At 41.5% G+C, this 114999-nt stretch overlaps 2 protein-coding genes across 2 annotated transcripts; one reads left to right on the top strand and one right to left on the bottom strand.

Annotated features, from left to right (window-relative positions):
- Positions 1-61169: 61169 nt before the first annotated feature.
- Positions 61170-89066, bottom strand: arhgef7a (Rho guanine nucleotide exchange factor (GEF) 7a; the record flags this gene model as incomplete). The annotated part of the gene is made up of 21 exons (XM_083921488.1): positions 61170-62181; positions 62987-63041; positions 64397-64493; positions 68568-68657; positions 69029-69122; positions 69215-69436; positions 69734-69873; positions 69954-70032; positions 70722-70808; positions 71815-71961; positions 72059-72118; positions 72200-72338; positions 73638-73760; positions 73967-74062; positions 74263-74357; positions 76113-76201; positions 77198-77399; positions 78201-78334; positions 78476-78560; positions 83468-83551; positions 88902-89066. 21 exons carry the CDS (start codon positions 89064-89066, stop codon positions 62059-62061), a joined length of 2406 nt encoding a protein of 801 aa, XP_083777614.1. The 3' UTR covers positions 61170-62058.
- A 7066-nt stretch (positions 89067-96132) lies between these two features.
- aff3 (AF4/FMR2 family, member 3) lies at positions 96133-114492 on the top strand (the record flags this gene model as incomplete). The annotated part of the gene is made up of 19 exons (XM_083921003.1): positions 96133-96204; positions 97999-98043; positions 102351-102425; positions 103995-104028; positions 104154-104211; positions 105184-105235; positions 105819-105853; positions 106029-106218; positions 108101-110080; positions 110229-110356; positions 110465-110627; positions 110729-110832; positions 110945-111008; positions 112505-112641; positions 112743-112814; positions 112928-113021; positions 113163-113212; positions 113331-113536; positions 113632-114492. 19 exons carry the CDS (start codon positions 96133-96135, stop codon positions 113751-113753), a joined length of 3681 nt encoding a protein of 1226 aa, XP_083777129.1. The 3' UTR covers positions 113754-114492.
- Positions 114493-114999: the final 507 nt, after the last annotated feature.

Raw genomic sequence — 114999 nt, 5'->3', positions numbered from 1 at the left:
TGATGACTCCAATCATTAGATGGTGCCCAAACTGAAAGCAAACAACCTCAGTGGTCTTCCAATGTACCGATACAGCTTCTGCTATAGATAATGATACTGTTCAGAGGAGGCAGCGGGCCTGTGAGTGTTAAGTCAGTGCCCACGTTTTTACCCAAACTCCCATCAAACTTTAAAGAGAAAAGAAATACTAATTAGAAACTGCAAGCTAGGAGAAATGAGCAGGCAGACTCAGAACAGAAAATCCTATTCAGAGACTTAATGAGCTTGTCGAAGCTGAATAATTGATTTCTAATTCTAGCCTGCAGCTGTTGACCCAACCAGGGAGTGTTTTCAATGGAGCTGAAATATGTTGCAGTTTGACTTGGCACTGTTTGGCTTTCTGGTTGCAGAACCATTACCAAATATCATCATGTCATACCTCACACTTAAAGGTTTTATTTAGACTCAGACATAAAGTTTTCACATTTAATTACTTGACATTGGTGCACAAAAAACAAAACAAAACAAAATCAGGCTCTCCCTTTGAAATGTATCACAGGTAATTCCCTTGACAACTTAATCCTCCTTCAGATCTTGTTTAATATTTTAGACTGGACACAATTTAATAAAAGGCTGTTTGATTTTGAGCTGTGAAAGCCCAGCGAGGTAAACTCTCCCAGCATATAAAGCATTGGGAACCACAGTCCATATCAGATTTTCCGTGTTTTATGTTTCGTTCATTTGCTGCGGAGTGATTCTTTGTTGCCCTGTGTGGACGATCATATCCTGGGGGCTCTGGGGCAGGAGCAGCACAGAGCACTCTGTGTGTGAACCACAGCCGCCCAGCGTCCCTGTAAGATGACCTCACGGAAAATAGGCCTAATTATTGCCGTGACAGCCCATGCTATCATATTCTTCCAGATCAGTCACTACATAGGAGAAAGGGAGGGGGCGAAAAATTTACAGAAATATATACCACCGTGCCACCAAACCCCCCCTAAACTGAGCCCATTTATTTTTAATACCCTAATCAGCAGGTCCCAATGGGGGCTTGGCTCTCACTCACCCGCACAGACAGACACAGGTGGGTACAGGTAAGGCATGATGAAGCAGGTTTGATGTGAGGAGCAGTGTCTGTAACTGGAGTTTTTCATCATCAAATAGAAACTTAGCTTAGCTCATGGTGCATCCTCTCGTCCTCTAGCAAAAGAATGGTTTGGACAGTAGATGGTGGTCAGCAGCCCCCAATTTGGTGGAGCAGGCAGGAGTACCGGCACTGAAACTAAGCATTGTACTACTGTGGACGGGAGCAGCAGCAAGCAAGAAAAAAATCAATAACAGTTTGTCTTTGTCATTTCTATAAACCGATTCTACATAGGAATGGAGCAAAAGGGACAGGATTTGGCTCTGGTTTCCGTTTGCAGTTCGCGTAGTATTTACCAATCACATTTGAACAGGCTTTGGTTGCATGCAGATAAACAGCCCGTGCAGAAAGCAAACGAGGCAGAACACATCGGCCGTCATGCAATCACAGATGAAGATTTAGCTTTTCATTAGCTTTTTGTTATCCAGATATTTGTTTATAGAGATGCCGTCTCTCAACTCAAACTCCATTCTTGCATCTCAAGTTGCTAATCGAACCATAAAGAAATAGCCGCTGCTCGGAAATAGAATTCTTGGCCCGTATATCCGCTGGCTACACCGGAAAGCCCAAAATAATTGTTGTCTAATTTGTTGTCAGACACAGGTTCAGGAATTAAAGTGCATGCTATATTGAGAATACTTTCACCGTAATTTTACCTCTTGGTAACAGAAGTTACTGGTCTACTTAAGCACCTCCTGTGATCTGCGAGGTGAAATGATTGTTTTTGTCACTGAAGTCGGATGGTTTTGACGAGAGCATAGAACGGCTCCAGTTACCCCCATGTAAATGTAAAAAAACAGTGCTCTTTTGCTGCCGCTCCCATTTAACAACAGTACATTGCTGCCAAACTAGGGGCTGGACAATATGGTCAAAATCTTTTGTCTCGATATAGATCATTGCAAATCGCAATTAAAGTGTATATTACGATGTAGCATGTTCTCTGGTAATTCAATAAATAAATAGTCAATGAAATAACCACATGGTAAAGCCTGTTTCTGTATACTCCAGGGTTAATATTATACTTAAATATAAAATAGTATTTTCTCATTTTATCAAGAACTTAAGTGAAAACTATAAACTCGAAATATTTCACATCAGATTTTCTAAAAAAAATGTAGTTAGTATGCGCTTGTTGTTGTTTTAAATAAAGACAATGTAATTGTGTATCACAATATCTGGATATATGATTTAATCACAATATGATTCCATTGAAAGACGATAAACGATCATATTGAATTCTTTCTCAGCCCTAGGCTTCCCCGGTGCCAAAACACTGACCGTGGATAAATACCTCATACAACCCACTTCAAAAATAACAAACTATCCCTTTAACTGAACACAAACTGTTTTAGGGAAATATATATTTTGCATAGAAACTCTCTTCCTGTACAGTAGAGTGTAGATAGAAGGATAAGGTGGTGGTAGAACAGAGAAGAGACAGGGGGCCAGGACGACACTGTAATTACATACAAGATACAGAGTTTAAGGTAGACAGCAGTGATTAACTCAAGGACTGTCCTATTCCCGAAGCCGTAGTCATTAGGGCCGGATCATTATATGATAGATTTCAGGGCCATTTGCCTGGTTTTGTTCCCAGAGACAGTATTACGAAAGACACCCTGGGAATGGGACACACTACACCAATAGCTACCTCCGTGAGAAAAACACGGGAAATATCAATGCTCTGTGCCGAGCTGGGGGTGACACTGATGCTATTACTTGCTTGCTTTTGCATGAGATTGTAGGTGTTGTTATAACACAGGATGATACAGAAAAAAAGTGTATAGGGTAGCAGCAAGGTTAGATAATTACACAAAATGTTATGTCTTCTATTGATAGCGCATGGAAATACTCTGTTCTGTGAGCTTTTTAAAAGGAAAATTCCAGTTTATTACAACGTAAGCATTTGTAGCTTTTGTCTTGTTTCAGTTGTAATAATACAACTGGGCTCAATAGGTTAAGTGCTGACAAACACAGGGACATTGCGGCCTTTGTTATAAGAAACACGAGTGCTCAGACAATCTGTCAGGTATTAAACAAGCTAATAGTTTAGCAACATTATCTATACCTCTTCATTTGGAGGTAAAACTAATGCACGCACCTGCCGGTATTAAGCCCCTCCAACACTGGAGGCTATCTTTCCAAGAAAAACAAAGTCATCAGCATTTTGCTGTCAGGTATTGCACAAAAATGACATATATGTTTATGTTCCAGTAGTACTTATAACCATCAGGAGCATAGGGAGGTGGCCAGGTGGACAGACGGGTCAACGATATGTGCGACTTTCTTACAGAGAGCCAATGTTGGTACTTATTTCAGCTTAAGCCATGCTACGTTCTTTCCTAACCCTAAGTTCAACTCAAGGGTGAATGACATTTTGGGTCATAATATTACAGTACACTTCCATCTTCACTTTAAGATAAGTGTGGCTAGCCTTGGGGTTTGCTTAAAAACTTTTACGAGTAGCTGCCCACTTGTTTCTTTCCCTGTCTGACTTCTTTTTAGCGATGTTTCCGTGATCCTATATCCCAGCAGTGAACTCGTAAAGTATAACGTTATTGCAATCAAAGGAAATAATGGCACAAATTACAATACCCATACACTGTGTAATAAGAGCAAAGCAAGATTTTTAGTCACATCAAGCTAAAGAAATAGTTTGAAATAACAGTCTTGGCAAGGTTGGTCAGACAGAAACTTATAATTAAACAACTTCACTACATTTAGACCAAGAATAAAGCTGTGTAACGTCACGCACACGCACACACACACACACACACACACACGCATACACACACACACACAGACACACACACACACGCACACACACACACACACACGCACACACACACACACACACACACACACACACACACACACACACACACACACACACACACACACACACACACACACACACACACACACACACACACACATACACACACAAATAATAAGTAATAATATGATTAATTCCACTGATTACAAAATCAGCCTGCTTGAGACAACTGCGTCTTCATTTGTGGGTTTCCGATCAGGTGTATGTGTGTCTAAGTCGCTTTTTGCTGGGAAAGAAAATAATACAGCCGAAGCCCTTGTAACCCAGCCCCTGCCCTCCACCCCCAGCCCCTCTCGCTGTCACTGGCCATGTGTAGTGTGTAATAGGCACTGACAGTAGTTGCTCAGGTCAATAACCCTGTGGCCCTGTCTAATTGAGGCTAAGGATCCTGGCTTGTCCTGCCATCCATAATTAACCACATCATCTGCAGCCATATGAAAGATTCAGCTGGACTGGGAGTGGCCGACACATGATCCCACTGTTGGTGTTTACTGCTCGTGTGTATAAATGTGTGTGTGTTAGTTAATGCGTTGGAGCCACAGTGACTTGGAAGAATCTTCTGATTTAACCGACCGGTGTTTAATAATGAGCATTAATGCAATATTTCTATCTGTCCCCAAAACTACGATTCCATTCACCACATGTTGTTTGAATCTCCAGACACTCTCATCCTGTTATTGCCAATTGAAAGCCACCTGCATGGAGCTCCAGTAAATATGAGCAGACTAAATTTGAAGTAAACCCCCATGTATCCTTTCCACCCGCCCTCCGTCATCCCCAGCTTGATCTTTGGCGTGACAGAAACTTGAAGAGTACTCTGCCCCTTCAAACACCTTGGCTCTGCCCTCCCCTGCCCTCTCCTCCACCTCCTCCATCTCCGCCTCCTCCTGTTCGCTCAGCTCTCTCGGCTCACCCAACCCCACTCAGCTCCTCTCTCTTTCCTGTCGAAGCCTTTGAAATACGGCTTTCAAAAATGCTGCTTTCTGAATTAATGAATCATTTTTCGCCAGGTGTCGCTGGGGGAGGAGGGGGAGAAGAAGGGGGGGGGGGCAAAAGGGAAAGAGAAGGGGCTAATAAATACAGAGTGGAGAGAGTCTCACCACTACCAATCCCTGCCTCTCTCGCCCAACAACCCTCCACCCCCACCACACACACACACACACATACGCGCACACACACACACACACACACACACACACACACACACACACACACACACACACACACACGCTCCTTTGCTTTCTTCCCACAGCCCTCCACCCCCAGCCCTAGATGAAAGGCCTGGCTCGTTCCTGTACCTTTAATTTAAAGCTGAAAAGGAAAACGAGAGCGGGGGTGCGAAACACGCTTATGAATATGGAGAAAATTGAATGAGAACCGTCCCTTTGAATAAATCAGTATGAATGTCCCTTGGCCTTGTTGGGAGGAAGGTCGCAGGAGACCCTTGGATATACAGATGGAGAGCGGCTTGATGGATGAGTGTGTGTGTGCGCGTGTGTCATGAACTATATGTGTGTCCTTGTTATGTGTATGCAGATGTTTTTGAGAGGTTTGGACTGATTATGATGCTTTTATTGTCAGTTAGTATGGTAAAATAACCATTGGTTGATTAAACTGAGGAAGTGATCATTACACTCTCAGACAGATGATGTGAATAAGTGATCATATGGTGGCTGTAACAGTATATTATGACTGCAGCCATATGATGCATATTTCAGATGAAATGAGATGTGCAGCCTTGGAAGGACAGAACAACAACAACAATAACAACAAGCACTGAATGCAGTGTGAATAATGTTGGTAGTATAGAGGGTATATGGACACATACCCATGCAGGAGCTTAGTTTAAGTAATGACAGGAGAAATGGCTGCTGGCTGTGGAGATGTTGGTTCATAAAGAGGAGTGAATTCAGTAATGTGAAAGAGGTTTGATAATATGAACGTTCAAATGAAATGAGCAGAGTAGCTACATCCCACAGCAGAGAACCATAAAAGGCCTTCATCTAGTAATTAACTGTGAGACAAGTCCTATCGTTTGATCGATCACATCGTATGTTTGCTTCATGTCAAATGATCAGAACAGCCGTTTTAAGTCAGTCACAGCCAGGTGGGGATGTGAGCTAATGTGTCTTTTAATTCATTATTTCATCAACTTTTTTTAAATTCATCAAAATCTATTATGGTAAGCGATTATTATTAGTCCATTTTCAGGAAAATATTCAAACATGAAGTGTTCCAGCTTCTCTAATGTGAAGATTGACAGCTTTTCCTTTAACATGATCGTAAAGTAATTTTCTCTTTTGGTTTTGGACTGTTGGCTGGGCAAAAAAATAATAACAACTTTCTCACATTAGTCTTGAAAATGTCCGTTCGGAAAATTATCTTGGACATTTTCTGATATTTTATAGACCAATCATGCAGAAAATGAATTCATTAATAACTAAAAAATAATCATTGTTTGCTAGACCTGAGGGGACAATTCCCTGCGTATCATAAATATCGTGATATCATTTTAAGGCCATATTACTAAACCCTTCTGCAGCTTTAAAATATGTTCTGCAAAGTTCTGTCACAGCAAAGGAGAACATAATCAAAAGTGTCGACTGTAGACAGAAAAAAAACAGAATACAACGATGTACTGTACATGCATTAATGGAGAGATGACAGAGCGAGGGGGCTGCCCATGGAGAGGGGCTCTGAGCCGTTGAGGGTTCGTTGCCTGTTGAATAAATAAATCATACTGTTGACTGTCAAGGCTTACGTACAATAACTGAAATCACTTCTTAATAAACTCTTCTGAAACGATCAGAGGTGTTCATCGGATCCACAGAGTAATTGACAACCGAGCTGTGGATGCATGGCCACCTAACTGCTTGTTAGAGTTGGGTATCAGTACTCGATACTTTATGGAAAACAAAGTATATTTGTATTGTTTTGCTCACAGCCCATCTTTAAATTAATGCTGCTGCAGCGGCTACAACCCCTACAGTATGTAGAGTGGTGAAGTCGGGCCCAAACTATACTTCATGTGCAGTTTTAAACTAAATTTAATGGATATTTTATAGCAATGCAGAGAAGTGCTGGTGGCATTTTACGCAACTGAATGCTTCAATTTACATGACATGTATGGAATGAAGTAGAAGAAAAAAAGGTATCAAATGAAGGACTCTATTGGCATTGGTAATAGTTTTGCACATTTTAAAGTCCTTCTTCTCGTTATGGTTTTATTGAGAGTCATGCAGCACAATATGATGCATGCAGGTGGATTGAAAAACAGCTGTAATAGTAGTATATCCATACAAAATAGATGGTGCCTAGTGGTTTAGACATGTACCATTCGACTGCAGCATTCCTGGTTAGATTCTTGAGAACATGTGCTGCATGTCATACCCCCCTTTTCTCTACTTGTCTGTATCTACACTGTCAAAGCTTCCAGTTTTATTTGACTTTTATTAATACAGATCCTCTCACTGAGACACATGGTCTCCTTCTCAGTAAAGGTGAAATGCCACAACAACAACAACAAAAACACATTAAACAAAAATAAAATGTAGATAATAAAAGCAGCAAAAACATCCGCAGAAGAGAGCAAAAAGATTTTCTGTATGAACTTGTACATGTGACAAAAAAGGGCGATCCTTTTATACCAAAGAAGATGTTATCTTCGCGAGGGTCAGATCACACACAAAACAAAGCTAAAGTTTCTCGAAAGAAACTGCACGATACATTGAATTAAGGGTTGCAACTACAAGTATTTTTTATGAAATCAATTCAATTTTTGATCTTCTCAATGTATAAATGAATGATTGTGTTTATGAAATTTAAGAAGGGTGATATCTTAAAATGTAATGTTTTATTCGACCACTAAAAAAAATCCCCCAAATATGATCATTTATGACAGATTGGCAACAAATCCTCACGTTTGAGAATGTTTAGCATATTGGCTCCAAAAATTGCTCTTACTGATAAATCAAACTGTCAAACTAGTTGCCGATACACTTTCTGCTTGTGTGCCTTGTGCGTCAGTATAATGGACTGTTTATAAGGATGGACGGCTTGACGGCACCCCAAAAGTGAAGCTAAAACATCTGGATTGCCTCCTGATTGCAGGTTGCAGTATAGGTCTTAAATCCCGCCCCCTCCTTGTTAGTGAATGGGATATGAGCAAAACTAAAACCTCAAATTACACCCCAAATTAATTTTTCCCAAAGATGGTTTCAGTCAATGTCAGTAGTTTTTTAATACGCTGATGTTTGTTCTAGTGTTCGTTTTCCTTGAATGTTTTTTTTTTTTTTAATAATCGAACTATTTGATGCTATAAAATCGGGGTGACATGTCATGATTGACACCTGACGATGTGATTCTGCCTCCCGATCCCTACTGTGTGGACTCTGGGTGCAAGATTACAGTGTGAGCGAGTGGAGGAACATTGTCCATTGTTATATACAGTACAGCCTACGGTTGTTATCAGATGGCGACGAGTGTTGGTATTTGACAAGTTGGGGAACGGTCAATGAGAACTGTGTAGAGGCAACAAAAAAAAAAAAAATTTTAGTACAGCACATTTAAGATGACAGAAAATGAACAGCCTTGTTTATTTATCACTGAAATTGTTTTATTTGCTTCAACAGCTCAATGAGTAGAACTGTGAAAAAAAGACAGCACAGGCAAGAAAGAGAGAGAGGTGGAGGACAGAAAAGAGAGACAGAGTGGGAGCAGATGATTGTAAAGACAGGGAGAAATTCCCAGCAGCTACTTTGGTGAACAAGGAGACACTGACTGACACTCATGAGTTAAATGCTAATTGAAGGCGGCAGAGGTTTGGATGTGAGCTCTGAGAGCCCCGCCTGAATGGCACGCGGCCTTGGACTGAGAACACCATAATAGACGGAGCTAAAAGCGGTGTGTATTCTCTTGCAACCATGGTGGGTATATGGACACTCTTTTTCTGCAAACAGAGAATAGGAGATGGATTCCATTTATGTGCATACACACTTAAATACATGAATACACAGATGCACATAGGCACTGGCAATATCAACCAACCAATCAGTGTTATGCTAATAATCTCAAAGATTCAACTCAATAAATACAGTAAATATCATTTGGTTTGAGAGTGCATGTGTGTGTGAAAGTGTGATAATAAAGGACTATGAGAAATGGCAATTGTTTAAATCAAATAAAAACTATTATTCCTTAGGTCCCTACAAGTCTCCCCTTTACAGACAGACATGCCCACTTTATGCTGATCCCATGCAGTTTTGGGCATCAATCCTACAGTGTTTTGCATGCAGTGTAAATGTGTTATTTTTGTCCTACTCTAAAAATGGTGTATTTCTATGTGCCCTGTGATAGACTGGCGTCCTGTCCAGGGTGTACCCCGCCTCACGCCCGATGTCAGCTGGGATCGGCTCCAGCACCCCCGCGACCCCGACCCCGGGATAAGCGGTTGAAGATGAATGAATGAATGAATGCATGCTGACAGTCTTGGAGTTGCAAAAATTGTTTATAACAGGAAAGTTGATACTCTTGTGGATCCAGTGAGCCCAATTTTATTTGTTATGATTTTAGTCCACATTTTTCTGTAGTGAGTCAGTTCTGAAACTTGATCTACTGTATATTATGACATTAAAAAAAACACTATAACACTAAAAAAACACACACTATATACTGAATCATAACTTCTGTATCAAGATGTGTATCGCATTGCCAGATTCTTGCCAATACACAGCGAGCACAGATATAACAAGTTTGTGCCTGTGATTTGTAACTAATATTTCTCGAGTAATATTACAATCATTTGTTTATTCACAAAACTCTCCCTGTTTTTTAATTCTTATTCTACACCATGTTTTGGATTTTGGCTTAATATGTCGAATTTAAACGGTTCAGTGTTAAAGGGATGAATCAAACTTTCCAAAGAAAATGTGCAGATTTGTTCTGCTTGGTGCTTGCACCATTTGCTTTAAGGGATCGTGCAAGGATCTTAAAAAAGGATTTAAGGACTAAGACAATAAGTTTGAGTTTCACATATTCTCAAATAACATATGACAAAACATGGAAATGCGCAGTTGCAATGGAAAAAGTCAGTGTATTGTGAAATGAATGGAAAGTTGTATTGTTATATGTTTTCTTTTAGCCATATTCACTAGAAATGTGCGTCTGCATAGCTTTATTGATTCTCCCTTTGTCAGGATGTAACATAGGTACAATCACACATAGGCCTTACTGGCATGATGTTACGAGTTTAAATTATAGCCGACCTATGTCGTGGAAGATATGATATCATTTTGACGAGCCTCCTTGGAATTGTGTTACATTTCATTGATTTATCAGTGGTCCAGCTTTCATTCATTACACCTACTCTCTGTCTGAAATCAAATTTACTGTGCTGCATTATACTACTGAATTAGGGACCAATAGTATAAACACTCCAGAGACCAGATTACTGAGAGAAATGATGTTACAGCAGGAAATTAGGGAACATGTTTACAAGGCTAACCAACACAGATCAATTCTCAGTCAGTGAGGAAACGCCTCTGACAAACTTCTTATCCTGAAGTAGGTGACGTGCAGGTCACTGCAGGATCTACAGTTTGGAAGCTGTTAGGTGAACACAACTTCATTTTAGAGCTCACATACAGTTAAGAAGTCATAATAAACTCATCACCTGCAGCAGTTTACAATGTAAAGAGATGTGCAACACTAACAAAGTGGTTCTCTGTTGTGTAAGCAAACAATTTATGATGCATGTAATATACAATATTAAGAGGCCAATTTAAATTATGTATTCTTCATGTTTGCATAGAAGACAGAATGGAGACAGATGACCTATAGAAAATGATTCAGCTGAAGAAAGCGAGGAAAGTCAAGGCTGCTCTGAGAGGAGGAGGAGGCGAAGACTGAGAAAGAAGAGGGAAAAGTGACGGGATGAAGAGTGTTCACAGAATGACCAAGGGTAATGTCTCTTCAGTTGTCTTTTATAACAGAGAGCTGTCATTCTTTCTCAGTGTTTATGCCGTAAAAGAAAGATGGCTTTTTTCCCCCTACTGTCATCATATACCCAGGCCACAATAAAGACCTATACAACCATGAAGGAACTAATGTTTTCTGTCCAAGCAATCCGTAGTAGAAGAATCATATACAGTAGTTATCATGCAGTACAAGGATACAAGAAGACTGAAATGTGGTGATATTTCATCTGATGCATTACATTTTTTATCTAATATTAAATGTTGTACACACAAGATTAGTGATTTCCAATAACCAGTACAAATGTTGACTTTGTCATTTGCAAATGCACGAGGATATACAAGGGGAAGTGGTGTACAGATTTATACGCTGCACCTATTTGTAACTCTCAAATATATAAACCAGATAAAAACACCTCAGTCAGTATAACATGATACAATTCAACAGCACCACAAACATCATCCACAAACTTTGACTGGCTGATATATTGTTCAGACGACACAACAAGGACATTTTTGGTGTCACCCTACCTGCCAAACACTCCTGAGACTCCTTTGCTAAAGCATCCTGTGACATGGCCACCCTGTTTAAACGCTGTATTACAGTATGATTATGCATGTTGGATTTGTCAGAAAGAGGTGAAGTCCCTCCTCTTTCAGTGGATCACCAGGGGACGTTACTTTGGAAAACCAAAAAATGTAGAAGAGAAGGATGCAGGAGAGATATACAAAATTCAATTTTCCCAGCTGTCCAATCACAGTGGAGGAGGGGCGGGACAAATCCTACATGTAAAAGAACGAACCATAAAGGAGAAATTTATACTGTTGGAGCGTATATATCGCTATCTCTCACTATGTGCTTCAGCCTTTACTGAGATGCAATCAATGTCACAATAAAACGTTAATCACAATCAGCGCCCTGTAGGTTGACTCAGGTTATGAAAAATGTGTCTTTGTGAAAAGAAAATGTACCTCCTTCTTCATGGGAATCAACAATTCTCCTGAATGCTTTCAACACTTTTGTTCAAAATGTAAATACGTTTTGGTTGAATCAATTTTTCAATGTAAAGAACAATTTGATTTCAATGTGAACACGGAGACACGTCAAATACCATGTGTTATAATCCAACAAAGCACATATAGACATAAGAGACATGGTCCTCTCATGTTTCAGTGGGGAGTGCTTTCATACTGCAAGAAGCCTAGCAAGGTACCCAACTGTGTCCTTTTCACTGAGGCTGCACACAGAAAGTGTTTTATTACTCGTAGAGCGAGCTTCAATGTATGAAGTGTTTCCCTGACAAAATGCTACATGCCAATGGAGATGCAGCAGGATATGGCAAAGTGAAAATTTCAACACAGTTACTGTGTGAACATTACTCCTTTAACAGCAGATTCTTATTATAAAGATTTGCTTACCCTTGGATTCACTTAACTTTCACCTACCCTTTACAAGAACCTGATCCTATCTTTAGCTGCTCCCTCTTCTTGCCTGAACTGAAAGACTGATATTTTTTCTTCTAGCCTGCACATTTCCATGGGATCTCAGGGGCAGTGGATGGGGGCACAAGATAAAATAGGGTCTTAACTGTGTTCACTTTGCTGTGTTTAGAAAAATAGATGTTATGTAGACCATTGAAGACCAGTTAAGTGAAAGGTGATGCAAACGAGCCACCATTAGGGTTACACCATACATTAGGGTTTGTGCAATAAAATATCATAATACTGTATTTCAACATGAGCTACCACTTAAAGCTGATTCTACCTTAGTTGTTGTAAACGCTCAACTCTTCACATGCAGTACATCCACTTTATCAGGAGCCAGTTCATTCTCATTGCCAGGCCGTCAAATAGCGCTGTTTTTATCACAGACAGGCTTTCAACTGGCCACAGTGATGTCTGACGCTCAGAGAAAGTGCTCCAGGATTAGGAGAACCAAACTCTGTGTGAGGAGGTTGTGGATCAGAACCAGAATCTCTTTTTTGTCATTGTACATAGTACAACCAAATGTGTCATCCAGACGGTGCAAATAACAGCAACAAATATTAAACATAAAAGAAGGGTAATATATAAACAAATAAGGATAAAATATACAAATAACAAATAAAGACCAGACTTTCACCCAGGAGACCCTCAAGTATGTCCCATTCGTGTCCAATGCTTCTTGTGCGTCACTGTAGTCTTGTTAGAAATGCACTTTTTTTTTAAAGATAATTTTTTTGGCAGTTTTTCCAAGCCTTTATTACATAGGACAGACAGAAAATCGGATGAGAGAGAGTGGGAGACCTGCAGCAACGGGCCACAGGTCGGAGTCAGACCCACGGCCGCTGCCTCGAGGACCTTGAGCCTCTTTACATGGAGCGACTGCTTTAACCACTGCGCCACCGGCGGCCCTCGAAATGCACTCATTTTAACGTCACCCAATACCGTTACTTAAATTCTTACTACACAAGATTTTCATCTATTTAACTGATGAAAATCATGGTGGTTGAGTGAGACACACAGGACTTTCACACGGGAGTTTCGCGTTAACGTCAGATGTGAGATGGCGGCTTTTCCAGTTAACTTTCCTCCTATGGTTCTTTGGTATTTTAATCCAAACCACATATTTTTATTGCCTAAAGGCCCCTACACATGACACGGTAAAAACACTTTGCGTAGACTGTTCCATTGATTCCCTATGTAGGAGGCAGTAGCGCCGAATGTAGCGGCAGCGCCCAAGGTAGCAGCGTACACCGCTCAAATTTGCCTCTCTGCCGCTTTGCCAAAAATTCAACTCAGTTGAACGTTGACCTTGTTGCAGCTGACCTTTCAAAAGCGGAACCAATGAGATGAAAGCTTTGAGTGTGACGTTTCCTAGGCAACTAGAGAGCAACATCAAGTCGGCTAGAAAGATGGGGGAAAAACGTATTGTTTGTGTGTCTGAGTTTCCCAAACTATTTACTACTACTATAACTATTAACCATTTAAGTTGTATCATGATCTTGGAAGAAAACGTATGCTTGGAGGTTTATAAGCAGTCACACAAGGTTTGTGAATAGGCAGTTTACAGGCTAACAGTTGTTACAATACTAACGTTGATTTAGTTGTTTACTGGGTCCCTTCGGCCATCCTCATGGAGCCCAGCGCAAAAAGCTTATCATGTGAAGGCCCCTTAAGGGTCCTGACAAAATGGCAGTATGTGGCAAAGTGGGATGAGAGCAGGTTGCAGGAGCCCTTGGGATTACCTGTCAACGCAAAGGGTAACCCTGGAAGTCAATCTGTGACGCCTTACTACAGTTTAAAACACGGGGGAACTTGTGGTTAACGTTGTGAATTCCAACAAAACAACTTAGCTAGAGTTAGGAAAAGATCGCGGGTGGGGTAAAATAACAAACACAAACCGCAGTCTCTAAGGTGAAAGTCCTGCGTCTCTAGTGTCCTACCTCCTCCCTTTCTCTGGGTGTCTAATTATGCCATAGATAGGTTTACAGTTGAAAGCCTGATGCGTTTCAGACGGATGCTTAAGGGTGCCTGGCTGTATTTGATGCCCTGGGAATGAGAACGGGCTGAAATGCTACGTATGTATCAGCATTCAAAGATACTGTTCACAGGGATTAAAAGGAGAGTGGCTCAGTATTTTATTTCTATGTTCTTTAATAATATCTTGTCGGAACCGTTTAGCATTTCAACTAGGCACTGACAGCACTCAGCTCAGTTTAAAACTCATATATCAGTGAGCTTTTATTATGTGTCAAATTTTGAATTTCTGAACAAAATCTAACGAGGAACATAGTTGATCACTCAAATGTCTTAGTGTTTCCATGTAGAGTCATTACAATGCAGTAATAGCACACCTTGAACAGTACATAGTGGAGAGATGGTAGGGGTCAGGTACTGCCAGACTAATTAGTTTTCTGGCAGAATATAAAAGCTTATTTTACAGCACAATGTTTCTAGCTACATGGCCTTAACGTGGCATTTTTTTCTTCTACCTCCATCTCTCACTTCTACGTCTTTCACTTTGATAAATATTTATATCTACTTCTTTTTAGTCAAAACTTTGTCAAAAGACATGAAAAGGGACACTACGGTATGTACACTAAGCAGTAGGCATGTAACAGTACTGACGAGGTCAGGAGAACTGAAACCAATTTTCTTTTTGTATACGCACAAACGTTACAGGCAGGCATTCAGTCGCATTACGTTCAAGGCAGAGATTGAAAAGGGCACAAATAGATAGGGATTACACTGAAGCATTTGGTCTCATGTTGAGAGCCTGCACCACACATGCAACTACACACTTAAATGTATGCGCTCCAGGTTAAATAGGAAATAACTGTGCATTGGTTTTGAGTGGAGCTGGAATTGCGTTAATTTAATTACGAGTAGAAATGTTTACTTTTACTTTTTTTCCCAAGCTCATCTCATCTCAGGGCCATGAAGCTTTCACTGCTGTGCTAATTACAACCTTATTAGGCAAGAAGGACTCAGGTGCTGCAGAATCCTTCAGTGAGGGACATCTATGGCTGACAGTGCCCGGAAGGCCGTACCATCCAGCCTCAATGGCTAATGAACAAACACAAAGATTTTCTCTCAGATTCATTATCGTCATAATGAATGAATTCCAGGTCCTTTTGGTTGTCGTTCTCAGCGTATTATCTTCCCATCAGCTTGTCAGTCACCCTGTGCTCACAAACAAACCCCTATCTGCCGACACAAACATAGATGCACACTGTCAAACACACACAAACAAGCACAAAAGGCACACACACACCAACACTGAAAATCAGATCAGCTAATTAAGATGTGGCGGCTGAGTGGGAAGTAAACTCAAACAGGGCTGGACAGATGTCTCACTCTGGTGACTTCAAAAGGGAAATAAAGAACACAGGGCCATGTAATGTGATTTAGATATAATGCTTCCAGGTCAGGGGTGATGGCTAGACCGCTGGGCAGTGCGAGAGCAGCTGACAGGCGTGTAACTAACCATGACGGATGGGAATTCAATGGACTGCCTACACTACACACTTGCTAGACGGGAACAAATTACGCGTCTGACCACCTTGTCGTCTACAGCAGAGCAGAAGACACGTTGCATGGACTAAAATCAAGTCAGACAAGACAAGTATTCTAAGGGAAGGCCTCCTCTCTGACCCTGCAGTCGTAATGCCCGGTCACAACACAATAATATAGTGACTAATGAGAAAAAAAATGCTTTGCTGTTCTGCTTCTGCATTCAAAGCATGTGACATTTGAAATGAGGAGATAGTTTCCACTGGGAAAATCCAAAGCTGGTTTGTTATAGGAAATGTTTTAACTGAAAATATATATATAATTCTAAGAAATAAGTAGAAATCAGTATGGTGATTGATTTGCTTTGGGAGCAGGGAGGGTAAAGTCTGTTTAATGTCCGATCCAACTCATTCTGAAATTTGCGTTCTCACATACGCTCAGGGTTGCATTGCATGTGTGAAAGGGGCTTTAATTACAGCTTGCAAGTTGGCGTGAAAACTGTTAAGTCAGAAACTCATAGTTACGATAACTTCAATATGACACCCATGTGGCATGAGTGTGCAGGTGCTGCTGATGACCCTGCAAAGGCTGAAATAATATTGTAAGGACATTGTGATTAATACATAATCAGTACAATGTGAGCTTGTTGGGGGGTGAAAAGTTAAAAAACGTCTTGTATTAGCATTTACAGGCTACAGCGCTATGACAGGCTATACATCATTTGGGCTAATAAAATTCCATGAAAGCCTGCATGGGACCAGAACTCATAAAATGTTTAAACTTGCACATAATGTACAAAGATACTTCTCACTATGGCATGACCCTGTACAATGATGTCTGTATTTGGAAAAAAAATACTATGAATTGGATTGGTCGCTTAAGCCCTACTGGTAATTTATTTGAGGACGGTGTTAGTTCACTGGGTAGGAAAGCTTAATGTCTGGCAGTACTTACATGTAAGACGTTTTATTAGGTCTTATAATATGGCTGATAACACAATCTTAAATCATCTAAAACTACTTCAGGAAAAACATAAAGCTCGCACTTTTATAAAACAACTAACTCCCTCTTGAGTAATGACTCTGTTCATTTGAAAACGCTATGGCAGAGGGACCTTGGAAAAGAAAATGAGTGTGATAAATGATCTAAGATTGTGGCCGGATGCGAAAAATATGTGAAAGAAGTGAGGGGAAATCTCATACGATATAAGCATAAGTACAATCACACACGTCCCATAGAATTAAATGATCAACAATAGTTTGTGTTGGAAATACAAAACTGAGATAGAAAACGTCCTTCACTGAATTTGGGAATGTAGTTTGGTCAGACCACGTACATGGATCCACGTATTAGAAATCTTGAGTAGTTGGTTTGGTTCAAAAATACCTTTAAGTCCAAAGTTGGGATTTTTGGGGGATTGGTCTTAATGGCAAACAGTCAGTCTACCAAGTTATTTTAACACACTGGCAGGAAACCAGTGTTATTTTTTTTCTTTATGGATTTATTCCTTTATTCTTATTGGATTGATGCCCTGGAGTCTGCCTCTATAATATGAAGGAATGTGTGAGTATGAACCAAAACTCTAGACTAGATTATCGTGTGTATGCCATGTACCATGGCTTAAAAAACTAATAAAACATTGAAATAAAAACATTAAAAAGAAGAGCATCCAGGCCCCAGTAAGGAGAAGGTGAGAGAAGAAATCAAAGAAATAAAGGGTTAAAACATTTCGCCTATTATGCTCCCGCTCTTTCGCACACTCTGAGTTATGAATAGGAGAAATTAGCAAAGCAATTATCACTTTTAATTGGACTAATTCTTCTGGTCCTGTCAAAGCTGCATCCAGAGGTACACTTTTAAACCTCCTCGTACATGTCTTTTTCATCCTTTCACAAACGCTATTATTAATTTCACAAATTTCCGTGGACCTCTTTTAGCCTTTGACATCCGTGCCATCAAGGGTGAACTGCTGTCAGCTTCCTCTAGATTATTATCTTCCGTTAGTATCTCTCTTACACAGCCACACTACGCCCTCCATCCCTCTGTGCTCCATCACTTCTTCTCTTAGTCTTGAAGGAAGGAGACAACAGTGTGATGGAGAGAAATCGTTGCAATTAACAAATGAGTTTTAATGTTGTGCAGGACAAACAACCTTGCAAGTAGACTTCGTCGTCACTTATGTTTGACGTTTTCAGTTTGATTCTATCTACCTGGTCCATTTGAACATCAGAAGAGTCACTAATCCACCTGTTGTCGCTGATTTAATTACATATTTAGTTTTTTAACACTGTACAGAAATTACATAGATTTTTGTCAGTGATTTCTTCTCCAAAGAGAATACATTGACAATCGTCAGGGCAACTATTGCCAAAACATTTTGGAATTAAAAACGTCCTATAGTGGCTAATAACTCTATCATGACATGAGGTAAGGAGAACCAAAACTAGCTAATGTTAGTTTTGTACCATTCTCAGACATCTTCTCTTCTCTATAGGGCTGTTAAGTTGTGACGTTATGCCTTTTCAAAGTAATATTACCGGGCGGAGCTAGTCCAAGACTGATATTTTTACAATGCTGCAGTTCTGTGGTCCTCATTGTTTGAACAGATCCTAGTAAAAAAAAAAATTGTAATGCTATCGCTTTCCTATTGATGAAAAGGTCTCACTGAAGAAAGAAGAGATGAGAATTGTTCACAGGTTCGACTGTTGTCTGTTTTGTTCAACGGAGCATTTCAACCAGGAAAGTTTATTTTGAAAGGGTGTTATTTCAGACTTAAAAGCCCCAGCAGACCTCCATGGACTACAGGGCCAGCTTCAGTCTCAGGAGGCACAGACCCAGTCAGTGGTTCAAACTAGTCACAGATTGTGTGCATGTACTGTAGGTACATCCGGAAAATCGAATGCAGTCCAATACAATGGCCCTTTTGATCTTATATTAACATTACAATTCCCTTTTTTGTCCGTGAGCCAGGACCCCACATTTTGGGGAATAATTCTCAGTACTTTTAGCAAGGTATACATCCCTAGTGCTGTTAAAATATGTGATATTATTGCAGCGGTGGTAGCTTTCTGTGTTTTATCACTCGATTTATAACCCAATGCAAAAACACACTTTTAAAGAATAAAGCATTCAACTTTCAAACTGATGGATCTCTCTTATTATTGAAACCTTCTCTTTAAAAATTGGTGGGGATATTGCTCAGACTAATTGTTTTTCAGAAAAGTTGTTTAAATTAGCATCTCTACAAATGTTATCTATTACTGGCCGTGACAACACGTTGACTATGTATTACACAAGATGTACACCACTGACTACTTACTCATAAAAGATGTAACGCAAGTTTCTCGCTTCACATAAACCTGAAGATAGAATACAATATTTACATACATAGATTAATTATCACCATTAAAAAAATAATTTATGTGATTTGATATTAAAAAAATCTAATATTTCCCTAAGAATTGCATTTTACGACGGTTAACTTTCAAAACATGGTCTCACTAAAATGTAAAAAGTATAGTATAAAGTATACTAACATGGACTAACATTTTCACATAGGAATACTATCAGGCTCAGTGAATTCACAAGTGTCTCAGCTCTCCAGTCATACCCAGTTTATGCAATTCCAAGATTGTTTGAGACCCAAGTATGCAAACATATTCAAATACACCATGTTTTGTTGGTTTTTTTGCCCCAAACTGCATGGGATTATCATAAAGTGGGCATGTCTGTAAAGGAAAGACCCTATTGTCATTCAGATACGGATGGATCACAGATTAGAAATTACCATGACGTCACGCTAATTACAACACTCACTTATGGGTGCAGTCCGCTGGCGGTTGATTTACATTTATGAGATATATAAAATCGGCAAACTTGTTGATTTCTGTTGTCAGTTTTAGCCGTAGCTAAGCTGTGAGGATGTATTGTATATAGCTGAACACGGTGGTCCGACCTGTCTTACGTTTCTGCTGTGCTTATTTTTTGTACTCTTGTTTTGCTAGTGTCTTTCATCAAACCAAATCAAACAAACATTGTGAGTGGGCCTATAGACCTTTTTAATGGAATTCCATTGCTAGGCAACATCCTGGGTCCTTGTTAACTTCCTGCCAGCTGATGCCGTTCACATACACTGCAGCAAGAAAACTCCAATGGAGGTTTAGAGGTCCCTTGGACTGCAACAGGAAATAAGGTCAAACACATTTACAATGTTTATGATTTCAACCGTGAAATGGTCAATAGGTGGGTTTTGAATGTTTTTGAAAAGATGGGAGCGGGGGAGAGTGAATATCGGTCCAGGAGGTCAGTGAGAGTGGGGGTGAGCAGACGGTCAACTGAGTTCTGGATGTACTGTAATTTGTTGACGATTTTGGTGGATGTGCTGTACAGAAAGCTGTTGAAGTAAGGACTTCAAGAACCCACGGGGAACATGTAATTAAGACCTCTATGACAGTGTCAAGCTAACCATTATAGACAACATAAAAGTAAACTTTATGAAAGAGCACTTGTATTAGATTGCATACAATGTAGGATTACTGGTGCTACACTTAATGACCTTCAGCACCCGTATAGGGTGAGGGTCATCTTAAAGGTCCCTCAACAACGTTTACTCGTTTACTCCTCCCCAAAGGTAGCACGAATAGAAACAGATCATGCTTTGTTCCATCTGCTAGTGGAGTCATGGTGACAGTATAGGAAATATTGATCTTGCCCTGCGTTGTGTATGATGCATTTCAGTTGGACTACTGTCTGTAAAGCAAACTGCCCCTCAGGGACATTGAAGTTAATCTTGTATCAGACGGTACAGTTGAACCTAATAAAACGACCACTGAGTAAATTAAAGCATCCAAACACATATACCCATTTATTGTTGCGGTGGTGATATCACAGGGTGAAATCAGACTATAAACAGTGGGACTCCTGTTAATCCCTTGCATCAAATATAAATCCAGCTGAACACTTGTTAACACAAACAGACATGCAAGCAGGACAGATTTGGGAAAGGGTAAGACAAAATCCCAATTATTTCTTTGTCTAATTTGACGAAGAAATTGACCACCTGAGTGAAAGAAACGCCCTCTCCACTGTAGTATCAGGAGAGACTCACTTGCTGTTGCTCACCGATACTGTCTTAGATTCATTGATTAGATTGATCCCCGAGTGTTTCACTTAAGATGGAGTCAAACTGTATTTTTCACCCAGTAAGGAGAGACAGGAGCATCTGTTGCCCCTGATAGCTTTGACTTATTTGACTTTTCCTGACACAGAAAGATGGGTGCCTGCTTTGAAGCGTCACAGATACGTTAGCCACAATACGTTAACCCGGACCAACAGCAGTGATTCCCACCGGGGCCACTCACAGAATGTCCTGCCCTGATGGGCTGATGGGAATCAGAGGAAATCAATAAGCAATGATAGACTTCTGCTGTCCACTCAGCTAATCCTGTTAGTGATAGCTGTGGATTTAATCGAATGGTTGCACACACTACAGACACTCAGTCTATGTGGGCACACACACATACACACACACACTTTTCCAAGTACACTTAACCCCATAATATTCTTAAGGATAAGATCTGTAGATCTTCCACACACTCTCCGCTGTCATTTCGTTGAAACAAGCAGCAATTTGAGAGACAATTCATTCAGCTGTTCGAGAAGAATCAAGGCAATTTAATAAATCCTTTGCTCATAGTCCAAGTTGGACTAGATTACGGGAACATATTTCATTGGAGCCGAAGGCATAGACACATTTTGTCCCTATGATCGCTCGATAAAGGAATTCTTTTTTGATATGGAGATCAGCACAATGCATGGCAGTGTATGGGAAGCCGAGGAGAGATGGACTTCCTTTGACAAAGACGATCTCTCCACATGGCGTATACATATCAAAGTGACACAAACCATGATAACTACGCTCAATACATGAGCCACACATATGTTGCAAAGTATTTCTGGGTTAATACTTTAACCCCCCGCCCCTTCCCATGAGTGAATAGACATTATAAAAGCAGGCCCCGGTGGCACATGTTTAAAGGTACATTAAGAGAGCACATCAATTGTAGATGACATAATCCCCAGCCCTCTTTTCAGCTGCACTCTCACTTCCTTAATCTCCCCGTTCTTTAACCCTCATCTTCTAAGAGGCTGAAAGCTCCCTTCATCTTCTCCTCAAGCTAGCAGAGAAACCGCAAGCTGCCTGGGGAGAGAGGAGAAGAAGATGTATTACTGAAGTCTGATTAAATTAACACCGTGATGCAAATTTCTTGCCTTTTCCTCTCCCTCTCCTCGCCTTATCCGACTGTGTGGCGTCTTTGAAAATCAGATGAACTTGTTACACGAGGGTTCGCACATGTATAATGTGTGCACTCGTGTGTATATGTGCATCTGCTTTTAATTAATTACTCTTGTCTGTGTCATTAGCCGGATCCATGACTTGGGATCCTGATTTGCATAGGTGTCTTTGATAAATAAATAAATAAAAAATAATGCAAGAAAACAAAAGACGAGTGTTCTTCTCTTCACCTCACCCACCCCCTCTAACCCTCTCCACCCTCCAGCCTGGCCAGGCTCTCCTCGAGGCAGGAAGCGGAACCATTCCCTCTAGAAGTACTTTAATTACAAGGTTCCTACATCCAAATAACAAGAGGTTTACATAACTCCCGCATGAGCAGTTCGTCATTCAGAAACTATTCTTGCTGTCCCTGTCTCCCACCTCTAATACAAATGGAGTATAACAATGCGTGAGCTCCCACAATGCACATCCTATAAGTTAAAATTAAGAAAAGTTCACTTTGTCTAACCTTACGTCCAATATACCACTTTACATGTGAACTGAATTCCAGCTCAGACACTGATTAAATTCCATCTATGTGAAGCTAATTAATCATTTCCATTGTGTCTAATATTGTCATAAGAAAGGTGCTTAGTTGACACTCTAATTCATAAAATGTGGCAGCTCTCGTCTAGTGTGATCAGTACAATATGCCAACAGTAGCAAGAAATAGAATATAGCTCTATGGAGAGTATTAATTGTATTCAATATAGACATTGACCAAGACAATGTATATGAGGAGGAAAGTGTAAAATGCACTAGCTTGATTTAACATTAAAGATCATAGTGAGGTTAGGGGGCTTAGTCATCCTTTCCACACCTTAAACATCAAATTCAAGGACTTTTCAAGGACTTTCCATGCCCAATTCCCTCAAATTCAAAGACCCAACACAGCACGGTTTGAGACATGGATTAAGGTTTTATCACTGTTACACCACTGAGAATTTTTTGGAGATCTATCCGGCTTTAAGCTCACAGACAACAATAAAACAAGAGCGAATGACGCAACTGTGGGAGACGTGCAGACAGTTGAAGATAGCCCGTTTACTCACGTTAAGTAAAAAGATAAAGATATGTCCATTCAAGCACTTTCAATGACCGATGTCTATTTACAAAAACTTGTCTGATCCCATTCACAAACTTTCCGGCATTTAAGGGACCCATGAGCTTAGTCAAAAATCTGAAATAAGTGTTTTTGTGGGTTTTTTTTACACCTTTTCAAAATAATCAAGTTTACAAATGAGAAATGTGTCAGTCCCAAATGTGGTCCTCTATATGTATGCCACAAACATGTAAAAACTGAATATAATTCCATCATTTCTTCCTAACAGACCGAATTCTGCAGCATCTTCTTATATCACATTTGATTCTAATTTATAAAAAAAAAAAGAATTGGCCACCATATGGAAATTGTGCAATTTTATTACTTCTGGCCATTCAGAGTCTGAACCAATGCCATTGTCCTGCTTCTTCTTCATTGACCCCATCTTGCCTCCGCCCATCTGCTCCAACAAGGTGATGTTTATCTCCAGCAGGAGGAAATTAAAGCCTTGCTTCATGAGCTGCAGATATGCAAATCCTATACAGTGCAAATAGATTGCAGAGCTCACGCAATGGTACCACTGTGTATTGGGCTGCCCCATTGAGGCCCACTGATTTGAAATCCAAATCAAGACCCGTGGAATTACAAGACACACGTGGCTTCCTAAAAAAAAAAAAAAAAAAATCTGGACTTTGAGATATTAAGCAAAATAAATGAAGAGGGGAGGATGAAGAATTAATGGCAGACTTACAAATTAAAACTGATTTATTCAGCTGGTCCATCCGGGTAGATATGGTTTAATAACTCTTGTTCGACCACAGGTGACTGCTTATCTGAAGCTCTGAAACACACGCGCACACACAGCATGGAAATAAGTTCCTCTGATATCACCATTAAATGGGATATGTATTTTCTTGAACTCACAAAATTGGAAAGTAATAGTGGCCATGCAAAATGCCGTGCAGTTGTCGAGTATGTAATTTTGATATGCATTAGTGTTATTGTCAGACGGGGTATATGGGCTGTTTCCTTGTGTGATTGCAGGTCTGGCTTGTATTGTGGGAGGGAAGCAGACAGGAGAAAATAGTATTAAACCTGTCCTTGCCATTCCAATCTGTCTGCATGTTTCTCTTTATCATTCTGCAGTTTCTATCCACTTACGCTATAATTAAGTTTCCTGACCCCTGCCTTGCAGCCTTAACTAGGCATTGGGAAATATACAGCCACTGCAGATCTCTTAGCCTGATGTGCTCTCTCGCTCCCCTCCCGCCTCCCTCTCTCGTCTCCTTCCCTGTTTCTGAAAATCTCTCTCTCTCTCTCTCTCTCTCCCACCGTCTCTCTCTTTCTTTCTTTCTCTGAGTCTCCATGGCACTGTAATGGAATAAGAATTATTAATCGAGTAATTGTGTGGAACACATTAGTTTGCATTGAATTTTTCTCTCTCATTTTCGATGCTTGATTATCAGGCTGTTGGGCAGACTCTGCCCCCTCCCTTCACCTCTCTACCCACCACACTCCAAACACATAACACATGCCCACACACACACACACACATACTGCCCCCCCCCCACACACACACACGCACATACACGCACATACACGCACACACACATGCACACACACGCACACACACACACACACAAACACACATGCACACCTCCACTGTGCTGGATCACACTTCCCTAAATGGCATAATCTCCCCCTCTTTCTCGTGTGCATGCGTGGCCGCACACACAAACTCACACACAATGGGTTGAAGTGTGTGTGTGTGCTTCACACCTGATGCTTGATGTGTGTGTGAGGTGGTGTTGTAAAAGGCTCCCAGTGATGGGAGATTTCTGTAATGTCCCTTTAACCTCCAACTTGTCTGATAAAAAATAAATAAATAAAAGCCAAGCACACAGCATGTACGTACATGAATTACGAAAATAGAAGAAGAAAAAAAAACTAACATCAGAGACAGACGTACTGGCACTGACATTCATCATAAAAAAATCCCTCTTCAATCATAATTAGTCTAATTAATTTAAATCAGTGTTGGATGCCTATCTAAATACAGTGACAACACAAAATGAACATCCACCCTGCAGCACATAGCCTCAGCATATACGTTCCCATAGTGAAACACACCCTCGTAGGATTAGAGCAGAAGAATAGGGGGATTATTATTTCATGACCTTTCAATCCGCTGCCTGTCAGGTTGAACTAAAGCCATATATGCTGCTGGAGGACTAATCTCCTTCTCCCTTTGTGTCCGCAAGGGATGTGTCATTTCTTTATCCCCTCTATACAGATTTACTCCATAAAATAAACTTCCTAGCCTGATCTGATAAGAAGCCATCTCCTTACCGGGATAAGGCTGTGGTGCCTCGTCTCCCTGCTTCCCTGTAGCCGTATTTTTGGGTGTCAGATAACTCAGACGGGGAAGGGAACAGTCAGGAAATGCCACTTTGTCTGTCTGGGAGCAGGTGACAACAAAACGACAGTGACTCTGATTAGAAAACACCCTCCTCTTTCCCCCTACCATCACCCTCATTCTCTCTTTCTAAAACTACCAAAATCAAATATTATCAACACTTGCCAGGAAGTCAAACACACATAAATTGATATTTGCAGGCACACGTACAGCATGCAAAAAATACATGCAAAACATCACTGCTCCAGCTGTCAGTCTGGCTGAGCCATGATCTGATGATCTGACCATGCTTGGTGCTGCACGAACTACTGCATCAGAAACTTATGTAGTTGTTTTTTTAAGTTCTCTTTTAAATTACAACCAGGGAGCTGACCATGCCTAATCACCTTCTACACAGAGCCATTATTAGCCCACACCCCACAGCCTTTACTATTTAAGATTAAAAAAAAAAAAAGAAATACACTTGAAAACAACTGAGGGAAACAAAGGGGGACAAAAAATAAAATAAATGCTCGCAAACAAAAAAAATCATGTCATGCTGTGCAACAATCAGGGACATAGTCGATTTTCAGCAATTAAATATCACTATGCAGGGACTGAAGCGAAAATAAATATTTTGCTGGCCATTTCAGTAGTGAAATCTATTTTTTTTAAAGGTGATGGAGAAAATTACATTAGGCCAGATCAAATCAAATCCCTAATATATTCATTTGATACTCCACTAGGAACTTTAGAGTATTAATTTGGGGTGTTATAGACCATTTTGGTATTGATTGTTATTTAACATTTTTATATATTATTTAGTCTTAGTTAGACATTTCGAGGTTATTCAAAAGAATTAGCGTTGATGGTAGTTTCTCCTTTAGGAGAGACTGTTACAGCCACTCAAATTGACCAATTTACTCCAAGTGCAAGTGTTGCAGTTTATTGAGAGCCATGCAGGCGCTGAATAGTCATCCTGCCCAGGACCTCTCGCCGCGGTCGGACCTGAAAAAGCACGTATTCATCGGCTCCTTTTGATTCCCAACTACCGTTCCTCACCTCCAACTCTGCACGGCTTTAGTGCTCTGATTGGCACGGCGCAACATTTCTGCTTGTCTGCAAAACAGGATCCCCACAGCAGGCAGCGACGTCCTCGGGTTTTTTTTTTTTTTAATGTTTTATTTCTGCCCCTCTGAAACGACACAATTGAAAAGCAGGGCGCAATTTCGGAGCGCAGTGTCTATTTAGGTGCATGCTCTATCATCAAATTGTTTAAAAAATAAAAGTAAGCGAAGGAATGGGGGAAAAACTCGAGGCTATCATAAAAGAGAGAAAAATGTCTCTTTTAAAATGTCAGAGTTGTGGTGATAAGAATCTGAGGATGCAGGGAGGACTTTGGTGAGAAGTGACTAATTACCCTGTGGACCGTCCTGATAGTGGAGAATAATTAGATTCACACAAAAGAACCTAAACCAGCATCTGAATAACAAGAGCAACATCTTCAATGGAAAATTAAATTTGATTTTGTTGCGAGTTCCCTTGTGCACTCGAAAGGGAGACTGAAAGAAAAGCGTTATAAGGGCAAAACAAAACCAAAAAAAAAAATTCATGCTTGATTTAGTTTGGAAAAGCTGACAAAACCCACGGCAATGAGAAGACGAGTGTACGGCCTGGGCTTCACGGTAGCATATATTCCCAATTAGATAGTGATTACATCTTCCTCATTTTCTAAGAAAACGGTTCAAAATTAAATATTTATGAATTATGGGAAGTAATTAGAGACAGAGATTAAAATATCTAGTTTTAAAGCCAGTCCAGAAGTCACTGCAAAAGAAGTACTTTGTGAAATAATAAATAAATCAAACACAAATATACATTTGAATGATTTATTGATATGAAGTTCACACAAAAGCACATTCAATGTAATAAATTTAAGTTAAAAAAAAAACACCTTCATTTGACTTGTTTGACCAAAAACAGCCTCCAGAGGATAATTAGTAATCTAGATTGAGGTAGAAATAAAACAAAAACAGGGTGACACAAGAGAATGATTCTTCCGTCATCATGTAAAAGATCATTTTTATAGCCTATATAGAGGGGCACATGTTAACTATGTAGGCCATGCTACATGCAAATGGTGTAAGAGTGCTTTAGAAGATTAGAAGATAGACACCCGGCCCACAGTGGGCTGAGAAGTGGGCTCTCCTCCAAGACTGTGTCCTATCTCCTCAGGACTGGAAAAAGCATCCTAATCCTTTACCTTTCATAGTGATCTAAAGCCGATTTAAAACTGTCACTACCCTAGTTTGTGTTGATTTCATGTTCATCTGCAGCTCAAGGCGATACTCTGCACACCCACTTATGACATGAGCGAAAAGATGTGTGTGTGTGTGTGTGTGTGTGTGTGTGTGTGTGTGTGTGTGTGTGTGTGTGTGTGTGTGTGTGTCTGTGTGTGTGTGTGTGTGTGTGTGTGTGAGAGAGAGAGAGAGGGAGACAGAGGAAGAAACTACAGAATAAAAAAGACAGCGAGAGGAAGGGTGCGTGCAGCTAAATGACCAGGATATGAAGGACTACTCAGTGTGTGTGTGTGTGTGTGTGTGTGTGTGTGTGTGTGTGTGTGTGTGTGTGTGTGTGTGTGTGTGTGTGTGTGTGTGTGTGTGTGTGTGTGTGTGTGTGTGTGTGTGTGTGATTCGACTGTATTAATTGCTTCTTTTTATCTGTTCAAACTTCAAGTCTCAGACATCCACTTCTCATTTCACGTGTCGTCTAACAAAACCAACTCAGCTTGAATTCACTTCCAAAAATACACACTCCCACACAAACAGATGAGCAAACACAGTCTCTCTCTCTCTCTCTCTCTCTCTCTCTCTCTCTCTCTGTCTTACACACACACACACACACACACACACACACACACAAACCATTGACCGCTGAGCCGGCAGGCCTATAGGCAGACCACCTTCCTCTCCTCTCTCTCCTGCCCCTCAAGGCCTTACTGTATTATTCTGTAAGCAGCAAGAGCCCAGCATGGACAGAGCTAATCACTAGAGGCAAGGGCTCGCTCTCTCTCTCTCTCTCCCTCTCTCTCCCTCTCTCTCTCTCTCTCTCTCTCTCTCTCTCTCTCTCTCTCTCTCTCTCTCTCTCACACACATACATACACACGCACAGACACAGGATGATTGACACACAATGGCAGCGAATCTATGCAGTGCCCCCCTGTCTTGCTTTTTGCTTTCTCTCTCCCAGCTCAAAAGACAAGGGGGAGCTTAGTGTGTGGTGTGTGAGTGTATGTGTGTTAGTGGCAGAGGAGGAGGGGAGAGTGTACAAGGAGTGATGTCCAACAAACCGAGGCAGAGCCAGAGGAGAGGCGAAGACGGCAAAAGATGAGCTTGTGACTAACGCTGTTGCTATCCCGACTTCCGATTCCTAATCCCCCCCACCCCCATCCCACTCCACTCTGTCAGGTGCAGCAGCCAATCTGGAGAGAGTCTCTACCCCTCATATGAATATGATCCCTGTGCTGGCTGAAGCCCAGTGAACCGTTGATCCTGTTATCATTTCACCGGAGAGAAAGAGAGGAAAAAGAGAAAGGGAGAAGGGGGGAAGAGAAAAGGGAAGAAGGGATGTGTGTTGTTTATTCTTTACTCAGGCCTCCAGTGTCCTCCAAAACAGTACTTCGTCTACCCATAACCCTACTCACTAGCTCAGGTAATAGAGCGCAGTTAGCCATTAATCATAAGGTTGGTGGTTCAATCCCCTATACACATATTAAATGTCCCATATTCTGCTCTGTTGCAGGTTCATCCTTGTATTTTAGGTTTCTACTAAACATGTTTATAGTATATATGTTGAAAAAACAATTTTTTCTCAAACTGTCTGTCTGAATATACAGGTATTCACTCTCTGTCTGAAATGGTTAAATTGGTAACGCTTTCACCCCTGGATTCTAATAAACTACAGTATACACTGGATTGTGGCTGCTTGCACAGCTTACCACTTTATATTATCCCTGTTGTTCTCATTCATGCAAATTTGTCTATGCTTTTTATAACATTAACCTTTTATCATATTCTGTGTGGGCACGGAAGCAGCACTTCTTATGTATTATTGTCTTAATGGGTTTATAGCTATGTTTTTAGGTTTTTTAACCTGCCTTGCCACACAAATTTCTCTTGTGAGAAAATAAAGATGGTTGGGAGTATAATGTGGAAAGAAATGTTAGTTAAAAAGTTAGGGTTGGGTGATTATTCAATATTAGTTTTATTCTATTGTCTCAGAGAAAAATAATATATTGAGCAATTTTCTCATTCATAGCAATTTGTTATTTAAGTATTTCAGTTTTACACATGCAGAATACATAAAGCACTTAACATCACTTTGATTCAATTATAGGTGATTTACCATATTTGCCATATATTGATACTAATCAATAGTGGAGAATATCCTTGTTATTATAACTTTTTCAACCACTTTACCAGAATCTGCCAGAATTAATGCAATTTAATCTTAATTTATTTATTACTGTTTTGACATTATGAGGCCAGTCGCTTCCTGGCCGCCATGTGCTGGTTGCCAAAGGTGACAGGAAGCAGTGTGGTTAATTAAAGAGTGGACAGCACTCCACACGCCACTCACACACTCCTGGTATTGTCATGAGCACCACTCCTCTAACACACTCCCTCAAGAGTCATTTCCCTCTGTTTCTTGGGACATGGAGGGCCGTGCCGTGCCGTGCCGCGCCCTTAGGGGTGCTGCACACGGTGGCGAGTCTCTCATGGACATGTGCATGTGTGGATGTGCACAAGTCCACCACAACCATTTCTGCATAGACTCATCCAGATAGCCAACAGATAACACTTTCAATTCAGCTTGATGTTATCGTTTTTCCTTTCTTAGAGAAATATGAACCCGTCACATGGGGCGCCTTACAGATTTGTTGCATAGTTCCACGGTAGATAAATCCAACAATAGGGGCCAAGGCCTTGCCCCCTCTGCATGCACAGTTAACAGGACGGCAGCACTAATCAGTGGGAGAGGATCACATCTGGCCTGACAGCAGCTGCATCACTGTTTAGAGGAGCTGCCAGCGTGAGAAACACACAGGTCGATTCCCTTTTCTCCCTGGACAGAGTGGGTGTTCTTCTCATTCATTTCTTCTTTCTCAGTCCTTTTCTTTGAGCTAGCCAATTAACCTGGGAGCAGTGCACTAATGAGTTCCCTCTGGTGGCTCTGTGCCGCTCAATGGAGAAGAGGAAAGAGCAGGGGTGAGCGGCGAGGGGAGAGAGGAAAGGGGTCAGGGAGGGATAGCATAGGGCTGCAGGAGGGGAGAGGTGCAGGCATGGCAAAGGCGAAGGGGGGTAAGAGAGTTTTGAGAAAAGAGTGAAGAAGGGTTGATAAAGGAGTGAGGAGAGAGGAGGGGTGAGGACAGAGGGGTTCAGGGCAAGGAAATCTGGGATGGGTTGATGCAGGAGGAGAGGGGACAGAGCACCATCCAGTTGGCCACTACGGGCCTATCACCAAGACATTGTCAGCCAGACAATGAGCTTATCAGCCTCCTTTTCACACCAGTCTGATTAACTGGGAGGAATGGTAGGAAGAGGAGGGGAAGGGAAAGGGTACGTCCTTGTACCAGCCCAGGAAATGTTGGAGAATGGGCCAGGCACCCGAACTAGTCTCATGGTTTGACTATACATCACTGAGAGAATGGGGACAGTTTTAAAACCACTGTAAAATCCACATTCTCCCCATACGTGTGTTACCACTGGAGGGAGATTGTGCCATCATAAATCTACAACCTTTGTAACTGTATGTCACTAACCAGATTAGCAAGAAAGTGATAAGCACCTCGATGCGACATTAGCTAAATCTGTGAGGTATCAGTCACAGAAACACCATAAAGCACTGTGAGATGCAGTAGATGCCAGGTTCAGAGAGTTTGATAATTGCACATTTTTTTGTCCAACCTGTCATTATTGCAGTAAATGTATTTTTTAAAAGTCATTAAAAAATGATTGTACCCCCTCTGCCCCAAATCCCACATTTATACTCAACCAGACAAATCGAATCACACCTGTGAAAAGGAGAGAAAGAGTGAATAAAAAAAAAAACTCAATTAAACTTGCCTTAATCATGATTATATTCCTCTTATTATCTAGGAATTAATGATTATGTATGAATTAGTATTATGAATTGCAATTATTGACAAATAATTGACAATATTTGTGACTGACGCTGCTTTGTAGCTACTACCACACATTTGAATCCAGCACTTTTCAAGCTTGGAGAGAGCCAGACCAACAAATGACTAAGAGCAGGCATCAGCTAAATTGTTTGTGTCATTGTTCAATTAGTCTCCCATATGGATCGAGGCTTGTTTGTTTACTTGCTTACTGCTTCCCATTTGTACGGCCTTGACAGCCATCTGTCACACAGAAAGACAGTGAGAAAAGGGGGGCAGGAGGTGACAGAGTGGGAGGGAGAATGATTTATTTGTTTATATTGTATTTATATTTGTATCATTACATAGTAGGCACATTTTTATATTTACCTTTGTTCAGCCCTGATGTCATTGTTTTTAACAAGGTTATGTCTTTTTCTTATGTGCATTGAGAACAACAAAAAGCCAGAGTCAAATTCCTTGTATGTGTTCACACTTACTTGGCAATTAGAGCTGATCCTGATTTACAATGTGCTGAGATAAAGCTGGATGGAAAAATTTCCAATCCAAGTTACGAGGGAACTTAAAATGATAAAGGGGGAAATAAAGATGACAATGAGATCCTTCTGTGATACAGAGCTTAAAATGTGAAGTGAAGCTTTTTGGGAAATAAAAATTCCTAATCCAATGAATCTATATAGACTTATATTCTTGTTGCTCAATGGTAGCAATTCAATGGGGAGTGTTATAAAAGCAATGCGTGGAGCAACAAGTGGTTGTACTCTTCTTGCTCTTCATTTCCTTCTTTTTTTTTCAAAAGAAAGGATGCAGTAATTAGAGGGTAGACCAGGTGGAAGTACACAACTCAAGAGCCCGCCGCTAGCTCGCCCTCTCCTTCACAGGAAGATGGGAAGAGGGAAATGTGGAGGTGGGTAGAAGAGGGTGAACATGGCTAGAGAGGAGAAAGTGGGAGAAGAATGAGTCTAGGTAAAAACAGGGAGAGGGGGAAGCAGCAGTTGGGCTTGGGAGCATATTGGGTCAAAGGAAATAAAAAGTGTCATTTAGCCAAAGAAAGAAGATGAGAGCAGTGTGCCCGAGGGGTGGGGGCTGGGGGGGCTGGAGCTGGGATGTCTAGGCGAGGTGAAGGGGAGGTGGAGGCGAGGTTAGCTGTTAAATAAGTTGGGGGTCATAAGAGTGGGGGTTGATGCCCACCGTGATACAAATGAGGGTCTGCAGGCAGGGGGGCCACCCACAGTACAACTTGGCCAACAAAGCTGCTTCTGTCTTGGCCTCCCTCCTCCACAGACCTCCTTGAGTGGGCAGGATTCCATTAGCAAGCTGCAGAACCTGGGGTCTATTCAACCGCTCGTCTAGGCCTGACTGTCCGTGAGCACACAGACACACATGCACATGCACACACTGACACACACACACACACACGTGCTCACAAAGCACACATGCATGCACTCATTCACCGTCACTCGCTCACACACACACACACACACACATACAACACCGCTAATTAATCCTCAGATTACCCAGCCAATTATTACCACACTTGTACTAATTAGAAATTATTTAAAGCATTTCCCAATTAGGGTTTACATGCTCAGTTGGGCAGGAGTCTGCCTCGATAAACCAACTGGTTTTATAGTGGGGTGGGGAGGGGGGGGGGCAGCAAGCTTATTCATACACACACATGCATGTGCACACACACATACACACACACACACACACACACACACACACACACACACATTTCTGGATCTGACTGTGGTAATCAGGCCGTCTCAACGAGTCCCTCTGTTAGGACGAGGGGGATGAGGACAGACAAGAGGAAAAAAGAGAAAGAAATAAAACAACAAAAGACATGCTCCTTCAGTGCAGCAGCAATACTGTAGGTCGCTCTTGTTAGGGCTGGGGACAGTGATTAGGGGAGGCCACAATAAGACCTGCCAGGAAACACATGCCAATTAGGTTACCAGGAGAACCACGGGCCCTCATCGCTATGGGAAACCCACTAGTCACTGCACCACACAGCGCCCTCACACACACACACACACACACACACACACACACACACACACACACACACACACACACACACACACACACACACACACACACCACACAAACACACACACACACACACACACACACACACACACACACACACACACACACACACACACACACACACACACACACACACACACACAGCCTCATGTGCTACGTTTTTCAACCCTTTGATTACATTATGACATGGGTAAGGGGAGGCTAAGGGGAAAAATGAAAGTAGAAAAGAGGAGAAGACACTGCAGTGCAATGGGCAAAATGATTGTGGTGAGAGCAAAAGAAAAAAAAGCAAAAGTTTATGTTAGAGATCAAAAGTTGGCTAAAATGGATAAACTTTGAAAATCTCTCTGTGAATTAAAAGTGTGCCTTCTGGTCAGCCCGGCCTTCACTGAGACTATGATGGAGGTAAAGAAAAGAACAGAGGGTGAAAGGGAAAATAAACAAACAGGGTGTGGTGGGAAAACAGAGGCGGGACTCCGGGGAGAATTAGTGGCGGAGAGAATTACAGGCTCATCCATGGGTGACATGTAAGCCTCGGCTACACACTCAAATGTTTACAACACTGATATTTGCTCAATGGCGATGTTATCAGACCTGGATGTAATACTCAAAGCTTTTGTTCTGACTTGCACGGCAACACTCACCATGTCTACAGATGCAATAACCAAGAAGCAGATAGCAGCGGCACAATGTTTGCCAGCAGTGTTGTCCTGAGAAGCTATGACATGACCCAAGCAGAACAGAGAGAAAGCTCACTCTGGAATATTTGCGCTAATGTGATGATGGCTGAGATGTTGATTACTGTGCACGGTCCCCGTTATTAAATAAACAGGGTGAATACACAAAATATATTGAATAAATTAGAGCGTGAACCGATCTCCTCTGCAACATCCAGCTCATTAGAATGCATGAGGAAACGATGTTCTGATTGCGAAAAGAGTCACTCATTAAGCCATGTTTGTCCCCCGCCAGAGCACCACTCCCTACACGCTACCCCCCACTGCCCCTAAACACTTACCCCTCATGCCTTCCACACACTCCACACAAAATCCCTCCCTACTGCACACTCTCCGGCTAAAAGCTCCCTGACTTAACATCACCCCCTTCCCAATGGACGTCACCAACAAACCACTAACCCTCTTTTCACCTCGTCTTCCCTTCCTCCCCCCTCTGCGCATATCCCTCATTTTCCTCCACCTCCACCTCCTCCCTTCTCCTCTGCTGGGATCTGTGTCATCATTTTAATTAATTTCTAATCAGGCGAGAGTAAACTAATCAGGGGAGGCGTTAAACAATGACAGCTCTGCCTGCTCAGCCTCACACTGGGGGCCGCTAGGCTGCTCTGCATGCCGAGAGGAACTGCACATTGATAAACAACTCAGTGTAGACGGGGCTATCCACACCCATCTCATCTCCCATACATGTTAATATGGGCCGCAATACAACGCATATGTGGCCCATTTGCATTTGCAGATTGGACATGTATTGAGCTGTTGATTGATATAAGATTAAATTACCACTATTTTCACATTTGTAGCCTCTGTATGATCACTTTTATGTGCATTATGTGGACCGTAAAACCATACGGATTTGGGACTGAATATACATATCAGTTCATGGACATATGATGGAAATGCATGGAAAGGATCAGAATGGAAAAATAAATAACCTAACCCTGTCTGAATGGTACAGTATGTATCTGCTTAGAATGGGTTGCACAAAGACTGCAGTTATCTGTAGGCGGCCAGATCCCACCAAGGCTGAGCCATTGTGAAAAACAGACAGAGAGAGGAGCAGAGAGGGAGAGAGAGCACTTTTGGGCAATACATTAACTGAGACAATGTAACAAGAGAGGGTTGATTAACCTCTTCCAGGCTTACCCTGTGCCCAAAATACCTTAAACCAACATAAGTGAATCATAATTGGCAAATTCTAACTATATGATTGCATGACAATGAAGCTGATGACAAAAAAATGTGTTCATGACCACGATCACATCAGTTGGCGGATTAAATTTTAAAGGTGCCTTTAAAATCTAGAGTAATGTGTGATTGGCATCACGGCGAGCCTTCATTTAGCCTCAACTACATATTTGCAAATGACAGATACAGCTGCGTTAAAAACTCTTATGATTTGTCTTTGTGTTATTAAGAAAGAGGCTTTCATGTCTCCCTCATCAAAGCTTTGTAACCAGACCGGATTACTCCTCCTGCCAGCGCCATGGCAACCGTTGACCATCGACCTAAGGACCAAAGACCATTGGCATAGTTACATGACACACAAGCAAATAGATGGACACACGAACACAGAGATAATCACTCACACAGACAAAATATTTACTTTTTTAACAACAAATTCAAACACAAGAAACAAACTGTGAAATCAAAGTTTAAATCAGATGTACGGCAGGAAACGGGAAAAACTATGCAGAGATGGAGTGTGTTTAAAAAGATCTTTTTTTTAAACATCACCCCCTCCCCTCCATCACCAGCTCCTTCCTTGCCATCTGTGCCAAGTATTAGATTCCCATGCCAACCGCTTCCCTGAGATAGAATAAGGATTGCGGAGGTGGGAAGCTGAAACCCTTCCATAACATGTCAAACAACGCTGGAATCCAAAACGCAAGAAGGAGAGAAAAAGGGTTAGAGGCAGATTTTCTACGGGGAGAAAGAAACTGTCACATCATCAGATTGGTTATTCTAAGTGGAGGGATGTGGGTATGGGGGCGGGGAGGGAGGGGCGGGGTGGCAGAGGCTTGGGTTGGCAGGATCTGGCAGCGATACACGATGGCGGTATTTCCACTAAAATAATCAGCCCCCAGGCAACGGAAGGGGGTGGGGGGTGTTGTGTGTGGTGGTGGTGGTGGGGGGGGGGGTTGTCGGGAAGAGAGACACAGAGAGGTTAGGGATTGTAGAGCTAGGAAAAGGAGACAGGGAGGGTGAGGGAGAGGGAGGATATAAGGGAGGGAAAAAGCGAGATGGAGAGAAAGAAAATCTGGGAAGCTAACCAAGGAAATCCTGCTTCTCAGATATGCAGCTGTGGAATTAAAATTGGTGTAAAAACACAAGAACAAAAATATACTTCACACTTCACAAGCCTATTGAAGGGTGAAGGGGGGTGGGGGGGTGGGAGGGGGAAGATGTGCCACTCTATGCTGGCACTGATACCTCAGGCACAAGGGGTAAACAGCTATTCTCCTCACTTCACTTCGTCTGGTGCAGTGGTTTCAGGGTGTGAGTGAGTAAGAGTGGAGGTGGGGGGTGTTGGTGCCCGCAGGGGTCTCATCAGGCTACAGGGCGAGCTCAGGAGAGAAGACAAGAGCCCCTCAAAGATCAAGAAACACAAAATGCCCCATGAAACAATTTCTACACCTCTGCGTCCCCTCAAGCACATCACACGAACAGCGAGGCATTGATTCAGGATCAAACGACCGTGATCGTCACTCAAATTCAATAATAACAACCTTCACAATCAAAAACGCTCTAAATATACTGTACCTCCACTTCAGGCCAGGATTAGACCTTTTCTGTGCGCACATTTGTGTTGATGTGCTGCATTACGGAACAAAGAACTATCAGAATCGAAAAAAACCATGCAAACACACAGATGAACGACAAATCAATTAATTTTAAACATGGCAAAATAAACTGTATAAACAACACTGTGTTTGATTGCTGAAATATGAATGGCTATTACAAAGAAATTCTGCACAGGAGAGCGATCTCCTGTGACTCCCTCCTGTACACAATACACTCAAATACAGTAGAGACACAAAAAGCAAGAGGAAGCAGTATCTGTATGTACACGCACCATCTCACACAGGCATTCACTGAAACTTTAAAATGACTTCAAAGAATCTTTAAGTTGCATTTCACTCAGCAAAACCAAGCAGCTTTTTTTCATGATAGGAGAAGAAAAAACTAATTAATGACTGTGAGCTCTGAGAGTCATGTTATCAAATCCAGCCTACCGGAGTGTGACGCCACTAAAATAATACAATCATCAAGCATAATAAGTTAGTTAAGAAGTTTCTCTTAATGCATGTATCGGAGTAAATGGTTGCAGCTGAGCATTGTGTTATTTCATCACTGTTGAGACTTGATCTTAATACAAATCTCTGTGTAATACAGGCCTATTCATGCAGCCTGCCTTTCCCCTCTGGTTCAATTACCATGGGCTCTTTTGCAGAGATATTCAATTAAAAAAGCCTCTTTTAGTTTTATCAGAAAATAAAATTGGCAATATATAAATAATAATTTCCAAAATGCTGTGTGCATGCAGGGCTGTAAGCGAGTGTGATTATTCTACTTTCAAAATAGAACATAGTTGGGATGTAATATCTATTTTTGTTTGAAAAGAAAATCATGAATTTGAAGAGAAATTGGACATTTAGTCGTTTCATACCATTTTTATTCCTACGGTTTGTTTTTTCAAATTAAAATAGTCAATGAGGCAAAAAAGAACTCTCAATTACAAGATGAGAGTGGGATATTGGAAATAGGAAGACAATTAAGCGACCATGAAATCATGAAAAGATAAGTGAAAGAGACAGAGCAGCAAATCTACCTTATTCAGTGAGCAGTGTTTTTGTTGAGCGTATTCTCTACTGAATTTGTCGCCTTTCATTTCATTTCTCTGACATTCTCTCTCTCTGACCATCCAAGTCCTCTCCTGAGACCGATGAGTGCAAGCGGAGTTCCAGAGAGAGCTATCAGGATTAGGATAATTAATATCATCTCATTTCACTGTGATCCTCTCCTCGGCCCACTGCACACTCAAGGACGGGATGCAGTGAATATTGTGGCAAGAGTATCCAGTCGCCTGTCAATCTAGGCTACCCCCCTACCCCACCCCCACCCATCACCCGCCACACACACAGACACAGACACACACACACACACACACACACACACACACACACACACACGCATCCTCCTCAGCAGCTAAATTGCAGTTTGAGAGGAGACAGGGGAGAGGCAGCGGTGGCAGCGGTGGTGGGGGGGCTGCTGGGGGCCCGGGGGACGCCATACAATGGAGCGTGCTGCTGACCAGCGTTCAGGTGAAATTGAATTGGAAATCTTCCACGGCTGGTTAGCATAACAAAGGGTCTTGTGGCTTTAGACAAAGGCTGCTTCTCTAATGCACAAAATCAATCTCTCTACGGGCTCGGTGCATTGTTCCCGCCCGCCATACAGGTGTTCCTTCAATGGTCCTTAATCAAAAGTGTCAAAACAAAGTTAAGAGTTATCTCTGCTCCTCCTCAGCTGCTTCTGCAGAGCAGAAAGAGGGAACAAGACCAGACGCTCAGGATAGCAAACAGCTGTTTGAGTGTGCGTATAGGATGCTGGATGCATTCAGTGCATCCTATGCCATGATCTGTTGGTGCTAAAGTTGAGACATAGGATAACTAATCTAATTTCTAACTGAGCCTTTTCCAAATGTGAGCAACTGGTCCTCGTAGTGATGCGTTCACTGAACAAATCCAGTCAAGAAAAAGATGCAGAAGTCAAGGAGAACGAGGGGGAAGCAGTGATGCAATGAAGGAATCATTTCTCAATACCTCGTGTTTTTACAGATGCAGCTTCCCCATCATTTCTCATCTCTACATCCAATTTGAAGGACTGATAGGTAATATTGTTAGCTGCAATTCTCCCTGAAGGTTGTTTAACAATGGAAAAACAGCAATACTATAACACTCAACTCGCTCTCTCTCTCTCCATTTCTCTGTAGGCCTGAGACCTTGACTCATTCAGGGTAGATTGAATGAAATAAGAGTTAAAACACTGAATATAGACCTCAATCCATGGCCTCTTTCTCTTTATGTGTGTGGGCTAACCGATAAGAGGACAGATAAGTGTTCTCCCTACTCTCTGTCCTGCTACTAGCTTGTAACATGATATTTGTACACCTGAACTTTAAGTGCTTTAAATGACACTGTGGTAGCCTAAAGTAAAACAAACCTTCAAACAAACCCTCAAATTGTGTTTTCTCCATTTTGAGCAACATTACTTCATCGATAGCCCGCAGAATGGTTGGCATCTCACATATAACACGTATATCAGGAAGTGGTTTGGCCTCCTTCGCTGCTTCCCTGACTCGGGACTCTTAGGCAAGAGCGCATTGCAGTTTCTGCTGAGAGCAATCAGCCTTGGATACAGGCAGGAGAAAACTTGTCTCGTAATAAAGCTAAGGGAATCCAGGGACCAGCTGATAAGAAGTCCGCGCAGAGAGCAAGTGGATGTTACGGGCAGGGGTGGACCAAGCCATCAGCAGGTTGCAACACAAGGAGGTCCTAGGAAGAGTGCAAGACGGTAGGGCAGGAATGGGCTGGGGAGAACCAGTGCAGCTCTGGTCCAAAGCCACAAGGGAGCAGAGGAAGACCATGGTGGTTGAGGAGGTCATACGAGTTAAGCAGGAGTGCTACTTCTTCAAGGCAGTGTCCCAGGGCCAGCAAGGAGCATGGACACGATGGGAGGCCATCACAAGCAGATGCATCAGCTGGGTAGACATCTGGCAGACACAAGCATGGCTCAGCTTCCTGGTAAGGGCAACATAAGACAACCTTGCATGTCCCTGAACCCTTTGCCAGTGGTTTGGTAGTGAGGACCTGTGCCCACTTTTTGGAAACAGCAACACAGGCCTCCAGCACATCCTGTCAGGGTGTCAGCTTGCGGTGGCACAAAGCCACAGATGGCGGCACAATCAGATGCTGAGGAAACTGGCGGAAGTGATGGAGAAGTGCAGGGTGGGGAAACAACTCCTTGGGTCACCATAAAACATGAGCAAAACATCAGTAAAACATGGTTCCAGCTGACGACCCTGCAGCTGACCCAGTGTCCATCGGCAAGTTGCGGCAGGCGGAAATGCTAAGCAGAAAGTACATCACCTGTTTGACACACTGTTCACATCAGTCTCCTTAAGTCAACTACGATACAGAGCTGTGTGAGGGATGGCGGTATGTGTAACGTTGCACATATTATCTGCTCTGTATGATGTAGATGTATTTGAGAGCTGTAGGTTTTGATAAGGTGTAGATTTTTGTCTGTGGATTACTACATAAATAACAACATAGATAATCTGTAGACTAATCCCTTCTCCTAATAAGTACCATCACAGACTCAGTGCCTCCGCTTTGACAGCCGCCGGATGACTAACCATCAGTACACACTCCCTTCAACATTTTACTGCACCACTTCGTTTAAAATGTCTGCTGAGTGTCAGGAAAATCTCTGCATAATATATTATACTATTATTATATAATATATACTATTATATATTATGACATATTCAGATATAAATGCCTGTTTTCAGCTGATGCCTGGAAATGTTCCTTTAATGCATGTAGTGATATTGAAGGGATAGTTAACTCAATCAAAATAGTCGAACACTTTGTCATTTTGTCGTCAAAGATTTCTTTAGTCTGTCATTTATTATGTTTTTTCATGCTGAATTACTTTTTTCAAAGAAAAATATGAACCCATCTCTGGTAAACACATGATTTATAGTGCAACGTTTTCATGATTCTTTGTGAAGAAATCAACTAATCCATTAGTCAACAAAATCACATGAGTGTTAGTAAGAATATCTTAGATGTAGAGTACAACCTTAAGTTAGAAAAAATATTTCTTAGTGGGTAGAGCAGATCTATTCTATCCAAATATGCATTATGTCAGTATCAATACTTTAAGTAAAGTAATATTTTTCAGTACCACATTTTTCAAAATGAGGCAATGTTAACATTCAACAGTATTGACAGTATCAAAGCTATAAAAAAGTAATAGATCTAGTTTTGTATCAAAGTTAAAAATGCTGGCATTGTGAGAACCGTAGTCCTCCATAGAAAAGATTGCAAAGCTGAAAAAAAAAAGTTACAATGGAAACAGATGAGCACCACGGTGCTGTGGTGGTTAGCACTGTCGCCGCACAGCAAGAGCGTTCCTGGTTCGAATCTGGCCGACAGTCCACAGACATGCACGTGTTAGCTTAATTGATGACTCTAAATTGCCCGTAGGTGTGAATGGTTGTCTGTCTCTGTTTGATTCTATGTGCCCCGTGATAGACTGGCGTCGTGTCCAGGGTGTACCCCGCCTCACGCTCGATGTCAGCTGGGATCGGCACAACCGCTGGGGGGTTGTGCCGATCGCTGAAACATGAAGCAACCGCTTGTCCCTGCTTGTCCCTGCTTGTCCCTGCTTGTCCCTGCTTGTCCCTGCTTGTCCCTGCGGTTGAAGATGATGGATGACAGATATAAGGAAACAGATAAACCCATTTCATCTTTACTACTGAATTTCTAAAGGGCCACCTGCTTTTCACACACCTGCACCAGCCTCCACTATCACCCTACAGTACTTTATTTACAACCACACTAAGCCAGGTACATTTCAAAACACATCTCTTTTTTTCTCACATTTACACTAAGCCACAGTTTTTCTTCTCAAAAACTAAGCTTTTCAAAAACAGTCCCCAGAGTGTATAGATTTTAAAATAGCAGCAACTTATGAATGGGCAAAATTGAGTTTTTTGGATGACATACACCTGCACAGACATGGTTGAAGACTATGTAGCACGAATAAACCTTTGTAAAAAAATCTCTTGTGGCCTCTAACTCTCTCTGTGACGACTCATTTGAGATGTTAATACAGCTAATCACACGTACAGGTCTTATGATAAAGCTGCATTTATGTTGATCTGGTGAGATGACTTTGCAGTTGTTAAATTGAGATTTGACCAACATATCAGTGCAGTAGGAACCAGGAACAAACTGTTTTCTGCTTATTCGTTTTCTAAAAATATGTTGAGACAGAATGTTAGGCAGGTTTTAGTGGCAGCATAATTGCATAGAGTTAATGAAAAGAAGCAAGTGTGTGCTGTTGAATGGGCAGTGAGATGGGGCGGCCAGTGGTGCAGTGGTTTGAGCAGTCGCCCCATGTAAAGAGGCTGATGGTAGCGGGGCAGCAGCCGTGGGTTTGACTCAGACCTGCGACCCTTTGCTGCATGTCTCCTCCCCCTTCTCTCTCACCCTATTTCCTGTCTGTCCTTTATAATAAAAGGCTCCAAAAATTGCCTTCTTTAAAAAAAAGGGCAGTGCGATATAAGGCACAGGCGTGTTTCAAATTCATGCTTATCCTGGGGATTTATGAATCTACGGCATAAGTGTAGATAGCCTACTGGGCTGAACACAAACACACAAAGTCTGTGTTTTGTCTGTTTCACGCTAGCTTACAGCTAACGCCTGCACAGCTGGTACATTGCCTGTTTTGGGTAAGTAAACAGTTTGGTCAACAATGGTCAAATTTATCCAAATGACACACACACACACATGCACCCACGTACATATTTGTACCTAGCCCTTAAATGTCCTTGTTGAAGCATTATCTAGGTAACATTTTATTTAGCTAGCCACAGTAGGATACTAGCTGTCTGAGGTCAATGTGTGTGGGGGCTGGAAAATATTCTAATATCTACAACAGGAGAAATCTGCAGCAAAGGTTTGGGAACCACTAGTCTAACTCGTGTTTGTCAGATATGATTTTTTTCTGATTTGTAATCACCATTGAATTTGTTGTCTAATACTGTTTTTTGCAGTTTCACCATTAATTACTAAAGTGTGTGTATAGCTTGCTGCATACAGTACCTACCGTAGCTCTGCAAGTGAGAGTAGAAGAAAAAAATAAGAAAATAAGAATTTATCATTAGTAAATAATAAGTTTGGCTGTCTGAAAACCAAGTGACGGTATTCACAGAAGCTTTGTGGTTTGCTGTTCAAAAAGGGAAGAGCTCTGCCCTTTCTCTTATTGTTGAGACATTTTAGTATAGACAGAGATCCAGACAACAACCTTAAAACGCTAATATGGACACATATGGTTAATACATAAACAGCGTTTTTGAAATTAGCCAGTTTACTGTGGATGTAGTCAGCTGCTCTTCTCACCTCCGCTATCTCCCGCCAGGCATCCACCAGCCCTCAGCTCAATCTCTCACAGCCTCTGCTGCTCCGGCCCTTGGGAGGACTCATGCAGACCAGTTGATTAAAAATCACTTAGTGGAGAACACAAACAAAGCTGTCAGCCTTTGGCTTGCCCTTGGGATTGGAGTAAGGGGGAGCAGAGGAGGGGTAGAATGAAAAAGAAAAGATGAAGGGGAAGAGATACTTAACAGGGTTCCGTTATATTTGAAAAGTTGACAAATTAAAAATTGTGAAAAACGCTTTATTGCTGCATTAAGATATCATCATTTTCCAAATATTTTTGTTTTGTACATTTAAATCATACTGTTGAAATCCAATCCCTTTTTCTGCTTCATGTGAAGGACGCTCGACTGACAGGAACTGTGCTATCAAAAGTAAGGGGTGATTGGGGTGGTGAATGGGTTTATTTCAAGTATTTACTTTCAAATCCGATGACCCAGGTTCATTTCCCAAACTCATGCAAAGAATGTGTGTCTTTTGCTTTAGTTACAACTGCCTTAACCTCATCTTAAAAGGTCTGTTATTGTAAAAAGTGAGACTGCCATATCTTTTTGGATAATAAAGCAGGTTGAGATGCTTTAATACTGTACTGTAAGTATTGTAAGTATTAAAACGCCTGATCCACAGAGAAATGCAACCAGACCATATTCAGAAACTGTGTCTTTAAAGAAGCCCTCAAGGCTTCCATATGGTTATGATCTAAAGCCTCAACTATACTATATATATAAATAGGTAGAAATTGCCGCAACAGTGCTATTACAGTCTTTCCTCGGCTGCAATGAAGGTGCAAAGACGCAGAGAGTGCTCATGTGGAAGGACTGGAAATGCGGACCAATCAGAGCACACTGGGCTTTTTCAGGAGGGGGGCTTAAAGAGACAGGCGCTAAAAAGGAGTGTTTCAGACAGAGGGTGAATACAGGTACATGCAGACAGACAGGCCGCTCCATTTGGTGTGTTTAAGCTCACTGAAAGTTGACGTAAACATTGTATCTGCCTAATCCACTTCAAGCCTAAGTGGGATAGACTTGTACTTATATTGCGCCTTTCTAGTCTAGTCTCTAGGCGCTTTCAAACTACTCATCACATTCACCCATTCACACAGACATTCACATAGCACAGGGAGCAATTTGGGGTTCAGTGTCTTGCCCAAGGACACTTCGACATGCAGACCAGAGGAGCCGTCCTTGGTGTTGTGTTTATGGAAGCCCCAATATTGAGAGCTGGCTGTCCATTGAAGTCATGAGCTTTGTTGGGAAAAGCAAACCCAGAGGACAGTAAATAAACATTGGGTCACATTGTACCACCCGAGGATCTTTCCAAAAGTGACTGCTCACAAAGCTGAATCTCTGAAGCTGATTTTTCCTTAAATGAAAAGAAATATAGATGCTGAGTAGTCTGCTCTTTGCGTTAAAATATTTTTTTCTTGGCTCAATTTAAACATTGGTTTACCCTTTCAAGTTACCAATAGGTGGCAGGGATACAACCAATTTGTGCTTCATCCAACAGTTTAATCTAGTACATTGTCACTAGAGCTGCAGCTCTTAATCTCTCTCTTAATTGACTAATCGCTTGTTTAAAAACCTTGGTCGAATAGACAAAAATGTGCCTCACAACTTTCTTAAGTCCAAGGTGAGCTATTTAATAGCTTGTTGTAAGTTGTTTCCAAAACTCAAAGATATCCCTTTTACGATGATATATAAAAAAACTTCAAAATAAAGGACATGATTAATATGGAAACAAAATAGGGTCAAAAGTATTGCCGCGTGTATCTAAATCCGTGAAAACATGTTGTATGAATTCATTCAAATGTGTGAATGAATAAAATTGTTTTGATCAAATAAATTGAAATGGCTGAATGTGTAAAAAAAAAGATCTGAACAAATAGATTAAGTTTTTGAATGCGTAGGGAGTTCTGTAGCTGTGCATGACATTTGATGAACCAATGAGAAAGATTTGCTCAAAAGTTTGCGCTTACACATTGATCTGAAAAGGGTTCACACAGAACTCAATTGTATGTGTGAGGTTTACAGCTACGCTTCCTCCTGAATAGCGACGTTAAAGCTCATATTTACATACTATTTGTCTATCCAATCACAGTGTGCTAGCTAATGTATTTATACAAAAATGTTTTCACATATTCAAATATGGTGATACACCCTAAAATACTTTTGTTTCATCAATTGATCAACTTGCTAAACTCTAATTCTCACATTATTCGTGGGGTTGCACCACCAAATACAACGAAACTGACAGCTGCAACAGTCGATTAATCAATTATTTGAGTGGCAGATATTTAATTGAGTTGTTCATTATTAATTTTTCTATCAAAAATGCAAAAAAAAACAACCCTCCTTTCAGTTTTTCGATTGTGGGGATTTGTTGCCTTATGTGATATAATCTCTAGGCTAGACTACTGGTTGAACAAAGCAATTTGACGTCACCTTGAGAGCGCCCATTTCACCAATGTCTTACATTTTAAACCAAACGATGAATTAATTAAACACAAAAAAAATCATTAGATTAAGTGACCATGGAAGCAGCCAGAAATTCAATCAATTTAATCACAAAACTGAGCAAAAGACGCAAAACATCGAGTTACGATACGGTTCGGTCCGGGGTTCACTGCTGTGAGGCAGGAACTGATCAGTTGGTTGGAAACTAGATGTGTCAACACATGATGGCCGTTACTGGTCTGATTGCATTGTGACACCCATGACAGTCGTAATTAGTGAGCGCACACACACGCACACACAGAAGAAGTGGCGTGCATACACATTCACATACATGTGCAACAGGCACATGCATACACAGCTGCCACTGACAAGGGTAGGGCAGCACGGCTCCAACGGTCTCCTGGCCTTCACTACCAGATGGTATCGTGCACGCGCACGCACACACACACACACACACACACACACACACACACACACACACACACACACACACACGCACACACACACACACACACACACACACACTATTAATGATATTCTGTAATTGTCTGGGTTTAAGGACCTACTACTTCTAAGTGCAGGTAAAACAAGTAGAGATGGAACAATAATTGTTTTATTGAAGACTATGACAAAAAACTCTCACAATAAGTTAATTGTGGTGAATTTCCATTATCGGGATAAACGTGAATATCCTCACAAGTGACTTGACCGGTGATTGACTGCAGTAACATTCATTTGGCCACAGCCCATAAATGACAGCTCAAATCAAGTAGAAATAATGTTATTTTAAAGAAAAAGCATATTATCATTTGATGTAGCCTATTAAAATATGAAGTGGTTATTGTATGTACAATTAACATCATGTGTTTATATCTATCAACCACGACAAAACAAAAGTTTGATATGATTTAATAGGCTTTCTATAATAGCTGTAAGTCTGTTCCACTGCGATTATTTCCTAAAATACTGTACTATGATTTTTTTAATGACATTTTATTCAGGGGGATGTTATGATTTAAGATAAGCTTATTTAAGATTGTTTGTTTTTCACTAAAAAGGATGTTCAATAAAAAAGACATCCTCTCTGTGATGCAATAAAATATTGCATAAGGTAAAGTGATTCCAGTGTATTTTAATGCCATTTTAAGAGTTTAAGGTAGAGTTTTAGCAGTATTACATTTTCATATTGTCCCTTGCCTAGAAAAATGTTTAACAAGCTCTTCAACACAAACTGATCACAAGTGCAAAAGCCTTCACCTTCACAGATCACACTTTGCTGACATTACTGAAAGAATTAGCACATTATTGATTCGTATTATACCTCAATAAGGACAGAATACCCAACACAGACCTGTGTAAATGTCCCTGAGGAGGAAAATTGAAAGACAAATTGAGAATACATAGTAACAGAGAGAAGTACAGACAGACAATGAAAGAGAGATAACAGGTTTAAGAAGAGAGGCAAAAGGAAACAATGAATAAGGAAGTCTCCCAGGCTGCAGGAGCAAAGTCACCCCCTCTGTATCCCCACTGGGGCCTTTAAGGGTCAACTGAGAACAGAGAGGCACATTGGTGTCCAGTACATTGCCTGTGCAGACGACTGGAGAAAGGACGGAAGAGACAATCCTTGTTTGGTGAATTATACATACATTCACGCACACACACAGGTTATACTCCATCTCGTGTCGACCCTTGTGTCAGCTGTTGTGAGTCTCCCATCTTATTTTCCCGACCTGTATGCGGAGGGCTTGACAGAGGTGAGCACACAATCTCCCAACGCCCAAACGCAGAGAATTGAATCACCCCTGGTCTGACCTCCTCGGAACAACGCCCTGCCTATCTGCACCCGGTGCTGTCGAGGAGACCGTTTAGGGCAGACGGTGACCCCTGCATGGCCCCCAGGTCTGTGGCGCCTCTGCTTTGGCTGCCAGGCAACATGACAACCTATACAAGGCCCTGTCAAACACATGATTGACACGTCCCCGCCCATCTCGACCATCATTCGCCCCCCCTCTGCAAATTACCCCAAAACCCAGACAGACGACCATATCTTGTCTTCTTCCATATGTTACACACACAAACACTCCATTCTGTTTGACACAATGGATTAATTGTGTCAAATAATGTGTAGCTGACTGACACTGCAGGTAATAAAAGATGAGTTTTATTTTCTTCTGACTGTCTCAAGCAGAACCAACGACACAAGAATGGTTTAAATGCTTATGTAGTGACTGCGTGAGAACATATATACGCTATATATGTTGCTTAGCCGCTGTTAGTTTTTCATTCCTATTGTGATTGATTTTGTTACTGCAGGGCAGTCTGATCACGCACCGCTCTTCATAAACCACAATGTCTCCCATGCCTTTGCCATACCTGCGGTGGAGATTTGGTACAGACAAATTGCAGGTGCACATACAGAAACCCCCCTTACACACACAAACACAAAGAAAGAAAAAGAGCTACAGTAATCCCTTGATCAACAGTGGCCTAGATAAACACAATTCACACAAAAGAGTCGCCCCATGAAAATAACCCTCCATCTAAGCATCACTGCACTTATCTACTCATAAACATAGGGACAAATCAATTCAGTGCGAAACACATATTTTTTTCTCTCATTTGAAATTACAGCTGTGGCACCAAAGCTAGCATGATAGCATAGGTCAAATTTACTAACCTCTTCTCTCCATGGCAACAGTCTACCTCCTCCAAAAAAAATGTTTTATTGTTGAAGTCATTGTGAGAGGTTTTTCCATGACCTGTGAATGTGTGTCATGAGTGTGTTGGTGTGTCTTTGCACATGTTTTACAAGGACACAAGCATGTGTAGATGTGGATGTGTATATTTGTATACGTTCACATGAAGGTATATCTGTCTATCTCTGTTGAGTGTGTGTGTGTGTGTGTGTGTGTGTGTGTGTGTGTGTGTGTGTGATGACAACCCTGTTATCACAGCGTCTGTATTAGCATTGCTGCGTCTCACCGCTTTGTTTTACTCTGACCTGTATAATCAGTGTCACATTAGCAACACAACAAATCAAACACTGTGAGTTTCTCCCCTTGAACCTCTCACAAACACACACACACACTAACACACACACACACACACACACACACACACACACACACACACACACACACACACACACACACACACACACACACACACACACACGCACACCGCATGTCCTCCTTCATGCTCCCAGCTGGCCACCATACTGTGTCACACAGATGCTAATTAATATGATAACTAATACCTATTACATGACATACAAAGCTCCAAAACCACTAATTTAATTTCTTCCTTTTCAAAGGCAGAGAGATGAGATTAATCAAGAAAAACTCTCTTTCCTAGCGTCAATATCCAAATAGGTTGCTAAAAGTGCATTTGAAGATTTATTAAAAAACATGCCAATTTAAAATGTTATGGCAATTTGTTAAATCCATCTAAATCAAATAATATAACACTTTTACATTTTTTTGTATTTAACGTATTGAATTTGACAATAGTCACTATTGTCAAATTCAAATGTAACCGTCTATAACAGTAAAGTTTTTTTCTCTAATTGCTAGAGAAATACGTGATATTTAACAATTAAACACTATATAATAGATTAGAACTGAAATGATTAGGCGATCAATAGAAAAATCATCTGCAACTATTTTGGTAATGGATTCATTGTTAAAGCTTCTAAGTTGGGAGGATTTTGTTTCTTTTCTTTGTCTTATGCGACAGTAAATAGTAAACTGAGTATTTTTAGAATTTGAGAAAATGTAACAGGCCACCCCCCCATTTTCTGACACGTAATACACAAAAGGATCAATCAGTTAATCAAGAAAATAATCTGCAAATGATTTAATAATGGAACTAATAGTTGCAGCTCTGTAATATACTAATGATTAAAATCTTCCGAAAGCAAGTAGCCTTTTGTTCACATAAATAAATGTTGTTGTTCTGTCACTTCACCCACAGTTCCACCTGAGGCCAAGGTCTTTAAAATCACTCAGTTTTGGAATAAGGCACTTCACAGACATCAGCTTTTGTTTTGTTTTTAATAACCCCACTTCCTGTCTTTTCTCAATGTTTGGACCTGAAATGACAAAATTCCAAAAAGGTTTCAATTAAAAAAGGTTAGTGAACAATTAATCATAGTTTTGGTTGGCTGAAAGTCATATTGTGACGCATTTTTTTCTCTTGTTGAGGTTGTCTTTTAACATATGCTAGAAACTGAGAAACATGAAAAGCTGCTCTTTCCAGCAGAGTAAAGTAAAAGCAGTGAAATTGAACCGGAGAGGGGACGATTCAAACGAAAAAGTACATATTGCTGTTATAGATCAGCTGCAGTGCAGACTCCTGTTCTCCTTTCCTGATGTATGAGGAGGAAAGTCAGCATCCGCTCAGCTCCATCTACTGTAAACCCCTCAGTGTTGAAAAAAAAGAAAGAGAAGAAAGAAGAAGAGAGGAAGGAAGAAATCAAGAAGAGGGGAGGAAAAACAGAGGAAGGAAGGGAGAGAAGACAGACAGGGACAGATGGGCAAAAAGACAAGTGCGGAAAGACAGACGGGAAGAGGGCGCTGAAAGGAGGAGGAGAGGAGATAGAGGGATAGATTTACCAAGGGAAGGGAGGCGTACTGTAGGAGATCCAGCTGACATTAGCGGGCGAGTTTATGAGATGTGATGATTAGCCAAATCCTGCTAATCAATGACACATTCACATGGGTTCCTGCTCTGTTGCTAAACACTAATTGGTCTATTCTGCGGCAAATAAGGAGATGCCGTTTCCCACTTCACTGTGAGCAATGTGAGCTGACACAGGGGCACATGTGGGCACACACACACACACGCACACACACACACACACACACACACACACACACACATAATACACACGTGTCACACGTTAGTTGCATGCACGTACTGTACATCTGTAGCAGATTCTGGTACATAAAAGGTCAAATTGAGAATGATTCAATTTGAGAGTGGATGAGGAGCAGAGGATGCTGCTCTACTCGCTCTAACAATAAGGAGAGAATGGGATCCTAGAGCGGGCCAGTTGAACCAGCAGGAGGGGGGGGGGGGGGGGGGGGTAGACGGAGCTCTAAATTCAATTTCACTTTGTTGAGTATTTAGATAATGTCTTCTAATGTAATGCTGGGCCGTGAGTGGATCCACAGTATAGCTGCAGCAGTCATTATTCACAATGTAGCAGCAGCGCCACCACTGACCGAAAACAGACACTGCATCACTGAGCTGCGGGCTGAAACCACTCACTTGTAGACTGGATACAGGGACAGTACCTGCAGCTTTATTGGAAGCATAAGTGTCTAAATATTACCTTCATGTTTTCCTGTTAAAATCATCTATCGAACCTTCACGCACATATTATCACTTCCAATTGAAAATCTAAACTACCAGTATAATATTATACATAAGGGGGCACATACAGTATGCATGAACTGTACATGAAACGCATAAACCAAAACATTACCCATGCAAAATGACACTCTTTTGTTGCAGTTTGACCTGCATATAGAAATGATATTGTTTTGTCTGTTTTAAATTAGATAGTTTATCACCTCCTTGTCTGAACATAAAAGGCATATGTTTCATTTAGACATACACTACAGTATGTAAATAAACTGAAGCTGATTCTGATTATTGAGCAAAGGAAAGCTACATAAAAATGTGTGGAGTTAATCACAGATTAGTCTGATTCAATTCTATGAAGCACTGACACAATAATTAAGCAGCAAATATTAAGGCAGTTTGCTAATAAAATAATCACAACCGGCCATTAAATATTAAAACTTTGTCAGAAAAAAATAATGGTTCTTTTTTCCAGTAAAACTGCCAAAGATGATGTGGTTTCAGCCTTTTCAGTGCAGTTTTCTTCTGTTTTAAATCACTGCATGAATAATATTAAGGGGAGTTTGAACCATTAATCGGACAAAACAAGCTATTCAAAAATGTTATCTTTAGCCTTGGAGAATAGAGCAGCTCTTTTTCTGACATTTTATAGATTAAACAATTGATTAATCAAAACGCAGGAGTTATCAATAACAAAAATAATCATTAGTTGCAGTCCTATTATTTACAGTATTTTCATGAATTACTCACTAAAAAGCACCTCGCTTTGGAGGATGGTATTGTCATAATATTTTCACATCCACATCTCTCAATCTTTTTCATACAGTACACATGCACACATGCACACACCCACATCCACAACATGATGAGTGCGGTCAATGCGGGGTGTATTCCTCTCCCAGTGAGTGCTGGTGGTTAACAGTGCTTTGCGTTGAAGAGGAGGACAAGAGGAGGGTTCACTCAAACACATGACTGTTACTACCTAAATATTAGTGCAGGTACTCTCTCTCTCTCTCTCTCTCTCTCTCTCTCTCTGAGTGTGCCTTAGTATGTGATAGTGTGCATGTGTGTGTGTGTGTGTGTGTGTGTGTGTGTGTGTGTGTGTGTGTGTGTGTGTGTGTGTGTGTGTGTGTGTGTGTGTGTGTGTGTGTGTGTGTGTGTGTGGATGTAATTATGTGCAGAGGAGAGGCTGTTTGGGGTAAATAGAGTTGCAATTATTCTTTTAACCTGTTAGATTGTCAGCCCCACTAACACACAGGGCCAGGAGGAGACAGAAAACAGAGAAGCAGACAGGTAAGTACTGCATTTAGAGACAAGCAGTGGCAAATATTTAACTCAAAACCAAATGCCTAAATGTCTCTACAGTATAAGACAGGTATCATCAGAAATGTGATTTTGATTCTCAGTCAGAATGAATGGATTTTAATGATTATACATTTGAAAGAGACACTACCATATGCAATTCAATATTTTGTTTAATTTTATTTATTTAAATGACAATAATCGTAGCACCCGTGACCCTGAACAGATTAAAGTGAAAAACAATGAATCTATGTGAAGGTATATTCGGTTGTTGGCACTTTTATTTGTCATTCAAAACCCCTCGGATGCACAAGGAGTGTTTAAAACAGGTGCTAATATTACTGCTGTAAGTGATTTGATTGCTGTGTGTCAATACACAATATCATTGAATTCATTTGATTTGTGATACGCTTGCTGTTGACAGCTGTTTGACCGAGCTGAAGTGTAATGCTCCATCAGCAGCAAATGGGGTAGCCCATTCAACACCAATACTGCTGCATTAGAGACAGGAAGTACATTTTGTTTTCCTTCAACACTTTCTAAATGGCCTTGTTGCAGAACTGGTGACTAGCTTTTGAATCATTGCATCTTCATGCAAAGTATTCAGGTGGGAGTGTAATTCAGACTTTATTTTGAATATACTCATTTGAAATAAGTCAGACACTTATTAACCAGACGCTTTCAAATGCTAAGAATCAAAAGAAAAGCACATAAATATCCACTATCACCTGTTCAGTTTCATACTTATCTCAAATATATTGTAAATAAATACTACTGCATTTCCCCTCTCACTCTCACTAGATTTTGCACATGCACACACACTAACACACACACACCAACGGCTAATATAATGTTATCGGCGGCTCAGATCCCCAACTCAGCAGATCTCCACCGCATGTCACCACGATAACTCAACACTCACACACACACAAACACACACACACACACACACACACAGACACACACGCGCACACACATGCACATGCACGCGCACACACACACACACACACACACACACACACACACACACACACACACACACACACACACACACACACACACACACACACACACACACACACACACGCATGCACGCACGCACGTAGAGTTCAGTGCCTGTTGTCAATAGGACGTAAAGGGTTTTGGCACTAATGACCAGTGTAGAGATAAGAGAGGAGAGGTTAATGTGTTGCTGTGGGTGATCAAGATAAGACTGATCCTTTTAAGCCTGCAGACAATAAGACAGTGAGAAAGGGAGAGAGGATACAAAAACCAGAGGTAAAAGGGAGGAAAAAAATATACAGAAATAAGCAAAAAGCCTTGTAGACAACATGGAACTGTTTGTCTAAGACTCCCTGCAACATGTGAACTACTGTTTATCATATTTGATGTAGGAATAAGTGGTTTTATGCAGATTCAGTCCATCAGGACTGCACACATATAAGTATGCACACAGCACAGCACGGCATTAAACACTAAAACACTGAAAACCACCAACCAGTCCAGCTTTTCACTGAATGGGTTACTAGCTCAGAAAACATCTACAATATGTTTGTTCATTGTAGTTTTTGCATCAGGGAGCGGATGCAATTTTCTGTAATTGCTATTTAAGTACTTTTTCAGTCTTAACAGACACTCAATGCATGCATATATGTATCCACACACACACACACACACACACACACACACACACACTCCTTTGAGTGAAAGCCCCCCCCCATCCGTGCGGCCGGCTGGGTCGGCTGACATTTGGACACTTGTCAATCATCTCTTTCAATAGCAAAACGGCAGGAAAAATGGAGTCGGGGGGTCAGCAACTCAGTGTATTGCCATGGCAACAACTGCGCTGAAGTTCATAGCCTGCTGGGACTGTAGTTCGAAGTGTGTGTTTGTGTGTGCGCAAGTGTGAGAATGTCCATTTTTGTTTCTGGTTCGAGTGTGTATGCGTGCCTCCTTGTGTGTCCAATTGTTCCCCATCAGACAGAGGAAAATACTCCTCCCATTTTAGCTCTTCCACCTCTCACCTTGCAACCTCACATGCAGCATGCAGCCTTTTCTCCCCCCATTCCTCTATCCTTTTTCTGTTTTTTTTACCTCTCTCTAACCAGCGGGTCAAGGAACAACGCCCTGCAGGAAGTACAGCATCCAAAAAATGAGCACTTAACCTTTCGTCACCTTGGCCTCTCCCTCTCTTTCCCTTTTGCTTTTCACCACTTTCCTCATCCTTGCCAGTGTGCATTACATTGTGCTCCTCCACTTGCAAATGGCTCTACATCTAATTGTTTCCTCATCTTCAACAGTTGTGCTTTCATCTGTTCACCAGTGCTGCATTGGACTTTTTGTTGAGTGTGCGAAAAGAGTGCTTGTTATCCCATACTGTGGTTCACATGTATAAGCAGCCCTGCGTTTAGCCAGACCTCAAGAAAACAGGGTTATTGAGCACACAAACATAGCCACAACAAACTATGTGGAGTCTGCACCACTGGGGGTCTGTTTATAGCATGAATACGGAGGATAATTTGTGTTCTCAGTCAGGGAAAATAGCTCAGATTGAGCCTCGGAGGACAATCCACTGACCCGTTTACCGAACACTTATCGCAGAGAGGTTCACCAGCACTATTCATCCTCCTGGAGCTCCAGCAGGAGGCAACTAGTCCTTTCTATCTACCCAGACTTTAATGACAGCATGATGTGCAGTGACAGCAGCCACACAGAAATGAATTTAATACAATGCTCCGAATGGCAAGAAAACCTGTAGCTCTGGGAATAAATAACTCTTATAAAAATGTTGACATACACAGCATTTACACAGCAGCAGCAGCTTGTTGCAGATTTTATGGATTTCACGATGGTTCAGTTAGAGGGCTAGATGCCAAACTTCTGCTGCTCTAGATTTGAGCACAATTGTTTCTATTTGGCACAACAAAAAATGCCTATTGGAAAAACAAAGTATTGGCCGACAGAGTAAAAAAAATTAAAAAAAGTATGCAAGTTGCTCGATGTATGTTAATTTTTTCCTTCCTCTTACTGTAACTACACTTTTATGAGAAAAATCTGCGGCTAATAGCTGTTTCATGTGGATTAACATGCTCCATTACCCCAATGTACCAACACTGCCAGAGTCATTACAGAGTACACACACACACACGCACACTGCTCCATCCAAATCTCCCCGACAACGCGTGCATCACACACTTCTTCGTCCAACGCTCTCCCTCTTCCCAGTCCCATCAATGGACAGGGCCTGACTGGAATGGCATAAATCTGGGGGATAATTCATGGATAATTTTGGGATAATCTCCAGCAAACCATTCGGAGCGCTGCCACCCAGTTTGCCCGCAGCCTGATTACAAGGCTCCGAATGCCAGCCACTTGTAGTGACCAGCATCGCCAACAACCACTTTGCTGCATGCAAATAAACAAAACAAACAAGGACCTCCAGCAGGGAGACATCCAAGCTCCGCGCAGCACAGATACTCACTAAATGCTGCAGGTTAATGAAAAGACACCAACACACACACACACACACGCACACACACACACACACACACACACACACACACACACACACACACAAACACACACACATGCGCACACACACACACACACACACACACACACACACACACACACACACACACACAGACACACACACAGAGGATGGAGACAAACAAGTCCAAAACACCCATGTAGAGACATCTTGGTAAAAGCATGTAGAGAGCATACACACAGTAAGCCCGTTCCATGCCCCCTGACACACACATACACACATCCAGACAGCTGAGGGGATTTTTATTATGTGTGATTGCCATCTCGTGGTAGTAGAAACTATATGATTAACAATACATGCATAACCTTTACTCTGGCATGCAATTAAATATTCAATTATACAGTCTCAGCCAAGGCCACAGCATAAAGGCAAGTTTGTTTTTCTTTCAAGGAGCTTAGACAAATCTGCCTGCTGAGGTTGAAAGTATCCCTTTAAATATTTAAGACAGCTAAAGAGTTAAAACCAGAGCATTAGCACTAATGTACTGTTGCATGATACCTTTATGTCTTCATTGTTAAAATAAATAATAATTTATAAAACAAACACCATATCCGTACACAGGTAAGTAAACAGACAATGTCAGCGCATATGCTCGGCTTTATGCTGGAAATGCTTGAGATGCTGCTATTCTGGTTCATCTGTTAATAAATACTGACATCTAGTGGCTCAACCTGAAAAATCCCAGTGCCAGGTGCGCAAGGACAACACATGGTGGACCTATGTAAATACCACCACCTCTTGGCCAATACACTCATGTAAAAACAAGAAAAAGAAGGCTTAATGCCTTCTTTACATATGTTACGTTTCTCTTACTCTGGATAATAACCATTTGCTGATTTTTCTAACATCTATTTATTCTAAGAAAATTTCAGTCTTCCCATATAAATCAGAATATGAACACCATGTAAAATAACTGTCCTGTTGTGCATTCTTTAGAGGATACAAATATGTTAACTCTTCTGTAACCCCATGACTAATTATATAACAAGTTATTCTCGCCAAACTCAATTTTCCATAATCTGCAATGAATTCACAGTGAGGCAGGAGGCTTCAAACACACACATACACAGCTGTGTGCAGTTTAAATATGGTACTACGGGTATTAAAAAAACACACACACAACTGCACTGTTAAAAATGTTTCATAATATTCTAAGTTCTAGCGACAGAATAACTTCTTGTTCCATAAGAAAGAATAGGTGGGGACTCTGGACCAGAGCTAAACTAAACTACATGGATTACTTCTTATACTTGACATTGCACTTGAATTTTGTACTTTTCCTCATACTGTGTGTACATGCAAATTACATATTTCCTCTGTGTGTGTGTGTGTGTGTGTGTGTGTGTGTGTGTGTGTGTGTGTGTGTGTGTGTGTGTGTGTGTGTGTGTGTGTGTGTGTGTGTGTGTGTGTGTGTGTGTGTGTGTGTGTGTGTGTGTGTGTGTGTGTGTGTGTGTGTGTGTGTGTGTGTGTGTGTGTAAGAGCATGGAAACTCCCCTGACACACTCAAACAGACACACACAAACTCAGTTCAAGTCCATCCAAATAAAGTACCATTTCAGGTTTACTCACCATTAGTTAAGACATCTATCTCTTAGGTAGTAAAATCAAATCAGATGTGTTTACAATTTCAGTTTTGCATTCAAGTCCTCAACATCCTTTCCCTCCATAATCACAAAACTCTGTCCAGGACATAGTTAGTAAAAAAAAAAGAAAATTGAAAAAGGATAAAAATCTGAAGTCAAGGTTGCAGCACAGAGGAAGTGTTTCCTCGAAGCATCCAGAGGAATGGTTGTCTCCAGTCCTAGAGTTTGTAATCAGTCCCAATGAAATGGTGAAAAGCCCATAACATGAACTGTAACAGCAGCTCAGAACAGAAACAGGAAGCAAGGTCTCCCCTCAGTCAGTCCATTACTCCACAGGGCATTTAAGGTCCAACACTTTTTTTCCCCTTCTGCTGTTGGAAAATGTCGGACAGAGAAAGTCACTTCTTTAGAAGTGTGTAGACTCAGCTGAGGATCATCTCCAAGACACAGCTTTGACCTGTACGATTACAGAAGATGACAGTGAGACGTAACCTAGATAGACTGATGCATCAAAGTGGCGTGAAAGCTCACCTGTTTTTCTCAGCCGCCCATCGTGTCTTCAGGCAGTGAAAGCCCTCCTGTCAGTTTTATACCACTGCAGACCCACTGGACTCCTCTCTCATCTTCCCCCCTCGCCTGTAATGACTGACTGCTTTGCTCTGCTCCATCTCTGCACTTGACCAATCCACTCTTCCAGCTCCACCGCTCTCAACTCCACATTTGCACAGTACAACCCACTCGATTTTTATGATACTCTCACTCACTTGCCTTCTCCCCCCACTGCTGCCAAACCAGTCACCTGTAGGCTTAGAAGTACTCGGAGCCATTTCCCAATCTCCCGCCCTCCTCGCCTCATTCTTATCTTGTCTCTCTCTCCTTTTCCCATCATTTTCACCCCTTACTCCCACTTAGTTTTCACTCCTACACACTTTTAGCCCTTTCACTTCCACTAATAAGTCCTATGTCTCTAACCAACCATTACCAATTTTCTCTGACCCACTATATGCTATTAGCCCCTAGTCTTCCTCCTCCCCTTCCTCTTATCCCCCACTCTCCATCCCTGTCTCTGCCTATCCTCCTTATATATCCTCAGCCTTCGCTTTGCCTTCTCCCCATCTCCAGCAGCATGAATATATTATTATCTACACAATGGGGCCCTGCTTATTGTTTATGAATTACCAGCCTTGCGGCCAAACAAAGCCTATTTTCATAAGAAACCTCCATTTCATTTCAGCTCCAATTAGATTGGGGGCTAAAGAATAGGAGTCCTCAGGCCTCAGCCCCTAAGGATGGCAGGTCCATTCAGCTTCATTCAATGGGGCCTTATTGCTTTCCCATACAAAAGAGCACGTGGATGGGCTTTCAGACTGAAACACCAACCAAAAATGACTGGGAGACAGTACTGTACAATAACAAATCTTTAAAGAAAGGACACTGAGTGCTTATCCTCCCATCCATCAATTCATCCCTCACTCTTTGCTTTCTTCTTCTCCTCTGTTCGTATATTGTAAGACCTGGACATTAATGACAGACAGTTGAAAGAGAAAGGGAGTGAAAGAAAAAGAAGAAGAAAGAGGCAGAGCAGCTCAGTTTTTCACAATACATGTCAAGTCTAAATGATCACTGGCTGCTGAATAGACAGATGGAAGGGAAAAGAAGTGAGTCGTGTGTGTATGTGTGTGTGTGTGTGTGTACAGCTGATTGATTCTCTGCTTTGAAAAGAGAGAGAAAAGAGTGAACGAAAGAGAGAGGAAGACCTTGATTCTTTTTCTGAGCTCCACAATAGTCGGGGAGTCTGAGCCGTATTGTGGAGCACCCACAGTGACAAGCTGTCACTCTCGTGGTAGGAAGAAAGAGGCAGAGAGAGTGAAGAGGGGCTGTGGTAGGTCAGAACCCTGATAATACACATCTGCCTCTTCAATTCACAAGTTTCTCACCAAGCAGACACTTGACAGGAAGGGAAAGGCTCTGAAGTTTTTCCTGGTAAGGATGGAGTAGAAATAAAGGAAAGTTGGAGCTCATGTGTTACAGTTATGTGTACAATGGAGCATGTGCCTCAACCTTGAAAGACGCTAACACCAGCTAAGAGATCCAGGTAAACTTCCCATTAGGGAGGCCGTGGCTCTGCTTCACTACTTGGGACTGAATGGCAGCTGTCCAGCCAAACACTGTGCGAGTCAGGCCAATAAGGTCAGAGCATGAAAGCGCGCTGGCTTTGCTTTATCTGCCGAGATCTGCTTCACAGGATGAATGTGAATTGTGCCTTTGTTCCGTTGAAGTAATATTCAACGTGAAACAAAAGGCAACTGTTATCATTACTAATGAGTGGACAAGGTGAGAGTCACTGTGAAAGGTTGACATCTGTGCTTATTCATCCAGAAGCAGCAGCAGAATGGGATCATCATCGTGCACAAAGCTCGTCGTGATTATCAGGGTACACAAAGGATTTCAATAGGCTGGTCGTTTTAAAAAGAGGTGGCATGCACAAAAACACACACAATGAATTGTTTTTTTGGCAGGTCAGTGACAATGCAATCAATCTAATTTCCATGCAAACTATTTTTGTAGCCTTTTCATTTATTTCAAAATGCCACCGAGTGTCATTTTTATGTTTCAACTTCAGTTCAGTCAGCTAACTCATGTGGATGAGATTCATAATGTGAATACAGAGCATGTTGTCACATACATCTGGCTTCACTCAATGAATGCACCTTCTTCAGAGGGAGAAACTTACTACTTACTACTAGATACTCGGGCTACGTTGAGACTCAAAATTATTTACTAGCAAAAACTTTACTTAAAGCAATACAAAACAACATGTTTTGTTTATTTAGATAAAGCATTATGAAAAATTGTGCATGTGCAATAAAGCATACAAAATTCAAACCAATTCAAACAGTAAAACAGGTTTGGGCACCTGGGGCTCTGAGGCCCGGAGGCAGTTGCCTGCTTCGCCTTGTTGATAATCCAGCCTTGGTGCTTTCTTGTGTATGTGTGTGTGTGTGTGTTTAACTGAGAGACACAGAGAGCAGATCTTCCTTCTCCTTTGTGGTGTTGGAGCAGATTAAGCAGCTCAAAATCATTCTTCTAAAAACACATTTATTTCTCCCAAAGGACAAAGGCTCATCTCTTAGCATTATTTACATTATACAGTACAAGTTCAATATCTGTACAATTCCCTAGGATCCCTAAAAAAGAAAGTCACAATGCAAAGTGGTCAAACAACAAAGAGGCAACAAAAGAAACAAACAAAACTGAGAGACAAAAGAGGAGTTTCCTGGCACAAGTTTCACTTTGGGCTTAAAACACCGGGCTAAACCTGTGTCAGGGAAAGACGGAACAAATCTACGGAACAAAATCTATTCATAAAAAATTAAATAACAGGGGAAGTTATGAAATGGCATGATCCAGCTCAGACTCTTCCAAGGCCTACCAATGTGACCACTGAAGTACCATTTATGTACCATTGGACCGTTAAATGAATGTAAACAGCGGAAGAGGACTTCCTCTACTTGTCTTCCAGCCCTGCTGAACAGTGCCAAAGACACTGATGATGGATGGTGTAGTGATGGACACGCCAAGGGTTAAGTGTGTAATCTTGCTTGGTGTTCAAGGAATGTTATAGTGGAATAGATGGTCGAGCCTGTTCAGCGTCACGTCACGGTGGTCCCTGTCTTTTCACCAGAGGGGCAGGAACGACACTCCTCTTAGGGCAAACACGTACCTCCGTCTCAAACAAACACACAATCACCTTCTCACAGATTCACTCTTGTTCTCTCACTCACACAACCAACGTGATGTGTCCTTGTGCACATTTCACACGGTGCAAGCAAGCCCACACATACACCCGATTTTCTTGTTCTTTTTTTTAAGCTTCAGATGAAGATGCTGCACAAGATCCTCAGAGGTTCGTCTCATCCCATGTTGGGTCATTCATGCTCTTTAACACCCTCCTCACAACCTTTTCCAGATCTTTCCGCGCTCTCTGCTCCTCCTCCAGTGACCTTTTCATTTTCTTGTTATCCTGTGAGGTAAAAAAAAGAACGTATCATTCATGTCATTAGCCCAAATGATGGAAAACAACTCAAGGGTCAGACTTCTTATGTGCCAAGAGAACAGAAAACACCCATCTCACAAAAGAGTTAATTCAAGTATAAAGTAAGGAATCTAATCTGTCATCAGCATCTGTCTGTGTGTGAGTGATTTGCATATCTCGAGAACGGTTTACACAATCGACTTCACACTAGGCGCGTGTATTGCTTTGGACCCAGTGGCGGGCATTGTTGATTTTGGTTATACTATATCAGGGGTGGGGAACCCTGCTGCTGGAGGGCCACTGTCCTGCAAGTTCTCTCTGCTCCGACCCACCTGATTCTAATGCTCTGCTCGTTATCAAGCAGCTGAAGCTTGTCAGGGGTTTAATAATCGTTAGACTCAGGTGTGTAAGAGCATGGAGAAACCTAGAACATGCAGGACAGTGGCCCTCTAGGAGCATGGGTTCCCCACCAATGCACTATATCAACACGCCTTACATTTTGGTATGTTTTTTTTCTGGATTTGGGTCCCAATGAATATATCCATATAGGTCATTTGCATTTTTAATCGTCCAAATCTTTTTTTTCACTACTCCTCCCACAAATTTTGAACATGTGCTTGTAGCTATGATGTCTGAGTGGTCCTGAGTCATTTGGCCAATAGGTGGCACTGTAGCACCATCACCGCTATAAAGGAATGAATCCCTTTTTATCAGTGTATAGATGGAAAAACGTATACATTAGATAAATCACACTGTCATGCTTTTATAAAACATCGCATTCATGAACATTCACCTGTTTGAGCTCTTGAACCTCATCCCTCAGGGCATACACCACATCCACCAGGCTCCTTTAAGATAATAAACATTAACAGGTCAGCGATATCAGTGATACCCTCGAGGCTGCTTATTAAAGGATAGGTTCACATTTTTTCAGTTCTATCTTACAACAACATTCGCAAAACAAGGACAGCAGATTTCGTCCCCAACTCTAGCATTTGATTCATATTAAGAATGGATCACTTCCCAGCCAGTATCAATGAGAAGAGTAATAATCAACAAAAAATCAGTCTCGTTGCACATATGGGCATGTGAGTGTTGTTTTAACACTTGAAACAATGTAAGCCTTTGAAAGATATTCAGCACCCCCAGAGCCAGAATGGAATAATCATTGTTTCACATTGTTTCACATTTTCCGCATTTGGCAACAATTCGACTATGAGATTGGCAGTCGAATCAGGCTCCTCGGAGAGAATAGTCGACTATTCGGGGTCACCCCTACATTATACAAAAGTAGCTGAAAAAAACTAAATAAAGACATCCACATCATCATCACCTTCATTAGAATGAGCATGTACTGTAGGTGCTGTCGAAAAATACTCACTAGAGCCCCACATGTATTAATCCGCAGCTGAAAATAGTCCCAAACAAATGCACTATTTACTTCTGTTTGAGACAACAAACAGCGACGGATCTCTGCTCGCTGCAATGACCTTTTTCTGCAGCCAAGAGGCGTGTTCAGGTGTTTCAAGCAGGAAAAAATACTTTGTAAACATACATTTAGGGCGAACTCACACTGTCCATCTGTACCGTGCCCAAACAGGTTTTACAGGTAGAGTCTAGTTGCTTGACCAGTGTGAGTGCAACCGTACCGCGCCTAGTTCCGGCGCGCTTGCCGGCCACGGACCATTTTGGAGAGGTGGGCTTTTATAAAGCATGTTTGCACATGTATGAGCACGAGGCCTACGGCGATTCTGACGTCATTTTATGTGCGCCTGTTCGGACATAGAAAAAAAAACGGACATTTACAATGGCAGCGAAAGGTTTGCGGAGGTGGAGTGTTTACGGCAGATTTTGTCGGATGAAAATATTCAAAAACAGTCGGACAAGACACACAAAAACTCTGAGGTCTATGGAAAGATTTGTAAACAAAGTGACACATCGTGATGACGTCAATCTATGCGCCTGACGTGTTACGTCGTGATGACGTATATGCAGCAAGAAGCATTAGCTCAAGGCCCAGGCAGTGTGAGTACAAACGGGCCTGGGCTGCGGGGGAGGGGGGGCAAATACCCTGAAGCACGGGGCATGGTACGGACGGACAGTGTGAGTGCGCCCTTACAATGTTAATGCAGTGCTTAAGGGCGCACTCACACTATCCACCTAAGAATAAAGGTGAGGTGTTAGAAAGAATGTGTTATCTTACTTTTCTTCTCCTGTACTTTGTCCGTTGCGACTGGGATCCACCAGGACCTTCTTCTCACCGGGGATGATCACATGCAACCCTGTTTCCCTTCGCGGCCCTGTTTCAAGACAGAAGAGCACTCATCGATAGGTACTTTGCCTTGTCTCACCTTGTAATAAGATGAGTCCATACCGAACTTCTTTACTGGAACGAGTGAAAGCATCGAAGAGAACCAAGCATTGACCAAAATTGGTGGTAGTAGTAGTGTGTTAGTCATGCACAGACCAGATATCAGCAAGAGGAAATTGAAAGGAAATGAAAGCCTGGGAAGATATTTGGCAAACAAAAAAACAACAAAAAAAACACGCACATCCACTCATCCATTTATTCACGTCAAGAAATGAGGACCCCAACGCCTTCCCCAAAAGACAACACACGACAAACAACCAGATTTGCTTTTCTCACAAATCACCAGAATGCAAGTGTCTACCAAATGACAGATTTATTTAAAACTCATAATACAGCGTTTTTGGACTTGAACACTTCAGTAAAGTAGAACAAATACACTGAAGGCGCTGTTTGCAGATCAGACATGCTCACATTTGTGAACTGAATACAGCATTAGAGCACACAGAGGACAATATTGGTCACTTTTCACCCTGCCTGTCCCACAGTTTGACTTATATTTTCTTAATCCACAGAATGCACCTGTCACAAAGTATAGCACGATATAAGGACAGTGATATTCTTAGCGCAAATACTCATAGAAGGTAGAATGGATTTTTTTTTCTTGCTCCATGACCGCTCGTATTTACAGAAAAGGAGACTATGTGCTCTTATATTTCAACTCCACTCTGAAAGTATTTTGAGGTTGAACGAGTAGTTCACATACGTAGAAATGTTCCTGTATTATCACGGCCTCTTGTTTCTTTTTTTTTAAATCTTTTTTTTACCCCCAATGCTTTCAAAACACCAAAGGTGAGCATTTACACTACGAATAAGCATTTACTTTACAGTAACACTGAATACTCAAGTCTACCTTTAGGACTATATCATACACACTCTAGGTAGACGACAAAAAGGTACAGAATTTAACAGATTCTCTCCCCCCACCCCCACTGGCCTGTTACATGATTGTGCAAAATAATTCAAACACTTCATGTTATAATTTTCAGTGTAAACTTTGATACAGAGCAATAACATTGTTTAAAAACAAAACAAAAAACAAAATGATTCTTCCAGGGATCATTTTTGTAAACATTGACATAAAGAATAAAATATAAATAAAAAAAACGCCTGTATACAAAATAATGAATACGATAAAGAAATCATTTAAGAAAGTTAATAGTACTGTAACATGGACCAATATATTCCATATGCCACCCACATTGCTTGCTGTAAGAGGAAATAGGCTCTAATGTAAGTGGATGCCAACCTGTACTTTTATACCAACACTGGAAAAATACTTCTTCATAAAAATAGTCATTAATGCAAGAGATAGCATGGGAAACCTCGCAAGCCAGACAACACAAAGGCATGCCTGGCTTATGAGGCTGTAGCATAGGTGCTAGTTGTGTTATGAGACAAGGGATGTCTTTTGTTGACATTACGTTAACCTGGTCAAATTGTGAGTCTGGGAACAGCCACACCTCAAAGGAATAATTCAACATTTTGGGAAATTGGCTTGGCCCTTCCTCCTTGTTGAGCATTCGATGGGAAGATTAATACCACTCTCATGTCTGTACAGTAAATACGAAGCTAGAGCCAGCAGCTGGTTAGCTTGGCGTAAAGACTGGAAGCTTATGAAACGGCTAACCTAGCTAGTTTTAAATAATGAGTAGTTTTCTGTTCTCTTGGAACATATCTATAAGAGTGAAATGTGAAATTAAATACGCTTATTTGCTTTCTTTCCATGAGTAAGACAAGAAAATCTATCTCACGCTTGTGTGTATAGAGCTTCCTAGCTTATCATTAAGACTTATCTCTGTCCAAAGGTTAAAAAAAATCCAAAATCCTCCAGTCTAAGCTAGAATAAGCTAAGCTAAGCTGCTCCTGGCTCCAGCTTCATTTTGAATGGACGGATCTGAGATTGATAAACTATCAATCTTCTCACCTAACTCTCAGAAAGAAGGTAAATTCCCAAAACGTATTCCTTTAACTAGCTGGAGACATTAAACAAAGGCATTTGATTTGTATTACGAGACTGCAGTTGTGGTTAACTACTTTAGGCCGGTATGCAATGCCTGGTTTAAATTGAGCTTTTTATTTTGCTTAAGGTTAAAAACGAAATATAAATTCAACCCTGTAGAACCACTAACGGACAGCAACATTACTGGATGGATCAGGCTTTAAAGGATGATGCTTAGAAGACTACACAATACAGTAAATTATCAAATGAATGCCTTAAAGAGTCAGTTGCCAAAAGTACTAAAAAAAAAACACATTTTCTCACCGAACTCTAGAGATGGTATCTAGTGACGCAGAAAATTGTCGAGATCACTGACTCTTATTATTATCCAGAGTGATGGAGACACTGATTCTGGAAAAGACACACTGGTGTGTTAACGTCATTTTTCAACTTTCTTTCACTTCAATAGTATCAGAGTTGAAGAAGAAGAAATCTCTTGTGAATGGGGAAATAAAACTTATCTGAATTGCTGGATACAACTAGAGTTAACTGTGAAAATGTGTTTTTTGCCATTTGGATAAACTGACCCAATAAAATTCTCCATTCTTGGTCCACTAGCTCTGATGCAGCTGAAGAAAGCTTGACTAGAGAGTGAAGTGTATTTGATAATCGCCTTTCTGTAGCAGCTACTTAAAATATACCAAACGATTACATTTAGCAAGGATTTTTAGTATTTAGTAGCTTTTGGTCATGTGGAGAGTTAAATCTAATCCTGTTTAGGAACATACTGTAGAGTAAAGATTCAAAATGATGAAAACAGTTATGAAGAATTTGGATATTTCATTTGCATGCTGCTATATTATCTGGCAGCAGGGACATGTGTGCCTGAACCTGTGTATGTGTGAATGGCATCTGTGCTATGTTTGAGCATACATACTCTAGAAACACATACTGGAGAGAAGTAGTACATGGTAAATAGAATACACTCGTTCCTGAATTACATCTGAATATCAGACAGGAAATGCTCAGTCCCCATCTCTCCCTTCCTTATCCCTCCCCTTTAATCCACTCCAGCACCCCCCACTCCCTGCTGAAAGTCCGCCACATTTATGGTCAAACAAGGGGAGTGGTCACATTCAAGATAAATTAACAAGAGTTACCAAACACTTACTGCATGACAACTACACAAAGAGAGGAGGCACATAAAAGGGAAAGTGGCAAAGGCAACAGGGAGATGCTTTAAACATCTTAAAACAAATAAATAACCCAAATAAGTTAACAAAAAAAAACAAATATATAATGGAAAATAAATAGATAAATTAAAAAAAATCTAGTTTCCTTTAATACATTGAAGGTAAAAGAGGTAAGCGCGCTGTACTTTACATTACTGTACAGCATGGCAGTGCTGTACGTTCTTTAGTTCTGGTGAGAGATGCAGCTCTTACGCGGCACCGAACCCATCCTGTAACTGTGGGTGGTCCAGATGGAGTCATAGTCAGAGTCCTCCGAAAGGTCAGAGGACAACTCTGGCCGTGACACGCTGCTACGGCGGCCCGGCGAGTCCATACAGGACCGGTCCACATCCGCCAGCACGTGGTTGTGCATCAGGTCAGTGCCCTGCCAGGCTGGTTGGGGGTGAGGTCAAGTTTGGCGGAGACGTTGCGATTGTAGATGGGAGGAAATGGTGGGCGAAAACAGAGGAGAGACGGTGCAGAGGGTAGCATATGCAGCAACGCAACAAATGGTAAATCATAAATAAATAAAAAAACAATGAGAGATGCAGGGTGGGAGAAAATAAAAGCGAGGTATGGAGAAAACAAAAATTGATGAGAAAAAGAAGGAACTCGAGGTAAAACAGCAATGCCACAAAGTGAGGAGTGGAGAAGAGACAGACAGAAGGAGAAGATACTGTTAGAAAGCTCAGTTCAGAATACCAGGGTTAAAGAAAGGCACTGAGTAACAGCAGTACCAACGACAGCAGGATTCAGTATGGACCCCTCTCTTTTTGTGCATGCACATACTGTATATATGAGATTAAAGAGATACGATTGGGTGTGTTCTTACTGGAGTTAAGAGTCTGCCTGGTTTTGGCGCTGGTACAGTATGCTTCAATAACTTTCAGGATCTGGGCATCTTCTTCCAGCGCAGCTGTACCTGAGGAAGAGAGGGTGAAGGGGAAATAATGAATTGGTATGCTCATGTCTGTCTGACCTCTGGTCACCGTTTCCCTCGAACTATACGTTTACACAATTTAAAGTATCTACTAACATTTAAAGTTCCCATCCAGACATGTTTTAAATGTAAAAATACTATTTCTTCCTCTGTGTAACATGGTTTTCCTAGCCTAGCATGACCAGACTAATTAGGGCGATTAATCCCATTTTGAGATAATTGGCATTGGCATATGCCTGTGCTCACGAGGACGATTAACAAAAATAAATAAACAATGAAATAAAATCATATTTTGTCTCTTGCTGGAGTTCAAAACAAACTTTTTACATAAACAGTTAAGTATTTAAACGTACTCTTCCTCAGTGCAAACTCCTCCTCAGACTGTTTCCTCTCAGGCTTACGTTTGGGAAGGAGTTTTTTCACACTCTTAGGACTTTTACTAAGATCCTGAAAAAAAGGGAGACAATTGTATGACAATTAGAAAATCAGCCTAACTAAAACATATTTAGAGTAAACTACATGAAAGCGCAGTCTCTCACCTCCTTGTAGCAGAGGGCTGCAGAGGGTCTTAAAGGGGGTGCAGGCCGCAGGCAGCTCAGGCTCCAGGGTTTGGGGGTGTTGGGTGGTTCCAGTGGGCCCCACATCAAGGTGCTGTGAGATGTTCCATGGGAGGAGGGGTGAGGCAGGGTGTGGTAGGTGGGGGCCACTGTCATGCCTCTTCCCTCAGCATGCCGGGACGGGGTGAGAGGGTGAGAAGGGAGCTGAGAAACAAAACAAAAGGACCCATGTAATGAGCTTTATCACAAAAACAGACACTTTAACTGTAAATGTTTCATTAACACCCAGTAGATGTACCACCATATATCCACTTTTCAGACGGAAACCCTGGGTCGCAGGGGCAGAAAACTAGGCAGGTGTGCAGCCTGAGTTTATCAATTATCAATTGTTTTTTCTGGCAGTTATATACAGTATATATACACGTATATTCACATTGTTTACACCAAATCGGTGCATAAATGAACAGAAAAATCATCTGTATGTAATGGTAAGCCCCTGACCGTGTGGCAGGGAACAGTGAGTGGTTTATGGCTGGGTCCTGTGGCTGCAGTGTGTTTGATCTGTCTGGTTAGGTGCTCCGCCCAGTCCTGCAGGTCCTGCTGGTTGGTGCACAATACCTGGAGACGGTCAAACATTGTGCCTGCAGGGACGGAGACAATGTTGTTAAAGGCATGATGTGTAAATGAATTACATTTTTTTTCTCATCTCATGTAGCCTTACCATTGAGCTCAAAGGCGTGTTTATGGGCTTCACAGTCTTCTAGTTTGTTCACGGTCATACTGGCCAGGGGCAATTTTCCCTGCAGAGGGAAATCCGCACATCGGAATCAAGACGTAGCAAAGAAATTACCTGGTAATCACTATCAAGCAACCAAGTAGGGATGAGTCATGTTTTCCCAGATCCAGTAATCGCATGAATAACTCGAAAAGGGAAATCTATTTTTAGAACGCATCTTCCGTGTCATAACAGCGAGCATTTGCGTCACATCAACGGCCTCTCTCTCCACAGTAAATCTGTTAAATGTGCACTGAATGTGTGGAACAAGATGTAAAATATGTTCCTGAAAAACAGCTACATTTCCCGCGCGCCAGCTGACTCCCAATGTGTCACTTCAAATATGTTTACCCAAAGCTCAGTCCTGACATACACATACACAAAAAAACACAGGCAAGTAGCCCTGCAGTGTGCAGATACACTCATTTCCTCCAGGACTCCTGCAGTCTTACCTAATCTGGTCCTGTTCACCTTCGACAACACATTTATTAAGGTCTCTGTAGTGAAATGAGTATGAGTTGTATAGATAAATTCAGCTCAAAACACCCCACGGCACGCTGCACGCGCTTTGTAAAAAAGAAAAGATTGAGTTTCCTCATTAACCCCTCGAGCCCTCCCTATTACCAAGTACATAACTCTAAGTTTAAACACTAGAGAGGACACTACAGTAAAGACTTAATATCAGACTGATCTGAGAAAATGTTTATTACTGACCTGGAATATGAAGCCACTCATCCTGGGGCTGGCAGACAACATGAGGAGGACGTGAGGGAAGAGCATGAGGTATCGCTCACTCTTCTCCTGACAAGTAAAAACGAGAGAGACACAGAGAGATAATGGGAGAGCATGAATGCAAGAAAATGATAAGGCGTAATCCAGTTTGTATATCAGCACTCTGTTATGTAAACATTTGACTAAAGGCCAGTTCAGATCAAAGATTCACCAGATTTCCACAAAGCCTTTTGAACGTATTCCTGAAAGGTTGTCGTCCCTTTTAGTTCAGTACAGTGAATCTTTGACACAAACTAGTCTATTTTCAACAACGCAAGAAATGCACAAATAAAAAAAAAGCTCTCTTATTAAATAAATTACATTAGAGCATTAAGTTTAAGAGAGGTGCTATTGAATCATAAAGGAGGAAAATCTGGTAAGATGTCTCTTGCGATAAGAGGTGCTCTCTTTTCATAATGAGGAGTAGTTTAGAATGCATTCTCCTAATTAAATTACATTTCATTCATTTGGCAGACGCTTTTGTCCAAAGCTACTGACAATGAGTGCATTCAAACTTGATGGTGCTTTTTGTTGCAATTAAAAGGTTTCTGTCCACTTAAGATGCCACAATTAAAAGATTTATTCTTCTCTTTTCAGTCACAGAAAACTCTGACTGTGGGTTAATTTATTACAAATAAAAGTTCCCTGTGAGAGTAATATGAAAGCTGAAAGATGGTGATGATCCAGGCTTTGCGGTCAAGTAATAAACATGATTTACTAATGATTTCTTTCACTTATGTTAAAGCAGTGGTTAACTGTATATGAAGCTGCCGTAGATGTATGTAGATGTCGTCTTTTTTGATAAACATCTATTCAATGCAATTTAATACTCATGATTATTTTTATGATGAGCAAGAGTTTAACAAGTGGCAAAAGTGCTACAGCAATTTAAATCTACATTAATTATTTAAATGACAATAAGATACGGTAAGTTATACTCAGCAGTGAGAGTAATGAGTTCAGCAAACTTTAGTGTAGCAGCAATATTCCCAGCAGTTTTTAGCAAATGAAGTGCAGACGTAGATGGTGCTGTTACCTCTGAGCCAGGACTCTGGACTAAGACCTGGCTCATGTAGAGCACAGAGCCCAGGGTCTTAATGTCATCCCCCTCCCACAGCCGGATGGACTCTGTGAGAATCTGCAGCTCCAGCTCCTTGCGCTTCCGCACCTCCTGACACTGAGCCTGACACGACGGAAACAAACTTAAAATACCTGCTAATAATTCATTATAGTCTGGTTACAAGCCACATCTGACACAAGAGGAAGAGAGGTCGACTTACAGACAGATTTTTGAAAGACGCCATGCACTTCTGAATGTCTGGCCGGTCAGGATGAATCTCCTGAGAAATACAAAAGGGAACATGTTGGTTATTAGCACGCATCATAACACAAGTGCTCTAGACGGATGTATGTATGCACACCTCCATGTGCCTCTCCAGCTCTTTGAGTAAAGTGGGGTATTTGTCGAGTCTCATGAAGGGTTTACTGAGGCCTGTGGTCAGGGTGAGAATCCCGGGAGTGACTGCACCCCTCCCCTCCATAAACTCCCCCAGCACCTCACTGCAACAGGAAGGAAAGAGAGAGATGGGAAAGTAAATTATTAATTTGACTCCTCATGTAACATACAATAACTTTTCAATTACCATCATAAACAGTAACTTCACAGGGTTCACAACCAACACACCGTTAGCCTCTGTTAGTTCTCCCTTATTGTCTTATTGATGATCAGCAATAAACCTCTTAAGCTCCTATGGAGTGCACAATACAAGTAAAAAAAATTAAATAAACTAAATACCAGATAAAAATAAACCAAAACGAGCAAAATACACAAAATATACAAAATACTTAACATGGGGATTGTGAAGAACGTTGATGGAAGTAAACAAAGTTATAAAGGCAGCTAGATATAAGTCACATTATGGTTTTAAAAATGTGTCAAAAACAATGACAGCGATGTATGAAAAGCAGGAAAACTGAATTGGCAAATAACAGAAACACATTTGCAGTTCAACAGCACCTTAAACTTCATCCCCCAAAATGCTCATAACCTTGAATCAGCACCTCTCTAATAAAAACTGCACATTATAACCTTCCTGGAGGTGGGATTTATTGTCCCGTAAATGGCAACAGTGTTTTTGCCTACTAACACAACAAATAAAACAAAGTTGAAAATTCAGCTTTGCAAATCAGTGTATTATGATTCACAAACGTTAAAAAAATAAAATCCTTAATCGGATCAGAATGACATATAATTCAAAAAGAAACTTTATTCAGATCACCCTCTACCAGCCGAGTTAAAGAGGTCCTCTCAGTTCCTAGGCCTAGTTCCTACTCAGGTTCTAGTAGAGTCCAGTTCTGTGGCAGGTCTCAACAGATGAGGGCAAGAGAAAAAGGGTGTTTTCTGAAGTGAGACGCAGAGTGTAAACTGTAATGTGCAGGGAAATATGACATGTTTTGCTGGATCTTTTCTCTACAGCTAAATCTACTCATGCATGTCAGGTTCCGGTAAGTTTAGCAAGCATCCGTTTCCAATCGGGTTAGAAATGTGGACCTCTGCCTCACTGTACCCACTGTAATTTGCTCTTATCCTGCAAACAAATGTTTCTTTAATTCTCTCTCCTTCATCTGTATTTGAGTGTGTTGATAGTGAAAAGATGGCGCACTTTATGCCCGTAGCAACGACAGCTGCCACAACTAGTTAACAGCAGCTAGCTACAACTGTAAAAAAATTAAATTAAATATTTGCAAAAACCTGTATGCAACAGGAAAATCAAGTTCCTCTTCTTTGTAAACTGCTTCATGAAAACAGGTTGAAAACGCTGTAAAATAAAACTCAATGTAGCTGATGTGTAAACGTACCTGTGCTGGGTGAGCAGATTAACTGCAGAGGGGTGGTTGGAGCAGTAACCAACATAAAGAGCCTTCATCTGTGGCATGAGGTTGAGGAAGAAACCTCCCATCCTTTGCTGGCTCTCTGGAAGCCTGAGGACAAAAATAAGATCACACACATAAGATGCTTGCATGCAAACTGTCATACACTGTAATGCAATATATGATTAATTCCTAGTCTATGGTTTAATCCAACATCCCCGTAGTACAGTCGACCATCACTAGATGTCCCTCTGCCTATTATGAAACAGTGAGGATGCTGCTGCAGTGGGGTTGTGTGTGAGGGGGGCGGGACTAACTTGGTGCACTCCTCTAGCGATTGGACGAGCATCTGCTGGAAGGTGCTGATCTCCTCAAGGTTTCCCAGAATCAGAGCCACGTCTGAGCTGCTCAGTCTGTAGGAAAAAGACAAGATGGGTGAGGAAGCAAAAAGAGCAACAAATTATTCAGTGACATGTAAAAGAAAGTACTCAACCCAGATTTGTTGTTAGGGAAATGTATAAAAAGAAATCAGACTGATCCAGGGTTCCTGTTATGCAACAATCACACATAAATAATCAGCTTTCATTGAGCTTTATGTGCAAATGAGCCGTACTTGTCAATGCTCTGAAGAGGTCGCAGGTAGTTCGTCAGGAGGCTCTGAAGGTCCTTGGAATATTCTGTCTCTGTTTCTAAAATGTTCTGCAAAACCTACAACAGGAACAAAACAACAATTTAAATTTAGAAAGTGGCCCTGTCTCAAGAAGTGGAAGAGGCCTGTTCTTTATTAGGCTTTTTTGTTCTCAGGGATTACAGTTGGATTGTAGTTTATTTGGTGAGTTATTGCCACCAATTCTGAGTTATAAAAACATGTAAATATGTACAAAATTTAAGAGTTTATACATTGCTTTGTGAAAAATATGGGGTAATGCACAATACAGGTCCAGATGTGAGCCACATAACTGCTCCATGTTTTCACTGGATTAACATATTCATTCATGCAGGCATATACTGCATATCTGATAAGAATATAGCTAAATTAAAGTTATGGGTTGCCTGCCGGTAACCAGAGAAGCACTGATCAACTTCTGTGCATGAACAACTTGGATTAAAACATTTAGCATTGTATCTTTCATATCAGAGGAGGGTGAGACTTGCTGAGTAACTGACGATGGCCGTGTTTGCACTTGTCTTTTCAGTGCGACTTCTGTGATCAGACGTGCCAGAGCAGAACTCAACTATGTGCAACCACACTTGACACTTTGATGATGCCTGATCAGATAGTGTGTATAAAAGTTATTTCCTGTGCAATTGGTGCATCCAAATTGGCACTTGAAGCAAGAGAGCGATGTGAAGGGAAAATTATGCAAAGCTATTGTATAAGATAATTTATAACCATTTATCTTTAGCCTTATGTATTGATCATTTTAGGTGCCGTAATGTCCAGACGAGAAACCATCAACCTGACTTTCTGTTTTGCCCTGTCACAGTTCCCAGAGTATGACGTGAGACATCTGATCACGTATGAAATGCCTTAAAACTACATCCTGATTCCAACGACTCTTAGTCAGTCAGTTTGCACACTGATCTGATCCATACTCGAGTGTGACTATCACTTGCTCTCATAATCTTTTATAAAATAACCCTTAAATAAAGATCTTTGTCTACAGTTTATTTCTTCTCACCAGTTTAATTTCCACCACAAGAGGCTTATTTTCTTTATATTCAGTTTATTTCTTAATGGTGGCCGAAGCAGATTGTCGGTTAGGGAGATGACACGAGACCTACGTTTGATTAAATTGTCTAGATTTTGCCCATGTGCTGTCCACACCTCGCTGAGATCCAAACTTAATGTGAGCCAGGCCACTTCGGCATGTGGTGTGGCTGATCGGATCCCACTGGGAGCAAGAGCCGATATGTCATATAGACTTGACAGTAAATGCGTCCTGGCATTATGAGATGATAAAAGTCACATCGAAAAGACGAGTGTAACCACTGCCTACAGCAGCTGCTCACAGTCACCAAATAACCGTAATCATCACACATGTTTTAAAGCAGCCTGCTCCAATAACTGAAATTTATAAGATGTATCCTGCACTGTGTGTGGGGGGGAGAAAGAGATAGAGAAAGAGATGAAAAATGCTGGAAAATAATGAATTCCCTCTGCTTATCATAAAACCGTAATGACAGTTACACACACCACACCTGCCCTCAGCGGCTGTATCACATTTTAGACATTAAGAGGAGAGTAAGTATGTTGATGAGTTGTTTCAAGAGAGCTGCGGTTGAAGATGACAACTCGATTTTATCCTGATACGCCATGTAATTACTTTCAAGCAAACCAAGTGAAAGTCCTCCAATAAACAGAATCCTTAAATTTCAACAGGATGTTAGTGAAGAAAGGACAGAAAGCAAAAAAAGGGAGGATAACAGTGATTTCAAATAACTGCTGAGTTGCGTCCTTACCAAGTTATAATACGTCTTGCTGATGGCAGAGGTGTCAAAGCCTTTGGGTGGGCTCTTAAGAGTGCCAGACTTGGGGGACACTTGTTTGTCTGCAGACATAAGAAATGAATTAGGGCACAAACATATACCTAGAGTTATATCCACTGAGATGTGAAAATAACAGTTTTCAATGAACACTGAGTGGTAAGTGATTTAAGCATGAAATATTGAATATATAAAAAGACTTAATTAAGTGAGTCATTCCCAAATTATCTGTGGATGAGTGCTAATATGGTATTAAATCATTTAAAAACTTGTGCATGAATCACCATTAGAAACAGTGTTTTCAACTTGATGCAAGTCCTTGTAAATTCAGAAACTGAAAATATAATCGGCTGCATAAAAGATGACAAAACGTCTTTAGTGGCTGTCGTTTTACCGCAGTTCTGATGCACAAAACGTCCATATCAGGCATACAACTTGTGTTTACTGTATGTGTATTAGGATTTGCACTTTGCCCAAAACAAATAACAATAACATAATCACACATTGCTTCATCTACACCGTGTTGTCCTCTTTTCCCTTTTGTCACATCTCTGCATTTCATCTATTCCACGTGCAACAGGTGCTCTTAACGCTTATATAAACTGTGTCTTGGTCCCCCACGCTACTTACGCACTCATCGTCTCCCTTTTCATATTTTTGTTTTTATTTTTATTCTTATTGCCTTTTTTTCTTGCTTTTCTCATGTGAGGCTTACGTACTCTATATCGCCTGTTCTTACTGATCTGATATGATCATTAAACAACAAATAACAAATAAATGTCAGTCAAACAGAGGGCAAGATTTCAAGCTGTCACTTCTTGCCACGTGGCACATCAACCTCTTTTAAAAGGCCATGAGAAGCAGGAGATGTGGTGGGGCAGTGTTAGCAAATTTGGCAGATGTAAAAAGAAGATTTTCAATCTTTCAAGCTGCTCTGTGATCGTTTCCCAGACACATGCAGGGAAGGAGGACCTATTTAAAGTCATGTAGTTTGAAACGAATGGCATATGCCTAAATCACTGCATTACTGTATTAATGGTGAAATATCTTAAGGTACCTACCAGAGCCTTTGATCTCCCGGACATAGTTGCTAGGAAACCACCCAGTCCTGCCATTGAACAACCCCTCCCACCAGCCGCCCTCCTCCTGACGAGTCACGCAGAGGATATCACCCTTATTAAAGGAGAGCTCATCCTCGTTGTTCTGCTCGAAGTTGAAACGCGCCCTCACCAGCAGCTGCTGTCCACTGTTTTCTGACATGTCCTGACAAACGAGGGGAAGGGTGTCACCGACGAGGGAGAGAGGCAGACAGACAGAAACAGTCAGATGTTGACCAGTGTCAACGAGAAGAGGTTCCATTCATGCATATTGTGAAACAAACCCAACGATATTGTGTCACATTCATTGCTCATCGTACTCGTTATTTCCATCACTCAGAGATTTCACCATATTGTAACCAAAACTTTCAAAGTACAATTGACTGTGACTGCAGTTTCTGCTGTCATCTTAAAATTTATACCGTAACTGATCAAAATTCACCTTTTTTTTCTGGTAGATTTTACCGTCTAGAACTCACTTTTGACTTGTGACTCAGCACACGTGAATTGGACATCCTAGTGGCCTTAGGGGTTAAGACTCATACCATATAAGAAAGGTCTGGTGGGAAGTCTTTAACTAAGGTGCCACTTCAACAAACATTTGCATTATTCTGTGTAAATTTTATTACACAAAACTTATATTTAATTGTATAAAATATCCTGCAACAAAAACACCCACGCAGATTTGTGACTTTGATTTAAATGTCAATGACTCCGACATTAGTTTTTTTGCACCTGTTAGAACGGGATAACTTACCACTTTATCATGCTACAGGTGTGGTTATATGTCCTATATGACACAGTCTCATCAAGAACTGTAAATTACATCTTCTTACTCACTGCATGGCTATTGCTTTGTATTGCATTATATTTGGCAGGTGTTAATGTTGTGTGTTGTGTGAATCTTTTCAGTGACACAGATCTATTGATATTCCTAAATTGTGCTGTGAGTGAGTATTGTTCTTACCAGACTTCGAAACTGGTTCTGCAGCAGCTTGGAGGAACGGCTCAGTGAAGCCTGAGAGGACAGCGACTCAAACGACTTGATGCGATGAGCTGATGAGTGTCGGGCGCACACTGAGTCACTGCCCACGCCAATATCTGATAAGAAAGGGTGAAAAATAAATACACCAGACCTGGAATCTGCAGTCAACACCTACACACTCTTGACTACTCGTCTGTCTTTCATAAAAACACACCCACACATCATGTAACACACACATTGCACATATTTTGACTCACCTGCAGTCACCTTATTCAGAGAAACCAGACTGCTCAGCACCTTTGAGAAGTTGAGTCCCAGCAGCAGGTCACTGGCCTCAAACGGCTGTGAGTAAGAGAGAGGGAGGACACGAACAACAGGAGCGTGAGAGTCATCAGCAAGTGCATTTCCTTCTTTTAAGATAATCGCTAATTCCAGCACAGCAGGGCCATGTCATCACTTAGCCACACTGCCAACACTGAGGAGTCAATCGATAACTCCTGTTATCTTCAGTAGAAGTAGTGGGCAAAACACACAAGCTCAGCAGACACAGATATATCTGCGGCAGCTACAATCAGACCCTATTTACAGCGTTTATGTGCAGTATGTTCCCTTCATGAGGAGCAAGAGCATTGTGTGAATATAGGGCTAATTTGCAAATTGCAATCCAATAACAATGTGGCTAAATCAAGACAATGAGAACTCCCAATACCACGTGCAAATGCAAATCTGATGTTAGTATCCAGACATTGAACATAGAAACTGAATGCAATTCAACACCAAGTGTAAATCAAGGTTTGCATTCATTTTTTTTAAATTATTAATTAATCTCTATTATTTGTTTGATTAGTCTATTGTTGTCTAAAACATATAAAAAAACCACTAGTGAGTTTATTTGAATAGACATTCCTGTCACTGGTGCACTAAAAGTGTATTAATCCGCAGCTGAATACAGTTCCCTGAATAATGAACCTCCATATTTTTTGTACCAAACAAAACATGTCTGAAGCACCAAGTAGCAAAAGCTGTCAAGTGCCGCAACTTGGCATCAAATATCTGAGACAAATATCTGAGTTCTTGACTTGAATGAAGACTTTGCAGATTTTCTACAACTGAATCAGAGCTTTTAGAAACATCGTGATTTTCCTACGTCTTGGATGTTGACGCACAAGCAATTTACAAGACATAAACTGGTATTTACTATAACATGAAAAGGGTATGGGTGTCACAGAAAGGGTAGGGAAGTTAGAAAGTATTGAGGAACAGACTAATCCATTATTGGCTTTTATTTAATCAGCTGGATTTTTCAAAAATGGAAATATGTAGAATAATATCAGCCTTCTCCCTTGACTGCAGTAAAAATGCAAGAACCTACTGTGTCACTGTCAGGGTTACTATGAATGCCAGTGATTGTATCTCTGTTGATGACTGTAGTTCTTTTCCTGTGTAATGGCTTCATGCGATCAGTTACTCTCGCTTCAGTCATACTGAGGGCGAGCGAGTGACTGTGAGATATGAGTCTCTTTCATCTTCCGCTCTGATTGCAGATATGCCCAACGGGAATATGTGGATGATGCTGATGTCGCGATGTGTGTATTTGCGTGTGTGTGTGTGTCTGTGTTTGTGTGTAAGTGACTGAAAGACTTCCCTGAAGAGCATTCATGTGAAAGCACCCGTCAACACTGAGACTGAAATGACAACTAACGTTCAGTATTTGTACGTCATTTTTCTCTTCCATGATAACTGCAAAGGTTTGATTCTTCCTCCATCTTAAAAATCATTTCAACAGATTCTCCATTGGAAAAAAACAGACGGTTAACAGTCGTCAGGGTGATGCGTAATGAATGACGTAAATCAAACATTCAGGCCTGGAGAAAATGAACGTGACAGGCTTCGACATGTCCGCTAGGCCTCAGCATCACAGTCAGGTAATGATCCCTCAGAGAAGGCTGAGACAATAACGCAACACCCCTCTGTGACTCAACAACGTAGTGCGACAACTGCTCCCACACGTGTCACGACTGGGGAAATGAGTGTTTACCTGCACAGGGAATTACAACCAACAGCTTTGTGTACACTAGCTAATAGGATATGGTTACATATCAGACTTCTTAGTAAGATTACGTAAATATACTAAATTATATTGAAATATTAATGCCTCTGAGTACTCAAGTAAGGTACAATTGTCTACAGTGAGGGAGGTAAGAATACTTATGGTATGCATTTAAACAATGACACCAGATTTAAATAAAACAATGGATTTAAAAGGGACAGTCCACCCCAAAATCAAAAATATATCTTGTAACTCGTACATGTAGTGCTATTTATCAGTCTAGATTGTTTTGCTGTGAGTTGCCCAGTGTTGGAGATATATTGTCCGCAGAGATGTCGCCTTCTCTCAAATACAATGGCACTACAACCGCCAGCCGTATCACCACACAGGAGGAAGCGCACTCGGGGATGAGAGGCTCGTGCTCATGACAGCGTGAGATGTAAACATCAATGACGTCCTCCTCGGCTGAGCTGAACATTAGCTAGCTTGCTTATCAAACTTTAGGTTGCATGCCTCTCGTCCTTGAGTAGATGCACGCTTCGTTCTGCTTGGTGATACGGTTGGTGGGTGTAGTTCAGTAGAAAGAAAATCTTATGAAGCTGCTCACATTATCTTTAGTAACCAGGTCAAGCTTTCTGGAAAGAGACATTTTCAAATGTATTTGTTGGTGCTTTAAGCCAAGTACAATCTAGTTTCATTATATTCTAGAGCAGGCAAACTCTACGGTCGATATCTCCCAACAGTGGGGAACTCACCAAAACAATCTAGATTGATAAATGGCACGACAGGGAAGAGAACGAATGAGTATTTTTAATGTTGGGGTGAACTGTCTCTTTAAAGTGCTGACTTTAATGATGACTCAGTGGGTTCAAATCCATGTAGGGTTGACAGCAATGGACTCATTGTCCCGATTTAAGGACAATGATCCTAAACATACAGACAAGGGAGCCAAGTATCTCTTTTTAAAGCCAAACAGACAGTGGGATATTCTTTACCAGCCAAGTAAGTCAGCTGACCCCAATCTGAGTGATCATGTGTTTCAGCTCCTGAAGGCAAGCGAGAAGTGAAGATTGTAGCCTGACAGATACTGGATTTTTGTGGCCAGTACAGATATTTAAGGATTTACTGAATATGATTTGATGCATTGATCCAGCCAATTATCGGAGTGTCTCTGGTGAAGATGGCTGCAGTACAGACCCTCTGCTAATGTGGAATGATTTGCAACCAAATATAAATATTCCTTAATAATTTTATTTTACTTTTGATGTGCTCAAAGTCTGTGATAATTAAAAAAAGGCTATGATATAGCCTCAAATTAAAGTTCAAAAACTCAGAACTTTGACCTCGTGGTCATTCTGATTCCAGCGTCTCAGATGTTAAGATAAGTTGTTTTTCTGTGTTAAACTTTATTTCAAATTGAAAAATCTATAGATTTTGTCCTGTTGGTGCGACTAACCAACACATCTGAAGATTACACATTGCACTCTGAAAATTATGATGGGCATTTTCTCTATTTAACACAATAACATTGTCAGGATGATTGCAGTGAATTCAAAGTCCCCCATTAGTGGAGACAGATGGATCTGTGATTATTCTCAGGGTAGAAACGGAGTAAGGTTACTATTCCAGAGGGACCAGTAGGGTCATGGGAACTCTAATGATCACTTCCTGTGGTCAAAGACATTAGGGGTTAAGGGTCAGTAACAGCAGCTGCCTCAGTGTGAGACGTGGTCTTGAGTGTCTAATCTGCAAGAGGTATCCAAATTAGATCTAAAAGAGATCAATCCTGTTGAAATATCCACACTAGAGTCAAAAACACATCAAGGCTATCGCTGTTGATGTTCAGCCAAACACCCAGCTTAAGAGGTAGGTCAGGACTGCGAAAGCACAGCGTCTATCTGGTCCGTGTTTCTCATGTAAGCGGCCGCTGCACTAAGCTGCAGCTACCTGGGGTCAGAGCCAGCAGTGCTCGGGGCTCTGGAGAAGATCCATCTTTGCTCCACAGATGGTGAGAGGGACGACTGCCATGTCCCAAACTACTGTAATCCTGCTCTGTCCAGTTCACCGGGAAAAAAAAGTCACATGTATTTTAAACACACTCTTGCACGCAGAGTAGGAAAAAAAAGGATAGGAAAATGGTGACATACAGAGCACCGTATCACCGCCAGTAAAGGCACAAGTCAGCATGGCATAAAGGTGAATTATGATTAAGGAATTTGAATATTTGTTTCCAATAAAAGTGCAGATTATCGCTCAACACTGCCAGAACGTGCCAGCGCAGTGAGCCAAAACAGACACAGACCTTTTCCGATTAAAATCATGACAGATGTCTTTTGCTTGCCTTACATTTCAGCTGTCTGTAACTACTAAAGGGCATGTTTCACACACTTAATATGACAGCGCTCTTGTCTCACTCCATCTCCACCACTTGTTCAGTGGCTGCAGACTCAGTAGGCGGAGGCAACGCTGGGGAACACTGAGTTGTATTGTCAAACCAGGGTGGTTCAATGACCCTTCTATGCACTGACTCAACACACAAGCCTTAGACAGCACGCCGTCCTCCATTTGCTTAAGATTATGGAGGTATTCTCACCAGCCATAATAACATACCCACATATATCTATATAGCTCTGTTAAGGGTGAGGCACTTGATCTGAGGACATGTTTAGACTTTACACCCTATAATAATAATCATAATAAGGCTGCAATTACCATGTCAGAACAAGACCTGCTCACATAACCATGGCTCTGCATCGATCATAGCTACAGCAATTTGTTCTTGCATGAAAAAAAAACTACATACAACAACAAGGGCTAGTGTGAACCGGTGGTGAAGCCACGCATGAGCCCGAGGACAAAGCTCTGCATTAATTAAGAGAGCGTAAACATCACACACATACACACAGACATACACTAATATGAGCAGGCTACAATGTAACGATGGTTTGATCAGTTTAGAGTTATTTGAGGTTGTCAGTGTGTCGGGATTGAAGCAAATGTGCCTCAGTCGGACGATGGGTGATTGTTCTCGGCTTGTAGCTCAGTCCTCCTCCCCTCTGTCCGTCCACTCCGTGAACCCATTGTTTATTGTCACCTTTAAACAACGCAATTTCTCGGGTGTTGCAGTGATATGCGGACGGGAGTGCGGTACATACACAACAACATACGCCCAAGTCTAGTGGAGATATAGGAGGCTTACCTCGACGCGAAACGATGTGCAGCCCTTCAGAAACTCCTTTATGTTGCTCAGGCACTCGCCGTCGTTCTTCGGTTCTTGGTAAATCTGGGAAAGACGGAAACGCTCGTTAGGAAATACACTTCCAGTTCCCGGGGCTTTTCTTGTGTTTTCACGCGGCGGTTTTCAGTGAGTTTATCGGCCTTAAACATGTATCTTCCTCTGTGTCGACACGCATTCTCTAGTTAGTGTGTGTGTGTGTCTGTGGTTGTGTGTGTGTGTGTGTGTGTGTGTTCGCAGCGGGCCTGACACTCTCCGGGGAGGCTGGACGCTGATCCCGCAGCGGGGAAGTGGAGGAGGTGGTGGTGTGTTGGGTCGAGGGAAATGACGTTGACAAATAGGGATCCCCCACTGATGTTGGTGTGGCCTATGGCCAGGGGCGAATCTAGAGTCTTTCGGGGCCATAGGCAAAAATTCACAGGGGGCCCCTCGAACCAGTGTTCATCTCCCCGAAAAATTGCAAGATGTAAAACATTTACTTAACACGTTTAAAAAGTGCACAGTTATAGTTATTCTCATAGTTATTTTTAAAATATTCATTCAAACATATTAAAATGAAGAACAATAAATACATTTAAAAACAAACAATAACAACTTGGGTGGAGTCAGGTGAGGCCCCCTTAGGGAGGTCAGGTGTCCTACTGTCACTGAAAACTTTGCTCATTGTCACTGCTGTAGTTTGTCAGCCCTCTGGGGGCCCCCTACACGCTTGGGGGCCCCTGCCTTAAGCTGTAATAACACTGCATGCAATAAACATGATGAAATTGCAAGAAAGGCGAGTAACTAGCTTCTTGATCATATTTGGATCCTATTTGGAGCATCGTGCCAATCATGAGTTAGGAGCGTCGGGTTAGGTAGCAGCCGAACTGCCTCGTCTATGATTTTTTTAAATAATTGCTTTATTGGACTAATCTGAGGAGAAGACTATGCCATAAACAGAAATATCATAGGCCTATATGGTGTAGATAGAGTAGCCATAGGTAACCAATGTCTACAAAGTTGCACAAAGTAAAGAAAAAAAAGACTCCATTTGTTGCAGTGCACATGTCTCCTCCACTCGCTCGCATCACAACGGGCCTGCTGCTGTGCTGTGCAGCTGAAGTGCAACATGGAGCTTGAAGATGTAAAGGATAAAATAAAAACAGGAGAATTAACTTTTATCAAGTCTGGAGGAAAGTCTGAGGTACGGAAACATTTCAAACAAGTCCTGGGCAGTGACAAGACATGTGTCGGCTTTGTCCAGTGCATTAAGTGCAGTTCACGTTTCTTTATTCAGATCCTTTTGTGATCAATTTCATTCTGAATAATTCCATTTTGTAGTTCAAACAACCTCAGATTTTTATTTGAGAACGTCAGATATAAAAGCCCATTTATTTAAGAAATTGTCGGGTTGAAATCGGGCTCGGGCTCATAATTACTGTTAATGTGTTGGGCGGTTAAAGCTCTAGTTGTAGCGAGATAAGGCTGTCAGTGATTTAACCTCCGTATCTGTAGAGGGTGTGACCTGCCTCTGCGGCTCACCTGCAGATCAGACCGGGGTAGGCCCATGGGAATAGGCTTCACTCTGCAATGACGGCTTTAAATATCGATCGATTTTCCCATTTATTGCTTCCCGGGTAACGCTAGTAAAGTGAGGAACGCTCCTTCCGCGTTCAAATCGGGTCTGTATATTGACTTTGTATGTTATCGTGCTGCTTCTATAGCGTCCATCAGTTACACCTCTGCCTATGGGTTTCTTTTATAATAACCCACTTCAACAAAGACCCAAATAAAACCCCACGGATATAAGGGGTGGATAAAATATTAGAACAATGTGTCTATTTAGCCTTTTACGGGCAATCTGGCTATTTACACCTGACCCCTCATCCACCACCTCAAACAGCGACAAAGTGTGGTGTTGTGCTAGTTGACTGTGGGTGGGTTAAGCATTGGATTTGCACCCAGGAGACCAGGGTTTGAATTACGCAACAAAACTACTTGGTTAGGTTTAGTCAACAAAAAGTGGTGAAAATAGCATCCCAGGTACAAAAAGCATACATTGATATTAGTACCAGGGTGTAAACAGCCTTTGCCTTATTAGAAACACCTCTGATTATAGACCTTCTCAGTGGAATTCCATTGCTAGGCAACAGCCTGGGTCCTTGAAATCCTGTCAGTTAATGTTAAGTAGTCAAGTACTGTGAGTACACTTTTCAGGTACATGGGTATTTCCATTTTCTGCAATATTATACTTCAACTCCTCTACAAAACAGATGCAAATATCGCTCTTAAATTATTATGGCTTTAGATAAACCTTTATTGACCCCTGGGGAAATTCACAAGCTACCCAGCAGTAAAGTATTTAAAGTAGGTGAAATTACAGTAGCTCCACCTTTAGCAGCTTACAATATTAATGTTGTGGACACATTAATGCATCAATAAATACAATAAGAACATTATCAAGTCAACACATTTTTTAAGTTTTTTTCATATTTCCCAATTTACCTAGCGCTACTGAGAAGTGCTTGTTGTCTCACTGTGTCCAGAGGAGAGATCATTCTAGGAAGTGTGCACGTGACATTCAGCGATTAAAGGCAATAAAAGGCGTATGTTGTTAAAAAGAATGGCCATCCTTTAGTGAAAATCGAAGAATACAGGTGGAAGTGAGGCAATACATAATGCCTCAGGCCTTTCATCATCATACTAGGTCGAACCTAAAAGGTGAAGTGTTCTTTTTGTTTGACGAAATCAATCAGAATTGATTAATCTCTTTAATTTTTGTGTTTTTATCTTGTTTTTTCCGTCACAGTAGGTTGAGTGTTTGAAAAGTGAAGGAGGCACAGAGGCGTGTTAAACATAACTGGTGGTATATATCAACTCTGGCCTATAGCTCTGATAGTAACTTGACATCTGACCCAGCTGTGGCTCACATCTCCCATGTTCTTCTGACCCGCATACAGTGCTGCTCAGCCAAAACAGAACCGGATGAGGGCCACACCTGGGCCAGACAGTGGCACCACAATAAGACTCGCAGACTACGAGTAGCCCTGGGATTTTAGATCATTACTATAGAAGCTAAACATAAAGTGGGAAGCATGGCATGGGGAAAATGTGAACACAAAAGATAAATCTGCCAATATTAGTTTCTCCTAGATATATATTGTATCGGCGCATATGTCGGCTGATAAGTAACAAGAAATGTCCTTTCAGACTAGGGGTGATTGAAACCTGCTCACAGTTTGGTTTGAAGTGCGTCTTTTGGGTCAAGGTTTCGTTTCGGGTTGTTTTGCACATTGGGGAGATGAAAATACCATTTACGATGTTCTCTCTGTAGGTTATCATTTGCAAGAACAATGTTTTTCATCAATCCAGAGATTTGATAATATACAAAACGGGGTAGCTGTATCTCAGGAGGTAGAGCCGGTCATCCTCTCATCAGAAGATCAGTGGTTTGATTCCTCTAGTTTGCATGTCGAAGACACTGAACCCCAAATCACTAAAGGTGTGATTGTGCATCCGAATGGTTGGATCAGATCCTGATGAGCAGGTGGCACTTTGCATGGCTTAAAAGATCATGGTGCATCTTCAAACGTTACATTATGGGCTCCACTGATCTCCTCTCCTTGCCTCTTAGGGAAAATGAAAGGGAGAATCCTGCGTGCAACACACACAACCTCACAACTGTGCTGCTTTTCCTCATGGAACCTAAACAATGCAGCTCACGTGTGCAAACCAGGCCGCGGTTTGTGAAGAAAAGGGTTCAGTTTTGCGTTCCTCCTGCAGGTTAATTTAGAAAGTGTCACCATTACATAGCCTGCTCACCAGAGGGCACTGGTGAGTTAATTTCTCAACTATAAATGTCAGTACATACATTACTCACAACTGAAGTGATAAAAAGAATGGGATCCTTAGTAAAAGGGTGCACGTTATATGGATTTTTTACACTCTCAAATATCAACATCTGTGTCAACATCAAAAATTATGCCTGACTGAATGAATATTACTGTAGTATACTATAAATAGCTCACTTTGTTTATATATACAGTACACACATATATATATAATAACGGTTTAGTCTGTTTAGATCTATTGGAAACATTTTTTAACTCTGTTGAAGTGGCCTCTGCTCTGAATAGATAAGAGATACGATAAGAGTTACAATTCAATTCAATTTTCACAGACAGCTATCTTCTCTGACCACAGATTTAGATTAAGTAACTCATGTTTGCTATGTCATATTCATTTAGATTAATCTATTGTAGAAATAGTTAGTTTGATAACATGAACACATTGTTGTGTGGCAGGACAGGGGGATAAAATAGCATGTCAGTTTTCCAAATCTCGTAAAACCTTTGCTACAGTTGTGTGTCAATAAAACCCAGGTGAGATGGCAGCAGATTTATTTAAATATTGGCTGATCATTCACCCATCAGGACAAGTTGTTTTCCTCTTCTCAAGTATGGAAATAATTTCAAATACAGTGTTTTACATGGACTGGCTTTTAGCCTATACACCGAACCTCCCATGTGTGCAAAATAGTGAAACATAATGTTAGTCTCAGAAATGTAACAACACCACATCCTCACGTGTGAGAGGGTGAAATGGAGGAGCGTGTTTTACAAGTTAACCTGCGCATTTCTCTCTCTTGTGTATAGGAGGAGCAGACGGCCTCTTTTCAGGAAAACATTGCCGCCTAGGTATAGCTGTGCAAACTGTCTGACGCTTTACATTGACAGACACAAACACTGCGCTGTTTCTTTAAATGGGGAGAGGGTCCATCTCTGTCTGTGCGCCTTTGCAGTCAATGGCGGCCCACTCTTATTGCTGCTGTGGTCTGTGCTGCTGGTCATCCCTGGCTGATCATACTGTGTGTGTGTGTGTGTGTGTGTGTGTGTGTGTGTGTGTGTGTGTGTGTCAAAATACATCACATCTCCATGGATTAAAGAGGAATTAAAAACGGGGGCTTCACACGTTTAAACCTGCATTCAAATCTTATTAAACGAGGCCTTTATAATTAAGACCATAGTGGATCTAATAGCTCCTGATAAATGTGTCCAGTCAATTGTTATTTTTGCTGAAGCAGATCGATCCGCGGTGGAAACAGCGGCCCTCCCTCTCTGTATGGTGCACACACGCTGACATACATGCATGCAGCCATATAACGTGCTGTTTTCGCAGACAATAACCCGGGCTGCCGTGACCTACAAAAGAAATCGCCTCATGGACCACTGGGCAGAAAGAGAAGCCAGACAACAACCCCGCGTCCGTTTCACGGATCTGGGCAGCACACAGACACGCCGATGGGGCGGGCGGTTATGCAGAGGGGAGCTGTGTGTTTGTGTGTGTGTGTGTGTGTGTGTGTGTGTGTGTGTGTGTGTGTGTGTGTGTGTGTGTGTGTGCGTGTGTGTGTTGTCCTTACTTTCTCCGTGCACCCTGGGCTGAGCCGCTCCAGCAGCCTACACAGCACCACCCCATCTTTCAGGGAGGTCTGCAGAAACGCTTCAGGATCCGAGATGGTCTTCTTCGGCGACTCCAGCACCCCGAGCGTAATCAACCATGTAACCGTCTGTTCCGCCGAATTCATGTCCAGTCACAACAGATCCTATTCAACAAAAACAGCGACTGTGTTGTGTTCGGGGTATCTGAACAGCTTACCGCCCAGGTTACGCTGTCATCTGCGCGTTAGAAGAGAAACATAATGGATCCAAAAACATGATGCATGAGGGAGTCGATGAGAGAGAGAGAGAGAGAGGCTGCGGGAAACCCTCTGCCTCGGGTGGCTGCGGATGACGGCTGGCTGCTGGAAATACAGCAGGTCCGGTTTCCTCCCTTGAATGGTGTGTTCCCCCCTCTAACCTGGCAAACTGTCAAGTGCGGTTCGCTGTGATGCGCTGAGGCGGTGGACTGCATACATGCGCATCGCAGCCGCCAGCCACTCATCCATTGGATGACATCACACACAACAGGGACAAGCCAGCCCGAGCAGTTGTTGTTAGTGCACTTCGGCATGACATGAATAGGCTTTTTTTCTCTGCGTGGCTTTGCATATCCTGCTCTTTTATACCCGTTTATTATGACCACGCTGCAGGCTATCTGCTGTTATCTGCTGTGAGCCGCGGCGCTGTTGACAGGCCTCAATTCAAAAAGGGGGAAGCAGCAGATCAGACATGTCAATATAAAGCACAAGCTCCAATAACGTCACTATATTTGCATTTTAAAGACGCAATTTAAGAAATGCTGACACAAAACAGGCAGGATATTTAGTCAAGACAGAGCCCTGAGCCATGAGAGGTGCTGGGCAGTGTGCCCAACATCTATTATCCCAATATAGGTCATTTCATATATCATAGGCTTACACGCTACATCATGTTTTGTGGTGGCTTAATTCAATAAATACATACTCTTGTATACTCCTGTAGGCTATGAATTAAATATTTGATCAATGGAAAGTATTTTCTCATTTTATTATGAACTTGAGTGCATAATGGACACAAGGTGCAAGGATCAAAACACCATTCAAAGGACTTACTGCCTACTGCAGCTGGTTTTTCAATACAGCTATAGACAAAATAAATAGTAAGGTACTTTAAAATGTATCAGTGATGATCAAAAATACAGCTTTCAATCTACAGCAAGAGAAGTGGTCCCTGGTCATATCAAAGAGGAGCATAGAACAAAAAAATGAAATGAATGTTGATAATCAATTCAAAGTCGCTTATTCAACCATTAATGCCAAACATTTTCTTGTTCCAGCTTGTTTTTCCTTACGTCTTATATGATAGTGAACCAAATATCTTTGAATTTTGGACAAAACAAGGAATATGAATTGTAGAAATTGTAATCTGCCTCATTGTAGTATTATCTGACTTTTATTAACACAATTAATCAAGAAAAGAAGACTGATCAAAAATGAAAATAAGCATAAGTTGGAGCCCTAAGTATCCTGAGGCAAAAGGAACAATAAAACATTTATGATAAACATCACAGTGCTACAGGAACCGGCAGTGTAGTAGAATAACGCTTCACTTCTCGTTTGGGCCACAGGATGGGGCTCTCCGCTCACTGTGGACCCATCTCATCATCATGGATGTGTGGACGCTTCAGACACACTGCTCAAACTACATATCTCCTATCACAGAGGTTTTAATGGTTGCTAAGCATTTAATAAATTTACCAGAGTCCACGGGAACATTCGGTTTATTAAGAAATAAGATGTGCTGAAAAGTCAAAGTACTTAAAAGTGCTTGATAATTAACTAAACAGAATTTTAAAAATACATATGAACGTTATACAAATACAAATATGTATGAAGGCTTTAATGAGTGTGCAGGCTCCCGAAATGATCTGAAGGTGGAAGTGTTTCTATGACCTTCTAATAAGGTGTTAGTTATAAAGGGGTTATTGCCAGTTTTTTATGTACTAATGCTTAATAAATCACCTATAAGCCATTAATAAGAAAACATTTTGTGTTGTTGAGCTGTGACTGGTATTTATTCTCCTCTAATGGGACACTTACTTTATCTTTTAAGCTCTTAAGTTCAATGGAAAGAACATCATTCAATAAACAATTGTGTATATTCTCAGAAAAATCTGCACAACATCTGGAACAAAATCCATTCATAAATTAAATTATTTACTTTATTTACATTTATGAATACAGGCGAGTTAGTTTAGATACAGAGAAACCACTACTGTAGGTATTAAAAATGGTTTGCCAACATTGTTTTAGCAGCAAACATTTGAACAACCTGGCAACGGAAAATCGTTTTTTATTGAATGCCTGTAACAATATCTATAATGCCTTAATAAATTAATTATTAACCATTAAAACACCACAAATTAGAGCTCATATAAGCCTGGGTACCAGTGTCTTTCTATAAAGTTACCAAATGATCTACCTTCTCTCTCTAAATGCAAGAATCTGGAATCTCCATGGTAACTAAAGCCAGCTGCAGGGACAGACAGCGTAGCTCTGGCCCACTCTTTCTCTCCCAACACCTCTCCATCTCCATCTTCCTCGTTTAGGCTGTGTGAAAGAGAGAGAGACAGACAGACAGACAGACAGACAGAAGGAGAGAGTAAGTGTGTTGTCAGGAAGGCTGACTCTTGAGGCCAGCTGTGCTCTAAACAGGCAGCATCGAGGGATGCAGTTGTGCCTTTGAGGTCCTGTCGCCATGGGTTTGTAACCAAGGGTGGTACTGTGTGGCTGTGGAGACTGGCCCCAGGCATTTCTTATCCCTCCATTCCTAGTTCATCCCTACATTTGCACTCTGCTCCACAGGATAAACACTGCCGCTTCTCTCGTCTCTTTGCTTCCTAATTATGTGAGCATTAGATATCAGAATGAGAGTGTCTGTAATATCAGGACCACATGCTTTGAGTCAATCCAGTCTAAAGAAAAGAGCAGACAGAAGGTCACACACACTTTATTAGGTACTACCGTACAATCTAACACAAGCCGAGAAGACTGTTCTGCCCTAAAGTTTCCTTAATGATGCCTATAATGTTCAGTTTCTTGATACTGCCATAGAGGAAGATCAATTAAATGTTTCAGCACTGAGGTTAGTTTGTATGTAAATAAGGAGGAAAACCTCTCTCACTATCATGTATGACAAAGACAAGCATAACATTTTAACATTTGAGTAGCTGATACCAGCAATTGTTTGACATGTTTGCCTAAAAATGTAAAAAAAAAAAAAAAAAACAAGAAAAAGAATTCATCAATTATCTAAGTTGTTGCCTACTCATTTTCCGTCGACCAAGTTATGGATGAATCAATAAAGCTCTCAGCTTTGTGACAGGATCTAGATATTACAGTAACACATGACTGGCAGCCCTGTAGTGAAAAATGGAAGGACTCTATCAGCGTGTGCCGATGTAATAAAGACGTATTCCCGCTCACATAGTCATTGCTGCATGACCACGAAATATTCAAATTGTACTGATGCATCGAACAAGAAAAACCTTTGTCTCCCTGCATCTCTCTCCTCAGCTACAGCATGTTTTCTAAATCATTTATCACTGTTTCATTAACTGCTCTAAGTATTTATCGTAAGGGCTCAAACTAGTGATTGGCAAAGAGTTATTTATGTTTTTTAAAGCTGTGTTCACTGATAATCAATTAAATGAATGACCTTGTATTGTCTTTATGTCATTTTTAATGCTGTGTGGTGAGAGGAACTGACTAACTCCAGTATCTAATTGTGAGAATTTCCCAGTGTCACCAATACGTCTTACTTCATAGTCACAATCTTCCCACCCTAAAGGGCAACATATGTCAGAGTTTTTATCTTTCCTGTGAGTGCAGGACCTTGTCACATCTAATCATTTCTAAACATACTCATTAAACAGGAGTAAATGCAACTTCCCCTTAAATGATTAAACGCAAACACACATTAGATAGATTGACTGAAGAAGAATGCATTGATGCTCTAAAGTAGTTTGAATTATTGAACCAAAAGATGAAGGAGGTCAAAAACACTCTAATTAACAGTCTAGTATGCTCCTCTGATCTCTTCTGTTGGGATGTCAAACCCATAAAAAAGTTTCTACATGGACTACCAGCTATCCACTGGGGCTGCCCCTGAGTTCAGCCTTTGACAGGTGTCATAAACAAATAAGGGACACTGTGGTCTCAGGAGTCTGCTCCCTAAACCAAATTACTCATGTAATCGATTCATAATACTCCCACCTGTTTTTCAAAAGTATGTGCTTCTGTTTCAGAGGAGAACGTGGTTATAAAGGAACATGGTGTCAACCATTGACCCTCAAATCAATGCAATCTATGCTCTCTAATATATCAGGCTCTTTGTGTCCATCTTTCCATCTTCTCTCAGCCTCCCCCGCCAGAGCCATCTGAGCTGGGAAGACAGGTCATATTTTATCATGACAAGGCAAAATCCATGCAATCCAGAGCCACTTCACAGGCCAGAATGCATTAAGCTGAATAATGGATGGACTAGACAAGCACACAAGGCCAAGATGCAGCATGGAGAGATGGTTAGATTTTGTGATTGGCCCACAATATGCTCAACATGTTTAATGTTATACACATAAAGTATCTATCTTAGAAGAATCTCAATATGGAGTTACACACAAAATATACTGTTCAAACTTACAAGTCAAAGAACCTTCTTCTTATTCTTCATATACATTTATTTTTTGTAAACAAAGGTCCCCTTACCTGCTCATTCCGGAGCTTTTGGTCATATCGTGTGTCTTCTCGAGCAGGTTGAGTTGCCTTGGGCTGTGTGTAGAGCTCTAGTAGGGTCGTCCGTGTTAACGTCAAATTTCATTCTTGACCGTGGAAACAACAGGAAGTCCATGTCACTTCATTGGGAACCATTGACTTCAAAACTCAGTAAATATGGTCTATCAGTTGGGTTAGTGTAGCACAACAGATCCAGCTGGGCTGAGAAATCAAACTTCCTCTGGTTGTGAACAAAAGCTGCATCACGAAACCTAGATATTTGTAACAAGGCATACAAGTTTTATCATCAGCATATGACAGCACTGTCTACTTTGTATGTTTATATTTGATGTATGTTTACATACGACACGTTTGGAAACAGTGCCACAGACTATGTTTGCCCACTTTTAATTTTGTTTAATCTGGCCTGCAGCTTAATCAATTAGTTGTCAACTATTGAATTAATCATCAACTATTGTGATAAATAATGAATCGGTTTGTAGCCTGGAAATGAGCCGAATCTGCGAGCTCATGTTTCCATGTGCTCTGTCAGATGTGTCTGGCCTGTTTGTTATAAAAAACCCAAATATCCTAATACCAGAATACCTACCCGTCTGGGGAATAGTCATATATTCAGGTCCAGCCCTACAAGCAACAGGCAAAGTTAGCAACAATGCTAGCTGGAAAACATAGTGGAGCATATACGTAAACTAGCAGCTTAAAATCTGTAGACCTAAACAAAGCTGAAAAAGAAATTGAATTTTGAATACAACATCAATAATTATGAGGCTACATGTTAATGTTGCTCAACGTGTCATGGCTGTTTCACATTGGCTGTTAGCTAACACATCCATATCAAATTGTCCAATGTTGTGTTTACAGGTTGTTGCTATGCCCCCAAGTGGCCAAAAACATCAATTAAAGTGTCATGTATAACTTTCAGAAAATTCTTGTTATTAGCGACGGTTAGCAGTCAGCATCTTGCTGCTCGCATCGCACATGAGCATCATGTTGGTATACTGCTGTTAAATGAATAACAATAATATTTAGAATTACGCTAGCTTGCAAATCGCTCCATCAGCCAACGCCAAGAAGAACAGCATGTGTTGACTTGTGTGCAAGTTAATTTGTTGTGGAACTAAACAGTGGGGAGCGCTCAAAACGTCCCAAGTGGAAAAGAGTGTTCGCAGAAAATCCGTCCTGAAACTTTAAATTTACATAGAAGTTAGTCCTTTATAGGCTATTATAGACAAGCAAGAGATCTGGTGAAGGTCTCATTTTTGAAGTTGCCTAACAATGTTCACAAACAAAACTATACATATATACCTGTATATGAAACGTTACACACATAATATGAATAAGGCTGCTGATTATTTCAATATTGATGTGTGCCCCAGTGGCTGATTAAGGTGGTCGTGGGCCCCTAGGCTACTGTTTGTTTGGGTCCCCCACATTATTAATCACGCTTTATCAGAATAAAACCTGCCAGAACAGAAGAAGAGTCGGCAACCTTGAAAAGTCCTGTCAATTTAGGAATTTTCTTGAGTAGACCTTGTTCCTGATGTTCTTTCAGTTGTGCTTTTCTTTTTCGTGCTCTGCTATCACATTTCCTTTCTGAGATTTTGCCTCTGCACTGTCAAGTTACAGTGAGTGACATATCATATAACAACAAAACTGACCTTATGAACCCGGCCACATAAAGTCAGCTGACTGGGTAAATGTGTCCCATAGCTATCCAATCAGTGACTTAATTTTTTTTTAATGTTTCTAAGTAACCAAATAGGATGCAAGTTATTTTTTCCAGTGTAGTAAATAAAAATGTTTTTAAAAATTCAAATAGTAGATCTGGCCAATCCGGGGCCCCTGCACACCTGGGGCCCCTAGGCTGCAGCCTACAGCCATGTGCATTAATCCGCCTCTACCCCTAAAGCTGCTCCTGTATTGTTGTGATGTTGTAGGCTAACTGATTTGATATATTATTTGTTTATGGAAAAGACTATTTGTACTGTAACAAGAAATGTCTGTGTGATACACTGAACCTTCAGGCACTAAAGGGGGGGGGGGGGGGCAGTAAGGTCCCCATTACTTATAGCGGCGCCCCTGTACATTAGATCGGACGACATCAAACGTACTACACCACCCAGCTGCGTCTACAGTGTATTTAGCAGCTGTGAAATTCAAATTACGCCTTCGTAAAGCACAGACAGCACCACCGGTGATGAACATCCACCGGGCCGCTCCGAGTCGTGATGTCCCCGCAGAGCCGCGTGTGTGTGTCATCTCTGACGTTACCGGCCCGCCCACATCGCCCTCTGTCTCCACACAGTGACACACAGTCGCTCTCCGGCAGTGAAGAGCCGGTCTGCCAGCGTTACGCAGGGGGGCACCGCAATCCGCTGCTCTTAACGCGAGTCCTCACTTGGCATGGACCCCGGAGAAGAGCACTGACCATCCAGGAACCATGCCTACTGTCCTCGGTGGCAAAGGGAAACTTTCCATTGTCTGTTTTCTACTCAGATGCGCATATTCTCAGGTGAGAGGGCACCGAGTGTGGATTGTAGCTTATTTTAGAAAGCAGTTTGAGTGGGTCTTAAAATGTCAATAATGTTCTTTGGCATGTTTAAAGTCACCGAATTTAACAGCAGCATTTAAAAAAAATATATGACTGAATGCTGAAATTAAATTAGAGGCTAATTCCTGCAGAGTCGTGCATTTTGTGCCCATACCTTCACCAAGATTCAGTTTGCAGATTAAAAGTGTTTTCAGATTTTTCTCAAAGGCTCTCAACATAGATGAAAGTGCTACAGAAGCTGAAAATGAGCATAACTTCAGTAATGAATGCAGATGCTTTAAGAATGTAACAGGTGGTGAGTCTAGTTGACTTGCAAGCTGCTTGTTGCAGGTGTTATGATGGGTTGTGGTTTGTTTGGCCCCAGGGGAGTTGCACTCATCAGGGTATTGCACTAAAGCCTGTGGTGCTACAGTGGGTATGAATGTGTGAAACTCATTGTACATGATCATATCCGTACTAATGGGCGTATAAGTGTAAACTGAGGAAACAGGGCAGACTTTTGCTCGTGCACTGCCACAGGGATGTTATAATACCGGCTGTCTGTGTTTATGTTTTTCATTTAGTGCCTATAGCCCCATAACTGCCTTGTGGCTGTAATAATCAGACAGTTTTCACACACTGTTTCCCATCCGCAGGTTTAGAGTCCAACCACTCAGACACTGACCTTAGTGAGTCATGCATGCAAGAAGAGACAGTTTCACACACAAACACACACACGCACACTGCACTATACACACACATTTTCTACTGTGCATGCTTATGCTGCACAGATGGCACAGAGGACAGAGTGAGGCATAAAGGAAAGAAGCCAACCACCTCAGTGAAATGGAATATAAAGATTTTACATGTCTATTAGCAAGTACAAAGACAGTGCTGGTATTCAGCAGATGAGGTCCACATAGAAATATAGAAAAGCTGAAAAAGACAAAACAAAAACCAGAACTGTCAAATAGAATAAGTCTGATTATGAATGAGGAAGGAAACACAATTTTGGTACTAATTTTGCATCTGTTTTCACACACAACACTTATTCAGACTAACACACGCCAAATAGAAAGACCTAAGACACAGTTTTAATTTTTTTTATTTAAAGTATTTGTCATTTATCTTAATGCTTCAGCAACACTGTCCTCGGCTGCCGTGCCAACAAGGTGAATTTGAGTTGTGAAAAGGGGAGAAACGTGGTGGGAGGGTGAGCGGGGTTGCCTAATGTGGATGGAAACAGAAAGTTGCTTGCAACAGAAACGGCATCCGTCTGATCATCTGCAGCTGTGATTTCTAAGATATGAGTCATCAACAAGCTTTCAAACCTCCTCTCAACTCTCACAATTACTGTGTGCGTGTGTGTGTGTGACTGTAAGGTTTACAGTCGACACAGAGCTGTGAACGTTGCAGCAAAAAGGCGGGAAGCAGAGTGCAGAAGGTGATTTTTAGTGTGCATATTTGAGTGTTATCTTTGTGAAGGAGACTGAAAGTTCACATCTTGAGCAATGATGAGTGAAAGAAATGAATGAGCTGCGTGTGTTGGTACATGTGCACAGCTTCTTGTTGTTGAACTTGCGTAAGTGAGAGTTTTAGTTGAGACACTCAGCACTTTACTGTAGTTGCAAATGTGGTTTGTGTGCAACAACAGCTCTTTCTCCGTTTGTGTGTCGAGTTGACGGTGTAGCAAAACTTCCTCTGGTCACCTGTCAGACTTCACTTCCTGTGACTTTCTCCTCATTTACCATCACCTCCTTTCTTCTGTTTGCACAGGTAACAAGAAGCCAACACAACAGCTGTGCCAAAGATATTCTGGAGGTAACATTACTTTTTTTTTTCATTGCTTGAAATTGATTTTTTTCTAAATTATTATTATTATTATTGTTATAGAAGAAATTACAGTAGTGGTGACTTTCAGCATGTGCAATAATTCAGATTCAACCCTCATTAAATGCATTGACTTGTACTGTGGGTGATAACAAACAGACAAATCTGCAAGTTGTTATTGTTATTGTTATTATAAGTGTGTTATTTGCTCTGGTCCTCCCCTCCAGTTCAGACAAATTTCCAGCTGACTAGATCCTGGTCGGTTCAATCGCAATGTGGGGTTTAATACAAAGACTGACAGTTTGTGGAGCCTTCAGATTTTATGCAAAATATGTAATGATGTCATTTTTGGCTTGCATTCCCTCGCGCCGGGGACACTATGGCGAGCATTAACCTAGCTTAGTAAAGTGAGTCATGGAAATAAAACATTATTTTTGTTGTTTCATCACCCGTAGGAAGTACCTCACTATCTCTGATCTCATTTATATTCTAAGGCGCTATAAATTATATCCAGCCACAAAGAAAAGTCTGAAGTTAGATCGGAAGTACACAATTATTGTTATGAAGATGAAACACCGTCTCATCACATTGGTGTGAACTGGCAGGTTTCAGAACATTGCAGACCTGCACGTTGCAAGTAGTAGTAGTAGTAGTTGTAAGTTTCAACTTGACTCGTTACGAATATTTGGTCTGAATTGGGCTTAAGACTGCAACTAACCCACTATTGATTATTAATCTGTTGATTATTTTTGTAGTTATTTGTTGTTATTTATAATGTATTACTCTACAAAATGTCAGAAAATAATTATATTAGGATTTTCAATTTAAAATATACCCCGAAAAGCTGCTGATGTTAACACCTGAGCTGCTGGAATCATAAAAAGTATCTTGTTCAAAATGCTCTAAAGACAAAAAAGCAGAGCCTCACATTTGAGAAGCAGAAACCTAAGAATGTTTGGAGATTTGCTTGAAAACACAAGTGCCTTATACTATGATTTAATCATCAAAATAGTTGCAAACACATTTTCCGTTGATCGACTAATCAAGGAATCAAGGTTTCAAGGTGGCCCTGAGGTTTTACAATGCAGAGGATCCCTACTCCCAGTGTCCTGTCACCAGTGTGAGACAGATGGGAGGAGCAGAGGAGGAGAATAGAGATACAGAATGTGGGGAGGAGAAGGATGAGAGGAAGATAGCAACACATTATGCTCCACTTGGGAGACCTTGTTGTTGTTGGAGGAGGAGGAAAGGGGTGAGGGCTGGTGCTGTGCCCTTGGTGACTGGGGGAGGAGAGATAATGAAGTGAAAGGATGAGCAGACAGAGGAAACAATTGCCCTCCGGGGTTTACTGTAGGGTGGCAGGAGTGAAGAAGAGGAAGAATAAAAGCTTTTGCGTCACCTGCCAGGTTCATAAAAATGTGTCATCTAATGAGCGTCCTTTGATTTGAATGAAGGAAACTATTGGCATTCCTTCCAGCTGACTCCCATTAAAGAGATAATTAGAAATGTTCTGAATTGCACTTGTTCGTGTGCTTGCTCGATGATAACATTTACCACCTTCATGTCTGTACGCTAAACATAAGCTTAGCGACTTGAAACAGCTGGCATGGCTCTGTATAAAGATTACACAATCTGCCCGTTAGTACCTTGAAACTCACTAATAACTCATGTTATAGTTAGATCTTTAAATGCATACAAAAACTGGAATGTAAAAGGGCAAGTTGTTGTCAGCGAGGTAATCCCTATGTTAACAGATTACTTATTGTAGGAGATTGGTATGGGCTATACATCCATCATCTGCAACCGCTTTACCCTGACGAGGGAGCGGGAGGCTGGAGCCGAGCTGACATTGGGCATGAGGCGGGGTACACCCTGGACAGGACGCCAGTCTATCACAGGGCACATAGGGACAGACAGAAACAGACAACCATTCACACTTACGGCAATTTAGAGTCGTCAATTAACCTAACACATGCATGTCTTTGGACTGTGGGAGGAAGCCGGAGAACCCGGACAGAACCCAAGCAGACACGGGGAGAACATGCAAACTCAGACCAGGAACCCTCTTGTTGTGAAGCGACAGTGCTAACCACCCCACCAGTAAGGGCTATCTTCGCAGTTAAAATTGCAAAAGAATGAAGGGAGATGGACGTTTCAAATGCATGCACTGTTTGAATGGTAGAAATCCGTTGAGCTACTGTAGAGATGTCAATATCATATTGAAAGTCAAGTCTACCTGCAAATTTGAGGCAGTAGGTTAAAGGAGTGTAACATCAGCTGTAGGGGGGCAATTTCAACAACTGACCCAGAGAAAATACATTAAACAGTAGTTGACCTAAGAGAAAAAAAAGGCATTGTTAAGAAGATAGAACTGAGCGAAAGCTCCCTACTACTGAGCTGGGGAACATAGATTTGCTCCCGCTGTAGCTTTTATATTTAGCGTAGAGACATGAGAGCGGTATAAACCTGAACGTATTTTCAAAATGTTGAACTATTCCTTTAACCCTCGGTAGCTCTAGTTGAGTTTAATATCTGTAAAATCACGTCCACTGACATACACACACAGAAATCCAGGTAAAACGTGACCTTTTCCAGAGGTTGCTAACTCTTTCTGCCTGCTCTCATCCCAGTGATTGTCACACACATGTACATTACACACTGAACCCCCATGCTTACACATTATGACACAGCTGAGGAACCAGATCATGCTAACACGGTTAATCAGTGGTACAAAATCAGGCCATTTTTGTCAGCATCCATGAGGCCTGGTTTGTCTGAGTGTGACTGCGGGCAATCTAATCAGCAGAGATTATAATCAGAGCAGGAGCAAAGACAGTACACTGTGGATGCAGAGCACTCCCAATGGGTTCAATTTTCATAATAGTCCAGGTGTATAATCATATGTAATCATCACTTCAATCTTCCCTCAGGGTGAGCAGGGACACGTACTGCCACTAAACTATGAGGATGCACAACATGCATTTCAATTTAAATAATTATCATAGACTCATTTGTAATTTATCATGTTTTAGTAAATACTGCTTTGTTAACTCTAAAGCACTCAGAGCATTCACACCTCTGTGAAGTCTACTTTATATATATATATATTGACAATCACATTGATTGTAAGATTCAGACTTATGAGGATATCTTTTTGTATGTGGGAATATTAAGGATTTGTTAAAGGATGGGGATTGCAGAAAACAGAGTTACACTTATAGAGAGTATAAGAGTTTGGTTCCTTTATAAATGAGGAAACTTAAAATATTTGTCCTTGAATCATTTTCTGTTGATCATTTAGTTAAGTTGTCTAATCATTTCAGCACAACAAGCGATCTGTAGTATTTAAACTCCAACAATGAAGCACCTGTACACTGGAAAGTTGACTGTGCAGTAAGTGTCTTCATGTTCCTTGCATGGGCTCTCAGTTCTTCCTAAAAAAAATGTTTAAACAATTAAATTCTGCAAACTGATTTGTAATTTCCACCTCTGTATGCGTCTTTCAATTGTACCCCACAGGTAATTTTAACTGTTGTACTGGTGATTACTTGTGGCAAGAACCACCTGACGTCTTCTACGTTCATTTCCCCAGAGCCCCCTCACATGCAACAAGTGTTTTGATGAGCTGTCTTGGGTTCTTGGTTCACTGATTGCACACCTTTGAGATTGCCGCCTTTGAAAAGCTAAGAATCTCGACAATCTAGTCGTGACACGTCCGCTCGGAATTCAAAATAATGCCTTTTAAAAATAATTTATTGGATCACATTTTCAGCCCACACTGTGTAATCGATTCACAAACAAACTCGAATGGAGCTTTGCTCACTGAGTGAACACAGCCGCAAACAAATTCACTTTCCAAAAGAGAAAAGAGCTGTGAAACATTAAAAGAAAATAGATAAAAAATAAAGCAAATACCTGGAAAAGATTCAGCTGGAGATCAAAGAGAAACAAAATGATTGCACAGAAATCTTGACACAGCGTCAAAGTGCACACTCCCACACAAACCATGAAACACACATCTCTCAGCCTACAGTCAGCACTAGACATTGAGACCATTTATACCCATTCACACACCCCCTAGTGGGAAGGAACCGTGCAGACGACAAGAGTCAGCTGTCAAATAAGGCTCTCTGCACTGTATGTGTGTAAACTGGAGAGATAAGCTGCTCCTAAATGAAAGAAAAATGAAAAGAGCTCAAGTTACAGATTTAGGATGCCCAGAGTTCCTGTATGTGAAGAACATCAATCACAGTGGCATCTCACAGTTCACCTTTGACCCCCCCACTTCTTTTGCACAGGACATGACTCAGTCCTGGCCGTCCCAGCAAGCCTTAGGGGGGGACCAGGCCCAACGAATCCTCTACAACCCTAAGGTATGTATGTGTGTTTTATGTTTTTGTTGTTTATCTTTGACAACGAAAAGGGAACCCCACTCATTTTACACATTAAAGTTTACAGGCCTAGGGGAGTACAATCTCGGAATCTCACTGGTCATCGTTCTGATGATGATTTAGCCTCGGGGGGCATCAGACAATATTTCTAAGGTTCCGGTGTAGTCAGCGGATATGCGGGCCAAGACTTCCCCTTCTGTGCGCCGGTCATTGTTTCGGCTAATCTCTATAAACAGAATGCAGATCTTTTTTTAAAAATCAAATAAAAAAGCTAAATCATTGTCAGGCAATAGCCGACGGGTTCCAAGAAGGTTTCGTTTCCGACTCTTTTTAACGTTTAACTGCATGCAACCAAAAACCTGCTCAAATGTGATTGGTCAATGCTACTCAGACTACAAACGCTGCCCACAGATTCTTTGTTCTGTTCTGAGTGCTGCTGCATGTGAGAAAAAAAACACTGAATAAAGCATTGGGTGGCGTGGAATCTGATAAACTGCCTCAGGTTATGTCACTTAAGTCAGTGTCGGTTGGGGTCGGAAGACTACAAGTTTGAAAAAAAATAAGTTAGAGTTAAGAAATACATTGGTTGCATTCTCATTATCTGTGCTTGAGGCCTCGGGCCACTACTAGCATAACAACCCAATCTCCGAGGCGAGCTGTCTGCAGTCGGGTTGCATGGTGGGTAATGTAGGCAGCGTGTTTTGAGGAGGAAGAAGAATGTGATGAATAAAAAGGATTATATCTCTGGTTCTGATGCATCGATTCTGATCTGTTCGACAGTGTTATACTACAGTGCAATGCTAAATCTGTGAGTACTCTTAAAGTGTCATTCTGGAGCAAAATCATCCCATGGTCTTTTTCGGCATTTAGATACATCAAATAAGCCATCGAGACAGTTTTTTTTTTGTGTATAAACTATTAACGGAGAAATCCAGTACAACAGCTAACACTGATTAGCTCATAGCATTAAAACGGCTCATAGCATTAAAACGGCTTTTTTAACCACTAGTATTGCTCAAAATAACACTTAACCTCTGCAGTAGCATGATGAGTATCCATACACATAAAAAGAAGCACCTTTTTATGTGTAGTTAGCGAACATTGTGGTTAGTGAACCCAGAGTTTATTAAAAGAGTGATTTGAAAGACCAACTGGCCCCATTACCAGCTCCTCTCATAGTAAAGTCCATTCAAGTCAAATACCAAAGTCAATCCAACAGGAAGGAGCCCATTGGTGCTTTGTTTTCTGTGTAGGGACTCTTATCATAATACTGCAGAGGTTTGGTGTTATTTTGAGCAGTATTAGTGGTTAAAAAATACATTTTAATGCCTACACCGTTCTGCCAGGAGCTAATCAGTGTTAGCTACGTCCAGCTGTTAGCGACTCTACTGGATTTCTCCGTTAATAGTATGTACACGAAAATACTGTCTTGATGGCTTATTTGATGTATGTTAGTGTCGAAAAAGACCATGGGATGATTTTGAGCTGGAATAACACTTTAACTGAAAAGAGTTTTCTGTTGACTATCTTTTCTTCTCCCTCTTTCCAAAGGAAGCAAAACTACCGACAGCACAACAAAGGCAAAGTATGAGTTCACTGACTAATAAGTTTGCTTGTCTGATATTTGCATTGATTTACAATTGGCTCTCTGTTAATATATGGTTGGTCGCCTGGTTTTGAATGTGTCCTCTCTCTTTCTCTCTCTGTGAGGTCGGGGGGATGTTCAGCTGCGAATGACCCGTCACCCTCGCGTGGCACCTCACAAATCGTAAGTGGGTAATGAGGAAACATGATCCACTTGAAAGGACATCAAACACAGACGATGCAATATATATATCACACACATAATTTATATTATCTTCTCAGAAACTTTTGTTAAAAAATTAGATACAAATCATGAACATCATCGGTACAGCCACAGGGAACAGGGTTGATGAGAGTGGCGGGAAATAAACATATGGGTCAGTCAGCGCAGTGTTTCTGGCTACGTAGCAAAGGTCAGGTCAAAGGTCAGTTAACATTCCTGAAAGCTGTCAGTTGAGAGCGATGTGCTCCTGTTTGCTACTTCTTTACATCCTCCTTTTACTGTGAAACACATGTTCAGTGTTGTAAGCCAACTGTGTTCTGCACATTGCCACGCTTGTTATGTAACATTTTCAGAACATTTAGAAGATGCCTTTTTTTCACTTTTTTTTCACACACTTTTTTCAGTCTAAAATGTGTTCAATTCTATATATTAATTACAATAACAATATATCAGTGCAGTATACAGTATATAGGTTGTCTTAACACCTTGGATTTTAGGCTTTGATACCTGAGTTAGCTCTGATTTTGAAAAATAACTGCAGATAAAAAGAATTCTACTATATCTCAACAACTAACTGTGGATTAGGTGTATAATTATAAGTCTAACATAGTCTCTTGGTTTGACATTATTACATTTTCAGAAGCTTACGGAAGTATACTGATTTCTACACAAATTTATTATTTTAGTGGGGTTTTTTTGTTTTTTTTATGCGAAGTAATAACTTCAGTAAGACTTAAAAGCGTTGCACCAATCTGATACGATGGATTTGTATACAGAGTGATCCCCTTCGTTAATATCATTCAAAAATTCACAGAATCCCATGGCATCACGTTCCCTTACATGATTATACATATTATACAGTTGTGAAGGAGAGAGCCCTGGTAACAGGACATCAACAATATTGTCTCTGACTGTGTGATTCTTTGATGACAGCATGCTTGCTGATGACCTGAAGCTGAGCAGCGATGATGATGACACTCAAAGGGTAGGTGATACTACTACGTCACTATTTCGTTATCGGTACCGGTTAATAATAATAATGATAACATTATCGGTATTGTTGTTTGTTACACACACATTTGTAAATGTGAAGAGTTTGCTGTTCAAACATTTCAATTATTCAGTTACTCTGAAAGATGAGAAAAAGAAACCCCAACATCTATTTTCTATGTCAAAGAGATCTTTAAAAGGACACAGTAATCATAACAATAACTAACTATTTAAGTAGTTCTGATCTTGATGCTAGTGTGCATGCTTGAGGCGACAGCCAGACAGTGACGGAGAGTATCAGAGAACAAAAGAGAAAGTGTTAGACAAAGCAAAACAGAGACGATGACTGGATTGTTTGGCAGCTCCTGCGAAAAGATGCCGGTTTTTCTGGTAGTGTTTAATAGTGTGTGCACACACACGCCCATACACACTTTGGCACAGCTGCCACTCAATTAAGAACAGTTTCTGTTCTTGCTACTTGGCATAGTAATACTGCAGAGGTAACAGCGAGTGAAGCAAGCTGTTCATTACGCTGCAGTGGATGATAAGTTTCTGTTTTTTGTTTTGTGTCCCTGAAGGCAACTCTTGAGTCAGCTTCCTGGGATGGACACAGGTACTCAATTTACAAATATCACGTGTGCGTATTGTGGATATGAGTTTTGGATGTTCGTCTGTAAACACAAGTTAAACTGTGTGAATAACAACAGTGTGTGTCTGCGTCGGTGTGTGCTCCACTGGGCTGTGTACGTACGCTGACCCCTATCTGATGTTTGTGTGTTGACTGACAGCCTGTCAGCACAGCGAGGGCACACACATGGCAGGCGGGTGAGACATTCCAGCTCGGACTCATCAGGCTCGGACTCCACCGCTGCGTCGGACAGCAGCAGCCTTCACTCCCGGAGCCCCAGCCGGAGCCCAGACGTTCACCCAGATCCCCCCTCGCTTGCCAACACTCAGCCGCCGTGCAACAGCAAGGAGGTACGGCCTCCTCTTCTTCTGCTCTCTGTCGTCTCTTGTCCGTGCCTCAGGGTGAATTCTCTACAGGCAGTTGACTTCAGGTGTGGGGAGGGACAGAGGAATGAGGAATGCATGTGAGTTAGAGAAGAGGAGGGGGAGGAGGGTGAGGGGCAGAGGTAGCTTTGGGAATTAGTGCCTGGGTGTCATGTCAACAGGCCCAGTCTTAAAGAGGAAAGCCCTCGGGAGGTGGAAGTCATCAAGACTCGAGTTCATGTTTACATCTTTTACTAGAGTAACCTTTGCTTACCGTGCACACAGATCATGCAGACTACTTGCACATCATTATCTCAGATACATACTGAATGGGTGACTTAGTGTGCTGAGGTGTGGGGCATTGTGGGGGTTGAGAGGTGTGCTATGTGGGTATTGAAGGGGAAACCTGCTCCTCTTTTATGAATGGAAAGCCCTGTACGACATAGTGGACTGTATTACTAAACTTGCTCTACATTGGGCCCCTATAGAGAGGGGAGGGAGCTGAGTGTGTGTGTGTGTTTGGGGGTGGCGGGGCAGAGGAGGAGGGTGTGTGGGGGGCTTGCACGCCATGTGTTTTTCATTTACGTGGACTGTTTAAATGTCTCCCAAGGAAGAGATGGGGGTTGGAGTTATGGAAGCAGCAAATCCAGAGTTCCAGGTAGCGAGAGAGAAAGAGGGAGGGACAGAAAAAGGAGGGAGGGCAGTCGAGACGGTACAAGAGATGCAGTGTCTTCTCTGGAAAGAGGGCTAGGGAGGGATATGGGGAGGGAGGGAGGGGGTCACTGTTTGACTTGAGGAGCAGAGGTTTAATTTAGTTCCTGGTCAGAGAGGACGAGAGAAAAGGAGAACGCAAGAGAGAGAGAGAGAGAGCGAGAGAAAGAAGTTTGCTCTCCAGCCGTGAGTATCCCCTTTGTTTTTTTTTTTAAGTAGAAACTCGTGCTTTCTCTTCTGTTCGCCTCATTTTTTGGGTTACCAAGCCAGTTGTTAAGCAAACATTAAGTGAGTCATTTGGCATAATTGGATGGGGGGTTGAGCTACTGTAAGCACAGATGTGGACTGTGAGACCATGTAGTAAGTACCGTATAAGTAAGTATAATGTCAGTCGGAATTTTTATCGCACTTACACTTTTTAGACGTGAGTCATAACCCAGATTTTGTGGTTTTGGAGTTTGAATTGTTTTAAGAGCAACTTAGTCAGTGAGGCATTTGTTATGTGTGTGTATGTGTGTAGTGAGTGTGTCATTCCTCAGGGTTAAATGTCTCTGCTTCACCTTGTTGTCTCTAAACACGTACAGAAAATGATCTGCACAATACATTTACCCACATCCTGTACTACAGTTTTGAGGTATACCCTATTTATATATTTCCTTTTTCTGCTACTTCACACCTCTGCTTTACTACTTTCATAATTATATTACAAGGCAGAAGTTACTCTACCTTTTAAGATTTTTCACCTTTCAAATAATCACCTTTTAAACTGTGATACATACTGTATCTTCGCTGCAGGAATGTCCTTCTTATCAAGTCATTTTAGTCAATTATTGAGTCTTTGTGGAAAAGCACACCGGCACTGTTTTCAATGCAAATCAGTTTTTTTAAAGTATCAAGTTTCAGTTTTTCTAGTCATTCTAGTACAGAAAAACACTTTATACATTTACATACAGTTCTTTAGACAGGTTTTTATGACTTCAAAAACAGGTTGACATACTATTACTGTGCTAAATTATGTTTTTAAGGAACCAATAATAGCCAGAATTGTAGTTAAAAGATTTGGGCTTTTGAACTGTTATAGACTGGAACCCTTGACAGTTTAAGTTAATCTAGTTTATGATTAATTAAGTGTTTCTCTCTTCTTCTGTGTTTTCTTAAGACTGATCACCCCTCTGCGGCCCAGTGGCAGTTGGATAAATGGCTGAAGAAGTCCCGGAAAAAATCAGCCAGCACTGACCAGGATCCTTCCCAGAGCATTCCACAACGCCTTCCCTCTCCCCACGCCCAAAGAGCCCCGTCTCCAGCCAGGTCCTGGGACTGCGATCAGGAATACAGCCCTAGCCAAAGCCCTATCCCCAGCCCACAGTTCAATTACAGCCACAGCAACAGCCCCCTACCTAGCCCTGGTTATAGCTTCTGCCCTAGCCCCAGCCCATTCCCCAGCACATGTCCAAGTCCCAGCCCGAGCACAAGGCACAGCCCGATCTCTAGTCCGGTTCCGAGTGTTTGCCCCAGTCCGTGTGGGAGCCCGAGAGCAAACCTTAGCCCTAGTCCGATACCTAGAGACCCTCCAAGAAGCCCCAGTCCCGGCCTACCTGCTCCCTCCAGGGTTCGACACTACCCTGAGATTCAGACAACACAAACTAGCCTAACAACCACTTCTCACAGGACAAAAAACAGGTCATGGATTACCCCATTGCCTAACACTGATACGCCACACAGCGCTCATCTTCAGCCAACTCACCTACACAGGCCCAAGCCTCGACCCACACAGGACCAAGACCAAAGCAAACCCAAGGCCTCAGCTGGTTTGAACTCTAATCAGAGTCACGGCCACAAATCTAGACCCAAGCCTAACGTTCATCCGAGTTCTAAACAGCTCTCTGAGGCCCCCAAAGCTAAACACACATCACATTTTGAGCAAATCCAGAGTAGCAGATCCAACCACAACTCAAACCACAAGCCTTCATTTCAATCCAGCTCGCAACATAGTCCCACAACAGCAAAGCACTTAGTTCCCACTAGTCGTGAAACCAACTCTGGTCATACTTCTCGTCCCCAATCTACCTCTAAAGCTGCAACTAATCCTAACACTGGGCCAAACTTCAGATCGAATCCCAGCCTAAAACCTAGGCAAAAGTCTTCGGAGGCCACTGCTGTGCATGCTAACCACACAAAAACATCACAGAAAAAAACCCAGTCCAAGGAACAGGAGGTGGAACACAGAGGAGTTAATTTGCCCCACGCAGAGGGCAGAAAATACGAGAGAAAAGAGGACAGACATTGGGAAAAGCATCAAGGGAAACAGGAGAGAAAGGAAGACAGGAGGCTGGCGGAGGAGCAGCTACTGAGACGTCCCTGGATCCAGAGTTCGGCAGAAGAAGAGGAGGAGGAGGAGGAGCAGGAGGGAGGGATAGAGAGGCAGAGGAGGAGAGAGGAGACAGAAAGAGGGGAAAACAGGAGGAGAAGGGAGCAGCAACGTAGACACGAATGGCAAACAGTCCCGCCAAAACAGAGACTGCCTACCAGCACCGAGCGACACCGCCTTCCAGACGACTCACACCACCAGGGGAGGACAAAAAAGGGAGGGAGAAGTGAGGAGGAAAGAGAATTACGGCAAGACCCATCACCGCCTCTGTCACGTTCCCCGACTCCTCTCAGACCGCCCTCCTCGCCCTCTGCCTCCTCCTCTTCAAATTCAGATTCAGAATCTGAATATCAGGCACCGATCACAAAAGTTCCAGCGGACTCTACTTCTCACAAGAGACCCCCCAAGAGAGGGCATCAAGGCCCGGGCAGGCCGGACACCAACAGGCCGAAGGTGGTGCACCACAGAGGACCGACCACAGGTAATCCAGTTGAGGGGCTGCAGAGCGAGGGGAAGCAAAAACTCTACACCCTGGTCCCGTTCGGGCGAGGTGAAAAAGCTACAGCACCTTCCCAGCGGGGTCTTAGAAATCTGGTGGTGCACATAGACCTCTGTCTTCTCAAAAGGGTACCGGACAGCACTACTAGTTTCACTGTTAAAAAACCCTCCTCTTCCTCCTCCAATTCATCAACAAAGGACAAGCAAAGAGAGGCAATGAAACACCTGTTCATCCCTGACACTGAGGCGAAAGACAGCAAGAGGAAACGCAAGGTAGACAGCATGACTTTTCTTCTCTGTTGAGTTTGATGTATATCTGCATGCTGCAAGTGCTGCTTACAGGCTCGTTCTTCAAAGTGTATGTGTGCGTGTGGGTGTGCGTGTGCGTGTGCGTGCGTGTTGTGTGTGTGTGTGTGAACAGTTGGAAAATGGTGTGTCACACAGAGAAAGCAAGAGGAGTATTCCTTTTGCAAATGACCTCTCAGGCCACACAGAGTCTTCATCTCACACAGCTGAAAGCAACTTTGTGACCGAGACGACACACAACGGGTAAAAAGACAACAACAACCAAACACACCCCTTTGTCTCATGTGTGCATCATACTGAATACACAAATACAATCAGTTTGTTTTTACACCCCATTTTGTGTGTGTTCAGGTACTTGGAGGAGTACTTGGACAGCAAGAGGCCATTATCTCCCCTGTCTCCACTGCCCGACAGCCCCGAGTCCACCAAGCCTCCCCCCAAAACAAAGATTTCAGAGCCGCATCAGGTCCATGTCCACAAGAGCAGAGACAAGATTAGAAATTCTGCTATAAAGGTGATACAAAAAGAAAAAAATAATTTGTTTAAAACATTCCCACTCTATTCCTCACAGCTTTTTGGTTTTCTTCACCTCTTTTTCTTCACCTGTGCACTCAGCCTAAGATGGAGGTGAAATGTGTAAAAGTGTCAAGACAGCCCCAACAACCATCGGAGTCCTGGGGCCCCGCAGGACGCAGGGCCGCCGTGCCAAACGATGAAACGTGAGCATCGCTGCATAGCCCACACTGCTTTCTGTCTGTCAGATACAGACTTCAACAGGCAGACACTTATTGTTATTATTATCTTATTTTTCTGTATTTCTGTCCATCTTAGTCCGCACCATGCTGAGTACTACTTACATGAAGCTAAAAGGATGAAGCACCGTGCAGACGCAATGGTGAGTCCGTGATCTTTGACTGAATATGAATTGTCAGCAGTGAAACTAAACTGGCAAGTAGTACAATCATTGAAGAAATTAATCCACCTGCTTCCTGACATGGAGTTAGAAGAGAAGTTTGGTATTTTCAATGTCTCTGCTGAGAAAGCAAGCACACAAAACGTTATTGACACAGCCCATTTGTTTCCAGGGAAGTTACAAAGAAACATACGAGAAACTCTATGTACTGTATTAACTATGCCTTGGTCAATCAGAAGGCCTGCGTCAAATGACCTATCATATTTGATCAGTTAATATTGGAGAAGCAAGTCAGAGAGGAATTGTTGAACAAAGCCATGTGGGGCTTTAAAACAGTAAAAAGTCAAAAGAAAGATGGTGCTGCATTTGCCGAATAGAATAGAAAGTCTTTATTGTCAAAAGAAGAAAATGAAATACAACAAACAAACCAAAGATAAATTCATGTGCATGTTTTGCATCGTTGGTGCTCTGGTCTGGAACGTAAGGCCACAATATATACAATTACAGACCTCCCGTATGTGGTGCTTTCGAGGAAGAGAGAGAGGCTGAATTAGAGCATATTTCCTGCCACGGAAGCTCATAGAGAGATTGGTCCATGATGTTTTTAGCCTAGCTTAGCACAAAGACTGGAAGCAGGACGAAACAACTCTCCCAATCATTTTCTAATGACGGCTTATCGGGTGGTTCTGTGTAACAAACCATGTGACGAGGCAGGTTACAAAGTGTCCCGTCCTGGGTTTCTGTTATCCAGTAATTAACATTATTTTACCGGTAGGCTACGATCTACGATCTTTAAGTCCAACCAATTTAAATCTCTCCAGTCGTGATGTCCAGTGAAAATAATCCCCTTGCACGCTTCACTGCTGCTAAAAAGGTTGGCTGAAAAGTAAATGGATTTTTTTTTTTATACTGCTCATGTTCAGTGGGCCGCATATCACCGGGGAATGACTGTAGCTGCAATTTCTACCTATTTATATAGGTAGAAATATATATTTCAGTCAGTAAATATATACCTATATATATAGGTAGAAAGTGCAGCTACAGTCATTCCCCGGCTGCAATGATGGTGCAGGTAGAGTGCAGATCATATATGTATTATTAGACCAGGATGCTGGACTGAAAATGGCGCCCTATACATTCCAATGAGAATTGCTCACCTGGCGCATATGACAAAAAAGTTTCTGGTCTTCCTGGTTTACTTCTGTGACATGCGGCCCACTGAACATGATATATATATATTGTATATATATATACCTATATAATGTGGTTGTGACATCACAGAAGCCCTCACGGCTCGTTTCTGAATACGGGCTGTGAGCGTTTCTCTGTGGATTGACTTTTGTGATACTTTCACAGTATTTATACAGCACCTCAACCTGCTTTATGATGAAAAAAAAGACATGGAAATCTTACCTTTTCAATATGGGACTTTTAATATTTACTCCAATCTTTACCTATGTTGGATGTCTCATTTCCAGGTGGACAAGCTGGGGAAGGCTGTGAATTATGTCGACGCCGCTCTCTCCTTCATGGAATGTGGGAAAGCGATGGAAGAAGGGCCACTGGAGGCAAAGTCTCCTTACACCATGTACTCGGAGACAGTGGAGCTTATTAGGTGATTAGCACAAGTACATGTAATTTGAATTTGAGAGACAAACAGACACACATACATATAGATGAACTGCGGGTCCATAGTAAACAGTCCTGTGTCTTAAGGTACGCAATGAGGCTAAAGAGTCACTCCGGCCCTGGGGCGAGACAGGAAGACAAACAGCTGGCGGTTCTGTGGTGCGTATGTCATTTCCTCTGTTTACGCCACATCTATCATCACTCTGAAGGACTTGTATTTTGAAGGATGATTTGTGGTTTGAGTCTCTTTGACATGCGCTTGTTGTCCCCAGTTTCCGATGCCTTGCCCTCCTTTACTGGCAAATGTTTCGTTTGAAGAAGGACCATGCACTGAAATACTCCAAAGTTCTGCTGGACTACTTTAAGGTATATCTAAAAGCAGCAAGACTGAGCTGTCGTTTACATAATTCCACATTTACATAAAGGCTTTTTTTAAGTTGTCCTTTTAATTTCTGGACAAACAACGTAAACATTTGGGTGACTGTCTTGTTTATGGTTTTATTACAGAGTTCTCCCAAAGTGCCTTCTACACCGCCGGGTTGGAGTGAGTCTGGGAAGTAGGTGGATAATAACTTTATATTACGGGGTTCTCTTTTTAATTAGTTTGCTTGTAATCCAGCCACTGAACCTTGGTTGATCACTACCACTCTGTCATACATGTGTCTTTACTCCCAGGGGTACAGAAGGACCCCCTTCTTCCCTCTCACCCAATGCCAAACACCTCGGTCGGGGTTCACACGGGGGCAGCACTATCCCTTCTCTCATAAGCATTCCCCAACGTATCCACCAGATGGCAGCAAACCACCTGAATATTACCAACAGTGTCCTGTACAGCTATGAGCACTGGGAGGTGGCAGACAACCTCGCAAAGGAGAATAAAGGTAAACAGACACATCCAGTGAAATGAAATTAAAAAGTGATCTGTTTGCACAATCAAGACAACAGATGTTTTAAGAGTCTTCCTTTTTCATTGCAGAGTTCTTCAACTACTTGAATACATTGTCTGGGCCGTTGACTCTTCACAGTAGCATCGCTCACGCTGTCCAATACACCAGACAGGCTCTTCAGTGGATACGCATTAGTGCCAAACTTAACTAACAAGGGGAGGATGTACTGTAACCTGCCCACTTAGAAGAGACAAAAACCCTGGATCTCTATGCATCTGACAGGACAGCACTGATACCTACTGAGCTTGTTGGAGTCGGATGAAATCCAATGGAGCCTGATCGTCCTCATAGGATGTTGGCGTGTTTACTGTGTGCAAAGCCTTCTGAAGGAGCAATCTTTTTACTTCTCACAGATGAACTACGTGCACCTTCTTCCTCATCATTGGATTAATCTGGAGAGCCGTGTATGCTATGGATTTGAAGTCTCTAATCATTTGCCAAATGTCATATTTTGACAGAAAGCAGGACCCTGGTACAGTACAGTTGTATGTGCAATTTCATGTGTGAAGCCGTTGGTTCTTTTTTTTTAACATACTTTGGATTTAATCTAAAAAGGGGAACAAGGCCTATTTTCAAAAGTCATATGTTATTCCTATGGTCTAAGACAATCCAAAAAATATCAGTAAACATGAAAAACTCTCTCCAAAATCCAAAGACTAGAGTGCTAACACTCAAATTTGTGATGTCAAATTGTCCAAATGTCATAGACATTGAATTGTGACAGATGTTATACTTAACACTTTATACTTTATAAAAAGAGGGTAAAATGAAATGAAGCTGCCTTTAAGTGCGGTCAGAAATGTCAAGATTATAACAACGATGTGAAGAAAAGCGATGACTGTGAAATATAAACAGGACGTCGACGCCATTCGCCGGAGCTGCCCGAGGCTATGTGAATGCGACCCCGAGCACATTTGGGTGTAAAAAAAGAAAACAAACATTGTGGGTCCACAAAAATCAGGTTGTGACTGAAACTCCATACTAATATGCTATTTAGTAGTCATAAACAGTATGTGAGAGTTTATTAAAGTCCAAAACTTTAGCAGGAAAACAGTAGTATGTGAATTGCAAACTATTACAGTATGCAAACACATAAACATAAATCAAAAAACATATAACGGCAATAATGCTTCAGTTTACATTTCTGCACATATCAAACACTGTTAAGACAATTAAGTTAGTGTCACCTGCACCCATTGGACTAGTTTACCTTGCAGTAATTTAAGCGTTGGTTATAGGAGACTTCCAGGAAATTATGTAATTACAGCCCAGTGCGTAGAAAAAGAAGCATACTACTGTTAATTCACGCACAAGTGTGTTGAATGATATAGAATACATACTCAGTGTCCCATTCACTGTCTGTGGAGCAGCTCCAGATGTTACTTAATGACATCACA

This window comes from Echiichthys vipera, assembly GCF_963691815.1.
Source record: "Echiichthys vipera genome assembly, chromosome: 10".
NCBI lineage: Eukaryota > Metazoa > Chordata > Actinopteri > Perciformes > Trachinidae > Echiichthys > Echiichthys vipera.
Note: the sequence above shows the minus strand (reverse complement) of the source record. Positions and strands in the feature narration are given on the sequence as shown.